Source organism: Chiloscyllium plagiosum, unplaced genomic scaffold (genome assembly GCF_037043375.1).
Source record: "Chiloscyllium plagiosum isolate Xiang-an unplaced genomic scaffold, Cpla_swu_hap1 HiC_scaffold_33, whole genome shotgun sequence".
In the NCBI taxonomy this organism is placed as follows: Eukaryota; Metazoa; Chordata; class Chondrichthyes; order Orectolobiformes; family Hemiscylliidae; genus Chiloscyllium; species Chiloscyllium plagiosum.
The window spans coordinates 32,215,592-32,359,770 of NW_028270171.1; the positions used below are offsets into that span (position 1 = coordinate 32,215,592).

Genomic DNA, 144,179 nt, shown 5'->3' on the forward strand with positions numbered 1-144,179 from the left:
ATTCATAACTACATATCTACTGAAGCAGGCTGTTCAGCCAATCAGGAAGAGAATTAGGTCATTCAGCCATTAGAGCCAGTTTCTTAGCGATTGGAGCAGATCATTTAATCTTTGGTGTCTGTTACACAGTGAATGGAAGGGACCATTCAGCCTTTGAAAACTGCTACATAGGAATACTGGGAGGACTGGGTAATGACTGGAGCAGGAATAAATTAAGGAAAGATTGGTCTCTATCAGTTTATCAGAAATTAACAACTCCAGTGATACAGTACAGAGTCGGTAAGTATTCGCAATCTGTAAATTTGATAAATGGAGCAAATGCGTTCGAACTAAATTTGTCAATGATGCGAAGTTAGGCAGAAAATGAAGTTATCAAGACTAGGCATGCAGTCCGTAATTGGATATTCGATGGACGACAATTTGGCAGATGGAATATAACGTGAGTTAATGTAAGCCTGTGAAGTTCTCAGAAGGATTAAAGGGCTGTATGTAACAAAACTGAAGAGAGATTACATAGAACATAGAACAAAACACAGAACATAGAACAATACAGCACAGAACAGGCCCTTCGGCCCACGATGTTGTGCCGAACTTCTAACCTAGATTAAGTACCCATCCATGTACCTATCCAAATGCCGCTTAAAGGTCGCCAATGATTCCGACTCTACCACTCCCACGGGCAGCGCATTCCATGCCCCCACCACTCTCTGGGTAAAGAACCCACCCCTGACATCTCCCCTATACCTTCCACCCTTCACCTTAAATTTATGTCCCCTTGTAACACTGTTGTACCCGGGGAAAAAGTTTCTGACTGTCTACTCTATCTATTCCTCTGATCATCTTATAAACCTCTATCAAGTCACCCCTCATCTTTCGCCGTTCCAACGAGAAAAGGCCGAGAACTCTCAACCTATCCTCGTACGACTTCCTCTCCATTCCAGGCAACATCCTGGTAAATCTTCTCTGCACCCTCTCCAAAGCTTCTACATCTTTCCTAAAGTGAGGCGACCAGAACTGCACACAGTACTCCAACTGTGGCCTAACCAAAGTCCTGTACAGCTGCAACATCACTTCACGACTCTTGAATTCAATCCCTCTGCTAATGAATGATAATACTCCATAGGCCTTCTTACAAACTCTGTCCACCTGAGTGGCAACCTTCAAAGATCTATGTACATAGACCCCAAGATCCCTCTGTTCCTCCACCTGACTAAGAACCCTACCATTAACCCTGTATACCGCATTCTTATTTGTTCTTTCAAAATGGACAACCTCACACTTGGCAGGGTTGAACTCAATCTGCCACTCCTCAGCCCAGCTCTGCATCATATCTGCAGCTGACAACAGCCCTCCTCACTGTCCACAACTCCACCTATCTTCGTATCATCTGCAAATTTACTGACCCACCCTTCGACTCCCTCATCTAAGTCATTAATAAAAATTACAAACAGCAGAGGACCCAGAACAGATCCCTGCGGAACTCCACTTGTAACTGGGCTCCAAGCTGAATATTTACCATCTACCACCACTCTCTGCCTTCGACCGGTTAGCCAGTTTTCTATCCAATTGGCCAAATTTCCCTCTATCCCCTGCCTCCTGACTTTCCGCATAAGCCTACCATGGGGAACCTGATCAAATGCCTTACTAAAATCCATGTACACTACATCCACTGCTCTACCCTCATCCACATGCTTGGTCACCTCCTCGAAGAATTCAATAAGACTTGTAAGGCAAGACCTACCCTTCACAAATCCGTGCTGGCTGTCCCTAACCAAGCAGTGTCTTTCCAGATACTCATAAATCCTATCCCTTAGTACCCTTTCCATTACTTTGCCTACCACAGAAGTAAGACTAACAGGCCTGTAATTCCCGGGGTTATCCCTATTCCCTTTTTTGAACAGGGGCACAACATTCGCTACTCTCCAGTCCCCTGGTACCACCCCCATTGCCAGTGAAGACGAGAAGATCATTGCCAACGGTACTGCAATTTCCTCTCTTGCTTCCCACATAATCCTAGGATATATCCCGTCAGGCCCGGGGGACTTGTCTATCCTCAAGTTGTTCAAAATGTCCAACACATCTTCCTTCCTAACAGGTATCTCTTCTAGCTTACCAGTCCATTTCACACTCTCCTCTTCTACAATACGGTCCCTCTCGTTCGTAAATACTGAAGAGAAGTACTTGTTCAAGACCTCTCCTATCTCTTCCGACTCAATACACAGTCTCCCACTACTGTCCTTGATCGGACCTACCCTCGTTCTCGTCATTCTCAGGTTTCTCACATATGCATAAAATGCCTTTGGGTTATCCTTGATCCTATCCGCCAACGATTTTTCATGCCCTCTCTTAGCTCTCCTAATCCCTTTCTTCAGGTCCCTTCTGGCTATCCTGTATCCCTCCACTGCTCTGTCTGAATCCTGTTTCCTCAACCTTATGTAAGCCTCCTTCTTCCTCTTTACCAGACATTCAACCTCTCTCGTCAACAAAGGCTCCCTCACACGACCATTTCTTTCCTGCCTGATAGGTACATACATATCATGGACACGTCGTATCTGCTCTTTGAAAAAGTTCCACATTTCCACCACATCCTTCCCTGACATCCTATGCTCCCAACGTATGCTCCTCAAATCCTGCCTTACAGCATCGTAATTTCCCTTCCCCCAATTATAAAATCTACCTTGTTGTGCGCACCTATCTCTCTCCATAACCAAGGTGAAAGTCACAGAATTGTGGTCACCCTCACCAAAATGTTCACCCACTAACAAGCCCACCACTTGTCCCGGTTCATTACTGAGTACCAAATCCAATATGGCCTCCCCTCTGGTTGGACAATCTACATACTGCGTTAGAAAAGCTTCCTGGACACACTGCACAAACACCGCCCCATCCAATCTACTTGATCTAAAGAGCTTCCAATCAATATTTGGGAAGTTGAAGTCGCCCATGACTACGACCCTGTGGCTTCTGCACCTTTCCAAAATCTGTTTCCCAATCTGTTTCTCCACATCTCTGCTGCTATTGGGGGGCCTATAGTAAACACCCAAGGTGACTGCACCTTTCCTATTTCTGACTTCAACCCATACTACCTCCAGAGGCAGATCCCCCTCAAACTTCCTTTCTGCAGCCGTTATACCATTTCTAATTAGCAATGCCACCCCCCCCCTCCTTTTTTCCCACCCTCCCTAATCTTACTGAAACACCTGTAACCAGGAAACTCCAACAGCCATTCCTGTCCCTCATCTATCCACGTTTCCGTGATGGCCACAACATCGTAGTCCCAGGTACCGATCCACGCCTTAAGTTCACCCACCTTATTTCTGATACTCCTTGCGTTGAAGTATACGCACTTGAGCCCATCTGTGTCCGCAAGTAGTCCCTGTCAGTGCTACCTTCTCCACAGCCTCCCTACAGTCTTGGGCATCCTGACACACAGCTAGCTTACTTGCTGGACTACAAGTCCGGATCCCATCCCCCTGCCAAATTAGTTTAAACCCCCCCGAAGAGTGCTAGCAAACCTACCCCCCAGGATATTGGTGCCCTTCTGGTTCAGGTGCAACCCGTCTTGTTTGTACAGGTCCCACCTTCCCCAGAATGCAGTCTAATTGTCCAAATATCTGAAGCCCTCCCTCCTACACCAGCCTTGCAGCCACGTGTTCAACTGCACTCTCCCTATTCTTTGCCTCACTGTCACGTGGCACCGGCAACAACCCAGAGATGACGACTCTGTCTGTCCTAGCTTTTAGCTTCCAGCCTAACTCCTTGAGCTCTTGAATGACCTCCCCACCCCTCTTCCTACCTATGTCGTTGGTGCCAATGTGTACCACGACTTCTGGCTGCACACCCTCCCCCTTAAGGATTCTGAAGACACGGTCTGAGACGTCTCGGACCCTAGCACCCGGGAGGCAACAAACCATCCGTGAGTCTCGCCCATGTCCACAGAACCGCCTGTCCGTCCCTCTAACTAGAGAGTCCCCTATAACTAGCGCTCTCCTCCTCTCCCCCTTTCCCTTCTGAGTCTCAGAGCCACAGACCCCTTCACTGCAGTTTACACCTGCAACGCTGTCCCCCCCAACAGTTTCCAAAGCTGTATACTTATTTTTTAGGGGAACGACCACAGGGGAACCCTGCACTGCCTGCTTCTTCCCCTTCCCACCTCTAACTGTTACCCAGCTACCTCTGTTCTCCGGCGTAACTATGTCCCTGTAGCTTCTATCAATCACCCTCTCAGCCTCTCGAATAATCCTCAGTTCATCCAACTCCAGTTCCAGTTCCCTAACTCGTTCAGTGAGGATCAGGATCTGACTGCATTTCCTGCAGACGAAGTCGGCAGGAGTATCGGTGGTCACCCCGACCTCAAACATCCTGCAGGAGGAACATTCCACCGCCTGCGCTGCCATGACTGAACACACCCACTCAAATACTAATCACTTACCTTCCCGCCCAGCTATGCGCTCCAACCTCACTTCCGCTGCTCCCACTCAAATGTCCGTTGGTGATTAAAGGGTGAGTATTTATACTCACAGTTCTCCTTCCCGGCTGCCCCTCTGTTTGCCGTCACTTCCTCTGCTGCTCCCGCTCTTTTTGTGAAGAGAGGAAAAAAAAACACCGCTGCACGCTACAGGTAAGTAATTTTGAAACAAACTGTCTTACCTTAGCTGTAGTCTCCCGGGTTCGCCTTTACTCGGCCGCTGCTCCCACTCAAATTACAGGCCTTAGTGGTACAGTGCGTATGAGAGGATTCACTCTGGCATTCCCAGTTGCTCTCAGTACACACGGGGTATTGTGATGTGGTTCGTTGGTGGTGGAAGTGGTGAGGGGGAAGGTGTTTTGATCTGTGCCTCAAGGCACCTGTACCTTTCACCGAGAGACCATCCTTTCCACATGGAGACCTGAAGACGATGGGAATGGCTGACTGCTTCTGAATGAAAACGATGTAGCGGCTGTCAGGACAGTGGGGATACACCAACACGATGTGCAGGTCGTTATCCGATAACACAGTAGTTACAGTCCCATGCCACGTCATGTTATCAAAAATCGCACAATAGAAACGGTGGGGCTTATGGGAAAAACAGGGTTAAGGGCGAACAACAAAAATACCAGCAAAAATCGAAACAAAAATTGTAGTAAGTCTAACACAAACGATAGCACAATCCATGTCAATTTTGAAATCACATATTTCAATGAAATGCCACAGTAATGTCACGCTGTCAGGGGTTTCTGAATTAAATAACGTCCTGTCTGAAATGTGCTGGCATTAGCCCAGCTGCTGGACTCAATGCTTTTTAAATATGATCGCAGCATCAAACGTTCATCTCCAGCTCAGAAGTTACTTCATAATACGGGCAAAGACATTGAAAGACAGGGATTTCTCACTAACGTACTTATTCCCAAAAAGGAAGAAAGAAAAGCAGAAATATTTCACGTCAGTATTTACTGTGGAGAAACTCTTGGAAGCTCAGAAATTTCAGAAAGATAAATAGTGATGTTTTCAAAAGAGTTCACATTAAGAAGAGGAAGTTCTGGAGATCTTAAAATACATAAAGCTAGTTTAATCCCGGGGACCTGATCAAGTGTATCACAGGACATTGTGGGAAGCTAGGGAAGAAATTGCGGAGGCCCTCATGGAGATATCTGTATCATTGACAGTCACGGGTGATCTAATGGAAGACTGGAGGGTGGAAAATGTTGTGCCATTATTTTACAAAAGTTGCAAGGGAAAGCCAGTGAAATGCAGACCAATGATCTTGACGTCAGTGGTGAGTAAATTGTTGGAGGGAATTCTGAGAAAGAGGATTTAGATGGATTTACAAGGGCAAGGACTGATTTTGGATAGTCATCATGGCTTTTTGCATGGGAAATTATTTTTCACAAACTTGATCGAGGCTTTGAGGAGTTGACCAAGAGATAGCTGAATGCAGAGTGGTAGGTTTTATCTACATAAAAGGTTCTGCATGGTAGACTGGTTAACAAGGGTAGGTCACATGGGATCAGCTAATCAATTGGATACATAATTAGCTTGACAGTAGGAAGAAGTGGGTGATGGAGGGAGTTATTGTTCCAACTGGAGCCCTGTGACCAACAGAGTGCCACAAGGATCAGTGTTGGCTGCACTGCTGTTCGCTATCCATATAAATGATTTGAATGAGAGTATGGAAAGCATGGATAGTCTGATGACGCCAACATTGCTGGTAAAATTGACAGTGAGAAAGATTAACCATGAGTGAAACAAGATGCTGTCCAACTGGGCCAGTGTGCCAAGAAATGGCAGGTGGAATTTAGTGCAGAAAAGAGAACAGGAAACACAATCCTGTGAACCCTGCAGAGGCCTCCTTCTTCACATCTGAGAGCGTGTGACATTTCCAGAGCTTTCCCACAGACTGCACAGAAACATCAGGAAAGGAGTAGGCCATTCAACCCATTGAACCTCCACCCATTCGTTCATAGATGAACATCTCTTCAATGCACTTTTTCCACACAATGTACACATTCCTTAATGTGACTGACTATCAGAAATATATAAAATAGGAACTGCAATGGTTCCTTTGGTCCTCTGAATTTACTCCCCCATTTAATATAACAATGGCTGATCCCACATTTCCAGACCACATCCCTGCTCTCTCCCCATCTCTTTATAGTTGAGAAATCCTTATTTATGTTCAGTGCCTTGGCTTCCACAGCCTTATGTGGTGAAGAATTCCCCAAGTTCTCCAGTCACTGAGTGCAGACATTTATTCACATCTCAATACAGAGTGGTCAGCCTGTACCTAATGCTGTTGTGCATTGTTATAGATGTCCCAGTTAGGGGGAGTTATCATCCCTGCTACCAATTTGTCTCGCCCTGTCAGAGTGTCATATATCTCACTGAGATCTTCACTCATTTTCCTAAACCCCTGGAATACAGACCAAGTCGCCCCAAATGCTGCTCCCACAACAAGCCTGTCATCCCAGAGTTCAGTCTGGTCATCCTTCACTGCTCTCCCTCAATGTCAAGTTTGTCTTTTATTTGGGAAGGAGACCCAAACTGTGCACAATACTGCACAATGTTGGAGCTGAGGTCTCACCAAGGCCCTGGACAGCTGCAGTAAGGCAACTTCACTCTGGTCTTCAAATCTGCTTAAAATGAAGGTCAACACATCCTTTATCATCATAACTGCTTTCTGTTCCTGCAACATTGCTTTCATTGACTGGTGTACAATGAGATCCGGATCTTTGTCAGCTACCCAACTTGATGGGTCCATGTACACTGGTCAGGATGCCAATGCCATTCCCAGTAATGGATTCTGGCTTCTGTATGCACCTCAGAGGTCTGCATAGGAGAAAATAAAAAAGGGGAGTGTAAGTGCTTTGGTAGATCAACTTTTACCAACCAAACCCTTCTCAAATGGTAGACTGTTGTTCTATTTTTCCCACCAAAGTGCACAGTGTCACATCTATCCACATTGCTCTTCATCTGCTCCGTATTTGCTCATTCACTCCACTCATCTCAATCACCTTGGAGCTTTGTCACATCCTCGGCACCCATTCACAATCTGACATAGTTTAGTGCTGTCAGCTGGTTTGGAAATTTTCATTTGATTCCCCCAACCATATACTTGATATGTATGAGGAATATCTGCAGCCCAGGCATCCATCCCTGAAACATCCCATGGGCCATCCACTCCAAATAAACATAATTTTATTTCTACTCCTTGTTCCCGGCCAGCTCTCCAATTCTAAAATCATGTCCCGATCCGATCAGATTTGATTTTTCACACGAGGTTGGAGACTTTACCAAAAGTCCTTTTGAAAATCCAAATGCATCCATTGGTTCTCCAGAATATATCTACCAGTTGCTTTCTCAACATGATTCCCACTTTAAAATCTATGTGAATTTGTTTCTGCCCAATTCTCTTAGTCCCAATAATTTCTCCAAAACTAATTGACTAATTTCAGTCTATTCCCTTTTGACACCAAACCGTAGGTTTCCTCATGTTGCTGGGAAGAATAGGTTTTGTTTTGTGTTGTTCGGTGAGGACAGGACTGGAAAACACTTCATTGTTCTGCCATTTCCTTGTTCTCCATTCTCCATTCCGTTCTTTTCCCATTGGCATACCTTCAGAAGCTATTAGTTTACTTTTTTATAACTCTTGTAACTTTACGTGTCAGGCACACAACACTTAAACTGATCAATAATTGTTTTCCACAACCTTACAATCACAGAAACGTACACTCTGTACTGTCAGAAGTGCAGGAGAATCTACATTAGCCCCACTTTCCTGTACTTAGACCCATAGCGTAAATATTAAGACATGTCACGTATTCGTCCAAGTACTTGTTAACACTTGTGATGTTACCGTGACAACTACTTTCTCAGGAAGTGCATTCCAGACCCTGAAACCTCTGGATGGAAACCATTCCTCAAATCTTCTTCAAACCTCAAACCCTTGAGCTGAAAAGAGTGTGTTCCCTTGCTGTTGGGCCTGTGACTAACAGGGTCGGCTGGTGTCTATTCATCCTATTCATATCCCTTCCAATCTTATGCTTCCAAATTACTTAGTTCCCTCAATCTTCTGTGCCAAGGGAATTGCCCGAGCTTATCCAGCGTCTTTTCATAGCTGATACACTCCATCCCTGGGAACATCCTGGTGAATCTCCTCTGTAGCACTCCACTACCCCCAGTGCTGTCATATCTTTCCTGTAATTTGGAACACAAAACTGCACACAATATTCCATCTTGGCCTAACCAAAATCACGTATAGCCCTTATAACATATGCCTTGAAAAATAAAGGCTAAGCATAGTGCCCTCCCCTGTCTGGTTCCTTCTTTCAAAGTGCATCACCTCATGTTTATCAGGGTTACATTCCATCTGCCATTGATCTGCCCATGTGACCATTCTATCTGTGTCTTCCTGCAACATAAGACCACCCCCTCCTCACTGCCAACCATCCGGCCAATCTTTGTGTCAAACACAAACTTGCTTATCACTCTTCTCCCCCTCCCCCACTCACCTCAACCCCACCCACCGCCATTCACATCTACATCATTGATGAATACTACTTATAATAAAGGAATACAACACTGATCCCTGTAGTATACCGCCGGGCACTGGTCTCCAGTCACACAAACTGCCTTCTACCACCATCTTCTGTTTCCTGCCACTAAGACAGTTTTGGGTGTAACTTGCCAAGTTAACCATGATACCAATAGATTTTACTTTCTTTATCAGTTTCCTATGTAGGGCTTTGTCAAAGACCATGCTGAAAAAAAAACTCCCACATACGTGACCTTTTCAAAAACGTTCCATCAAATTCATTACAATCCCTGATCAAACATTGTCTCTCTAAATGGGAATCAATTTTCTCTTTTCCTATTTTCTCCAGTAGTTTCCCCTAACTCTGATCTGAAGCTCACTTGTCTATAGTTCCCAGGCCTATGTCCACCATCTTTCCTGTTATTTCTAACCATAATAATTATTCTTCAGTCCACGGAGACCTCCCCTGTGCACAGATTCTACTGGAATCTGGATTATGCCTTTTCTTCCCTTGTCTCCAAAAAACAATCTTTGATACCTGGGGAACTGGTCAATCTGAAACCAGCCAAAACCATTAGTTCCTGATCACATCATATATCAACCTGTTCAAGATCTTCACACATTCTGTACTTACATCTTCCTTCTCCAAAGTAAAACCTGATGCAAAGCTCTCATCTAACAATCTCCAGCTTCCCACACAGATTGACCCCTTGGTTTCTAATGGACACCAATTGTTCCCTGGATATTCTGTCCTAGTTGAGGAACATGTAGAATATCTTGGGTTTCTCCCTAATCCTGCCTGCCGCATGTCTCTGCGTTAGTCTATCCCCTCTATGTGACAGTTCCAAGTTTCACTCCAGCCACGTCTCATTCTTTGAAACCCCAGAAAATATAGGCTGAGTTTCATCATCAGACAATCTTGCTATCTGACAGATTAGTCTGGAGAGTGCCTGTTGCAATTCCTCTGTGGTCAGAATAGTCTTTCTTAGATTGGGATGGCAGAATAACATGAGGAACAATCTTATTTTTCCTTTTTTCATGAGTTTAACTATTGCTTTGATAAAGCCATTTCAAGCTTTATATGTTGCAGTTTTTTTTCTGTTTATCTTCAGACATGTGCGTTTGTATCTGTGTGCATGACGCCGTGTGTGATTGTGTGTGGCTATATCTCTGTATGTGTATCTGTGTTTGACTCAGTGTATCTGTATATCTGTGTGTGTGCATGTGTGTGTGTGCGCGCACACACGCGCGTGCATGCACTTGCTTTTCTGTGTTCCCATTGTATAAAAAAAGATACATACAGATTTACATATTTTCCATATCCAAACTGTTTGTCATTTATCTTTCCATCATAGATTGAGTAAACTTGCTTTCATCTTATATAAGCTATTTTTGCAAATTTAAAACATCTGCCTGACTTGTTCCTATCATTGAAGCTAACCCAGTCTGGCCATATCATTAACACGGTTACATTTAGAATTTGTCATGACCAATGGAGGAGTGGGACAAGAAAAGGAAACAATGACACTCCAGCCTGAGTCTGAACACGGATGAGAAGAAATTCTCAAATGGCTGTTTGAGTTAGAATTCTCTTCCCCAGAAGTTTGAAATGCCTGCGTACTTGCATTTATGCAGAGCTGCATTTACAAAGAACAAAGAGAACAAAATTTATAGCCCAGGTACAGGCCCTTCGGCCCTCCAAGCCTGAGCTGATCCAAATGTACCGCCTAAACCTGTCGGTCAATTCCTAAGCATCTGTATCCCTCTACTTCTCACCTAATCACGCATTTATCCAGATGCATCTTAAATGAATCTATCATGCCTGTCTCTACCACCTCTGCTGGCAATGCGCTCCAAACACCCACCAACCTCTGTGCGAAGTACTTGCTGCGTGCATCCCCTTAAACATTTCACTTCTCGCCTTGAAAGCACGACCTCTCATTACTGAAAAATCTTGTCTCTATCCACTGTGTCTATGCCCTTCATGATTTTGTAAACCTCATTCAGATCCCCCTTCAATCTCCTTTTCTCAAATGAAAATAAACCTAGCCGACTCAATCTTTCTTCATAGCTAGCACCTTCCATACCTGGCATTATCCTCGTAAACCCTCTCCAAAGCGTTCATATCCTTTTGGTAATGTGGCGACCAGAACTGTACACAGTATTCTAAATGTGGCCAAACCAATGTCTTGTACAATTTTAACATGACTTGCCAGCTCTTATACTCAATACCCCGTCCAATGAAGGCAAGCATATCATATGGCTTCTTGACCACTCTATCCACCTATGCAGCAACCTTCAGGGTAAAATGGACCTGCACTCCCAGATCTCTCTGCCCATCAACTTTTCCCAAGGCTCTTCCGTTCATTGTATAATTCACTCTAGAATTGCCTTGCCTAAATGCATTACCTCACATTTGTCTGGACTGCCACTTTTCCGCCTAGCTCTCCAGTCTATCTATACCCTCCTATATTCTTTAACAGTCCCTTATGCTTTCTGCGACTCCATCAATATTTGTGTCATCTCCAAACTTGCAAATTTGTTAGGTATTTGATAGAAAAATGAGTCAAAGATAATGAACTACGGATAGGAAGGTGGGTCTGAGACCACAACCACAGCTACAAACTTCCATTCCGGCTCCTCAGTCCTATGTCTTTACATTCCATTCGGCCCCTCAAATCTGCTGCACAAGAGCTGTTAGAGGCCACTTGCTCCTGGCACCTGTTGTACAGAAACAGAGGAGACCATTCACCCACACAGCTTGATGTGAATTAGTAATTGTCCTGAGGATAAGAGTGGGTGCCGCTGTGACACAACCTTCCTTACAGTCCTCCGTCTCCATTTGTTGGCTCTGATGTACACCCAGATTCACTGTGAATACAACCTCCATACTGCACACAGAGATGGCTCACAACATCCTCTGGTCTCCCTGACTGCAACATTCCAGAGCAGGATTTTCAGGAAAATAACAACCACTAACTTTCTAATAGCGGAATAGGAGAACATAAAAAAAAACATGAGTAAGTCATTCAGCCCCTCAAGCGTGCCTTTCTCTTCAATAAGATCTTGACTGATCTACTCTCGGCCTTATATCGTCTTTTATGCCCAAATCCTGTTAGCCCTCAACTCCCTGATTTGTCAAAAAGCCATCAATACCACCTCATCCACCCCAGCCCCTACTCACTTCCAAATATTTCAGTGATCCAGTTACCCCTAACCTTTTGGAACTGAGAAATCCTGAACGTCACTACCCTCTGAGAGAAGGAAACACTCCCCACACGTACACTGTGCGCTATTGACATGAACAAATGATAGGAACACAAGGTAAGAGTGATTAGCTCTGATACCAAGGCAGGATTTGACTGAGGGTGGTCTCAAGGACCCTGAACAAAACTGAATTCAATAGGAATAAGCTGTATACTCCCCACTGGTGGGAACCACGCAAACCAAAAGGAAGGTGATATTATTTGATGGTCATCAACCCTCTCAGTCCCAAGATATCTCAGGGAAACTTCCTCAGCACAAACATCTCCAGCTGCGTCATCAAACTCTTTCGCTATATCAGAAGAACAGAAGTGGGGATGTTCACTGTAGATCATACAATGTTCAGAACGATTGGTCAACCCCTCAGCTCCTTAAGACGTGTGGGGATATAATTAAAACAGTTTGATTAAGTTAATACCGTACAACAATGAAAAATATAAGAAAACAGATTGTCTGATTAAGTTGCTATTGTACAACAGGTAAAATTGTTTCTGATGCCAATAGAGTTCATGAAAAACGATGTTCAAGTCATTGATTGATTTTATTGAATCAATGAATAACGTTTGATTTATTGTCTCAACGATTGAAGTTTTATTCATTGATTGAATAAATGCAGTTTGTGTCGTTGATTGAAAGCGTTAAGCTCGAGACATTGATATAATGGTAGAATCTCAAATCATTGAATTACCTCGTGCACTCTGTTTCATTCAATGACTGTGTGCAGTTTGTATAATTGTATGAACGAATGCAGCTGTACTCACGTAACGAATGAGGTACGTTTGTTTCCAAGTATCAATGAATAACAACTGAATGAGTGCAGTTTGTTTCACTGAATGAATGATAGACTTTTGATTCAATGACTGAACGCATGCTTTTGTTTCAATGAATGAAAGTGTTAATCTCGAGATTTTGATAAAATGAGAGAAGCTCAAGTCATTAAATTTACACGAGTAGTCTGTTTCATTGAAAAAATGCATGCAGTTTGCGTCATTGTATGCAGTTGGATTCACGAAACAAATGAGTTAAGTTTGTTTCAAGGAATCAATGATTAACATCTGAATGAATGCAGTCTGTTTCGCTGAATGCAAGCGTTAAGCTCCAGACATGGAATAAATGAGAGAAGCTCTATTCATTGAATTAACACGTGCAGTCACTTTCATTGAATGAATGTGTGCAGTTTGATTCATTTAATGAATGATAGAATTGTGGTTTAATGAATGCAGTTTGTTTCAGTGAACGAAAGCGTTATGTTCGAGTTATTCAAGACATGAGACAAGCTCTGCTGATTGAATTCACACGCGCAGTCTGTTTCATTCTATGAACGTGTGCAGATGGTTTCAGTCAACGAATGAATGCAGTTAGATTCACTTAAGAAATGAGTTAAGTTTGTTGCATTGAATCAATGAATAATGTTTGATTTAATGAATCAATGATTGAAGTTTAATTCAATGATTAAATGAATGCAGGTTGTTTCACTGATTTCGTTCAGCTCGAGACATTGACAAAATGAGAGAATGTCAACTCATTAAATTACCACGTGCACTCTGATTCAATGAATTGCAGTTTGTTCCTTTGAATGAAAGACTCAGGATATAGACACTGTATAATTGAGCGAAGCTCTAGTCATTCAATTAATACATGCAGTCTGTTTCATTAAAATAATGCATGCAGTTTGTTTCATTGTAAGAATGAATGCAGTTGGATTCAAAAACAATTGAGTTAAGTTCGTTGCATGCAGTTTGTTACGATGAATGAAAGCGTCAGTATAGAGACAGTGTATTAATGAGAGAAGCTCTAGTCATTGAATTAACACGTACCATCTTTTTCATTGAATTAATGTTTGCAGTCTGTTTCACTGAATGAATGGGGAGAGCTCTACGTATTGGATTAGCACGTTCAGTGTGTTTCAGTAAATGAATGAGTGCAGCTTGTTTTTTTGAATGAATACATAGGATTCACTAAATAAATGAGTTCAGGTTGTTTCATTGAATCAATGAATAACGTTTAATTTATTTAATCAACGATTGAAGTTTCATTCATTGATTGAACAAATGCAGTTTGTGTCGTTGATTGAAAGCGTTAAGCTCGAGACATTGAATGAGATACGCTCAACTCATTGATTTACAACGTGCACTCTGTTTCATTGAAAGAGTGTATGCAGTTGGATTCAATTGATTTATGCTCGTTGCATGCAGTTTGTTACGATGAATGAAAGCGACAGGGTAGAGCCAGTATGTTAATGAGAGATGCTCCAGTCATTGACTTAACACGTGATATCTCTTTCATTGAATTAATGTTTGCAGTTTGTTTCACTGAATGAATGCGGAAAAATCTACGCTTTGGATTAGCACGTTTAGCGTGTTTCAATGAACGAATGAGCGCAGCTTGTTGTTTTGAATGAATGAATGCATTGGATTCACTAAATAAACGAGTTAGTTCAGTTTGTTTCATTGAATCAATGAATAACGTTTGATTTATTGAATCAACGATTGAAGTTTAATTCATTGATTGAATAAATGCAGTTTGTGTCGTTGATTGAAAGCGTTAAGCTCGAGTTTTTCAAGAAATGAGAGATGCTCGACTGATTGAATTAACACGTGCAGTCTGTTTGATTGAATTAATGATTGCAGTTTGTTTCCCTGAATGAAAGAAAAATGATTTTCACATTGGATTAGCCCGGGCAGTGTGTTTTATTGAATGAATGAGTGCAGTTTGATTCATTGAATGACTGAATGCACACAAATCCAACAAAAAAATGAGTTGAATTTGTTTCATTGAATCAATGAATAATGTTTGATTCAACGAATCAATTTTTGAGGTTTGAATATATGATTCAATGAATTGCAGTTTGTTCCGATGAATAAAAGCGTCAGGATAGAGACAGTGTATTAATGAGAGAAGCCCTAGTCATTGAATTAACATCTCTTTCATTGATTTAATGTTTGCAGTTTGTTTAACTGAATGAATGGGGAAAAATCTACGCATTGGATTAGCACGTTTAGCGTGTTTCAATGAATGAATGAGCGCAGCCTGTTGTTTTGAATGAATGAATGCATTGGATTCACTAAATAAATGAGTTAGTTCAGTTTGTTTCATTGAATCAATGAATAACGTTTGATTTATTGAATCAACGATTGAAGTTTAATTCATTGATTGAATAAATGCAGTTTGTGTCGTTGATTGAAAGCGTTAAGCTCGAGTTTTTCAAGAAACGAGAGATGCTCGACTGATTGAATTAACACGTGCAGTCTGTTTGATTGAATTAATGATTGCAGTTTGTTTCCCTGAATGAAAGAAAAATGATTTTCACATTGGATTAGCTCGGGCAGTGTGTTTTATTGAATGAATGAGTGCAGTTTGATTCATTGAATGACTGAATGCACACAAATCCAACAAAAAAATGAGTTGAGTTTGTTTCATTGAATCAATGAATAATGTTTGATTCAACGAATCAATTTGTGAGGTTTGAATATATGATTCAATGAATTGCAGTTTGTTCCGATGAATAAAAGCGTCAGGATAGAGATAGTGTATTAATGAGAGAAGCCCTAGTCATTGAATTAACATCTCTTTCATTGATTTAATGTTTGCAGTTTGTTTAACTGAATGAATGGGGAAAAATCTACGCATTGGATTAGCACGTTTAGCGTGTATCAATGAACGAATGAGCGCAGCTTGTTGTTTTGAATGAATGAATGCATTGGATTCACTAAATAAATGAGTTAGTTCAGTTTGTTTCATTGAATCAATGAATAACGTTTGAATTATTGAATCAACGATTGAAGTTTAATTCATTGATTGAATAAATGCAGTTTGTGTCGTTGATTGAAAGCGTTAAGCTCGAGTTTTTCATGAAATGAGAGATGCTCGATTGATTGAATTAACACGTGCAGTCTGTTTGATTGAATTAATGATTGCAGTTTGTTTCCCTGAATGAATGCAAAATGATTTTCACATTGGATTAGCACGTGCAGTGTGTTTCATTGAATGACTGAATGCACAAAGATCCATTAAACAAATGAGTTGAGTTTGTTTCATTGAATCAATGAATAATGTTTGATACAATGAATCAATTTTTGAAGTTTGAATATATGATTCAATGAATTGCAGTTTGTTAGGATGAATAAAAGCGTCAAGATAGAGACAGTGTATCAATGAGAGAAGCCCTAGTCATTGAATTAACATCTCTTTCATTGATTTAATGTTTGCAGTTTGTTTCACTGAATGAATGCAGAAAAATCTAGGCAGTGGATTAGCACGTTCAGTGTTGTTTCAATGAATGAATGTTATTTTGAATGAATGCATTGGATTCACTAAATAAACGAGTTCAGTTTGTTTCATTGAATCAATGAATAACGTTTGATTTATTGAATCAACGATTGAAGTTTAATTCATTGATTGAATAAATGCAGTTTGTGTCGTTGATTGAAAGCGTTAAGCTCGAGTTTTTCAGGAAATGAGAGATGCTCGACTGATTGAATTAACACGTGCAGTCTGTTTGATTGAATTAATGATTGCAGTTTGTTTCCCTGAATGAATGGAAATGATTTTCACATTGGATTAGCGCGTGCAGTGTGTTTCATTGAATGAATGAGTGCAGTTTGATTCATTGAATGACTGAATGCTCATAAATCCATTAAACAAATGAGTTGAGTTTGTTTCATTAAATCAATGAATAACATCTGATTTATTGAATCAACGATTGAAGTTTAATTCATTGATTGAATAAATGCAGTTTGTGTCGTTGATTGAAAGCGTTAAGCTCGAGTTTTTCAAGAAATGAGAGATGCTCTCCTAATTGAATTAACACGTGGCGTCTGATTCACTGAATAAATGAGTGCAGTTTGAATCATTTAATGGAAGAATGCAATTGGATTCAATATACAAATCAGTTGTGTTAGTTTCATTGATTCAATGAATAACGTTTGGTTCATTGAATCAATTCGTAAAATTTCATTAAACGATCCAATGATTTGCAGTTTGTTCCTTTGAATGAAAGCGTCAAGATATAGACACTGTATAAATGAGAGAAGCTCTAGTCATTGATTTAACACGTGAAGTCTGTTTGATTGAATTAATGATTGCAGTTTGTTTCCCTGAATGAATGCAAAATGATTTTCACATTGGATTAGCACGTGCAGTGTGTTTCATTGAATGAATCAGTGCAGTTTGATTCATTGAATGACTGAATGCACATAATTCCATTGAACAAATGAGTTAAGTTTGTTTCTTTGAATCAATGAATAACGTCTGATTTATTGAATCAACGATTGAAGTTTAATTCATTGATTGAATAAATGCAGTTTGTGTCGTTAATTGAAAGCGTTAAGCTCGAGTTTTTCATGAAATGAGAGATGTTCGATTGATTGAATTAACACGTGCAGTCTGTTTGATTGAATTAATGATTGCAGTTTGTTTCCCTGAATGAATGGAAAATGATTTTCACATTGGATTAGCACGTGCAGTGTGTTTCATTGAATGACTGAATGCACAAAGATCCATTAAACAAATGAGTTGAGTTTGTTTCATTGAATCAATGAATAATGTTTGATACAATGAATCAATTTTTGAAGTTTGAATATATGATTCAATGAATTGCAGTTTGTTAGGATGAATAAAAGCGTCAAGATAGAGACAGTGTATCAATGAGAGAAGCCCTAGTCATTGAATTAACATCTCTTTCATTGATTTAATGTTTGCAGTTTGTTTCACTGAATGAATGCAGAAAAATCTACGCAGTGGATTAGCACGTTCAGTGTTGTTTCAATGAATGAATGTTATTTTGAATGAATGCATTGGATTCACTAAATAAACGAGTTCAGTTTGTTTCATTGAATCAATGAATAACGTTTGATTTATTGAATCAACGATTGAAGATTAATTCATTGATTGAATAAATGCAGTTTGTGTCGTTGATTGAAAGCGTTAAGCTCGAATTTTTCAGGAAATGAGAGATGCTCGACTGATTGAATTAACACGTGCAGTCTGTTTGAATGAATTAATGATTGCAGTTTGTTTCCCTGAATGAATGGAAAATGATTTTCACATTGGATTAGCACGTGCAGTGTGTTTCAATGAATGACTGAATGCACAAAGATCCATTAAATAAATGAGTTGAGTTTGTTTCATTGAATCAATGAATAATGTTTGATACAATGAATCAATTTTTGAAGTTTGAATATATGATTCAATGAATTGCAGTTTGTTCCTATGAATAAAAGCGTCAGGATAGAGACAGTGTATCAATGAGAGAAGCCCTAGTCATTGAATTAACATCTCTTTCATTGATTTAATGTTTGCAGTTTGTTTCACTGAATGAATGCAGAAAAATCTACGCAATGGATTAGCACGTTCAGTGTTGTTTCAATGAATGAATGTTATTTTGAATGAATGCATTGGATTCACTAAATAAACGAGTTCAGTTTGTTTCATTGAATCAATGAATAACGTTTGATTTATTGAATCAACGATTGAAGTTTAATTCATTGATTGAATAAATGCAGTTTGTGTCGTTGGTTTAAAGCGTTAAGCTCGAGTTTTTCAAGAAATGAGAGATGCTCGACTGATTGAATTAACATGTGCAGTCTGTTTGTTTGAATTAATGATTGCAGTTTGTTTCCCTGCATGAATGGAAAATGATTTTCACATTGGATTAGCGCGTGCAGTGTGTTTCATTGAATGAATGAGTGCAGTTTGATTCATTGAATGACTGAATGCTCATAAATCCATTAAACAAATGAGTTGAGTTTGTTTCATTGAATCAATGAATAATGTTTGATTCAATGAATCAATTTTTGAAGTTTGAATATATGATTCAATGAATTGCAGTTTGTTCCGATGAATAAAAGCGTCAGGATAGAGACAGTGTATAATGAGAGAAGCCCTAGTCATTGAATTAACATGGCTTTCATTGATTTAATGTTTGCAGTTTGTTTAACTGAATGAATGGAGAAAAGCCTACGCATTGGATTAGCACGTTCAGTGTTGTTTCAATGAATGAATGAGTGCAGCTTGTTATTTTGAACGAATGCATTGGATTCACTAAATAAACGAGTTCAGTTTGTTTTATTGAATCAACGATTGAAGTTTAATTCATTGATTGAATAAATGCAGTTTGTGTCGTTGATTGAAAGCGTTAAGCTCGACTTTTTCAAGAAATGAGAGATGCTCGACAGATTGAATTAACACGTGCAGTCTGTTTCAGTCAATGTCTCGCGATTTACGATTTCAATGATAGAAGCTCTCCTAATTGAAGTAACACGTGGCGTCTGATTCACTGAATAAATGAGTGCAGTTTGAATCATTTAATGGAAGAATGCAATTGGATTCAATATACAAATCAATTGTGTTAGTTTAATTGATTCAATGAATAACGTTTGGTTCATTGAATCAATTCGTAAAATTTCATTAAACGATCCAATGATTTGCAGTTTGTTCCTTTGAATGAAAGCGTCAGGATATAGACACTGTATAAATGAGAGAAGCTCTAGTCATTGAATTAACACGTGAAGTCTGTTTGATTGAATTAATGATTGCAGTTTGTTTCCCTGAATGAATGCAAAATGATTTTCACATTGGATTAGCACGTGCAGTGTGTTTCATTGAATGAATCAGTGCAGTTTGATTCATTGAATGACTGAATGCACATAGGTCCACTACACAAATGAGTTAAGTTTGTTTCATTGAATCAATGAATAACATCTGATTTATTGAATCAACGATTGAAGTTTAATTCATTGATTGAATAAATGCAGTTTGTGTCGTTAATTGAAAGCGTTAAGCTCGAGTTTTTCAAGAAATGAGAGATGCTCGATTGATTGAATTAACACGTGCAGTCTGTTTGATTGAATTAATGATTGCAGTTTGTTTCCCTGAATGAATGGAAAATGATTTTCACATTGGATTAGCACGTGCAGTGTGTTTCATTGAATGACTGAATGCCCAAAGATCCATTAAACAAATGAGTTGAGTTTGTTTCATTGAATCAATGAATAATGTTTGATACAATGAATCAATTTTTGAAGTTTGAATATATGATTCAATGGATTGCAGTTTGTTAGGATGAATAAAAGCGTCAGGATAGAGACAGTGTATCAATGAGAGAAGCCCTAGTCATGAATTAACATCTCTTTCATTGATTTAATGTTTGCAGTTTGCAGATCACCACCAAGACCACTGTCTCCACGATCACCAAGAAAGAACACTGTCCCCATGATCACCACCAAGGCCAATGTCTCCGCAATCACCACCAAGGCCACTGTCTCCATAATCACCACCAACGCCATTGTCTCCGCAATCACCATCAAGACCACTGTCTCCACAATCACTAACAGGTGCACTGCCTCCGCGATCACCACCAAGACCACTGTGTCCACGATCACCACCAAGACCACTGGCTCCACAATCACCACCAAGACCACTGTCACAACAATCACCACCAAGACCACTGTATCCACAATCACCACCTCGACCATTGTCTCCGTGATCACCGACAAGACCACTGCATCCGCGATCACCACCAAGACCACTGTCTCCACGATCACAAAGGAAGACCACTGTCTCCATGATCACCACCAAGGCCACTGTCGCCGCAATGACCACCAAGACCACTGACTCCGCAATCACCACCAACACCACTGTCTCCGTGATCACCACCAAGACCATTGTCTCCACAATCACCACCAAGACCACTGTCTCCGCGATCACCACCAAGACCACTGTCTCCGCGATCACCGCCAAGTCCACTGTCTCCACGATCACCCAGAAAGAACACTGTCTCTATGATCACCACCAAGGCCACGGTCTCCGCAATCACCACCAAGGCCACTGTCTCAATAATCACCACCAACGCCATTGTCTCCGCGATTACCATCAAGACTGCTGTCATCACAATCACCAACAGGTGCAATGTCTCCGCAATCACCACCATTCCACTGTCTCCGTAATCACCACCAAGACCACTGTCTCTTCAGTGATGACCAAGACCACTGCCTCCACGATCACCACCAAGAGCACTGTGTCCACGATCACCACCAAGACCACTGCCTCCACAAACACCACCAAGACATTGTCTCCACAATCACCACCAAAACCATTGTCTCCGTGATCACAACCAAGACCACTGCATCCGCGATCACCACCAAGACCACTGTCTCCACGATCACCAAGAAAGACCACTGTCTCCATGATCACCACCAAGGCCACTGTCTCCGCAATCACCACCAAGACCACTGACTCAGCAATCACCACCAACACCATTGTCTCCACGATCACCACCAGGACCACTGACTCCGCAATCACCACCAACGCCACTGTCTCCGCGATCACCACCAAGACCACTGTGTCCGTGATCAACACCAAGACTACTGTCTCCACAATCACCAAGGCCACTGTGTCCATGATTACCACCAAGACCAGTACCTCCACAATCACCACCAAGACGATCTACTACATAATCACCACCAAGACCACTGTCTCCACAATCCCACCAAGACCACTGTCTCCGCGAACACCACCAAGACCATTGTCTCCACAATCACCACCAAGACCACTGTCTCCACAATCACCACCAAGACCACTGTCTCCGCGATCACCACCAAGACCATTGTCTCCACAATCACCAACAAGACCACTGTCTCCGTGATCACCACTAAGACCACTGTCTCCACGATCACCAAGAAAGAACACTGTCCCCATGATCACCACCAAGGCCAATGTCTCCGCAATCACCACCAAGGCCACTGTCTCCATAATCACCACCAACGCCACTGTCTCCGCAATCACCATCAAGACCACTGTCTCCACAATCACTAACAGGTGCACTGCCTCCGCGATCACCACCAAGACCACTGTGTCCACGATCACCACCAAGACCACTGGCTCCACAATCACCATCAAGACCACTGTCACCACAATCACCACCAAGACCATTGTCTCCACATTCACCACCAAGACCATTGTCTCCGTGATCACCGACAAGACCACTGCATCCGCGATCACCACCAAAATCACTGTCTCCACGATCACCAAGAAAGACCACTGTCTCCATGATCACCACCAAGGCCACTGTCGCCGCAATAAACACCAAGACCACTGACTCCGCAATCACCACCAACACCACTGTCTCCACGATCACCACCAGGACCACTGACTCCGCAATCACCACCATCACCACTGTCTCTGCGATCACCACCAAGACCACTGTGTCCGTGATCACCACCAAGACCACTGTCTCCATTATCACCACAAAGACCATTGTCTCCGCAATCGCCACCAAGACCATTGCCTCCGTGATCACTACCAAGACCACTGCCTCTGCGATAACCACCAACACCACTGTCTCCACGATCACCACCAGGACCACTGACTCCGCAATCACCACCATCACCACTGTCTCTGCGATCACCACCAAGACCACTGTGTCCGTGATCACCACCAAGACCACTGTCTCAATCATCACCACAAAGACCATTGTCTCCGCAATCGCCACCAAGACCACTGTCTCCGCAATCACTACCAAGACCACTGTCTCCGCGATCACCACCATGACCACTGTGTCCGTGATCACCACCAAGACCACTGTCTCCACCATCACCATCAAGACCATTGTCTCCACAATCGCCACCAAGACCACTGTCTCCGCGATCACTACCAAGACCACTGCCTCCGCGGTCGCCACCAAGTTCACTGCCTCCACCATCAACACAAAGACCACTGTCTCCACCATCACCACCAAGACCACTGTCTCAGCGATCACCACCAAGACCACTTGGTCCGCGATCACCACCAAGACCACTATCTCCGCGATCACCACCAAGACCACTGTGTCAGTGATCAGCACCAAGACCACTGCCTCCACCATCACCACCAAGACCATTGCCTCCGCAATCGCTACCAAGACCACTGTCTCCATGATCACCACCAAGACCACTGTCTCCACGATCACCAAGAAAGACCACTGTCTCCATGATCACCACCAAGGCCACTGTCTCCGCAATCACCACCAAGACCACTGACTCAGCAATCACCACCAACACCATTGTCTCCACGATCACCACCAGGACCACTGACTCCGCAATCACCACCAACACCACTGTCTCCGCGATCACCACCAAGACCACTGTGTCCGTGATCACCACCAAGACTACTGTCTCCACAATCACCAAGACCACTGTCTCCATGATTACCACCAAGACCAGTACCTCCACAATCACCACCAAGACGATCTACTACATAATCACCACTGTTGAAACTTTCTTGCTGGAACAGCACAGCAGGTCAGGCAGCATCCAGGGAACAGGAGATTCGACGTTTCGGGCACAGGCCCTTCTTCAGGAAGAAGGGCCTGTGCCCGAAACGTCGAATCTCCTGTTCCCTGGATGCTGCCTGACCTGCTGTGCTGTTCCAGCAATAAAGTTTCAACTTTGATCTCCAGCATCTGCAGACCTCACTTTCTCCTACATAATCACCACCAAGACCACTGTCTCCACAATCCCACCAAGACCACTGTCTCCGCGATCACCACCAAGACCATTGTCTCCACAATCACCACCAAGACCACTGTCTCCACAATCACCACCAAGACCACTGTCTCCGCGATCACCACAAAGACCATTGTCTCCACAATCACCACCAAGACCATTGTCTCCACGATCACCACCAAGACCACTGTCTCCGCAATCACCACCAAGACCATTGTCTCCACAATCACCACCAAGACCATTGTCTCCACAATCACCAACAAGACCACTGTCTCCGTGATCACCACCAAGACCACTGTCTCCACGATCACCAAGAAAGAACACTGTCCCCATGATCACCACCAAGGCCAATGTCTCCGCAATCACCACCAAGGCCACTGTCTCCATAATCACCACCAACGCCACTGTCTCCGCAATCACCATCAAGACCACTGTCTCCACAATCACTAACAGGTGCACTGCCTCCGCGATCACCACCAAGACCACTGTGTCCACGATCACCACCAAGACCACTGGCTCCACAATCACCATCAAGACCACTGTCACCACAATCACCACCAAGACCATTGTCTCCACATTCACCACCAAGACCATTGTCTCCGTGATCACCGACAAGACCACTGCATCCGCGATCACCACCAAAATCACTGTCTCCACGATCACCAAGAAAGACCACTGTCTCCATGATCACCACCAAGGCCACTGTCGCCGCAATAAACACCAAGACCACTGACTCCGCAATCACCACCAACACCACTGTCTCCACGATCACCACCAGGACCACTGACTCCGCAATCACCACCATCACCACTGTCTCTGCGATCACCACCAAGACCACTGTGTCCGTGATCACCACCAAGACCACTGTCTCCATCATCACCACAAAGACCATTGTCTCCGCAATCGCCACCAAGACCATTGCCTCCGTGATCACTACCAAGACCACTGCCTCTGCGATAATCACCAACACCACTGTCTCCACGATCACCACCAGGACCACTGACTCCGCAATCACCACCATCACCACTGTCTCTGCGATCACCACCAAGACCACTGTGTCCGTGATCACCACCAAGACCACTGTCTCAATCATCACCACAAAGACCATTGTCTCAGCAATCGCCACCGAGACCATTGCCTCCGTGATCACTACCAAGACCACTGCCTCTGCGATAACCACCAAGACCACTCTCTCCGTAATCACCAGCAAGACCACTGTCTCCGCAATCACCACAAAGACCACTGTCCCCGTGATCACCACCAAGACCACTGTCTCCGCATTTACCACCAACACCACTGCCTCCACGATCACCACCAAGGCCACTGTCTCTGCAATCACCACCAAGACCACTCTCTCCGTAATCACCACCAAGACCACAGCCTCCGCAATCCCCACCATGACAACTGTCTCCACAATCACCACCAAAACCACTGACTCCACGATCACCAACAAGACCACTGTCTCCACAATCACCACCAAGACCACTGTCTTCGGGATCACCACCAAGACCACTGTCTCCGCAATCACCACCAAAACCACTGACTCCATGATCACCACCAAGACCACTACCTCCATGATCACCACCACGACCACTGTCTCCACAATCACCACCAATACCACGGTCTCCATGATCACCAACAAGACCACTGTCTCCGCAATCATAAACAAGACCGTTGTCTCCACAATCACCACTAAGGCCACTGAATCCATGATCACCACCAAGACCACTGCCTCCATTATCACCACCAAGACCACTGTCTCCACAATCGCCACTAAGACCACTGTCTCCGTGATCACCACCAAGACCACTGCCTCCGCGATCACCACCAAGACCACTGTCTCTGCAATCACCACCATTTCCACTGATTCCAAGATCACCACCAAGACCACTGTCTCCACAATCACCAAGACCACTGTCTCCATGCGTACCACCAAGACCACTACCTCCACAATCACCACCAAGACGATCTACTACATAATCACCCCCAGGACCACTGTCCCCACAATCCCACCAAGATCACTGTCTCCACAATTAACACCAAGACCACTGTCTCCGCAATCAAAACCAAGACCATTGTCTCCACAATCACCACAAAGACCACTGTCTCCGCAATCACCACCAAGACCACTGTCTCCGTGATCACCACCAAGACCATTGTCTCCACAATTACCACCAAGACCACTGTCTCCGTGATCACCACCAAGACCACTGCCCCCGCGATCACCGCCAAGACCACTGTCTCCACGATCACCCAGAAAGAACACTGTCTCTATGATCACCACCAAGGCCACGGTCTCCGCAATCACCACCAAGGCCACTGTCTAAATAATCACCACCAACGCCATTGTCTCCGCGATTACCATCAAGACCACTGTCACCACAATCACCAACAGGTGCAATGTCTCCGCAATCACCACCATTCCACTGTCTCCGTAATCACCACCAAGACCACTGTCTCTTCAGTGATGACCAAGACCACTGCCTCCGCGATCACCACCAAGACCACTGTGTCCACGATCACCACCAAGACCACTGTCTCCACAAGCACCACCAAGACATTGTCTCCACAATCACCACCAAAACCATTGTCTCCGTGATCACCACCAAGACCACTGCATCCGTGATCACCACAAAGATCACTGTCTCCAAGATCACCAAGAAAGACCACTGTCTCCATAATCTCCACCAAGGCCACTGTCTCCGCAATTACCACCAAGACCACTGACTCAGCAATCACCACCAACACCATTGTCTCCACGATCACCACCAGGACCACTGACTCCGCAATCACCACCAACACCACTGTCTCGGCGATCAACACCAAGACCACTGTGTCCATGATCACCACCAAGACTACTGTCTCCACAATCACCAAGACCACTGTCTCCATGATTACCACCAAGACCAGTACCTCCACAATCACCACCAAGACGATCTACTACATAATCACCACCAAGACCACTGTCTCCACAATCCCACCAAGACCACTGTCTCCGCAATCACCACCAAGACCATTGTCTCCACAATCACCACCAAGACCACTGTCTCCACAATCACCACCAAGACCACTGTCTCCGCGATCACCACCAAGACCATTGTCTCCACAATCACCACTAAGACCATTGTCTCCACAATCACCACCAAGACCACTGTCTCCGCAATCACCACCAAGACCATTGTCTCCACAATCACCACCAAGACCACTGTCTCCGTGATCACCACCAAGACCACTGTCTCCACGATCACCAAGAAAGAACACTGTCTCCATGATCACCACCAAGGCCAATGTCTCCGCAATCACCACCAAGGCCACTGTCTCCATAATCACCACCAACGCCACTGTCTCCGCGATCACCATCAAGACCACTGTCTCCACAATCACTAACAGGTGCACTGCCTCCGCGATCACCACCAAGACCACTGTGTCCACAATCACCACCTAGACCATTGTCTCCGTGATCACCAACAAGACCACTGTATCCGCGATCACCACCAAGACCACTGTCTCCACGATCACCAAGAAAGACCACTGTCTCCATGATCACCACCAAGGCCACTGTCGCCACAATAACCACCAAGACCACTGACTCCGCAATCACCACCAACACCACTGTCTCCACGATCACCACCAGGACCACTGACTCCACAATCACCACCATCACCACTGTCTCTGCGATCACCACCAAGACCACTGTGTCCGTGATCACCACCAAGACCACTGTCTCCATCATCACCACAAAGACCATTGTCTCCGCAATCGCCACCAAGACCATTGCCTCCGTGATCACTACCAAGATCACTGCCTCTGCGATAACCACCAAGTCCACTGTCTCCATGATCACCACCAAGGCCACAGTCTCTGCAATCACCACCAAGACCACTCTCTCCGTAATCACCAGCAAGACCACTGTCTCCGCAATCACCACAAAGACCATTGTCCCCGTGATCACCACCAAGACCACTGTCTCCGCATTTACCACCAACACCACTGCCTCCACGATCACCACCAAGGCCACTGTCTCTGCAATCACCACCAAGATCACTCTCTCCGTAATCACCACCAAGACCACAGCCTCCGCAATCCCCACCATGACCACTGTCTTCGCAATCACACCCAAAACCACTGTCTCCACAAGCACCACCAAGACCACTGTCTTCGGGATCACCACCAAGACCACTGTCTCCGCAATCACCACCAAAACCACTGACTCCATGATCACCACCAAGACCACTACCTCCATGATCACCACCACGGCCACTGTCTCCACAATCACCACCAATACCACGGTCTCCGTGTTCACCAGCAAGACCACTGCCTCCGCGACCACCACCAAGACCAGTGTATGCGTGATCACCTGCAAGACCACTGTCTCCACGATCACTACCAAGACCACTGACTCCACGGTCGCCATCAAGACCACTGCCTCCACCATCACCACCAAGACCACTGTCTCCATGATCACCACAAGACCAGTGTCTCCACGATCACCACCAAGACCACTATCTCTGCAGTGATGACCAAGACCACTGCCTCCGCGAACACCACCAAAACAGCTGTGTCCACATTCACCACCAAGACCATTGTCTCCGTGATCACCACCAAGACCACTGCATCCGCGATCACCACCAAGACCACTGTCTCCACGATCACCAAGAAAGACCACTGTCTCCATGATCACCACCAAGGCCACTGTCTCTGCGATCACCACCAAGACCACTGTGTAGGTGATCACCACCAAGACCACTGTCTCCACCATCACCACCAAGACCATTGTATCCACAATCGCCACCAGGGCCACTGTCTCCGCGATCACTACCAAGACCACTGCCTCCACGGTCGGCACCAAGACCACTGCTCCACCATAACCACCATGACCACAGTCACAAACATCACCACCAAGACCACTGTCTTCGCAATCGCCACCAAGACCACTGTCTCCGCGATCACCACCAAGACCACTGTGTCGGTGATCACCACCAAGACCACTGTCTCCACCATCACCACCAAGACCATTGTCTCCGCAATCGCCACCAAGACCACTGTCTCCGCAATCACTACCAAGACCACTGTCTCCGCGATCACCACCATGACCACTGTGTCCGTGATCACCACCAAGACCACTGTCTCCACCATCACCATCAAGACCATTGTCTCCACAATCGCCACCAAGACCACTGTCTCCGCGATCACTACCAAGACCACTGCCTCCGCGGTCGCCACCAAGTTCACTGCCTCCACCATCAACACAAAGACCACTGTCTCCACCATCACCACCAAGACCACTGTCTCAGCGATCACCACCAAGACCACTTGGTCCGTGATCACCACCAAGACCACTGTCTCCGCGATCACCACCAAGACCACTGTGTCAGTGATCAGCACCAAGACCACTGCCTCCACCATCACCACCAAGACCATTGCCTCCGCAATCGCTACCAAGACCACTGTCTCCATGATCACCACCAAGACCACTGTCTCCACGATCACCACCAAGATCACTGCCTCCGCGATCACCACCAAGACCACTGTCTCCATGATCACCACCAAGGCCACTGTCTCTGCAATCACCACCAAGACCACTCTCTCCGTAAACACCACCAAGACCACTGTCTCCGCAAACACCACTAAGGCCACTGTCTCCGTGATCACCACCAAGACCACTGTCTCCGCATTTACCACCAAAACCACTGCCTCCACGATCACCACCAAGACCACTGCCTCCACAATCCCCACCATGACCTCTGTCTTCGCAATCACCACCAAAACCACTGACTCCATGATCACGACCATGACCACTACCTCCATGATCACCACCAAGACCACTGTCTCCACAATCACCACTAATACCACGGTCTCCGTGATCACCACCAAGACAACTGCCTCCGCAACCACCACCAAGGTCAATGTCTCCGTGATCACCATCAAGACCACTGAGTCCGCGATCACCACCAAGACCACTGTCTCCGTGATCACCACCAAGACCATTGCCTCCGCGATCACTACCAAGACCACTGTCTCCTTGATCACCACCAAGACAACTGTCTCCACGATCATCACCAAGATCACTGCCTCCGCGATCTCCACCAAGACCACTGTCTCCATGATCACCACCAAGGCCACTGTCTCTGCAATCACCACAAGGACCACTCTTTACGTAATCTCCACCAAGACCACATTCTCCGCAATCAACACGAAGGCCACTGTCTCGGTGATCACCACCAAGGCCACTGTCTCCGCATTTACCACCAAAACCACTGCCTCCACGATCACCACCAAGACCACTGTCTTCACCATCACCACCAAGACCACTGTCTTCGGGATCACCACCAAGACCACTGCCTCCGCAATCCCTACCATGACCACTGTCTCCGCAATCACCACCAAATCCACTGACTCCATGACCACCACCAAGACCACTACCTCCATGATCACCACCAAGACCACTGTCTCCACAATCACCACCAAGACCAGTGTATCCGCGATCACCTGCAAGATCACTGCCTCCATGATCACTACCAAGACCACTGACTCCACGGTCGCCACCAAGACCACTGCCTCCACCATCACCACCAAGACCACTGTCTCCATGATCACCACCAAGACCATTGTCTCCGCAATCGCCACCAAGACCACTGTCTCCGCGATCACTACCAAGACCACTGCCTCCACGGTCGCCACCAAGACCACTGCCTCCACCATCACCACCAAGACCTCTGTCTCCACCATCACCACCAAGACGACTGTCTCCGCGATCACCACCAGGACCACTGTGTCCGTGATCACCACCAATGCCACTGTCTCCACCATCATCACCAAGACCACTGTCTCCACCGTCACCACCAAGAGCACTGTCTCCGCGATCACCACCAAGACCACTGTTTCCGCGATCACCACCAAGACCACTGTCTCTGTGATCAGCACCAAGACTACTGCCTCCGCGATCACCACCAAGACCACTGTCTCCACGGTCACCTGCAAAACCACTCTCTCCGCGATCACCACCAAGGCCACTGTGTCCGTGATCACCACAAAGACCACTGGCTCCATCATCACCACAAAGACCATTGCCTCTGCAATCGCCACCAAGACCATTGCCTCCGCGATCACTACCAAGAGCACTGCCTCTGCGATAACCACCATGACCACTGCCTCCATGATCACCACCAAGGCCACAGTCTCTGCAATCACCACCAAGACCACTCGCTCCGTAATCCCCACCATGATCACTGTCTCCGCAATCACCACCAAAACCACTGACTCCACGGTCGCCACCAAGACCACTGCCTCCACCATCACTACCAAGACCACTGTCTCCATGATCACCACCAAGACAATTGTCTCCGCAATCGCCACCAAGACCACTGTCTCCGCGATCACTACCAAGACCACTGCCTCCACGGTCGCCACCAAGACCACTGCCTCCGCGACCACCACCAAGACCAGTGTATCCGCGATCACCTGCAAGATCACTGTCTCCATGATCACTACCAAGACCACTGACTTCACGGTCGCCACCAAGACCACTTCCTCCACCATCACCACCAAGATCACTGTCTCCATGATCACCACCAAGACCATTGACTCCGCAATCGCCACCGAGACCACTGTCTCCGCGATCACTACCGAGACCACTGTCTCCACGGTCGCCACCAAGACCACTGCCGCCACCATCACCACCAAGACCACTGTCTCCACCATCACCAGCAAGACCATTGCCTCCGCGATCACTACCAAGACCACTGTCTCCATGATCACCACCAAGTCCACTGTCTCCGCGATCACCACCAAGATCACTGCCGCCGCGATCACCACCAAGACCACTGTCTCCATGATCACCACCAAGGCCACTGTCTCTGCAATCACCACCAAGACCACTCTCTCCGTAAACACCACCAAGACCACTGTCTCCGCAAACACCACTAAGGCCACTGTCTCCGTGATCACCACCAAGACCACTGTCTCCTCATTTACCACCAAAACCACTGCCTCCACGATCACCACCAAGACCACTGTCTCCACCATAATAACCAAGACCACTGTCTTCCGGATCACCAGCAAGACCACTGCCTCCGCAATCCCCACCATGACCACTGTCTCCGCAATCACCACCAAAACCACTGACTCCATGATCACCACCATGACCACTACCTCCATGATCACCACCAAGACCACTGTCTCCACAATCACCACCAATATCACGGTCTCCGTGATCACCACCAAGACAACTGCCTCCGCGACCACCACCAAGACCAGTGTATCCGCGATCACCTGCAAGACCACTGTCTCCACGATCACTACCAAGACCACTGCCTCCACGGTCGCCACCAAGACCACTGCTCCACCATCACCACCAAGACCACTGTCTCCACGATCACCACCAAGACCATTGTCTCCACAATCGCCACCAAGACCATTGTCTCTGCGATCACTACCGAGACCACTGTCTCCACGGTCGCCACCAAGACCACTGCTCCACCATCACCACCAAGACCACTGTCTTCCGGATCACCACCAAGACCACTGCCTCCGCAATCCCCACCATGACCACTGTCTCCGCAATCACCACCAAAACCACTGACTCCATGATCACCACTATGGCCACTACCTCCATGATCACCACCAAGACCACTGTCTCCACAATCACCACCAAGACCACTGACTCCATGATCACCACCAAGACCACTGTCTCCGCGATCACCACCAAGATCACTGTCTCCGCGATCACCACCAAGACCACTGTGTCCGTGATCACCAACAAGACCACAGCCTCCACCATCACCACCAAGACCATTGTCTCCACCATCACCAACAAGACCACTGCCTCCGCAATCCCCTCCATGACCACTGTCTCCGCAATCACCACCAAAACCACTGACTCCATGATCACCACCAAGACCACTACCTCCATGATCACCACCACGACCACTGTCTCCACAATCACCACAAAGACCACTGTCCCCGTGATCACCACCAAGACCACTGTCTCCGCATTTACCACCAACACCACTGCCTCCACGATCACCACCAAGGCCACTGTCTCTGCAATCACCACCAAGACCACTCTCTCCGTAATCACCACCAAGACCACAGCCTCCGCAATCCCCACCATGACCACTGTCTCCGCAATCACCACCAAAACCACTGACTCCACGATCACCACCAAGACCACTGTCTCCACAATCACCACCAAGACCACTGTCTTCGGGATCAACACCAAGACCACTGCTTCCGCAATCCCCACCATGACCACTGTCTCCGCAATCACCACCAAAACCACTGACTCCATGATCACCACCAAGACCACTACCTACATGATCACCACCACGACCACTGTCTCCACAATCACCACCAATGCCACGGTCTCCGTGATCACCAGCAAGACCACTGCCTCCGCGACCACCACCAAGACTAGTGTATCCGTGATCACCTGCAAGACCACTGTCTCCACGATCACTACCAAGACCACTGACTCCACGGTCGCCATCACGACCACTGCCTCCACCATCACCACCAAGACCACAATCTCCATGATCACTACAAGACCAGTGTCTCCGTGATCACCACCAAGACCACTGTCTCTGCAGTGATGACCAAGACCACTGCCTCCGCGAACACCACCAAGTCAACTGTGTCCACGATCACCACCAAGACCATTGTCTCCACATTCACCACCAAGACCATTGTCTCCGTGATCACCACCAAGACCACTGCATCCGCGATCACCACCAAGACCACTGTCTCCACGATCACCAAGAAAGACCACTTCCTACATGATCACCACCAAGGCCACTGTCTCCGCAATCACCACCAAGACCACTGACTCCGCAATCACCACCAACACCACTGTCTCCACGATCACCACCAGGACCACTGAATCCGCAATCACCACCAACACCACTGTCTCCGCGATCACCACCAGGACCACTGTCTCCACATTCACCACCAGGACCACTGTCTCTGCGATCACCAAAAAGACCACTGTGTCCGTGATCACCACCAAGACCACTGCCTCCACCATCATCACCAAGACCATTGTCTCTGCAATCGCCACCAAGACCACTGTCACCGCGATCACTGCCAAGACCACTGCCTCCACGGTCGCCACCAAGACCACTGCCTCCACCATCGCCACCAAGACCACTGTGTCCATGATCACCACCAAGACCACTGCTTCCACCATCACCACCAAGACCATTGCCTCCGCGATCACTACCAAGACCACTGTCACCGCGATCACTACCAAGACCACTGCCTCCACGGTCGCCACCAAGACCACTGCCTCCACCATCGCCACCAAGACCACTGTGTCCATGATCACCACCAAGACCACTGCTTCCACCATCACCACCAAGACCATTGCCTCCGCGATCACTACCAAGACCACTGTCTCCTTGATCACCACCAAGATCACTGCCTCCGCGATAACCACCAAGACCACTGTCTCCATGATCACCAACAAGGCCACTGTCTCTGCAATCACCACCAAGACCACTCTCTCCGTAATCACCACCAAAACCACTGTCTCCGCAATCACCACTAAGGCCACTGTCTCCGTGATCACCACCAAGACCACTGTCTCCGCATTTACCACCAAAACCACTGCCTCCACGATCACCACCAAGATCACTGTCTCCACCATCACCTCACCTCAAAACTACTTTCTCCGCCATCACCAGCAAGACCACTGTCTTCGCGATCACCACCAAGACCACTGTGTCCATGATCACCACCAAGACCACTGTTTCTGTGATCATCACTAAGACCACAGTCTCCACAATCACCACCAAGACCACTGTCTCCACAATCACCACCAATACCACTGTCCCCATAATCACCACCAAGATCAATGCCTCCATGATCACCAACAAGACCACTATCTCCACAATCACCACTAAGACCACTGTCTCCATGATCACCACCAAGACCACTGCCTCCATGATCACCACCAAGACCTGTACCTTCGCAATTACCACCAAGACAACAGGCTCCACAATCACCAACAAGACCACTGTCTCCACAATCTCCACCAAGACCACTGTCTCCATTGTCACCACCAAGACCACTGTCTCCGCGATCACCACCAAGACCATTGTCTCCACCATCACCACCAAGACCACTGTCTCTGTGATCACCACCAACACCATTGCCTCTGCGATCACCACCAAGACCACTGTCTCCGTGATCACCATCAAGACCACTGTCTCCGCGATCACCACCAAGATCACTGCCTCCGCGATCACCACCTAGACCACTGTCTGAATGATCACCTCCAAGGCCACTGTCTCTGCAAACACCACCAAGACCACTCTCCCCGTAATCACCACCAAGACCACTGTCTCCACAATCACCACTAAGGCCACTGTCTCCGTGATCACCACCAAGACCACTGTCTCCGTATTTACCACAAATACCACTGCCTCCACGATCCCCAACAAGACCACTGTATCCACAATCACCACCAAGACCACTGTCTTCGGGATCACCACCAAGACCACTGCCTACGCAATCCCCACCATGACCACTGTCTCTGCAATCACCACCAAAACCACTGACTCCATGATCACCACCAAGACCACTACCTCCATGATCACCACCACGACCACTGTCTCCACAATCACCACAAAGACCACTGTCCCCGTGATCACCACCAAGACCACTGTCTCCGCATTTACCACCAACACCACTGCCTCCACGATCACCACCAAGGCCACTGTCTCTGCAATCACCTCCAAGACCACTCTCTCCGTAATCACCACCAAGACCACTGCCTCCGCAATCCCCACCATGACCACTGTCTCCGAAATCACCACCAAAACCACTGACTCCACGATCACCACCAAGACCACTGTCTCCACAATCACCACCAAGACCACTGTCTTCGGGATCAACACCAAGACCACTGCCTCCGCAATCCCCACCATGACCACTGTCTCCGCAATCACCACCAAAACCACTGACTCCATGATCACCACCAAGACCACTACCTACATGATCACCACCACGACCACTGTCTCCACAATCACCACCAATGCCACGGTCTCCGTGATCACCAGCAGGACCACTGCCTCCGCGACCACCACCAAGACCATTGTCTCCGTGATTACCACCAAGACCACTACATCCGCGATCACCACCAAGACCACTGTCTCCACGATCACCAAGAAAGACCACTGCCTACATGATCACCACCAAGGCCACTGTCTCCGCATTCACCACCAAGACCACTGACTCCGCAATCACCACCAACACCACTGTCTCCACGATCACCACCAGGACCACTGAATCCGCAATCACCACCAACACCACTGTCTCCGCGATCACCACCAGGACCACTGTCTCCACATTCACCACCAGGACCACTGTCTCTGCGATCACCAACAAGACCACTGTGTCCGTGATCACCACCAAGACCACTGCCTCCACCATCATCACCAAGACCATTGTCTCTGCAATCGCCACCAAGACCACTGTCACCGCGATCACTTCCAAGACCACTGCCTCCACGGTCGCCACCAAGACCACTGCCTCCACCATCGCCACCAAGACCACTGTGTCCATGATCACCACCAAGACCACTGCTTCCACCATCACCACCAAGACCATTGCCTCCGCGATCACTACCAAGACCACTGTCTCCTTGATCACCACCAAGATCACTCCCTCCGCGATAATCACCAAGACCACTATCTCCATGATCACCAACAAGGCCACTGTCTCTGCAATCACCACCAAGACCACTCTCTCCGTAATCACCACCAAAACCACTGTCTCCGCAATCACCACTAAGGCCACTGTCTCCGCGATCACCAGCAGGACCACTGCCTCCGCGACCACCACCAAGACCACTGTCTCCACCATCACCTCACCTCAAAACTACTTTCTCCGCCATCACCAGCAAGACCACTGTCTTCACGATCACCACCAAGACCACTGTGTCCATGATCACCACCATGACCACTGTCTCCGCAATCACCACCAAAACCACTGACTCCATGATCACCACAAAGACCACTTCCTACATGATCACCACCACGACCATTGACTCCACGATCACCACCAAGACCACTGTCTCCACAATCACCACCAATGCCACTGCCTCCGCGACCACCACCAAGACTAGTGTATCCATGATCACCTGCAAGACCACTGTCTCCACGATCACTACCAAGACCACTGACTCCACGGTCGCCATCACGACCACTGCCTCCACCATCACCACCAAGACCACTATCTCCATGATCACCACAAGACCAGTGTCTCCGCGATCACCACCAAGACCACTGTCTCTGCAGTGATGACCAAGACCACTGCCTCCGCGAACACCACCAAGACAACTGTGTCCACGATCACCACCAAGACCATTGTCTCCACATTCACCACCAAGACCATTGTCTCCGTGATCACCACCAAGAACACTGCATCCGCGATCTCCACCAAGACCACTGTCTCCAAGATCACCAAGAAAGACCACTGCCTACATGATCACCACGAAGGCCACTGTCTCCGCAATCACCACCAAGACCACTGACTCCGCAATCACCACAAACACCACTGTCTCCACGATCACCACCAGGACCACTGAATCCGCAATCACCACCAACACCACTGTTTGCGCGATCACCACCAGGACCACTGTCTCCACCATCACCACCAAGACCACTGTCTCCACCATCACCTCACCTCAAAACTACTTTCTCCGTGATCACCAGCAAGACCACTGTCTTCGCGATCACCACCAAGACCACTGTGTCCATGATCACCACCAAGACCACTGTTTCCGTGATCACCACTAAGACCACAGTCTCCACAATCACCACCAAGACCACTGTCTCCACAATCACCACCAATACCACTGTCCCCATAATCACCACCAAGATCAATGCCTCCATGATCACCAACAAGACCACTATCTCCACAATCACCACTAAGACCACTGTCTCCATGATCACCACCAAGACCACTGCCTCCATGATCACCACCAAGACCTGTACCTCCGCAATTACCACCAAGACAACTGGCTCCACAATCACCAACAAGACCACTGTCCCCATAATCACCAGCAAAATCACTGTCTCCATGATCACCAACACGACCACTGTCTCTGCAATTACAACCAAGACCACTGTCTCCACAATCTCCACCAAGACCACTGTCTCCATTATCACCACCAAGACCACTGTCTCCGTGATCACCACCAAGACCATTGTCTCCACCATCACCACCAAGACCACTGTCTCCGTGATCACCACCAACACCATTGCCTCTGCGATCACCACCAAGACCACTGTCTCCGTGATCACCATCAAGACCACTGTCTCCGCGATCACCACCAAGATCACTGCCTCCGCGATCACCACCAAGACCACTGTCTGCATGATCACCTCCAAGGCCACTGTCTCTGCAAACACCACCAAGACCACTCTCCCCGTAATCACCACCAAGACCACTGTCTCCACAATCACCACTAAGGCCACTGTCTCCGTGATCACCACCAAGACCACTGTCTCCGCATTTACCACAGATACCACTGCCTCCACGATCACCAACAAGACCACTGTATCCACAATCACCACCAAGACCACTGTCTTCGGGATCAACACCAAGACCACTGCCTCCGCAATCCCCATCATGACCACTGTCTCTGCAATCAACACCAAATCCACTGACTCCATGATCACCACCAAGACCACTACCTCCATGATCACCACCACGACCACTGTCTCCACAATCACCACCAATACCACGGTCTCCGTGATCACCACCAAGACCACTGCCTCCGCAACCACCACCAAGACCAGTGTATCCGCGATCACCACCAAGACCACTGTCTCCACGATCACCACCAAGATCAGTGTCTCCGCGATCACCACCAAGACCACTGTGCCAGTGATCACCACCAAGACCACTGTCTCCACCATCACTACCAAGACCATTGTCTCCGCAATCGCCACCAAGTCCACTGCTCCACCATCACCACCAGGACCACTGACTCCGCAATCACCACCATCACCACTGTCTCTGCGATCACCACCAAGACCACTGTGTCCGTGATCACCACCAAGACCACTGTCTCAATCATCACCACAAAGACCATTGTCTCAGCAATCCCCACCGAGACCATTGCCTCCGTGATCACTACCAAGACCACTGCCTCTGCGATAACCACCAAGACCACTCTCTCCGTAATCACCAGCAAGACCACTGTCTCCGCAATCACCACAAAGACCACTGTCCCCGTGATCACCACCAAGACCACTGTCTCCGCATTTACCACCAACACCACTGCCTCCACGATCACCACCAAGGCCACTGTCTCTGCAATCACCACCAAGACCACTCTCTCCGTAATCACCACCAAGACCACAGCCTCCGCAATCCCCACCATGACAACTGTCTCCACAATCACCACCAAAACCACTGACTCCACGATCACCAACAAGACCACTGTCTCCACAATCACCAACAAGACCACTGTCTCCGTGATCACCACCAAGACCACTGTCTCCACGATCACCAAGAAAGAACACTGTCCCCATGATCACCACCAAGGCCAATGTCTCCGCAATCACCACCAAGGCCACTGTCTCCATAATCACCACCAACGCCACTGTCTCCGCAATCACCATCAAGACCACTGTCTCCACAATCACTAACAGGTGCACTGCCTCCGCGATCACCACCAAGACCACTGTGTCCACGATCACCACCAAGACCACTGGCTCCACAATCACCACCAAGACCACTGTCACCACAATCACCACCAAGACCATTGTCTCCACAATCACCACCTCGACCATTGTCTCCGAGATCACCGACAAGACCACTGCATCCGCGATCACCACCAAAATCACTGTCTCCACGATCACCAAGAAAGACCACTGTCTCCATGATCACCACCAAGGCCACTGTCGCCGCAATAAACACCAAGACCACTGACTCCGCAATCACCACCAACACCACTGTCTCCACGATCACCACCAGGACCACTGACTCCGCAATCACCACCATCACCACTGTCTCTGCGATCACCACCAAGACCACTGTGTCCGTGATCACCACCAAGACCACTGTCTCCATCATCACCACAAAGACCATTGTCTCCGCAATCGCCACCAAGACCATTGCCTCCGTGATCACTACCAAGACCACTGCCTCTGCGATAACCACCAACACCACTGTCTCCACGATCACCACCAGGACCACTGACTCCGCAATCACCACCATCACCACTGTCTCTGCGATCACCACCAAGACCACTGTGTCCGTGATCACCACCAAGATCACTGTCTCAATCATCACCACAAAGACCATTGTCTCAGCAATCGCCACCGAGACCATTGCCTCCGTGATCACTACCAAGACCACTGCCTCTGCGATAACCACCAAGACCACTCTCTCCGTAATCACCAGCAAGACCACTGTCTCCGCAATCACCACAAAGACCACTGTCCCCGTGATCACCACCAAGACCACTGTCTCCGCATTTACCACCAACACCACTGCCTCCACGATCACCACCAAGGCCACTGTCTCTGCAATCACCACCAAGACCACTCTCTCCGTAATCACCACCAAGACCACAGCCTCCGCAATCCCCACCATGACAACTGTCTCCACAATCACCACCAAAACCACTGACTCCACGATCACCAACAAGACCACTGTCTCCACAATCACCACCAAGACCACTGTCTTCGGGATCACCACCAATAACACTGTCTCCGCAATCACCACCAAAACCACTGACTCCATGATCACCACCAAGACCACTACCTCCATGATCACCACCACGACCACTGTCTCCACAATCACCACCAATACCACGGTCTCCATGATCACCAACAAGACCACTGTCTCCGCAATCGTAAACAAGACCGTTGTCTCCACAATCACCACTAAGGCCACTGAATCCATGATCACCACCAAGACCACTGCCTCCATTATCACCACCAAGACCACTGTCTCCACAATCGCCACTAAGACCACTGTCTCCGTGATCACCACCAAGACCACTGCCTCCGCGATCACCACCAAGACCACTGTCTCTGCAATCACCACCATTTCCACTGATTCCAAGATCACCACCAAGACCACTGTCTCCACAATCACCAAGATCACTGTCTCCATGCGTACCACCAAGACCACTACCTCCACAATCACCACCAAGACGATCTACTACATAATCACCCCCAGGACCACTGTCCCCACAATCCCACCAAGATCACTGTCTCCACAATCAACACCAAGACCACTGTCTCCGCAATCAAAACCAAGACCATTGTCTCCACAATCACCACAAAGACCACTGTCTCCGCAATCACCACCAAGACCACTGTCTCCGTGATCACCACCAAGACCATTGTCTCCACAATTACCACCAAGACCACTGTCTCCGTGATCACCACCAAGACCACTGCCCCCGCGATCATCGCCAAGACCACTGTCTCCACGATCACCCAGAAAGAACACTGTCTCTATGATCACCACCAAGGCCACGGTCTCCGCAATCACCACCAAGGCCACTGTCTAAATAATCACCACCAACGCCATTGTCTCCGCGATTACCATCAAGACCACTGTCACCACAATCACCAACAGGTGCAATGTCTCCGCAATCACCACCATTCCACTGTCTCCGTAATCACCACCAAGACCACTGTCTCTGCAGTGATGACCAAGACCACTGCCTCCGCGATCACCACCAAGACCACTGTGTCCACGATCACCACCAAGACCACTGTCTCCACAAGCACCACCAAGACATTGTCTCCACAATCACCACCAAAACTATTGTCTCCGTGATCACCACCAAGACCACTGCATCCGTGATCACCACAAAGATCACTGTCTCCAAGATCACCAAGAAAGACCACTGTCTCCATGATCTCCACCAAGGCCACTGTCTCCGCAATTACCACCAAGACCACTGACTCAGCAATCACCACCAACACCATTGTCTCCACGATCACCACCAGGACCACTGACTCCGCAATCACCACCAACACCACTGTCTCGGCGATCAACACCAAGACCACTGTGTCCATGATCACCACCAAGACTACTGTCTCCACAATCACCAAGACCACTGTCTCCATGATTACCACCAAGACCAGTACCTCCACAATCACCACCAAGACGATCTACTACATAATCACCACCAAGACCACTGTCTCCACAATCCCACCAAGACCACTGTCTCCACAATCACCACCAAGACCACTGTCTCCACAATCACCACCAAGACCATTGTCTCCACAATCACCACCAAGACCACTGTCTCCACAATCACCACCAAGACCACTGTCTCCGCGATCACCACCAAGACCATTGTCTCCACAATCACCACTAAGACCATTGTCTCCACAATCACCACCAAGACCACTGTCTCCGCAATCACCACCAAGACCATTGTCTCCACAATCACCACCAAGACCATTGTCTCCACAATCACCACCAAGACCACTGTCTCCGTGATCACCACCAAGACCACTGTCTCCACGATCACCAAGAAAGAACACTGTCTCCATGATCACCACCAAGGCCAATGTCTCCGCAATCACCACCAAGGCCACTGTCTCCATAATCACCACCAACGCCACTGTCTCCGCGATCACCATCAACACCACTGTCTCCACAATCACTAACAGGTGCACTGCCTCCGCGATCACCACCAAGACCACTGTGTCCACAATCACCACCTAGACCATTGTCTCCGTGATCACCAACAAGAACACAGACTCCGCAATCACCACCAACACCACTGTCTCCACGATCACCACCAGGACCACTGACTCCGCAATCACCACCATCACCACTGTCTCTGCGATCACCACCAAGACCACTGTGTCCGTGATCACCACCAAGACCACTGTCTCCATCATCACCACAAAGACCATTGTCTCCGCAATCGCCACCAAGACCATTGCCTCCGTGATCACTACCAAGACCACTGCCTCTGCGATAACCACCAAGACCACTGTCTCCATGATCACCACCAAGGCCACAGTCTCTGCAATCACCACCAAGACCACTCTCTCCGTAATCACCAGCAAGACCACTGTCTCCGCAATCACCACAAAGACCATTGTCCCCGTGATCACCACCAAGACCACTGTCTCCGCATTTACCACCAACACCACTGCCTCCACGATCACCACCAAGGCCACTGTCTCTGCAATCACCACCAAGACCACTCTCTCCGTAATCACCACCAAGACCACAGCCTCCGCAATCCCCACCATGACCACTGTCTCTGCAATCACACCCAAAACCACTGACTCCATGATCACCACCAAGACCACTGTCTCCACAAGCACCACCAAGACCACTGTCTTCGGGATCACCACCAAGACCACTGTCTCCGCAATCACCACCAAAACCACTGACTCCATGATCACCACCAAGACCACTACCTCCATGATCACCACCACGGCCACTGTCTCCACAATCACCACCAATACCACGGTCTCCGTGTTCACCAGCAAGACCACTGCCTCCGCGACCACCACCAAGACCAGTGTATGCGTGATCACCTGCAAGACCACTGTCTCCACGATCACTACCAAGACCACTGACTCCACGGTCGCCATCAAGACCACTGCCTCCACCATCACCACCAAGACCACTGTCTCCATGATCACCACAAGACCAGTGTCTCCACGATCACCACCAAGACCACTATCTCTGCAGTGATGACCAAGACCACTGCCTCCGCGAACACCACCAAAACAGCTGTGTCCACATTCACCACCAAGACCATTGTCTCCGTGATCACCACCAAGACCACTGCATCCGCGATCACCACCAAGACCACTGTCTCCACGATCACCAAGAAAGACCACTGTCTCCATGATCACCACCAAGGCCACTGTCTCTGCGATCACCACCAAGACCACTGCGTAGGTGATCACCACCAAGACCACTGTCTCCACCATCACCACCAAGACCATTGTATCCACAATCGCCACCAGGACCACTGTCTCCGCGATCACTACCAAGACCACTGCCTCCACGGTCGGCACCAAGACCACTGCTCCACCATAACCACCATGACCACAGTCACAAACATCACCACCAAGATCACTGTCTTCGCAATCGCCACCAAGACCACTGTCTCCGCGATCACCACCAAGACCACTGTGTCGGTGATCACCACCAAGACCACTGTCTCCACCATCACCACCAAGACCACTGGCTCCACAATCACCACCAAGACCACTGTCACCACAATCACCACCAAGACCATTGTCTCCACAATCACCACCTCGACCATTGTCTCCGTGATCACAAAGAAAGACCACTGTCTCCATGATCACCACCAAGGCCACTGTCGCCGCAATAACCACCAAGACCACTGACTCCGCAATCACCACCAACACCACTGTCTCCGTGATCACCACCAAGACCATTGTCTCCACAATCACCACCAAGACCACTGTCTCCGCGATCACCACCAAGACCACTGTCTCCGCGATCACCACCAAGGCCACGGTCTCCGCAATCACCACCAAGGCCACTGTCTAAATAATCACCACCAACGCCATTGTCTCCGCGATTACCATCAAGACCGCTGTCATCACAATCACCAACAGGTGCAATGTCTCCGCAATCACCACCATTCCACTGTCTCCGTAATCACCACCAAGACCACTGTCTCTTCAGTGATGACCAAGACCACTGCCTCCGCGATCACCACCAAGAGCACTGTGTCCACGATCACCACCAAGACCACTGCCTCCACAAGCACCACCAAGACATTGTCTCCACAATCACCACCAAAACCATTGTCTCCGTGATCACCACCAAGACCACTGCATCCGCGATCACCACCAAGACCACTGTCTCCACGATCACCAAGAAAGACCACTGTCTCCATGATCACCACCAAGGCCACTGTCTCCGCAATCACCACCAAGACCACTGACTCAGCAATCACCACCAACACCATTGTCTCCACGATCACCACCAGGACCACTGACTCCGCAATCACCACCAACACCACTGTCTCCGCGATCACCACCAAGACCACTGTGTCCGTGATCACCACCAAGACTACTGTCTCCACAATCACCAAGACCACTGTCTCCATGATTACCACCAAGACCAGTACCTCCACAATCACCACCAAGACGATCTACTACATAATCACCACTGTTGAAACTTTCTTGCTGGAACAGCACAGCAGGTCAGGCAGCATCCAGGGAACAGGAGATTCGACGTTTCGGGCACAGGCCCTTCTTCAGGAAGAAGGGCCTGTGCCCGAAACGTCGAATCTCCTGTTCCCTGGATGCTGCCTGACCTGCTGTGCTGTTCCAGCAATAAAGTTTCAACTTTGATCTCCAGCATCTGCAGACCTCACTTTCTCCTACATAATCACCACCAAGACCACTGTCTCCACAATCCCACCAAGACCATTGTCTCCACAATCACCAACAAGACCACTGTCTCCGTGATCACCACCAAGACCACTATCTCCACGATCACCAAGAAAGAACACTGTCCCCATGATCACCACCAAGGCCAATGTCTCCGCAATCACCACCAAGGCCACTGTCTCCATAATCACCACCAACGCCACTGTCTCCGCAATCATCATCAAGACCACTGTCTCCACAATCACTAACAGGTGCACTGCCTCCGCGATCACCACCAAGACCACTGTGTCCACGATCACCACCAAGACCACTGGCTCCACAATCACCATCAAGACCACTGTCACCACAATCACCACCAAGACCATTGTCTCCACATTCACCACCAAGACCATTGTCTCCGTGATCATCGACAAGACCACTGCATCCGCGATCACCACCAAAATCACTGTCTCCACGATCACCAAGAAAGACCACTGTCTCCATGATCACCACCAAGGCCACTGTCGCCGCAATAAACACCAAGACCACTGACTCCGCAATCACCACCAACACCACTGTCTCCACGATCACCACCAGGACCACTGACTCCGCAATCACCACCATCACCACTGTCTCTGCGATCACCACCAAGACCACTGTGTCCGTGATCACCACCAAGACCACTGTCTCCATCATCACCACAAAGACCATTGTCTCCGCAATCGCCACCAAGACCATTGCCTCCGTGATCACTACCAAGACCACTGCCTCTGCGATAACCACCAACACCACTGTCTCCACGATCACCACCAGGACCACTGACTCCGCAATCACCACCATCACCACTGTCTCTGCGATCACCACCAAGACCACTGTGTCCGTGATCACCACCAAGACCACTGTCTCAATCATCACCACAAAGACCATTGTCTCAGCAATCGCCACCGAGACCATTGCCTCCGTGATCACTACCAAGACCACTGCCTCTGCGATAACCACCAAGACCACTCTCTCCGTAATCACCAGCAAGACCACTGTCTCCGCAATCACCACAAAGACCACTGTCCCCGTGATCACCACCAAGACCACTGTCTCCGCATTTACCACCAACACCACTGCCTCCACGATCACCACCAAGGCCACTGTCTCTGCAATCACCACCAAGACCACTCTCTCCGTAATCACCACCAAGACCACAGCCTCCGCAACCCCACCATGACAACTGTCTCCACAATCACCACCAAAACCACTGTCTTCGGGATCACCACCAAGACCACTGTCTCCGCAATCACCACCAAAACCACTGACTCCATGATCACCACCAAGACCACTACCTCCATGATCACCACCACGACCACTGTCTCCACAATCACCACCAATACCACGGTCTCCATGATCACCAACAAGACCACTGTCTCCGCAATCGTAAACAAGACCGTTGTCTCCACAATCACCACTAAGGCCACTGAATCCATGATCACCACCAAGACCACTGCCTCCATTATCACCACCAAGACCACTGTCTCCACAATCGCCACTAAGACCACTGTCTCCGTGATCACCACCAAGACCACTGCCTCCGCGATCACCACCAAGACCACTGTCTCTGCAATCACCACCATTTCCACTGATTCCAAGATCACCACCAAGACCACTGTCTCCACAATCACCAAGACCACTGTCTCCATGCGTACCACCAAGACCACTACCTCCACAATCACCACCAAGACGATCTACTACATAATCACCCCCAGGACCACTGTCCCCACAATCCCACCAAGATCACTGTCTCCACAATTAACACCAAGACCACTGTCTCCGCAATCAAAACCAGGACCATTGTCTCCACAATCACCACAAAGACCACTGTCTCCGCAATCACCACCAAGACCACTGTCTCCGTGATCACCACCAAGACCATTGTCTCCACAATTACCACCAAGACCACTGTCTCCGTGATCACCACCAAGACCACTGCCCCCGCGATCACCGCCAAGACCACTGTCTCCACGATCACCCAGAAAGAACACTGTCTCTATGATCACCACCAAGGCCACGGTCTCCGCAATCACCACCAAGGCCACTGTCTAAATAATCACCACCAACGCCATTGTCTCCGCGATTACCATCAAGACCACTGTCACCACAATCACCAACAGGTGCAATGTCTCCGCAATCACCACCATTCCACTGTCTCCGTAATCACCACCAAGACCACTGTCTCTTCAGTGATGACCAAGACCACTGCCTCCGCGATCACCACCAAGACCACTGTGTCCACGATCACCACCAAGACCACTGTCTCCACAAGCACCACCAAGACATTGTCTCCACAATCACCACCAAAACCATTGTCTCCGTGATCACCACCAAGACCACTGCATCCGTGATCACCACAAAGATCACTGTCTCCAAGATCACCAAGAAAGACCACTGTCTCCATGATCTCCACCAAGGCCACTGTCTCCGCAATTACCACCAAGACCACTGACTCAGCAATCACCACCAACACCATTGTCTCCACGATCACCACCAGGACCACTGACTCCGCAATCACCACCAACACCACTGTCTCGGCGATCAACACCAAGACCACTGTGTCCATGATCACCACCAAGACTACTGTCTCCACAATCACCAAGACCACTGTCTCCATGATTACCACCAAGACCAGTACCTCCACAATCACCACCAAGACGATCTACTACATAATCACCACCAAGACCACTGTCTCCACAATCCCACCAAGACCACTGTCTCCGCAATCAGCACCAAGACCATTGTCTCCACAATCACCACCAAGACCACTGTCTCCACAATCACCACCAAGACCACTGTCTCCGCGATCACCACCAAGACCATTGTCTCCACAATCACCACTAAGACCATTGTCTCCACAATCACCACCAAGACCACTGTCTCCGCAATCACCACCAAGACCATTGTCTCCACAATCACCACCAAGACCACTGTCTCCGTGATCACCACCAAGACCACTGTCTCCACGATCACCAAGAAAGAACACTGTCTCCATGATCACCACCAAGGCCAATGTCTCCGCAATCACCACCAAGGCCACTGTCTCCATAATCACCACCAACGCCACTGTCTCCGCGATCACCATCAACACCACTGTCTCCACAATCACTAACAGGTGCACTGCCTCCGCGATCACCACCAAGACCACTGTGTCCACAATCACCACCTAGACCATTGTCTCCGTGATCACCAACAAGACCACTGTATCCGCGATCACCACCAAGACCACTGTCTCCACGATCACCAAGAAAGACCACTGTCTCCATGATCACCACCAAGGCCACTGTCGCCACAATAACCACCAAGACCACTGACTCCGCAATCACCACCAACACCACTGTCTCCACGATCACCACCAGGACCACTGACTCCGCAATCACCACCATCACCACTGTCTCTGCGATCACCACCAAGACCACTGTGTCCGTGATCACCACCAAGACCACTGTCTCCATCATCACCACAAAGACCATTGTCTCCCCAATCGCCACCAAGACCATTGCCTCCGTGATCACTACCAAGATCACTGCCTCTGCGATAACCACCAAGACCACTGTCTCCATGATCACCACCAAGGCCACAGTCTCTGCAATCACCACCAAGACCACTCTCTCCGTAATCACCAGCAAGACCACTGTCTCCGCAATCACCACAAAGACCATTGTCCCCGTGATCACCACCAAGACCACTGTCTCCGCATTTACCACCAACACCACTGCCTCCACGATCACCACCAAGGCCACTGTCTCTGCAATCACCACCAAGACCACTCTCTCCGTAATCACCACCAAGACCACAGCCTCCGCAATCCCCACCATGACCACTGTCTTCGCAATCACACCCAAAACCACTGTCTCCACAAGCACCACCAAGACCACTGTCTTCGGGATCACCACCAAGACCACTGTCTCCGCAATCACCACCAAAACCACTGACTCCATGATCACCACCAAGACCACTACCTCCATGATCACCACCACGGCCACTGTCTCCACAATCACCACCAATACCACGGTCTCCGTGTTCACCAGCAAGACCACTGCCTCCGCGACCACCACCAAGACCAGTGTATGCGTGATCACCTGCAAGACCACTGTCTCCACGATCACTACCAAGACCACTGACTCCACGGTCGCCATCAAGACCACTGCCTCCACCATCACCACCAAGACCACTGTCTCCATGATCACCACAAGACCAGTGTCTCCACGATCACCACCAAGACCACTATCTCTGCAGTGATGACCAAGACCACTGCCTCCGCGAACACCACCAAAACAGCTGTGTCCACATTCACCACCAAGACCATTGTCTCCGTGATCACCACCAAGACCACTGCATCCGCGATCACCACCAAGACCACTGTCTCCACGATCACCAAGAAAGACCACTGTCTCCATGATCACCACCAAGGCCACTGTCTCTGCGATCACCAGCAAGACCACTGAGTAGGTGATCACCACCAAGACCACTGTCTCCACCATCACCACCAAGACCATTGTATCCACAATTGCCACCAGGGCCACTGTCTCCGCGATCACTACCAAGACCACTGCCTCCACGGTCGGCACCAAGACCACTGCTCCACCATAACCACCATGACCACAGTCACAAACATCACCACCAAGACCACTGTCTTCGCAATCGCCACCAAGACCACTGTCTCCGCGATCACCACCAAGACCACTGTGTCGGTGATCACCACCAAGACCACTGTCTCCACCATCACCACCAAGACCATTGTCTCCGCAATCGCCACCAAGACCACTGTCTCCGCAATCACTACCAAGACCACTGTCTCCGCGATCACCACCATGACCACTGTGTCCGTGATCACCACCAAGACCACTGTCTCCACCATCACCATCAAGACCATTGTCTCCACAATCGCCACCAAGACCACTGTCTCCGCGATCACTACCAAGACCACTGCCTCCGCGGTCGCCACCAAGTTCACTGCCTCCACCATCAACACCAAGACCACTGCCTCCACCATCACCACCAAGACCACTGTCTCCATGATCACCACCAAGACCATTGTCTCCGCAATCGCCACCAAGACCACTGTCTCCGCAATCACTACCAAGACCACTGCCTCCACGGTCGCCACCAAGACCACTGCCTCCACCATCACCACCAAGACCTCTGTCTCCACCATCACCACCAAGACGACTGTCTCCGCGATCACTACCAGGACCACTGTGTCCGTGATCACCACCAATGCCACTGTCTCCACCATCATCACCAAGACCACTGTCTCCACCGTCACCACCAAGAGCACTGTCTCCGCGATCACCACCAAGACCACTGTTTCCGCGATCACCACCAAGACCACTGTCTCTGTGATCAGCACCAAGACTACTGCCTCCGCGATCACCACCAAGACCACTGTCTCCACGGTCACCTGCAAAACCACTCTCTCCGCGATCACCACCAAGGCCACTGTGTCCGTGATCACCACAAAGACCACTGGCTCCATCATCACCACAAAGACCATTGTCTCTGCAATCGCCACCAAGACCATTGCCTCCGCGATCACTACCAAGAGCACTGCCTCTGCGATAACCACCATGACCACTGCCTCCATGATCACCACCAAGGCCACAGTCTCTGCAATCACCACCAAGACCACTCGCTCCGTAATCCCCACCATGATCACTGTCTCCGCAATCACCACCAAAACCACTGACTCCACGGTCGCCACCAAGACCACTGCCTCCACCATCACTACCAAGACCACTGTCTCCATGATCACCACCAAGACAATTGTCTCCGCAATCGCCACCAAGACCACTGTCTCCGCGATCACTACCAAGACCACTGCCTCCACGGTCGCCACCAAGACCACTGCCTCCGCGACCACCACCAAGACCAGTGTATCCGCGATCACCTGCAAGATCACTGTCTCCATGATCACTACCAAGACCACTGACTTCACGGTCGCCACCAAGACCACTTCCTCCACCATCACCACCAAGATCACTGTCTCCATGATCACCACCAAGACCATTGACTCCGCAATCGCCACCAAGACCACTGTCTCCGCGATCACTACCGAGACCACTGTCTCCACGGTCGCCACCAAGACCACTGCCGCCACCATCACCACCAAGACCACTGTCTCCACCATCACCAGCAAGACCATTGCCTCCGCGATCACTACCAAGACCACTGTCTCCATGATCACCACCAAGTCCACTGTCTCCGCGATCACCACCAAGATCACTGCCGCCGCGATCACCACCAAGACCACTGTCTCCATGATCACCACCAAGGCCACTGTCTCTGCAATCACCACCAAGACCACTCTCTCCGTAAACACCACCAAGACCACTGTCTCCGCAAACACCACTAAGGCCACTGTCTCCGTGATCACCACCAAGACCACTGTCTCCTCATTTACCACCAAAACCACTGCCTCCACGATCACCACCAAGACCACTGTCTCCACCATAATAACCAAGACCACTGTCTTCCGGATCACCAGCAAGACCACTGCCTCCGCAATCCCCACCATGACCACTGTCTCCGCAATCACCACCAAAACCACTGACTCCATGATCACCACCATGACCACTCCCTCCATGATCACCACCAAGACCACTGTCTCCACAATCACCACCAATATCACGGTCTCCGTGATCACCACCAAGACAACTGCCTCCGCGACCACCACCAAGACCAGTGTATCCGCGATCACCTGCAAGACCACTGTCTCCACGATCACTACCAAGACCACTGCCTCCACGGTCGCCACCAAGACCACTGCTCCACCATCACCACCAAGACCACTGTCGCCACGATCACTACCAAGACCACAGTCTCCGCGATCACCACCAAGACCATTGTCTCCACAATCGCCACCAAGACCATTGTCTCCGCGATCACTACCGAGACCACTGTCTCCACGGTCGCCACCAAGACCACTGCTCCACCATCACCACCAAGACCACTGTCTTCCGGATCACCACCAAGACCACTGCCTCCGCAATCCCCACCATGACCACTGTCTCCGCAATCACCACCAAAACCACTGACTCCATGATCACCACTATGGCCACTACCTCCATGATCACCACCAAGACCACTGTCTCCACAATCACCACCAAGACCACTGACTCCATGATCACCACCAAGACCACTGTCTCCGCGATCACCACCAAGATCACTGTCTCCGCGATCACCACCAAGACCACTGTGTCCGTGATCACCACCAAGACCACAGCCTCCACCATCACCACCAAGACCATTGTCTCCACCATCACCAACAAGACCACTGCCTCCGCAATCCCCTCCATGACCACTGTCTCCGCAATCACCACCAAAACCACTGACTCCATGATCACCACCAAGACCACTACCTCCATGATCACCACCACGACCACTGTCTCCACAATCACCACAAAGACCACTGTCCCCGTGATCACCACCAAGACCACTGTCTCCGCATTTACCACCAACACCACTGCCTCCACGATCACCACCAAGGCCACTGTCTCTGCAATCACCACCAAGACCACTCTCTCCGTAATCACCACCAAGACCACAGCCTCCGCAATCCCCACCATGACCACTGTCTCCGCAATCTCCACCAAAACCACTGACTCCACGATCACCACCAAGACCACTGTCTCCACAATCACCACCAAGACCACTGTCTTCGGGATCAACACCAAGACCACTGCTTCCGCAATCCCCACCATGACCACTGTCTCCGCAATCACCACCAAAACCACTGACTCCATGATCACCACCAAGACCACTACCTACATGATCACCACCACGACCACTGTCTCCACAATCACCACCAATGCCACGGTCTCCGTGATCACCAGCAAGACCACTGCCTCCGCGACCACCACCAAGACTAGTGTATCCGTGATCACCTGCAAGACCACTGTCTCCACGATCACTACCCAGACCACTGACTCCACGGTCGCCATCACGACCACTGCCTCCACCATCACCACCAAGACCACAATCTCCATGATCACTACAAGACCAGTGTCTCCGCGATCACCACCAAGACCACTGTTTCTGCAGTGATGACCAAGACCACTGCCTCCACGAACACCACCAAGTCAACTGTGTCCACGATCACCACCAAGACCATTGTCTCCACATTCACCACCAAGACCATTGTCTCCGTGATCACCACCAAGACCACTGCATCCGCGATCACCACCAAGACCACTGTCTCCACGATCACCAAGAAAGACCACTTCCTACATGATCACCACCAAGGCCACTGTCTCCGCAATCACCACCAAGACCACTGACTCCGCAATCACCACCAACACCACTGTCTCCGCGATCACCACCAGGACCACTGTCTCCACATTCACCACCAGGACCACTGTCTCTGCGATCACCAAAAAGACCACTGTGTCCGTGATCACCACCAAGACCACTGCCTCCACCATCATCACCAAGACCATTGTCTCTGCAATCGCCACCAAGACCACTGTCACCGCGATCACTGCCAAGACCACTGCCTCCACGGTCGCCACCAAGACCACTGCCTCCACCATCGCCACCAAGACCACTGTGTCCATGATCACCACCAAGACCACTGCTTCCACCATCACCACCAAGACCATTGCCTCCGCGATCACTACCAAGACCACTGTCACCGCGATCACTACCAAGACCACTGCCTCCACGGTCGCCACCAAGACCACTGCCTCCACCATCGCCACCAAGACCACTGTGTCCATGATCACCACCAAGACCACTGCTTCCACCATCACCACAAAGACCATTGCCTCCGCGATCACTACCAAGACCACTGTCTCCTTGATCACCACCAAGATCACTGCCTCCGCGATAACCACCAAGACCACTGTCTCCATGATCACCAACAAGGCCACTGTCTCTGCAATCACCACCAAGACCACTCTCTCCGTAATCACCACCAAAACCACTGTCTCCGCAATCACCACTAAGGCCACTGTCTCCGTGATCACCACCAAGACCACTGTCTCCGCATTTACCACCAAAACCACTGCCTCCACGATCACCACCAAGATCACTGTCTCCACCATCACCTCACCTCAAAACTACTTTCTCCGCCATCACCAGCAAGACCACTGTCTTCGCGATCACCACCAAGACCACTGTGTCCATGATCACCACCAAGACCACTGTTTCTGTGATCATCACTAAGACCACAGTCTCCACAATCACCACCAAGACCACTGTCTCCACAATCACCACCAATACCACTGTCCCCATAATAACCACCAAGATCAATGCCTCCATGATCACCAACAAGACCACTATCTCCACAATCACCACTAAGACCACTGTCTCCATGATCACCACCAAGACCACTGCCTCCATGATCACCACCAAGACCTGTACCTCCGCATTTACCACCAACACCACTGCCTCCACGATCACCACCAAGGCCACTGTCTCTGCAATCACCACCAAGACCACTCTCTCCGTAATCACCACCAAGACCACAGCCTCCGCAATCCCCACCATGACCACTGTCTCCGCAATCTCCACCAAAACCACTGACTCCACGATCACCACCAAGACCACTGTCTCCACAATCACCACCAAGACCACTGTCTTCGGGATCAACACCAAGACCACTGCTTCCGCAATCCCCACCATGACCACTGTCTCCGCAATCACCACCAAAACCACTGACTCCATGATCACCACCAAGACCACTACCTACATGATCACCACCACGACCACTGTCTCCACAATCACCACCAATGCCACGGTCTCCGTGATCACCAGCAAGACCACTGCCTCCGCGACCACCACCAAGACTAGTGTATCCGTGATCACCTGCAAGACCACTGTCTCCACGATCACTACCCAGACCACTGACTCCACGGTCGCCATCACGACCACTGCCTCCACCATCACCACCAAGACCACAATCTCCATGATCACTACAAGACCAGTGTCTCCGCGATCACCACCAAGACCACTGTTTCTGCAGTGATGACCAAGACCACTGCCTCCACGAACACCACCAAGTCAACTGTGTCCACGATCACCACCAAGACCATTGTCTCCACATTCACCACCAAGACCATTGTCTCCGTGATCACCACCAAGACCACTGCATCCGCGATCACCACCAAGACCACTGTCTCCACGATCACCAAGAAAGACCACTTCCTACATGATCACCACCAAGGCCACTGTCTCCGCAATCACCACCAAGACCACTGACTCCGCAATCACCACCAACACCACTGTCTCCACGATCACCACCAGGACCACTGAATCCGCAATCACCACCAACACCACTGTCTCCGCGATCACCACCAGGACCACTGTCTCCACATTCACCACCAGGACCACTGTCTCTGCGATCACCAAAAAGACCACTGTGTCCGTGATCACCACCAAGACCACTGCCTCCACCATCATCACCAAGACCATTGTCTCTGCAATCGCCACCAAGACCACTGTCACCGCGATCACTGCCAAGACCACTGCCTCCACGGTCGCCACCAAGACCACTGCCTCCACCATCGCCACCAAGACCACTGTGTCCATGATCACCACCAAGACCACTGCTTCCACCATCACCACCAAGACCATTGCCTCCGCGATCACTACCAAGACCACTGTCACCGCGATCACTACCAAGACCACTGCCTCCACGGTCGCCACCAAGACCACTGCCTCCACCATCGCCACCAAGACCACGGTGTCCATGATCACCACCAAGACCACTGCTTCCACCATCACCACAAAGACCATTGCCTCCGCGATCACTACCAAGACCACTGTCTCCTTGATCACCACCAAGATCACTGCCTCCGCGATAACCACCAAGACCACTGTCTCCATGATCACCAACAAGGCCACTGTCTCTGCAATCACCACCAAGACCACTCTCTCCGTAATCACCACCAAAACCACTGTCTCCGCAATCACCACTAAGGCCACTGTCTCCGTGATCACCACCAAGACCACTGTCTCCGCATTTACCACCAAAACCACTGCCTCCACGATCACCACCAAGATCACTGTCTCCACCATCACCTCACCTCAAAACTACTTTCTCCGCCATCACCAGCAAGACCACTGTCTTCGCGATCACCACCAAGACCACTGTGTCCATGATCACCACCAAGACCACTGTTTCTGTGATCACCACTAAGACCACAGTCTCCACAATCACCACCAAGACCACTGTCTCCACAATCACCACCAATACCACTGTCCCCATAATAACCACCAAGATCAATGCCTCCATGATCACCAACAAGACCACTATCTCCACAATCACCACTAAGACCACTGTCTCCATGATCACCACCAAGACCACTGCCTCCATGATCACCACCAAGACCTGTACCTCCGCAATTACCACCAAGACAACAGGCTCCACAATCACCAACAAGACCACTGTCTCCACAATCTCCACCAAGATCACTGTCTCCATTGTCACCACCAAGACCACTGTCTCCGCGATCACCACCAAGACCATTGTCTCCACCATCACCACCAAGACCACTGTCTCCGTGATCACCACCAACACCATTGCCTCTGCGATCACCACCAAGACCACTGTCTCCGTGATCACCATCAAGACCACTGTCTCCGCGATCACCACCAAGATCACTGCCTCCGCGATCACCACCTAGACCACTGTCTGCATGATCACCTCCAAGGCCACTGTCTCTGCAAACACCACCAAGACCACTCTCCCCGTAATCACCACCAAGACCACTGTCTCCACAATCACCACTAAGGCCACTGTCTCCGTGATCACCACCAAGACCACTGTCTCCGTATTTACCACAAATACCACTGCCTCCACGATCACCAACAAGACCACTGTATCCACAATCACCACCAAGACCACTGTCTTCGGGATCACCACCAAGACCACTGCCTACGCAATCCCCACCATGACCACTGTCTCTGCAATCACCACCAAAACCACTGACTCCATGATCACCACCAAGACCACTACCTCCATGATCACCACCACGACCACTGTCTCCACAATCACCACAAAGACCACTGTCCCCGTGATCACCACCAAGACCACTGTCTCCGCATTTACCACCAACACCACTGCCTCCACGATCACCACCAAGGCCACTGTCTCTGCAATCACCTCCAAGACCACTCTCTCCGTAATCACCACCAAGACCACTGCCTCCGCAATCCCCACCATGACCACTGTCTCCGCAATCACCACCAAAACCACTGACTCCACGATCACCACCAAGACCACTGTCTCCACAATCACCACCAAGACCACTGTCTTCGGGATCAACGCCAAGACCACTGCCTCCGCAATCCCCACCATGACCACTGTCTCCGCAATCACCACCAAAACCACTGACTCCATGATCACCACCAAGACCACTACCTACATGATCACCACCACGACCACTGTCTCCACAATCACCACCAATGCCACGGTCTCCGTGATCACCAGCAGGACCACTGCCTCCGCGACCACCACCAAGACCATTGTCTCCGTGATTACCACCAAGACCACTACATCCGCGATCACCACCAAGACCACTGTCTCCACGATCACCAAGAAAGACCATTGCCTACATGATCACCACCAAGGCCACTGTCTCCGCATTCACCACCAAGACCACTGACTCCGCAATCACCACCAACACCACTCTCTCCGTAATCACCACCAAAACCACTGTCTCCGCAATCACCACTAAGGCCACTGTCTCCGCGATCACCACCAGGACCACTGTCTCCACATTCACCACCAGGACCACTGTCTCTGCGATCATCAACAAGACCACTGTGTCCGTGATCACCACCAAGACCACTGTCTCCACCATCACCTCACCTCAAAACTACTTTCTCCGCCATCACCAGCAAGACCACTGTCTTCGCGATCACCACCAAGACCACTGTGTCCATGATCACCACCATGACCACTGTCTCCGCAATCACCACCAAAACCACTGACTCCATGATCACCACAAAGACCACTTCCTACATGATCACCACCACGACCATTCACTCCACGATCACCACCAAGACCACTGTCTCCACAATCACCACCAATGCCACTGCCTCCGCGACCACCACCAAGACTAGTGTATCCATGATCACCTGCAAGACCACTGTCTCCACGATCACTACCAAGACCACTGACTCCACGGTCGCCATCACGACCACTGCCTCCACCATCACCACCAAGACCACTATCTCCATGATCACCACAAGACCAGTGTCTCCGCGATCACCACCAAGACCACTGTCTCTGCAGTGATGACCAAGACCACTGCCTCCGCGAACACCACCAAGACAACTGTGTCCACGATCACCACCAAGACCATTGTCTCCACATTCACCACCAAGACCATTGTCTCCGTGATCACCACCAAGAACACTGCATCCGCGATCTCCACCAAGACCACTGTCTCCAAGATCACCAAGAAAGACCACTGCCTACATGATCACCACCAAGGCCACTGTCTCCGCAATCACCACCAAGACCACTGACTCCGCAATCACCACAAACACCACTGTCTCCACGATCACCACCAGGACCACTGAATCCGCAATCACCACCAACACCACTGTTTGCGCGATCACCACCAGGACCACTGTCTCCACCATCACCACCAAGACCACTGTCTCCACCATCACCTCACCTCAAAACTACTTTCTCCGTGATCACCAGCAAGACCACTGTCTTCGCGATCACCACCAAGACCACTGTGTCCATGATCACCACCAAGACCACTGTTTCCGTGATCACCACTAAGACCACAGTCTCCACAATCACCACCAAGACCACTGTCTCCACAATCACCACCAATACCACTGTCCCCATAATCACCACCAAGATCAATGCCTCCATGATCACCAACAAGACCACTATCTCCACAATCACCACTAAGACCACTGTCTCCATGATCACCACCAAGACCACTGCCTCCATGATCACCACCAAGACCTGTACCTCCGCAATTACCACCAAGACAACAGGCTCCACAATCACCAACAAGACCACTGTCTCCACAATCACCACTAAGACCAATGTCCCCATAATCACCAGCAAAATCACTGTCTCCATGATCACCAACACGACCACTGTCTCTGCAATTACAACCAAGACCACTGTCTCCACAATCTCCACCAAGACCACTGTCTCCATTATCACCACCAAGACCACTGTCTCCGTGATCACCACCAAGACCATTGTCTCCACCATCACCACCAAGACCACTGTCTCCGTGATCACCACCAACACCATTGCCTCTGCGATCACCACCAAGACCACTGTCTCCGTGATCACCATCAAGACCACTGTCTCCACGATCACCACCAAGATCACTGCCTCCGCGATCACCACCAAGACCACTGTCTGCATGATCACCTCCAAGGCCACTGTCTCTGCAAACACCACCAAGACCACTCTCCCCGTAATCACCACCAAGACCACTGTCTCCACAATCACCACTAAGGCCACTGTCTCCGTGATCACCACCAAGACCACTGTCTCCGCATTTACCACAGATACCACTGCCTCCACGATCACCAACAAGACCACTGTATCCACAATCACCACCAAGACCACTGTCTTCGGGATCACCACCAAGACCACTGCCTCCGCAATCCCCATCATGACCACTGTCTCTGCAATCAACACCAAATCCACTGACTCCATGATCACCACCAAGACCACTACCTCCATGATCACCACCACGACCACTGTCTCCACAATCACCACCAATACCACGGTCTCCGTGATCACCACCAAGACCACTGCCTCCGCAACCACCACCAAGACCAGTGTATCCGCGATCACCACCAAGACCACTGTCTCCACGATCACCACCAAGATCAGTGTCTCCGCGATCACCACCAAGACCACTGTGCCAGTGATCACCACCAAGACCACTGTCTCCACCATCACTACCAAGACCATTGTCTCCGCAATCGCCACCAAGTCCACTGCTCCACCATCACCACCACGACCACTGTCTCCACAATCACCACCAATACCACTGTCTCCATGATCACCACCAAGACCATTGCCTCCGCAATCCCCACCATGACCTCTGTGTCTGCAATCACCACCAAATCCACTGACTCCATGATCACCACCAAGACCACTACCTCCATGATCACCACCACGACCACTGTCTCCACAATCACCACCAATACCACGGTCTCCGTGATCACCACCAAGACCACTGCCTCCGCAACCACCACCAAGACCAGTGTATCCGCGATCACCTGAAAGACCACTGTCTCCACGATCACTACCAAGACCACCGACTCCACGGTCGACATCAAGACCACTGCCTCCACAATCACCACCAAGACCACTGTCTCCATGATCACCACCAAGACCAGTGTCTCCGCGATCACCACCATGACCACTGTGTCGGTGATCACCACCAAGACCACTGTCTCCACCATCACCACCAAGACCATTGTCTCCGCAATCACCACCAAGACCACTGTCTCCGCGATCACTAACAAGACCACTGACTCCACGGTCGCCACCAAGACCACTGCTCCACCATCACCACCAAGACCACTGTCACCACCATCACTAACAAGACCACTGTCTCCGTGATCACCACCAAGACCACTGACTCGATGATCACCACCAAGACCACTTTCTCCGCGATCACTACCAAGATCACTGTCTCCGCGATCACCACCAAGACCACTGTCTCCGCGATCACTACCAAGACCACTGCCTCCACGGTCGCCACCAAGACCACAACTCCACCATCACCACCAAGACCACTGTCTCCATGATCACCACCAAGACCATTGTCTCCGCAATCGCCACCAGGACCACTGTGTCCGTGATCACCACCAAGACCACTGTCTCCACCATCACCACCAAGACCACTGTCTCCACCGTCATCACCAAGAGCACTGTCTCCGCGATCACCACCAAGACCACTGTTTCCGCGATCACCACCAAGACCACTGTCTCCGTGATCACCACCAAGACCACTGCCTCCGCGATCACCACCAAGACCACTGTCTCCACGGTCACCTGCAAAACCACTATCTCCGCGATCACCACCAAGGCCACTGTGTCCGTGATCACCACCAAGACCACTGTCTCCATCAACACCACAAAGACCATTGTCTCCACAATCGCCACCAAGACCATTGCCTCCGCGATCACAACCAAGACCACTGCCTCTGCGATAACCACCAAGACCACTGTCTCCATGATCACCACCAAGGCCACAGTCTCTGCAATCACCACCAAGACCACTGACTCCATGATCACCACCAAGACCACTACCTCCATGATCACCACCACGACCACTGTCTCCACAATCACCATAAAGACCACTGTCCCCGTGATCACCACCAAGACCACTGTCTCCGCATTTACCACCAACACCACTGCCTCCACGATCACCACCAAGGCCACTGTCTCTGCAATCACCACCAAGACCACTCTCTCCGTAATCACCACCAAGACCACTGCCTCCGCAATCTCCACCATGACCACTGTCTCCGCAATCACCACCAAAACCACTGACTCCACGATCACCACCAAGACCACTGTCTCAACAATCACCACCAAGACCACTGTCTCCACAATCACCACCAAGACCACTGTCTTCGGGATCAACACTCGGCATTTCCAGTGCGAGCAGCAGCGAAGGTAAGACCGTTTGGTTTTAAAAGTGCTTACCGGTAGCGGGCAGCGGTGTTTTTTTTTCTCTTTCACTCTCTCTTCACAGAAAGAGCGGGAGCACCAGGGGGAAGTGACGACGACCAGAGGGGCAGCCGAGACCCGGAAGCAGTTAGTGTAAGCTTACCTGGGTAGGTCTTTTCCCCCTTTAAAAGCGCGAAGGAGAGGAACCCGAGGCACTACACGGGTAGTGCCTCCCACCCGCCCTCCTCCTCTAACCTAATAATAACACCTGTTTTGGTAAGTAGGTAAGTGCTGAATTTTGCTTGTTGTATTCTTTAGACCCAGTTTTTTTTTAAAATAAAAGTTAGCTTTAGAGGGATGGCAGTGAAGGCAGTGCAATGTTCCTCCTGCAACATGTATGAGGTGAGGGATGCCATCGACGTCCCTGCCGATTACACTTGCGGGAAGTGCACCCATCTCCAGCTCCTCCAAGACTGTGTTAGGGAACTGGAGCTGGAGTTGGATGAACTTCGGATCATTCGGGAGGCAGAGGGGGTCATAGATCAGAGTTATAGGGAGGTAGTAACTCCAAAGATGGCAGATAGATGGGTGACAGTGAGGGGGACTGGGAGGAAGCAGCCAGTGCAGGGACCCCCTGCGGCCGTTCCCCTCAAGAACAAGTATACCGTTTTGGATACTTGTGGGGGGGATGACTTACCAGGGGGAAGTAACGGGGCTCCGGTCTCTGGCACGGAGCCTGACCCGGTTCCCAGAAGGGAAGGGTGAAGAAGAGCAGAGCAGTAGTAATTGGGGACTCGATAGTTAGGGGCACAGATAGGCGGTTTTGTGGGAACGAGAGAGACTCACGTTTGGTATGTTGCCTCCTAGGTGCAAGGTTACGTGATGTCTCTGATCGTGTTTTCCGGGTCCTGGAGGGGGAGGGGGAGCAGCCCGAAGTCGTGGTCCATATTGGCACCAACGACATAGGTAGGAGGAGTGCCGAGGATGTTAGACAGGCTTTCAGGGAGCTAGGTTGGAAGCTCAGAGTTAGAACGAACAGAGTTGTTGTCTCTGGTTTGTTACCCGTGCCACGTGATAGAGATTCGAGGAATAGGGAAAGAGAACACTTAAATGCGTGGCTACAGGGATGGTGCAGGAGGGAGGGATTCCGGTTTTGGATAACTGGGGTTCTTTCTGGGGACGGTGGGACCTCTATAAACAGGATGGTCTACACCTGAACCTGAGGGGCACCAGTATCCTTGGGGGGAGGTTTGCTAGTGCTCTTGGGGGGGGGTTTAAACTAACTCTGCAGGGGCATGGGAACCCAGATTGTAGCTTCAGGGTGCAGGGCCTGGAGTGTAGGGAGGTTAGGAACATGGCATCAATTTCCAAGGAGGGTGTCTGTAAACAGGAAAGTGGCATGAAGTGTGTATACTTCAATGCAAGAAATATACGAAATAAGGTAGGTGAACTTGCAGCGTGGGTTGGTACCTGGGAATTCGATGTTGTGGCTATTACGGAGACATGGCTAGAACAGGGACAGGATTGGCTGTTGCAGGTTCCAGGATTTAAATGTTTTAGTAGGGTCAGAGGTGGGGGTAAAAGAGGGGGAGGTGTGGCATTGCTTGTCAAAGATAGTATTACAGTGGTGGAAAGGACGATGGATGAGGACTTGCCATCTGAGGTAGTTTGGGCTGAGGTTAGGAATAGGAAAGGTGAGGTCACCCTGTTAGGAGTCTTTTACAGGCCTCCTAATAGTCCTAGAATCATTGAAGAAAGGATAGGGAAGGTGATTCAGGAGATGAGTGACAGTAATAGGGTGGTTGTTATGGGGGACTTTAACTTTCCTGATATTGATTGGGAAAGCTATAGCTCAAGTTCGTTAGATGGGTCAGTGTTTGTTCAATGTGTGCAGGAGAGTTTCCTGACACAATATGTAGACAGGCCAACAAGAGGTGAGGCCATACTGGATTTGGTTCTGGGTAACGAACCAGGCCAGGTGTTAGAATTAGAGGTAGGTGAGCACTTTGGGGATAGTGACCATAATTCGGTGATTTTTACTCTCGTGATGGAGAGGGATAAGTGTGTACTACAGGGCAAGAGTTATAGCTGGGGTCAGGGAAATTATGATGCGGTGAGGCATGACTTAGGATGTGTGGCTTGGAAAAGTAGACTCCAAGGCAAGAGTGTAAATGATATGTGGAGCTTGTTCAAGGAGCAACTATTGAGTGTCCTTGATAATTATGTACCTGTCAGGCAGGGAGGAAAGGGTCGTGCGAGGGAGCCGTGGTTTAATAAGGAATTGGAATCCCTTGTTAAATGGAAGAGGGCGGCCGATCTCAAGATGAGACGTGAAGGTTCAATTGGGGCGATTGAGAGTTATAGGGTAGCCAGGAAGGACCTGAAGAGAGAGCTAAGAGCAGCAAGGAGGGGACATGAAAGGTCCTTAGTCGGTAGGATTAGGGAAAACCCTAAGGCTTTCTATAGGTATGTTAGGAATAAAAGAATGACTAGGGTAGGAATAGGTCCAGTCAAGGATAGTAGTGGGAAGTTGCATGTGGAGGAGGAAGAGATTGTGGAGACACTGAATGAATACTTTTCTTCAGTATTTACTCAGGAACAGGGCATTGTCGTCGATGTGAATACTGAGTCACAAATAAGTAGAATGGATGGCTTTGAGGTATGTAGAGAAGAGGTGCTGGAAATCCTGGAAAAGGTGAAAATAGATAAGTCCCCTGGGCCTGATGGCATTTATCCTAGGATTCTCTGGGAAGCAAGGGAGGAGATTGCAGAGCCATTGGCCTTGATTTTTATGTCCTCTTTGTCTACTGGAGTAGTGCCAGAAGACTGGAGGATAGCAAATGTGGTTCCCTTGTTCAAAAAGGGGAGTAGGGATAACCCTAGTAACTATAGGCCGGTGAGTCTCACTTCTGTTGTGGGCAAAGTCTTAGAGAGAATTGTAAGGGATAGGATTTATGCACATCTGGATAGGAATAATGTGATCAAGGATAGTCAGCATGGTTTTGTGAAGGGCAGGTCGTGCCTCACAAACCTTATTGAATTCTTTGAAAAGGTGACGAAGGTGGTTGATGAGGGGAAAGCGGTAGATGTGGTATATATGGATTTTAGTAAGGCGTTTGATAAGGTTCCCCATGGTAGGCTACTGCAGAAAATACGGAGATATGGCATTGAGGGTGAGTTGGAGGTTTGGATTAGGAATTGGCTGGATGGAAGAAGACAGAGGGTAGTAGTTGATGGCAAAGTTTTTTCATGGAGTGCCGTCACTAGCGGTGTTCCGCAAGGATCTGTTTTGGGACCCTTGCTGTTTGTCATTTTTATAAATGACCTGGAAGAGGGGTTAGAAGTTTGGGTGAGCAAGTTTGCGGATGATACGAAAGTCGGTGGAGTTGTTGACAGTGAGGAAGGATGTGGCAGGTTACAGCAGGATATAGAGAAGCTGCAGAGCTGGTCAGAAAGGTGGCAAATGGAATTCAATGTAGCTAAGTGTGAGGTGATTCACTTTGGGAAGAATAACAAAAAGATGGGGTACTGGGCTAATGGTCGGATACTTGGTAGTGTGGATGAGCAGAGGGATCTTGGTGTCCATGTACACAGATCTCTGAAAGTTGCCACCCAGGTAAATAGTGCAGTGAGGAAGGCATATGGCGTACTGGCTTTTATTGGTAGAGGAATTGAGTTCCGGAGTCCTGAGGTCATGATGCAGTTGTATAAGACTCTGGTGCGGCCGCATCTGGAATATTGTGTGCAGTTTTGGTCGCCATACTATAGGAAGGATGTGGAGGCACTGGAACGGGTGCAGAGGAGGTTTACCAGGAGGTTGCCTGGTATGGAAGGAAGATCGTATGAGGAAAGACTGAGACACTTGGGGCTGTGTTCATTAGAGAAAAGAATGTTTAGGGGTGACTTGATTGAGGTGTACAAGATGATTAGGGGGTTAGATAGGGTTGACAGTGTGAACCTTTTCCCGCGTATGGAGTCGGGTATTACAAGGGGGCATAGCTTTAAATTAAGGGGGGGTAGAAATAGGACTGAAGTTAGGGGTAGGTTCTTCACTCAGCGAGTCGTAAGTTCATGGAATGCCCTGCCAGTAGCAGTGGTGGACTCTCCCTCTTTATGGGCATTTAAGCGGGCATTGGATAGGTATATGGAGGATAGTGGGTTAGTATAGGTTAGGTGGGCTTGGATCGGCGCAACATCGAGGGCCAAAGGGCCTGTACTGCGCTGTATTCTTCTATGTTCTATGTTCTATGTTCTAACACCAAGACCACTGCCTCCGCAATCCCCACCATGACCACTGTCTCCGCAATCACCACCAAAACCACTGACTCCATGATCACCACCAAGACCATTACCTACATGATCACCACCACGACCACTGTCTCCACAATCACCACCAATGCCACGGTCTCCGTGATCACCAGCAAGACCACAGCCTCCGCGACCACACCAAGACTAGTGTATCCGTGATCACCTGCAAGACCACTGTCTCCACGATCACTACCAAGACCACTGACTCCACAGTCGCCATCACGACCACTGCCTCCACCATCACCACCAAGACCACTATCTCCATGATCACCACAAGACCAGTGTCTCCGCGATCACCACCAAGACCACTGTCTCTGCAGTGATGACCAAGACCACTGCCTCCGCGTACATAACCAAGACAACTGTGTCCACGATCACCCCCAAGACCATTGTCTCCACATTCACCATCAAGACCATTGTCTCCATGATCACCACCAAGACCACTGCATCCGCGATCACCACCAAGACCACTGTCTCCACGATCACCAAGAAAGACCACTGCCTACATGATCACCACCAAGGCCACTGTCTCCGCAATCACCACCAAGACCACTGACTCCGCAATCACCACCAACACCACTGTCTCCACGATCACCACCAGGACCACTGAATCCGCAATCACCACCAACACCACTGTCTCCGCGATCACCACCAGGACCACTGTCTCCACATTCACCACCAGGACCACTGTCTCTGCGATCACCAACAAGACCACTGCGTCCGTGATCACCACCAAGACCACTGCCTCCACCAGCATCACCAAGACCATTGTCTCTGCAATCGCCACCAAGACCACTGTCACCGCGATCACTACCAAGACCACTGCCTCCACGGTCGCCACCAAGACCACTGCCTCCACCATCGCAACCAAGACCACTGTTTCCATGATCACCACCAAGACCACTGCTTCCACCATCACCACCAAGACCATTGCCTCCGCGCTCACTACCAAGACCACTGTCTCCTCGATCACCACCAAGACCACTGTCTCCGCGATCAACACCAAGATCACTGCCTCCGCGATAACCACCAAGACCACTGTCTCCATGATCACCAACAAGGCCACTGTCTCTGCAATCACCACCAAGACCACTCTCTCCGTAATCACCACCAAAACCACTGTCTCCGCAATCATCACTAAGGCCACTGTCTCCGTGATCACCACCAAGACCACTGTCTCCGCAGTTACCACCAAAACCACTGCCTCCACGATCACCACCAAGACCACTGTCTCCACCATCACCTCACCTCAAAACTACTTTCTCCGCCATCACCAGCAAGACCACTGTCTTCGCGATCACCACCAAGACCACTGTGTCCATGATCTCCACCAAGACCACTGTTTCCGTGATCACCACTAAGACCACAGTCTCCACAATCACCACCAAGACCACTGTCTCCGCATTTACCACAAAAAACACTGCCTCCACGATCACCAACAAGACCACTGTATCCACAATCACCACCAAGACCACTGTCTTCGGGATCACCACCAAATCCACTGACTCCATGATCACCACCAAGACCACTACCTCCATGATCACCACCACGACCACTGTCTCCACAATCACCACCAATACCACGGTCTCGTGATCACCACCAAGACCACTGCCTCCGCAACCACCACCAAGACCAGTGTATCCGCGATCACCTGCAAGACCACTGTCTCCACGATCACTACCAAGACCACTGACTCCACGGTCGACATCAGGACCACTGCCTCCACAATCATCACCAAGACCACTGTCTCCATGATCACCACCAAGATCAGTGTCTCCGCGATCACCACCAAGACCATTGTCTCCACCATCACCACCAAGACCACTGTCTCCGTGATCACTACCAAGACCACTGTCTCCTTGATCACCACCAAGACCACTGTCTCCGCGATCACCACCAAGACCACTGTCTCCGCGATCAACACCAAGATCACTGCCTCCGCGATAACCACCAAGACCACTGTCTCCATGATCACCAACAAGGCCACTGTGTCTGCAATCACCACCAAGACCACTCTCTCCGTAATCACCACCAAAACCACTGTCTCCGCAATCATCACTAAGGCCACTGTCTCCGTGATCACCACCAAGACCACTGTCTCCGCAGTTACCACCAAAACCACTGCCTCCACGATCACCACCAAGACCACTGTCTCCACCATCACCACCAAGACCACTGTCTCCACCATCACCTCACCTCAAAACTACTTTCTCCGCCATCACCAGCAAGACCACTGTCTTCGCGATCACCACCAAGACCACTGTGTCCATGATCACCACCAAGACCACTGTTTCCGTGATTACCACTAAGACCACAGTCTCCACAATCACCACCAAGACCACTGTCTCCACAATCACCACCAGTACCACTGTCCCCATAATCACCACCAAGATCAATGCCTCCATGATCACCAACAAGACCACTATCTCCACAATCACCACTAAGACCACTGTCTCCATGATCACCACCAAGACCACTGCCTCCATGATCACCACCAAGACCTGTACCTCCGCAATTACCACCAAGACAACTGGCTTCACAATCACCAACAAGACCACTGTCTCCACAATCACCACTAAGACCAATGTCCCCATAATCACCACCAATATCACTGTCTCCACGATCACCAACACGACCACTGTCTCTGCAATCACAACCAAGACCACTGTCTCCAAAATCTCCACCAAGACCACTGTCTCCATTATCACCACCAAGACCACTGTCTCCGCGATCACCACCAAGACCATTGTCTCCACCATCACCACCAAGACCACTGTCTCTGTGATCACCACCAACACCATTGCCTCTGCGATCACCACCAAGACCACTGTCACCGTGATCACCATCAAGACCACTGTCTCCGCGATCACCACCAAGATCACTGCCTCCGCGATCACCACCAAGACCACTGCCTGCATGATCACCTCCAAGGCCACTGTCTCTGCAAACACCACCAAGACCACTCTCCCCGTAATCACCACCAAGACCACTGTCTCCACAATCACCACTAAGGCCACTGTCTCCGTGATCACCACCAAGACCACTGTCTCCGCATTTACCACAAAAAACACTGCCTCCACGATCACCACCAAGACCACTGTCTTCGGGATCACCACCAAATCCACTGACTCCATGATCACCACCAAGACCACTACCTCCATGATCACCACCACGACCACTGTCTCCACAATCACCACCAATACCACGGTCTCCGTGATCACCAACAAGACCACTGCCTCCGCAACCACCACCAAGACCAGTGTATCCGCAATCACCTGCAAGACCACTGTCTCCACGATCACTACCAAGACCACTGACTCCACGGTCGACATCAGGACCACTGCCTCCACAATCATCACCAAGACCACTGTCTCCATGATCACCACCAAGATCAGTGTCTTCGCGATCACCACCAAGACCATTGTCTCCACCATCACCACCAAGACCACTGTCTCCGTGATCACCACCAAGACCGCTCTCTCCGTAATCTCCACCAAGACCTCTGTCTCCGCAATCACCACTAAGGCCAATGTCTCCGTGATCACCACCAAGACCACTGTCTCCACCATCATCACCAAGACCACTGTCTCCGCGATCACTACCAAGACCACTGACTCCACGGTCGCCACCAAGACCACTGCTCCACCATCACCACCAATACCACTGTCTCCACCATCACCAACAAGACCACTGTCTCCGTGATCACCACCAAGACCATTGCCTCCGCGATCAACACCAAGACCACTGACTCGATGATCACTACCAAGACCACTCTCTCCGCGATCACCACCAAGATCACTGTCTCCGCGATCACCACCAAGACCACTGTGTCCGTGATCACCACCAAGACCACAGCCTCCACCATCACCACCAAGACCATTGTCTCCACCATCACCAACAAGACCACTGTCTCCGTGATCACCACCAAGACCACTGTCTCCGCGATCACCACCAAGATCACTGCCTCCGCGATAACCACCAAGACCACTGTCTCCATGATCACCAAAAAGACCACTCTCTCTGCAATCACCACCAAGACCACTCTCTCTGTAATCACCACCAATACCACTGTCTCCGCAATCACCACTAAGGCCAATGTCTCCGTGATCACCACCAAGACCACTGTCTCCGCATTTACCACCAAAACCACTGCCTCCACGATCACCACCAAGACCACTGTCGCCACCATCACCACCAAGACCACTGTCTCCACCATAACCTCACAACTAATTTCTCCGTGATCACCAGCAAGATCACTGTCTCCACGATCACCACCAAGACACTGTGTCCATGATCACCACCAAGACCACTGTTTCCACCATTGCCACCAAGACCACTGTTTCCGTGATCACCACTAAGACCACTGTCTCCACAATCACCACCAAGACCACTGTCTCCACAATCACCACCAAGATCAATGTCTCCATGATCACCAACAAGACCACTATCTCCACAATCACCACTAAGACCACTGTCTCCATGATCACCACCAAGATCACTGCTTCCGCGATCACCACCAAGACCACTGTCTGCATGATCACCACCAAGGCCACTGCCTCTGCAATCACCACCAAGACCACTCTCTCCGTAATAACCACCAAGACCACTGTCTCCACAATCACCAATAAGGCCACTGTCTCCGTGATCACCACCAAGACCACTGCCTCCGCAATCACCACCAAAACCACTGTCTTCATGATCACCACCAAGACCACTACCTCCATGATCACCACCACGACCACTGTCTCCACAATCACCACCAATACCACGGTCTCCGTGATCACCACCAAGACCACTGCCTCCGCGACCACCACCAAGACCAGTGTATCCGCGATCACCTGCAAGACCACTGTCTCCACGATCACTACCAAGACCACTGACTCCACGGTCGCCACGAAGATCACTGCCTCCAACATCACCACCAAGACCACTGTCTCCATGATCACCACCAAGACCAGTGTCTCCGCGATCACCACCAAGACCACTGTGTCGGTGATCACCACCAAGACCACTGTCTCCACCATCACCACCAAGACCATTGTCTCCGCAATCGCCACCAAGACCACTGTCTCCGCGATCACTACCAAGACCACTGCCTCCACGATCGCCACCAAGGCCACTGCTCCACCATCACCACCATCACCACTGTCTCAACCATCACCACCAAGACCACTGTCTCCGCAATCACCACCCAGACCACTGTGTCCGTGATCACCACCAAGACCACTGTCTCCACCATCACCACCAAGACCATTGTCTCCACAATCGCCACCAAGACCACTGTCTCCGCGATCACTACCAAGACCACTGCCTCCACGGTCGCCACCAAGACCACTGCCTCCACCATCAACACAAAGACCACTGTCTCCACCATCACCACCAAGACCACTGTCTCCGCAATCACCACCAAGACCACTGTGTCCGTGATCACCACCAAGACCACAGCCTCCACCATCACCACCAAGACCATTGTCTCCACCATCACCACCAAGACCACTGTCTCCGTGATCACCACCAAGACATTGCCTCCGCGATCACCACCAAGACCACTGTGTCCGTGATCAGCACCAAGAACACTGCCTCAACCATCACCAACAAGACCACTGTCTCCACTATCACCACCAAGACCATTGCCTCCGCGATCACCACCAAGACCACTGTCTCCATGATCACCACCAAGGCCACTGTCTCTGCAATCACCACCAAGACCACTCTCTCTGTAATCACCACCAAATCCACTGTCTCCGCAAACACCACCAAGACCACTGTCTCCGCATTTACCACCAAGACCACTGCCTCCACGATCACCACCAAGACCACTGTCTTAACCATCACCACCAAGATCACTGTCTTCGGATCACCACCAAGACCACTGCCTCCGCAATCCCCACCATGACCATTGTCTCCGCAATCACCACCAAGACCACTGTCTCCGCGATCACTACCAAGACCACTGCCTCCACGTTCGCCACCAAGACCACTGCCTCCACCATCACCACCAAAACCTCTGTCTCCACCATCACCACCAAGACGACTGTCTCCGCGATCACCACCAGGACCACTATGTCCGTGATCACCACCAAGACCACTGTCTCCACCATCACCACCAAGACCACTGTCTCCACCGTCACCACCAAGAGCACTGTCTCCGCGATCATCACCAAGACCACTGTTTCCGCGATCACCACCAAGACCACTGTCTCCGTGATCACCACCAAGACCACTGCCTCTGCGATCACCACCAAGACCACTGTCTCCACGGTCACCTGCAAAACCACTCTCTCCGCAATCCGCACGAAGACCACTGTCTCCACCGTCACCACCAAGACCACTGTCTGCGCGATCACCACCAAAACCACTGTCTCCACGGTCACCTGCAAAACCACTCTCACCACGATCACTACCAAGACCACTGCCTCCACTATCACCACCAAGACCACTGTCTTCGCGATCACCAGCAAGACCATTGTCTCCACGAGCACTACCAAGACTACTGCCTCCTCCATCACTACCAAGACCACTGCCTGCTACATCACCAGGCAACTGCCTCCAAAATAAATGCCACGACCCCCGAATGGAGGGCTCTCTATGCGGGAGTCATTCCCGTTTCTCTCTGGGTTCTAGGATGGTGGGTTTTGCATGCAGCATTCCCCTGCATCCGCAGATTGCAGTGGCTCACGGGCCCCCCAGTCCAACCGGTTGTTCTGTGATGCTGTCGAGCCCGTGGACGACGTATATATTGGATGTGTGCATTTGCAATCCCTTTTTGATTTTCTTAAAAACCTTCTCCTCTGTTTTTGGTTGCACTTCAGTCCCACGCTCCTGATCTTCAGGCACCCGGTGTTGAGGGGGAAAGGAAGGTCTGAGGACCTCCTCGTGGGTCTGCTCCTGGAACTGGCCAAACTGGCCATAAACGGGTCCAGGCAGCGGGCCGTGGAGGGTGTTGTCAGAGCCAATTGCTTGCCCCTTCCGCGGATATGTCAGATCCCGGGTGTCTCTGGAGAAGGAACACGTGGTGTCCACCAAACCCTTGAGCTGTTCAGGAAGAGGTGGGTGATGCAGGGAGTGGAGTGCATTATTTCCCCATCCAACTCTATTTTGATTTAATCCCTGCCCTCCCCTTCACTGTTTCATCATGCAGTATTGCCCTTTGATGTGAAGGGTACTGCATGTCACTGGCCATTTGGGTGTTTCCTTTCTTCCTGGTGGTGGAAATTGAATAAAGATTTCGATGTGGACTTGTTGGGCTGAAGGGAATCTAATCAGGGCAGCATGGTGGCTTAGTAGTTAGCACTGCTGCTTCACAGCACCAGGGTTACAGGTTCGATTCCAGCTACAGAGTGTCTGTGTGGAGTTTGCACATTTTCCCCATGACTGCATGGGTTTCCTCCGGGTGCTCTGGTTTCCTCCCACAGTCCAAAGATGTGCAGGCCAGGTGAATTGGCCATGCTAAATTGCCCATAGTGTTAGGTGCATCAGTGAGAAGGAAATGGGACTGGGTGGGTTACTGGGTGGAGAGTTGGTGTGGATTTGATGGGCCGAAGAGTCTGTTTCCACACTGTAGGGAATCTAATCTACACCTTGTGTCTTTCACTGTGTTTCAAACCTGCACGCACAACTTGGTGCTGGGGAAACATAAGCACTAGAGAGAAAACAAATCACTGTCAAAACCACTGCCTTCTTGATTACCACCAGGACCACCACCTCTGTAGTCAACACCAGAATCACCGCCTCCATGATCACCATCAGGGCAACCACTGCTGTGATCACTGCTAAGACGTCTGCTTCCACAATCACTGCCAAAACCACTGCTGACACGATCATCGCCTCTGCACTCAAAGCCAACACCACTGCTTCTGCGATCACTGCCAGACGACAGCCGCCACAATCACCGGCAGGACAATCACCTCTATGATCACCACCAATAACACCGTCTCCATGATCACCACCAACATCACCACTTCTGCGATCAGCGCCAGGGCCACTGTCTCTACAATCCCTGCCAAGACCACCACCACCTCCGCGATTACTGCCAAGACCACCGTCTCCAGGATCATTGCTGACACCACCACCTCCGCACTCAACGCTAGGACCACTGCCACCACAATTACCACTAAGACCACCAACTCCATGATAACCACCAGGAACACTGCCTACATGATTGCCATCACTGCCAGGACCACCACCAGAATCAACACCAGTATCACCAACTCCCCTCTCACCACCAAGACCACCACCTCTGAAATCACTGCCAGGACCACCTCCGAAATCACCTCCAGGACCACCGACTCACCTCTCACCACCAAGACCACCACCTCCGAAATCACCGCCAGGACCAGCGCCTCCACAGTCTCCCCGAAGACCACCACCTCCACGATCACATGCCAGGACCACAGCCTCCATGATCACCACCAGGACGACTGCCTGCACGATCACCGCTAGGATCACTGCCCCTACGAATACCGCCAGGACCATGGCCCCCACAATCATCGCCAGGACTACCACCTCCTCTGCAATCACTGCCCCCATAATCACCACCAGGACCATCACCACCGAAACCACTGCAAAGCCTGGCCATCATTTGACTTCTGCCCCCATGGTTGCCCTTGCCTCAGCCACTTCCTCCCCACTGACATCACTCACCAAAACACTGCTAATGAATACGCCACTATCGAATGCACTGCTTCTACACCACATCCACCGCAGTTTACATCACTTCCTTTGGTGACATCACCCAAAATTCCATGACCACAACCACTCCAGAGACATTCTCTGCCCTCACTCCTAACATCAGCATTATACCAGGTTCTAACTCATGCCCTGGCATATTTTTACCATCCTCTAGACCTCCCCCTCTCTGAGGATGAATGATCAGTCCTCAGTACAGGTCTCACCTTCATCCCACTACAGTCCTGGGTCAATGAATTCCACATGAGCCGTGGCATTGATTTTTTTTTCAGTCAGTCCCTGTACACATCCATCTATCCATCAGAGTGAAGGCCTCCGAGCACTCCCTTTCTTTCTCTCCCGCCGACCCATCCAGATCCCTCTACCAACACACTCATTCGAATGTCTGAACGGGTCCTCACCATCAACAATATCTCCTTCAAATCCTCCCATTTCCATCAGACCAAAGGGATAGCATTGGACACCCGCATAGGCCCCAGCTATGCCTGCCTGTTCATCGGGTACACGTACTCCGCAGTTACACTGACACCATTCCCCACCTTTCCTCTGCTACATCGATGAGTGTGTCAGTGCCACCTCGTTCTCCCATGAGGAGGTTCAAAAGTTCGTCAACTTCACGAACGCCTTTGACCCTGATCTCATGTTCACCTGGACTATCTCAGAGACCTAGGTAAAAACAAGGCCTGCAGATACTGGAAACCAGAGTCGAGATCAGAGTGGTGCTGGAAAAGCACAGCAGGTCAGGCAGAATCCGAGGAGCAGGAAAATCGACCTTTCGGGCAAAAGTCCTTCATCAGGAAAGAGGCAGAGTGCCTGCAGGGTGGAGAGATAAATGAGAGGAGGGTGGAGGTGGGGAGAAAGTAGCATAGAGTACAATAGGTGAATGGGGGTGGGGGAGGAGGTGATAGGTCAGGGAGGAGGGTGGGGGAAGGTAGCAAAGAGTACAATGGGGGGATGGGGATGAAGGTGATAGGTCAGATGGAGGGTGGAGTGGATAGGTGGAAAGGAAGATAGGCAGGTAGGACAGGTCATGGGGACAGTGCTGAGCTGGAAGTTTGGAGCTGGAGCTGGAGTGGGATGGAGAAGGGGAAATGAGGAAACTGGTGAAGTCCACATTGATGCCCTAGGGTTGAAGTGTTCCAAGATGGAAGGTGAGGTGTTCTTCTCCAGGCGTCAGATGGTGAGGGAGCAGCGGTGAAGGAGGCCCAGGACATCCATGTCCTCGGCAGAGTGGGAGGGGGAGTTGAAATGTTGGGCCACAGGCGGTGTGGTTGATTGGTGCGGGTGTCCCAGAGATGTTCCCTAAAGCGCTCTGTGAGGAGGCGTCCAGTCTCTCCAGTGTAGAGGAGACCGCATCGGGAGCAACTGATACAATAAATGATATTGGTGGATGTGCAGGTAAAACTTTGATGGATGTGGAAGGCTCCTTTAGGGCCCTGGATGGAGGTGAGGGAGGAGGTGTGGGCGCAGGGTTTGCAATTCCTGCAGTGGCAGTGGCAGGGGCAGGTTGCCAGGACGGGAGGGTAGGTTGTTGGGGGGCATGGACTTGACCAGGTAATTGCAGAGGGAATGGTCTTTGCGGAAGACAGAAAGGGGTGGGGATCCCTGGTGCTGGGATCCATTTGGAGCTGGCGGAAATGTTGGTGGATGATTTGGTCCTTCCCCTTTCTGGACTTTCTCCATCTTCATTTCCAGTGACCGACTCAACACAGACATCTATTTAAAGCCCATTAACTCCCACAGTTATCTGAACTACACCTCCTCCTACCCTGCCTCCTGTAAAAACTCTATCCCTTACTCCCAAATCCTCTGCCTCTACTGCATCAGCTCCCAGAAGGACCAATTCCACCATAGAACATCCCAGATGGCCTCCTTTTTCCAGGAACACAATTTCACTCCCTCACGATCAACAATACATTACAGAGCATTGCCTCCACTTCTCACACCTTTGGCCTTGAACCCCACCCCTCCAACTGCAACAAGGATAGAAACTCCCTGGTCCTCACCTTCCACCCCACAAATCTCCGGATACATCACTTCATCCTCTGCTATTTCCACCATCTCCAATCAGACCCCACCACCAGATATATTTTTCCCACCCCATTCTGCAGAGACCATTCCCTCCATGACTCCCTTGTTCGATCCACGACCTCACCAAACAGCCTCCACTCCCGGCACCTTCCCTTGCTATTGCAAGAAGTGTAAAACCTGTGCCCAAACATCCCCTCACACCTCTGTCCAAGGCCCCAAAGGATCATTTCACATCCAGCAAAGATTTTCCTGCACATCCAAACATCTCATCTACCATCTCCGTTGCTCTCGATGACGTCTCCTCTCCATCGGGAGACAGAAGACCAACTTGCAGAACATTTCAGGGAACATCTTTAGGACACACACACCCATAAACCCCACCACCCTGTGGCCAACAAATTCAACTTCCTCTCCCACTGCAAGGACATGCAAGTCCTGGGCCTTCTCACAGCCATATCCAAGCCACCCGACATCTAGAGGAATAACATCTCATCTTCTGCCTTGGGACCCTTCAACCACATGGTGTCAACATAGACTTCACCATTTTCCAAATCTCCCCTCTGCCCACTTCATCCCAGATCCAACCCTATAACTTGGCACTGCCCTCTTGACCTGTCGCAACTGGGAATCTTCTTTCCCACCTATCTAAACAACCAACCTTCCCAAATTATTACCGTTACCTCCCAATTGCATCCACCTCTTGTCTTCCCAATCAACGTCCCTTCAGTCCCACACCCACCCTCCTATTTATCTTTCAGCCCCAATGGAGAACATTGTACCTTCAAGCAGATAAGAAATGGGCAGAAGTGAATCAGGTTGTTTTGCCAGTAGGGTAGAGAAAGGAGATGCTGCGAGTGATGCATGCGCGACCACCTGGAGGTCATTTAGGGGTGAGGAAAACACGGGCTAAAATACAAAGACATTTTTACTGGCCTGGGTTACACATGGATGTAGTTGAGTTTTGCCAGACGAGTCATACATGTCAGCTAATCGGAAAACCACAGGCAGTAATAAAACCTGCACCTTTAATACCAAATCCAGCATTTAAGGAACCTTTCACAAGAGTCTTGCTTGATTGTGTAGATCCCCTACCTCAAACAAAAGGTGGGAATCAGTATTTGTTTATAGTAATGGATGTATCGACTGGATTTCCAGAAGCAGTACCATTACGCAATATCACAGCTGAAAGGGTTGTAGAAGAATTACTCAAATTTATTTTTAACCAGATACGGACTACCAATAGAGATACATCAGGTCAAGAGTCAAAGTTCACATCCAAACTATTCAAGAAGATTATGAATAGCTTGGGAATAAAGCAATTCAAATTTACTGCATACCATTCAGAATCGCAGAGAGCACTGGGGAGATGGCATCAAACACGAAAGACCATGTTGAGGGCTGAGGGTCAGGACTATCAAGGTGATTGGGATAAGGGAATTCCACTTGTAGTCAGAGGTTCACCAAATGAATCGATCAAATTCAGCCCATTTGAATTAATTTTTGTGCATTAAGTACAAGGACTGTTAAAATTGTTGAAGGAGAAATTAATAAGTCAGAATTCAGAGACCACCCATTTGGACGATGTGTCAAATTTTAGAGAACAACTAAATAGAGCGGGGGTGTTGGCTAGACAGCATTTAGAAGTATCAGAGCACACAATGAAACAGGAATTTGTGGATAAGAAATCACAAATTCGCAATTTTGCAATTGGAGATAAGGTATTGGTGCTATTTCCAGTAATAAGTGAATCTTTAAAAGCAAGGTTTAGTGGACCTTAACAAACCTAGAGGAAACTGAGTGAGGTGAACTACTTAATAAGAATTCCAGACAGAAAGAAATCTCACAGAGGGTGTCATGTGAATATGCTCAGAAGGTATTTTGATGGGGAAGGAAAGCAAGAGGAGAGGGTGTTAATGATTACAGCACAGAAGGAAGAACCAAGTTCAGAGGATTCTGAATTGGACATTCCCCAAATCAAATTGGACAGTGAGGAAGTTGTCAAAAATTGGGATAAATTATTGAGTTACTTTCCACAAGAAAATGGAAATGACCTGAAAGAGTTATTGCTATTACATGGGCAGATATGTGGAAATAAGCTGGGAAGTACTAACCTAATTGTGCATGATGTAGAGATCAGAAATGCAATTTCAAATAAGCAACATCCTTACAGGCATAACCCTCTAAAGTTGGCACAGGTTCAGAGGGAGATAGAGCGCATGCTCCAAGATGGCATAATTGAAGTGAGTTACAGTGACTGCAGCTCACCCAAAGTCATCGTGTCAAAGCCAAATGGTACCCAATGGTTACATGTAGACTACTGCAAAGTCAACGCCGTTACAAAGACTGATGTATATCCAATTCCATGGTTGGAGGACGGTGATGAAAGGGTGGGACAAGCAACTTACATTTTTAAGTTGGACTTGCTACTGGCAAGTACATCTATCAGAGAGAGCAAAGGCAATTCCGGCTTTTATAACACCAAATGGATTATATCAGTTCCTGATGAAGGGCTTTTGCCCGACTTCAATTCATCTGCATCTCAGATGCTGCCTGACCTACTATGCTTTTCTCGCACCACATTTTTGACTCTATATCAGGTCAAAGTCATGCCATTTGGTATGAAAAATGCTCCAGCCACATTTCAGAGACTAACTAATGAGGTCATTGCCGGATTACCCAACTGTGTGGTGTACATCGATGACCTAGTGATTTTTAGTCAGTCATGGAAGGAATATTTACAGCATTTATCAGACTTAGAACATAGAACGTTACAGCACAGTACAGGCCCTTCAGCCCTCAATATTGCACCGACCTATGAAACCAACCTGAAGCCCATCTAACCTACACTATTCCATTCTTGTCCATATGCCTATCCAATAACCATTTAAATGCTCTGAAAACTGGGGAGTCTACGACTGTTGCAAGCAGAACTGTCCACGTCTCTACTACTCTCTGAGTAAAGAAACTACTTCTGACATCTGTCCTATATCTATAACCCCTCAATTTAAAGTTATGTCCGCTAGTGCTAACCATCGCCATCTGAGGAAAAAGGCTCTCACTGTACAACCTATTTATCGTCTGATTATCATATATGTCTCAATTAGGTCACCTCTCAGCCTTCTTCTCTCTCACAAAAACAGCCTCATGTCCCTTAGCCTTTCCATGTAAGATGTTCCCTCCATGCCAGGCAGCATCCGAGTAAATCTCCTCTGACAACTTTCCAAAGCTTCCACATCCTTCCTAGAATGCGGTGACCTGGACTGTATGCAATACTCTTAAGTGCGGCTGCACCAGAGTTTTGTATAGCTGCAGCATGACCTCATGGTTCCGAAACTCAATCACTTTACCAATCAAAGCTAACACACTGTATGCCTTCTTAACAATCCTATCAACATGGGTGGCAACTTTCAAGGAACTATGTACATGGACACCGAGATCTCTCTGCTCATCTGCACTTCTTACCATTAACCTAGTACTATGCATTCCTGTTACTCCTTCCAAAGTGAGTCACCTCACATTTTTCCACATTGAACTCTAATTACCACTTCTCAGCCCAGCTCTTCAGCTTATCTATGTCTCTCTGTAACCTGCAACATCTGTCGGCACTGTCCACAACTCCACTGACCTTAGTGTCTTCCACAAATTTACCAACCCAACCTTCTCCACCCTCATCCAGGTTATTTATAAAAATGATAAACAGCAATGGATCCAGAACAGATCCTTGCAGTACACCTCTAGTAACTAAACTCCAGGATGAACATTTCCCATCAACCAACACCTTCTGTCTTCTTTCATCTGGCTAATGTCTGATCCAAACCACTAAAACACCCACAATCCCACACCTCCATACTTTGTGCAATAGTCTACTGTAGGGAACCTTATCAAATGCCTGACTGAAATCCATATACGCCACATCAACCACTTTACCCTCCTCTACTTGCTTGGTCACCGTCTAAAGAACTGAATAAGGTTTGTGAGGGATGGCCTACCCCTCACCAAACCATGTTGACTATCCCTAATCAACTTATTCCTTTCTAGATGATTATAAATCCTTTCTCTTATAAACCATTCCACCATTTTACTCACAACCTAAGTAAGACTCACTGATCTATAATTACCAGGATTGTCTCTCTTCCTCTTTCTTGAACAAGGGAACAACATTTGCTATTAGAAATAAGATGGATGAGCTTGAGGCTCTTTTGGAAATTGGCAGCTACGATATTGTGGGGATAACTGAGATGTGGTTTCAAGTGGACAGGGTCTGGGAAATGAATATTCAAGGCTATCGTAAGGACAGACTGAGTGGGTGTGGGGTGCCCCTGTTGGCAAGGGATAATATTCAGTCCCTTGCACAGGGGGGCCTAGAATCAGGGGATGTAGAGTCAGTATGGATAGAGCCGAGAAATTCTAAGGGTAGAAAGACCCTCTTGGCAGTTATCTACAAGCCCCCAAACAGTAGTATGGATGTTGGGTATAAGTTGAATAAGGAGCAGAAATTGGCCAGTCACAAAGATGTTACTACAGTTGTTATGGGGGATTTCAACATGCAGGTAGACTGGGAGAATCAGGATGGTATTGGATCTCAAGAAAGAGACTTTGTGGAGCGCCTCCAAGATGGATTCTTAGAACAGCTGGTGCTGGAGCCGACCAGGGCGAAGGCAATTCTGGATCTGGTATTGTGCAATGAACCAGAATTGATCAGGGACCTTGAAGTGAAGGAGCCATTAGGAGGTAGTGACCATAATACAATAAGCTTCAATTTGCAATTTGAAAGGGAGAGGGTACAATCGGTAGTGGCAGTATTTCAGTTGAATAAAGGGAACTATGGAGCTATGAGGGAGGAGCTGGCCAAAGTTCAATGGTGCAATGCCTTAGCAGGGATGACAGTGGAGGAACAATGGCAGATATTTCTGGGTATAATGCAGAAGATGCAGGATCAGTTCATTCCAAAAAGGAAGAAAGATTGTATGAGGAGGCAGGGGTGATCGTGGCTGATGAGGGAAGTTAAGAAACATATAAAGTCAAAAGAGAAAAAGTATAACATAGCAAAGATGAGTGGGAAAACGGAGGACTGGGAAGCTTTTAAAGAACAACAGAGGATTACTAAGAAGGAAATACGCAGAAAAGAAAATGAGGTATGAAGGTAAACTGGCCAAAAATATAAAGGAGGATAGTAAAAGCTTTATTAAGTATGTGAAAGGCAAAAAAATGGTTAAGACTAAAATTGGGCCCTTGAAGACAGAAACAGGGGAATATATTATGGGGAACAAAGAAATGGCAGAAGAGTTGAATTGGTACTTCAGATCTGTGTTCACTGGGGAAGACACAAGCAATCTCCCAGAGGTAACAGTGGCTGAAGGACCTGAACTTAAGAGAATGTATATTTGCCAGGAATTGGTGTAGGAGAGATTGTTAGGTCTGAAGATTGATAAGTCCCTGCGGCCTGATGGTCTACATCCCAGGGTACTGAAGGAGGTGGCTCGAGAAATCGTGGATGCGTTGGTGATTATTTTCCAGAGTTCGATAGATTCAGGATCAGTTCCTGCGAATTGGAGGGTGGCTAATGTTGTACCACTTTTTAAGAAAGGAGCAAGAGAGAAAGCAGGAAATTATAGACCAGTTAGTCTGACCTCAGTGGTGGGAAAGATGCTGGAGTCAATTATAAAGGATGAAATTACGACACATCTGGATAGTAGTAACAGGATAGGTCAGAGTCAGCATGGATTTATGAAGGGGAAATCATGCTTGACTAATCTTCTGGAATTCTTTGAGGATGCAACTCTGAAGATGGACGAAGGAGATCCAGTAGATGTAGTGTACCTGGACTTTCAGAAAGCTTTTGATAAAGTCCCACATAGGAGGTTAGTGAGCAAAATTAGGAAGCATGGTATTGGGGGCAAAGTACTGACTTGGATTGAAAGTTGGTTGGCTGACAGGAAACAAGGAGTAGTGATAAACGGCTCCATTTCGGAATGGCAGGCGGTGACCAGTGGGGTACCGCAGGGATCAGTGTTGGGACCGCAGCTTTTTACAGTGTATATTAATGATATAGAAGATGGTATTAATAGTAACATTAGCAAATTTGCTGATGATACAAAGCTGGGTGGCAGGATGAAATGTGAGGAGGATGTTAGGAGATTACAGGGTGACCTGGACAGGTTAGGTGAGTGGACAGATGTATGGGCAGCTGCAGTTTAATGTGGATAAATGTATGGTTATCCACTTTGGTGGCAAGAACAGGAAGGCAGATTACTACCTAAATGGAGGAGAAAGTGAGGACTGCAGATGCTGGAGATCAGAGCTGACAATATGTTGCTGGAAAAGCGCAGCAGGTCAGACAGCATCCAAGGAGCAGGAGAATCGATGTTTCGGGCATGAGCCCTTCCTGAAGAAGGGCTTATGCCCAAAACGTCGATTCTCCTGCTCCTTGGATGCTGCCTGACCTGCTGCGCTTTTCCAGCAACACATTTTCAGCTACTACCTAAATGGAGTCAAGTTAGGTAAAGGGGGAGTACAAAGAGATATGGGTGTTCTTGTACACCAGACAATGAAGGCCAGCATGCAGGTACAGGAGGTAGTGAAGAAAGCTAATAGCATGCTGGCCTTCATAACAAGAGGGATTGAGTATAAAAGCAAAGAAGTTCTTCTGCAACTGTACAGGGCCCTGGTGAGACCGCACCTGGAATATTGTGTGCAGTTCTGGTCTCCAAAGTTGAGGAAAGACATTCTGGCTACTGAGAGAGTGCAGCGTAGGTTCACGAGGCCAATCCCTGGAATGGTGGGACTATCTTATGTTGAAAGATTGAGTTTAGAAGACTGAGAGGGGATCTGATTGAGACGTATGAGATTCTTCAAGGATTGGACACTCTGGAGGCAGGAACCAGAGGACACAGCTTAAAAAATAAGTGGTAGGCCATTTAGGACAGAGATGAGGAGAAACTTCTTCACCCAGAGAGTGGTGGGTGTGTGGAATGCTCTGCCCCAGAAGGTAGTGGAGGCCCAGTCTCTGGATTTGTTTAAGAAAGAGTTAGATAGAGCTCTCAAGGATAGTGGAATCAAGGGTTATGGAGATAAGGCAGGAACAGGATACTGATTGAGGATGATCAGCCATGATCATAATGGATGGTGGTGCAGGCTCGAAGGGCAGAATGGCCTACTGCTGCAAATATTGTCTATTATTTATTCTCCAGTCTTCTGGCACTATTTCTGTTACAATGACGACATAAATATCAAAGCCAAAGACTGCATTCCCCTCCCTGGCTTCCCAGAGTATCCTAGGGTAAATCCTAACCAGCCCAAGGGACTTACCTATTTTTACTCTCTCCAGAATTGCTAACACTCCTCCTTGTGAACCTCAATCCTATCTAGTCTAGCAGCCTCTATCTCAGTATTCTCCCGACAGCATTGTCTTTTTCCAGTGTGAATACTGACAAAAAGTATTCATTTCATGCTTCCCTAGCTCCTCCGACTCCACGCACAACTTCCTACTAATATCCTTGATTGGCCCTAATCTTACTTACATCATTCTTTTATTCCTGATATAACAATAGAAAGCCTTACAGTTTTCCTTGATCCTATCCACCAATGACTTCTGGCTCTTCTTAGTTCTCTCTTCAGGTCATTCCTGGTTAACCTGTAACCTTTCCACCTATCACATTTCCGACGCCCCTCCCCCAAGTCCCTCCTCCCTACCTTTTATCTTAGCCTGCTGGCAAACAGACTAACCTGTAACTCCCAATCACTCTAGCTGAGCCATCACATCACATCCTAACATAAGCCTTCTTCTTCTTCTTGACAAGAGATTCAATTTCCTTAGTAAAGCTCAGCTCCCACCCTCGACAACCTCCGCCCTGCCTGACATGTACATACTTATCAAGGACACACAGATGCTGTTCCTTGAACAAGCTCCACATTTCAATTGTGCCCATGCACTGTAGGTTCCTTCCCCATCCAATGCATCCTAAATCTTGCCAAATCACATCGTAATTAACTTTCCTCCAGCTATATCTCTTACCCTGCAGTATATCCCTATCCCTTTCCATCACTAAAGTAAATAAAAGTGAATTATGGTCACTTTTGGGCAGCACGGTGGCACAGTGGTTAGCACTGCTGCCTCACAGCGCCAGAGACCCGGGTTCAATTCCTGCCTCAGGCGACTGACTGTGTGGAGTTTGCACATTCTCCCCGTGTCTGCGTGGGTTTCCGCCGGGTGCTCCGGTTTCCTCCCACAGTCCAAAGATGTGCAGCTCAGGTGAATTGGCCATGCTAAATTGCCCGTAGTGGTAGGTAAGGGGTAAATGTAGGGGTAGGGGTATGGGTGGGTTGCGCTTCGGCGGGTCGGTGTGAACTTGTTGGGCTGAAGGGTCTGTTTCCACACTGTAATGTAATCTAATCATCAAAGTGCTCACCTACCTCCAAATCTAACACCTGGCAGGGTTCATTACCCAGTACCAAATCGAATGTGTCCTGTCTACATACTGTGTCAGGAAACCTCCTGCACACATTGGACAAAAGCTGACCCATCTGAAGTGGGTCCTACAGTGTTCCCAGTCAATATTTGGAAAATTAAAGCCCCCATAAGAGGGCTTTAATCTCGAAGAGGGCACTGTTGGTATGATCAGCAAGTTTGCAGATTACACAAAGATTGGTGGAGTAGCAGAAAGCATAAGGGACTGTCAGAGAGTACAGGAGGATATAAATAGAATGGAGAGTTGGGCAGAAAAGTGGCAGATGGCTTTCAATCCAGACAAATGTGAGATGATACATTTAGGCAAGACTAATTCTAGAGCGAATTATACAATGAATGGAGGAGCCTTGGGAAAAGTTGTTGGGCAGAGAGATCTGGGAGTGCAGGTCCATTGTACCCTGAAAGTTGCTGCACAGGTGGATAGAGTGGTCAAGAAGGCATATAGCATGCTTGCCCGCATTGGACAGGGTATTGAGTATAAGAGCTGGCAAGTCATGTTAACATTGTACAAGACATTGGTTCAGCCGCACAGAATACTGTGTACAGTTCTGGTTGCCACATTGCCAAAAGGATGTAGACGCTTTGGAGAGGGTGCAGAGAAGGTTTACGAGGATGTTGCCTGGTATGGAAGCTGCTATCTATGAAAAGAGGTTGAGTAGGTAGGTTTATTTTCACTAGAAAAAAGGACGTTGAGGGGGGACCTGATTGAGGTTTACAAAATTATGAAGGGTATAGACAGGGTGGATAGAGACAGGCTTTTTCCCTGAGTGATAGATTCAATAACGAGAGGTCATGCTTTCAAGATGAGAGGTGGAAAGTTTAAGGGGGATACACGCAGCAAGTACTTCACACAGAGGGGGGTGGGCATTTGGAACACGTTGCCAGCAGAGGTGGTAGAGGCAGGTACGGTAGATTCATTTAAGATGCGTCTGGACAGATGCATGAGTAGGTGGGGAGTAGAGGGATACAGATGCTTAGGGATTGACTGACAGGTTTAGACAGTACATTTAGATTGGCTCAGGCTTGGAGGGCTAAAGAGCCTGTTCCTGGGCTGTAAAGTTTCTTTGTCCTTTGTTTTTTATATCAACTACCTTGCTATCGAGGATCATTTTTGCTATTTGTTTTTGTGTGTGTGTGTGTGTGTGTGTGTCTGTGTGTGTGTATCATCACTGTCTACAATGGGAATCACTATGTCCTGAAGGAAGTTTGAATGATTTAATTAAAATGGTGTGAATCAAAGATTCAGAGTCTCTCTCTCTCTCCATCCCTCCCCTCACCACCTACTCCAGCTTCTCCATCCTGCATTTTCGATGATACAATGCCACCCTCTGCTGGACTCTCCACACTATTGCAAAAGCATCAGATTTATTTTTGGAGAAAATATCAATGTCCCGTGAATCTGTCACACTGTGAGCTTTTTTAGATTTTTAGATTACATTACAGTGTGGAAACAGGCCCTTCGGCCCAACAAGTCCACACCGACCCGCCGAAGCGAATCCACCCATACCCCTACAGTTACCCCTTACCTAACACTATGGGCAATTTAGTATGGCCAATTCACCTGACCCTGCACATTTTTGGACTGTGGGAGGAAACCGGAGCACCTGGAGGAAACCCACGCAGACACGGGGAGAACGCGCAAACTCCACACAGTCAGTCGCCTGAGGCGGGAATTGAACCCGGGTCTCTGGCGCTGCGAGGCAACAGTGCTAACCACTGTGCCACCGTGCCGCCCACCGCGCAGCTTGTTGAAACAAGAAACAAGAATGCCTTTGAAGACGCAGAGCAGTTTTACCCGATCCCCTGTGATTTTGACCCTGAGATATGCAGATAAGAAAATGAACAGGCCCAGTGCTAATCTCATCCCTTTGTATCCTTTCTCACTTAGAGATCGTGAGAGTATATCAGAAAACATTTTAAGCTGCAGGACATGTTTTAAAATTCACTCTGTCTCCTCACAAAACAGTTCAATTGGAGACACCTGGACACAGTTACAGAGGAAACACATTATTTAATGTACATAATGGCAGAAATACTGCTCAAAGATAGATAATTTCCACATTGCAGAGGGAGCAGAACATTTCTCCACATGAACATATCTCAGTCCAATTGCAAACCTCTCCACACCAGCTGTGTGTGTGTGTGTGTTGATGGTTCTGTTAGTGTGGATGGTGCAGTGAGCTGCTGCCCTCCCTCTGTCCGCCTCCGAGTGAATCCTTGAGGATTTTCACACTCCCCTCCCGAACCCCTCCCCTACCCATGCAGTGGTGTGGGAGGCCACTTTCAACACAAGGCAACTTCATTTCACTATTTTGACTCTCCACCCCATGACTGAAAATTTCTGATAAGAGTGCATTGGAGTAGCTGCCCATTGCAAATGGGAACCATGAGACTAAGGAGTAGGGAGCCCAACCATGTGTTATCACATATAAGTTTTATTTATTAATGACATAAGGAATTCCTGTAACTGGATATTTTACTGTGTTATTGAACTTCACTCTGAACTTAGACAAACATGCTGCATAAATAACTATTTGGTGGGTGCATTCTGATGATGCCTTGCAATTACTTGCCACAAATTCCTAACAGGGAAATCTATCTCCATTCCTTCACTGTCGCTCAGTCAAAATTCTAGAATTCCTTTCCTGATAACGTTATGGATCTAACCTGCAGCACATGGACTGCAGTGGTTCAAGTAGGCAGCACATCACTATCTTCTCAAGGGGCAACTAGAGATGGGCAATAAATGCTGACCTGGCCAGTGATGACCACATCCCACAAATAAATTAAAAACAAAATAATTTCATGGTATGGAGGCAATAAGATCCTGCTGTTGGCTTCATTGAGGAGTTTTACAAGGAATTCGTGTTGCCAAATATTTCACTGCCTTACTGATTTTTGCTCTGAACCCAGGCAATGTTGCTGCATAAATAAATGTGTTTGTGCAACAACTTAGGATCTGCAGCATATAACCAACAACCCTGAAGTCGTATAGAAAAGGCGGGTAATCAGCAGAATAGATTCCTTGAGTGACATAATATAAGAAATCTGCAACAACGATTGACCACAGGAGAATAAAGCTCCCAGAGATGGTGAAGAGCAAAATCACAGGCTTCCTTCTGCTCTCCATCTCTAGGTCTCTGCAGTTGTCTCCTTTGCTCTAACTCTTCAGCCTCTTCCGGTCTCGACTGGCCACTAAAATGTGTCTGACTGTCAGTGCATTGAGCAACAGAATTAAAGCAAATGGCAGTAAAGGGGTCAAAACTGAATCAAGCCAATCTATTGCCACCCACCAAATCTCAGTCATGTAGCTTGATTTTGTTTTAAAGAAGAATGGTACATTGTTGATTATCCTTGCTGGCTCATATTGAAAATAGAAGGGGATGTTTTTCAAACAGAACAGGGTGCAGGTTGTTGCTAGAACTACAGTTGCAGTTTTCTCAGTGCAATATTTTGTTTTCAGCTTCTGACAACAAATGGTCACAAATCGGTCAAAGGAGAATGTGATGGTGAACCAGACAGAACAATCCCTGGCTGTACTTACCAGGACCCCAGTAATACTACATACAGGGGTTATGTCCAGGAAAGACCATGGGTAATAATAATAGGGAAGTCTCCATACTATAACATCAGTGGTAATGACCATCATATCTGCAGCTGCCATAAGCACCAAGTAGCGAGTGGTGCTAGGAGAAACACCACACTTTCCCCTGGAAAGGATTGAAATTGCCAGCAAATTAACTGTGGAAGACAAATAGGAAAAGACACAGTGAATTACTGATCATAAACTCCCCCTGTCTGTTCTAGACAGCATCAATAAGATTTACCATGCAATAATGGCACAATGTGTGAGAGTGCAACTGGTTTGAAACTTAAGTCTTTCATATCTACCTCAGCTTGTTCCTGAGCTCAGCCCAATTACTCCAGAGATTATGGACAGGGACTGAATTGACTGTGCCAACTAGGAAAGTAGAAGGAAATCTGTGATTTTGTTTTGTAGCAAAGTAACGATTTGAATGACTGTAATGAATTCTTACAATTCTCAGCTCCAACTCTGACAAGGGTGAAAACCCATTGGAAATCAAGATCCCAACTCAGTTGTAGAACTGATGATTGGACTGTCAATAAACCAAACTCTCCCCTTCTCCTTAAATCATGTCATTCCCTGCTTTTATCATTGGCCCAAATCCTGAATAAAGCCACAACAGGACCAGGAAATAAATCATCAGAACTTGTGTAACATTTCAAACAAGACTACTCTATGTATCTTACACAAGTGCGGCAGAACAGAGCATGCAGGACTTCATCAGTGACAATGTGTGAATGTTAGGACTGCTGTGATATTTACACTGTAAATTACAAATCAGAACACAGTAGCTCAGTGGTTAGCACTGCTGCCTCACAGCACCAGGGTCCTAGGTTCGATTCCAGCCTTGGGTGACTGTCTGTGTGGAGTTTGCACATTCTCCTTGTGTCTGCGTGGGTTTCCTCCAGGTGCTCTGGTTTCCTCCCACATTACAAAGGTGTGCAAGCCAGGTAAATTGGCCATGCTAAATTGCTCATAGTGTTAGGTACATTAGTCAGAGGGGTTACTCTTCAGAGGATCAGTGTGGACTTGTTGGACTGAAGGGCCTGTTTCCACACTGTAGGGAATCTAATCTAATCTAAAGTACATGACAAATGTATTGACATGCATCGATCAGGAAGGGAATCTGCCAAGATAAGTCTTTCCTGACCAGACACGGTGAGGAGGGGAGAACTTTCAGAATGGATTGGTAGTTAGATCAAGCTTTCCAAATCAAAACGGGGTGCATCTGCCTCAATTCCTCTAATTAACAACAACAAATCTATCTCATTTGAAATTCACAACTGATCATGTGTCCACAGCCGTTTGTGGAAGAGAGTTCATCTACCCATTCTGTGCAAAATTGTTCCCTAACATCCTTCCTAATGATCTGCCCTCATTCTCAGACTATGTTCCTCCCCACCTCCTTTCAAGAAGATCCCTCATTCTAACTAGTGAAAACAGCTGATCTCTTCCTGTCTTTTCCTTTTAATATCATGACGGACTTTGCTCAGATCACCCCTTATCATTGAAAATTCTAGCAAAAGAAAGCATCATTTGCATAACAAAAACTGAAATTGTTCAGCAGTACTGGCAGCATCTGTGGGAGATACAGCAGAGTTAACATTTCAGATCCAGTGACCCTTCTTCAGAACTAACTTTTATGATCTCTCCTCACACCTTCAAACCATAAGAAACCAGACTGAGATCAGAAAATACTTCAGCAGCAGTAAAAGTGTCTGTCAGTGGAGAATTGTCCTGAGGATGTAACTCAGTGAATTGCTATCACAGTTCTGGTGTCTGGATAAGGCTGACCAGTCAGTGAGCTGGAGACATTACAGTTCAAAAGACAAAACCAGAAAGCAGATCAGCAACAGATTAAAACAAGTTCAATTGTCATAATACCATACCTGGAACACCAATAACAGCAAGGATGGTGTAGAACATTTTTGCCACATGATCAATTAGTCGATGCATTTTTCTTTATGAGGTGATCTGTCCCTTCAGGCAGCTGACAAGCTCCTTCTTTGTAACTGTGAGCTGATGCACTCTCAGAGACGCTGCATTATACTGTGTGGAAAATCCGTGGGGAGATCAAGGTTTCGTTGCTGCTTTTTTTTTCAAATTTCTGTAAATGAACAAATTAGTTACAATAACAAGTTTAATCCCAATTATGGATGAGCATTGCTGCTCAGTACATCATAACGAAATAACAAAAATAGAATCTGGATTCTGCCAGCAATAACACTGTCCATACAACACCATGAGATCACAAATTATTTCAACCAAACATACATCGAGACAGTTTATTCCAAATGTGAAACGTTGTCTCAGAGCTGTACTTCTGTTGTCTAGGGTAGGAGCTGCTCTATTTAAAGAGAATATTTCACTCACTGATGGAAATATGATTCTTCTCACACACTGAATGTGGGCATTGCTGCTGAGATACATCCCCAATGTACATACCCTTCATTGTACCATCTGCCATGTGCCTATCGAAGAGTCACTTAAATGTCCCTAATATATCTGACTCTACTTCCATTGCTGGCAGTACATTCTACACACCCACCACTCTCTGTGTGAAGAATCGACCTCTGACATCTCCCCTAAACATTCCTCCAATTACCTTAAGATTATGCCCCACTCATGATGGCCATTTCCGCTCAGGGAAAAAGTCTCTGGCTCTTCACTCTATGCCTCTCATCATCTTGTACACCTCTATCAAGTCATCTCTCATCTTTCTTATCTCTAATGAGAAAAGCCCTAGCTCCCTCAACCTTTCTTCATACGACATGCTTTCCAGTCCAGGCAGCATCCTGGCAAATCTCCTTTGTATTCTCTCTAAAGCTTTCACATGCTTCTGAGAATGACGTGGCCAGAACTTAACATATGATTCCAAGTGTGGTCTATCCATGGCTCGATAGAGCTGCAGCATAACCTGCTCTTAAACTCAATCCCTCTTCTAATGAAACCAAACACACCTTACACCTTAACAACCCTATCAACTTTGGTGGCAACTTTGAGGGGTCATTGGACATGGACCCCAAGATCCCTCTGTTCCTCCATACTGCCAATAATCCTGCCTTTAACCCTGTATCCTGCATTCAAATTTAGCATTCTAAAGTGAATGGCTTCACTTTTTTCCAGGTTGAACTCCACCTGCCAGTTATCAGCCTAATTCTGCATCCTGTCAATGTCCCATTGCAACTTACAACAGCCCCACACTATCCACAAACTCAACCAACCTTCATGTCAACAGAAAACTGACTAACCCACCCTTCCACTTATTCAAGTTATTTGTAAAAGTCACAAAGAGCAGAGATCCCAGATTCGATACCTATGGGACACCACTAGTCATCAATCTCCAGGCCCTACCACCCTCTGTCTTCTATGTACCAGCCAATTCTGTATCCAGAGAGCCAGATTTTCCTGTATCCTATGCCTCCTTACTTTATGAATAAACATGCCATGGGGAACCTTATTAAATGCCTCATTAAAATGCATGTACACCACATGCACTGTTCTACCTTCATCAATGTGTGTTGTCATATCCTCAAAGAATTCAACAAGTGTTTTGAGGCATGACCCGCCTCTCACAAAGCCGTGCTGACTATCTCTAAGTAAACTATGGTTTTTCAAGTAAATATAAATCCTGTCTTGCAGAATCCTCTCCAACAATTTGCCCACCACAGATGGAAGTCTGTAATTCCCAAGATTATCCCTATTCTCATTCTTGAATATGGGAGCAACATTTGCCACCCTCCAATTATCTGGTACTATTCCAGTGGACAGTGAGGACACAAAGATCATCACCAAAGGTGCAGCAATCTCTTGCCATTCTTCCTGTAGTATCCGAGGGCATATCCTGTCTGGCCCAGGGAACTTATCTAACCTCACGTTTTGCAACATTTTCAGCACCTCCTCATTCCTAAGATCAACCTTTTCCAGCATATCAGTCTGTTTTACGCTGTCCTCAGAAATGTAAAGGTCCCTCTCAGAAGTGAATACTGAAGCAAAGTATTCATTAAGGACCTCCAGTACTTCCTCTGACTCCAGGCACAAGTTCCCTCCACTGTCCCTGATTAGCCCTTCCCCCACTCGAACCATCTTCTTGTTCCTCACTTAACTGTAAAACACCTTGGGGTTTTCCTTCATTCTGCCCACTGAAGCTTTTTCATGCCCCCCTCCTAGCTGTCCTAAGTCCATTCTTCAGTTCAGTTCTGGCTACCTTGTAACTCTCTGAAGCCCTGACTGATCCTTGCCTCCTCAACACCAGGTCCTAGCTCCCAGCCCGGCCGTGTTTTCACCATCCCTCCAGACCTCCCCCTCTCTGAGGATGAAAGATCAGTCCTCAGCAGAGGCCTCACCTTCATTCCCCTATGCTCTCGGATTAATGAGTTCAACACGTGGCATGACATCGAACAATTCTTCCGCCGCCTTCGCCTCCGTGCCTACTTCTTCAACCAGGATTCTTGCCCACCCTCTGATGACCCCTTCTCCCGCCTCCAACACACCCCATCCACCTGGACACCCCGTGCTGGCCTCTTACCCGCCCTCAATCTCTTCATAGCCAACTGCCGCCGCGACATTAACCACCTCAAACTCTCCACCCCTCTCACCCACTCCAACCTCTCACCCTCGGAACGTGCAGCCCTCCACTCCCTCCGTTCCAACCCCAACCTCACTATCAAACCGGCAGACAAGGGAGTCGCGGTAGTAGTTTGGCGCAGCGGCCTTTACACTGCTGAGGCTAAACACCGCGGACACCTCCTCCTACTGCCCCCTTGATCATGACCCCACCTCCTACCACCAAACCATCATCTCCCAGACCATCCATAACCTCATCACCTCAGGGGATCTCCCATCCACCGCCTCCAACCTCATAATCCCACAACCCCGCACGACACGTTTCTACCACCTGCCCAAAATCCACAAACCTGACTGCCCCGGCCGACCCATTGTCTCAACCTGCTCCTGCCCCACCGAACTCATCTCTGCATACCTCGACACGGTCCTGTCCCCCTTAGTCCAAGAACTCCCCACCTACGTTCGGGACACCACCCACGCCCTCCACCTCATCCATGATATTCGCTTCCCCGGTCCCCAATGCCTTATCTTCACCATGGATATCCAGTCCCTGTACACCTCCATCCCCCATCACGAAGGACTCAAAGCCCTCCGCTTCTTCCTTTCCCACCGTACCAACCAGTACCCTTCCACTGACACCATCCTTCAACTGATTGAACTGCTCCTCACGCTGAACAACTTCTCTTTCCAATCCACCCACTTCCTCCAAACGAAAGGAGTAGCCATGGGCACCCGCATGGGCCCCAGCTATGCCTGCCTCTTCGTAGGATATGTGGAACAGTCCATCTTCTGCAGCTACACTGACACCACCTCCCACCTTTTCCTCCGTTACATCGATGAGTGTATCGGCGCTGCCTCATGCTCCCATAAGGAGGTTGAACAGTTCATCCACTTTATCAACACCTTCCACCCCGACCTCAAATTCACCTGGACTGTCTCAGACTCCTCCCTCCTTTCCTAGACTTTTCTATTTCTATCTCGGGCAAACGAATCAACACGGACATTTACTATAAACCGACCGACTCCCACAGCTACCTAGACTACACCTCCTCCCACCCTGCCCCTGTAAAAATGCCATCCCATATTCCCAATTCCTTTGTCTCCGACGCATCTGCTCCCATGAGGACAAGTTCCAATACCATACAACCCAGATGGCCTCCTTCTTCAAAGACCGCAATTTCCCCCCAGACCTTGATCGACGATGCCGTCCACTGCATCTGCTCCACTTCCCGCTCCCCCGCCCTTGAACCCCGCCCCTCCAATCGCCACCAGGACAGAACCCCCGGTCCTCGCCTACCACCCCACCAACCTCCAAATACATCGTATCATCCGTTGTCATTTCCGCCACCTCCAAACGGACCCCAGCACCAGGGATATATTTCCCTCCCCTCCCCTATCAGCGTTCCGTAAGGACCACTCCCTCCGTGACTCCCTCGTCAGGTCCAGACCCCCCACCAACCCAACCTCCACTCCCAGCACCTTCCCCTGCAACCGCAAGAAATGCAAAACTTGCGCTCACACCTCCCCCCTTACTTCCCTCCAAAGCCCGAAGGGATCCTTCCATATCCGCCACAATTTCACCTGCACCTCCACTCACATCATTTACTGCATCCGCTGCACCCGATGTGGCCTCCTCTATATTGGGGAGACAGGCCGCCTACTTGCAGAACGTTTCAGAGAACACCTCTGGGACACCCGGACCAACCAACCCAACCACCCCGTGGCTCAACACTTCAACTCCCCCACCCACTCCACCAAGGACGTGCAGGTCCTTGGACTCCTCCATCGCCAGACCATAGCAACATGACGGTTGGAGAAAGAGCGCCTCATGTTCCACCTAGGAACCCTCCAACCACAAGGGATGAACTCAGATTTCTCCAGTTTCCTCATTTCCCCTCCCCCCACCTTGTCTCAGTCAAACCCCTTGAACTCAGCACCGCCTTCCTAACCTGCAATATTCTTCCTGACCTCTTCGCCCCCACCCCCACTCCGGCCCAGCACCCTCACCTTGACCTCCTTCCACCTATCGCATTTCCAATGCCCCTCCCCCAAGTCCCTTCTCCCTACCTTTTATCTTAGCCTGCTGGACACACTTTCCTCATTCCTGAAGAAGGGCTCATGCCCGAAACATCGATTCTCCTGCTCCTTGGATGCTGCCTGACCTGCTGCACTTTTCCAGCAACACATTTTCAGCTCTGATCTCCAGCATCTGCAGTCCTCACTTTCTCCTCCTCAACTTTAAGTAAACCTCCTTCTTACTCTTGACTAGATGTTCCACATCCCTTGTCACCCAAGGTTCCTTCACCCTACCATCCCTTCCTTGCCTCAGTGGGACAAACCTGTCCAGCACTATCAGCAAGTACTCCGTAAACAATCTCCACATTTCTGTCATGCATTTCCCTGAGAACATCTGTTCCCAATTTAGATGCCCCAGTTCCTGCCTAATGACATTGTACTTCCCCCTCCCCCAATTAAATACTTTCCCATACCATCTGCTCCTATTCCTCTCCATGAGTATAGTGATGGTCAAGGGGTTGTGATCACTATCACTGAAATGCCCTCTCACCAAGATATCTAACACTTAGCCTGGTTCGTTGCCAAGCACCAACTCCAATAACATGAACTCTTTTTGGAAACACCTGACAAAAACTGCTTCTTCCAAACTATTTGAACTAAGAAGGTTTCAATCAGTAACAGGGATGTGAAAGTCATGCATGACAACAAACCTGTTACTTCTGCAGTTTTGCAAAATTTGCCTCCCAATCTGCTCCTCCATGTCTGCTCTTTTTTGCTATTTGTACAGGTTGGACCTGTACAAACAGGAAGGTCTTCACTTCAACCAGAGGGGCACTAATATCCTGAGTGGGAAATTTGTTGGTACTCTTCGTGTGGGTTTAAACTAGCTCAGCAGGGGGATGGGAACATGTGGTGTAGTTGCAGTGCACAGGAAAATGAGAGTAGGGAGGGCATTGACAGGATTTCAGGGTCACAGGAATGTGCTGGCAGACAGCAAGCTGGTTTAAAGTGTGTCTACTTCAACGCCAGAAGTATCCAAAATAAGGTAGGTGAGCTTGCAGCATGGATAGGTACCTGGGACTTCGATGTTGTGGCCATTTCGGAGACATGGATAGAGCAGGGTGAGGAATGGATGTTGCAGGTTCCAGAGTTTAGATCTTTTATTAAGAACAGGCAGGGCGGTAAAAGAGGGGGAGGTGTGGTTTTGTTAGTCAAGGATTCTATAATGGTGGCTGAAAGAACTTTTGACGAGGACTCGTCTACTGAGGTAGCGTGGGCTGAGGTTAGAAACAGGAGAGGAGAGGTCACACTTGCTTGGATTTTGCTATAGGCCTCCATAGAGTTCCAGGGAGGTGGAAGAGAGGATTGGCAAAATTATTCTTGTTAGGAGTGAAAGGAACAGGTTGGTCATGATGGGGGACTTCAGCTTCCCCAACATTGACTGGAAATGCTATAACTCGAAAGCATTGGATGGATCAGTTTTTGTCCAATGTGTACAGAAGGGTTTCCTGACACAGTATGTCTAAGGGTCGTCAAGAGGGGAGGCCACCCTGGATCTGGTGCTTGATAATGAACCAGATCATAGGGCATTGGCATCAGTTTTGGAACAGGGGGGATCTGTACCGTTGGGCCGGTCTCCACCTGAACCGATCAGGTACCAATGTTCTAGCGAAGAGGATAAATAGGGTGGTCAGTAGGACTTTAAACTTCTGAGTTGGGGGGAAGGGAAAGTGAAAGCGACAGGGAGTATGGAGGTAAATGGCAAGATAAGCAGCAGGATAGCATGTTTCCAGGCGGATTTAAAATTGAGGCAGACTGAGAATGCAGTAAAAAGCAAGGATAACTTAGGACATATGACTTCCAACATCTCTAATGATAAGGAAGTTAGCATTAAGGCACTTTACCTGAATGCTCGTAGCATTCATAACAAAGCCGATGAACTAATGGCACAGATAATAGTGAATGATTATGATGTAGTAGGCATCACAGAGACTTGGTTACAAGGGGGTCAGGACTGGCAGTTAAAGCTCCATGGTTTTTCTACTTATCGAAAAGACAGAGAGGTGGGCAGAGGGGGTGGGGTTGCCTTGTTAGTTAAGAACAAAATTAAATCTATGGTATTGAGCGTCGGATGATGTGGAGTCTGTGTGGGTGGAATTGAGGAACCACAAAGGCAAAAAAAACAGAATTGGAGTTGTGTATAGACCTCCTAACAGTGGTCAGGACCAGGGACGCAACATGTACCGGGAAATAGAGAAGGCATGTCAGAAAGGCAAGGTTACATTGATCATGGGAGACTTCAATATGCAGGTGGACTGGGTAAATAATGTTGCTAGTGGATCCAAAGAAAGGGAATTCATGGAATGCTTACAGGATGGCTTTTTGGAACAGCTTGTCATGGAGCCCACAAGAGAGCAGGCTATTCTGGACCTAGTGCTTTGCAATGAACCAGACTCTATAAAAGATCTTCAAGTAAGGGAACCCTTAGGAAGTAGCGACCATAATATGGTAGAGTTCAGTCTGGAGTTTGAAAGGGAGAAGGCAAAATCGGATGTAATGGTGTTACAGTTGAATAAAGGTAATTATGAGGGCATGAGAGAGGAACTGACTAAAATAGACTGGAAGCAGAGGCTAACCGGGAAGATAGTAGAGCAAAAATGACAGGAGTTTGTAGGTATAATTGAGGACACTGTACAGAGGTTCATTCCCAAGAAAAGAAAGATTAACCGGGGAGGGATTAGACAACCTTGGCTGACAAAGGAAGTCAGGAAATGTATTAAAGAAAAAGAGAGATCCTATAAAGTGGCTAAGAACAGTGGGAAATCAGAAGATTGGGAAGGATACAAAAGCAAACAGAGGATAACAAAGAGTGTAATAAGAAATGAGAGGATCAAATATGAAGGTAGGCTAGCCAGTAATATTAGAAATAATAGTAAAAGTTTCTTTCAGTACATAAGAAACAAACGACAGGCAAAAGTAGACATTGGGCCACTTCAAACTGATGCAGGAAGCCTAGTGATGGGAGATAAGGAAATAGCAGGAGAACTTAACAAGTACTTTGCGTCAGTTTTCACAGTGGAAGACATGAATAATATCCCAAAAATTAAAGGGTGTCACGGGGCTGAGTTGAGTATGGTTGCCATTACGAAAGAGACAGTGCTAGAAAAGTTAAAAAGTCTTAAAATTGATAAATCTCCTGGCCCCGATGGGATACACCCTAGAGTTCTGAGAGAGGTGGCTGAGGAAATAGCAGAGGCATTGGTTGAGATCTTTCAAGAGTCACTGGAGTCAGGAAAGGTCCCGGATGATTGGAAGATGGCTGTTGTAACCCCCTTGTTCAAGAAAGGATCAAGGCAAAAGATGGAAAATTATAGGCCATTCAGCTTAACCTCGGTTGTTGGTAAAATTCTAGAATCCATCATTAAGAATGAGGTTTCTAAATTCTTGGAAGAGCAGAGTCTGATTAGAACAAGTCAACATGGATTTAGTAAAGGGAGGCCATGCCTGACAAACCTGTTGGAATTTTTTGAAGAGGTAACAAGTAGGTTAGACCAGGGAAACCCAGTGGATGTGGTCTATCTAGACTTTCAAAAGGCCTTTGATAAGGTGCCACACGGGAGGCTGCTGAGCAAGGTGAGGGCCCATGGTGTTCGAGGTGAGCTGCTGGGATGGATTGAGGATTGGCTGTCTAACAGAAGGCAGAGAGTTGGGATAAAAGGTTCTTTTTCAGAATGGCAGCCAGTGATGAGCAGTGTCCCGTAGGGTTTGGTGCTGGGGCCACAGCTGTTCGCATTATATATTAATGATTTGGATGAGGGAACCGGGGGCATTCTAGCGAAGTTTACCGATGATGCGAAGTTAGGTGGACAGGCAGGTAGTACTGAGGAAGTGGGGAGGCCACAGAAAGATCTAGACAGGTTGGGAGAGTGGTCCAGGAAATGGCTGATGGAATTTAACGTGAGCAAGTGCGAGGTCTTGCACTTTGACAAAAAGAATAAAAGCATAGACTACTTTCTAAATGGTGAGAAAATTAATAAAGCCAAAGCACAAAGGGAGCTGGGAGTGCTAGTCAAGGATTCTCTAAAGGTAAACATGCAGGTTGAGTCCGTGATTAAGAAAGCGAATGCAATGTTGTCTCTTATCTCCAGAGGGTTGGAATATAAAAGCAGAGATGTACTACTAAGACTTTATAAAGCTCTGGTTAGGCCCCATTTGGAGTACTGTGTCCAGTTTTGGTCCCCACACCTCAGGAAGGACATACTGGCACTGGAACGTGTCCAGCGGAGATTCACACGGATGATCCCTGGAATGAAAGGTCTAACATATGAGGAACGGCTGAGGATACTGGGATTGTATTCGTTGGAGTTTAGAAGATTAAGGGGAGACTTAATAGAGACGTACAAAATAATACATGGCTTGGAAAAGGTGGATGCTAGGAAATTGTTTCCGTTAGACGAGGAGACTAGGACCCATGGACACAGCCTTAGAATTAGAGGGAGTCATTTCAGAACAGAAATGCGGAGACATTTCTTCAGCCAGAGAGTGGTGGGCCTGTGGAATTCATTGCCACGGAGTGCAGTGGAAGCCGGGACGCTAAATGTCTTCAAGGCCGAGATTGATAGATTCTTGTTGTCTAGAGGAATTAAGGGCTACGGGGAGAACGCTGGTAAGTGGAGCTGAAATGCGCATCAGCCATGATTGAATGGCGGAGTGGACTCGATGGGCCGAATGGCCTTACTTCCACTCCTATGTCTTATGGTCTTATAGTCTTAATTATAATGCAGTTAGGCCAAAATTAGGATCCATAGAATGGGGTAGCAAAATGCAGGGGATTCAGACAATGGAAATGTGGAGCTGGTTAAAGGAACAGATATTGTGTGTCCTTGATAGGTATGTCTATGTCAGGTAGGGAGCAAGTGATAAGATATGGGAACTGTGGTTTACAACAGAAATTATATCTCTTGTTAAGCCGAAGAAGGAGGCTTATGTGTTGGTGAGACAAGATGGTTCAGATGAGGCAATGGAGAGTTACAGCTCAGCTAGGAAGGATTTTAAGAGAGAGTTAAGAAGGGCAAAGAGAGGACACAAGCAGTCTTTAGCAAATAGAATAAAGGAGAACCCTAAAGCTTTCTATGGGTATGTGAGGAATAAAATGATGATTAGGGTAGGAATAGGGCCAGTCACAGACAGAAGTGGGAAGTTAGGTGGACAGGCAGGTAGTACTGAGGAAGTGGGGAGGCCACAGAAAGATCTAGACAGGTTGGGAGAGTGGTCCAGGAAATGGCTGATGGAATTTAACGTGAGCAAGTGCGAGGTCTTGCACTTTGACATCTGTAGAGATCGGAGAGGTGCTAAACAAACACTTCTCATCGGTTTTCGCTCTAGAAAAGGAGAATATTGTAGAGGAGAAGAATGAGATACAAGATATTAGACTAGAAAGGATCAAGGTTAATTATGAACAGGTGTTATCAATAGCTTTGATATTTGAGTCGTCTTTGTCTACAGGTTTAGTACCAGAGGACTGGAGGATAGCAAATGTTGTGCCCTTGTTCAAGAAGGACAGTGGAAATGACACAGGTAATTATAGACCAGTGAGCCTTAATTCTGTTGTGGAAAAGGTTTTGGAAAGGATTATAAGACATAAGCTTTATGATCATCTAGCAAGCAACAATTTGATTTCAGATAGTCAACATGGTTTCATCAAGAGCAGGTCGTGACTCACAAACCTCATTGACTTTTTTGAGAAGGTGACCAAGCACGTAGATGAGGGTAGGGCATTTGTCGTGGTATACATGGTCTTCAGTAAAGCCTTTGATAAGGTTCCACATGGTAGGCTGTTGGAGAAAGTACAGAGGCATGGGATTGAAGGTGATTTAGCAGTTTGGATTAGAAATTGTCTTTCTGAAAGATGGCAGCTAGTGGTGGTTGATCGAAAACATTCAACCTGGAGTCCGGCTACTAGTGGTATGGCACAAGGATCTGTTTTGGGACCACAGCTGTTTGTCATTTTTATTAATGACTAGGACGCAGGCATAGGTGGATGGATTAGTAAATTTGCAGATGACACTAAAATTGGTGGAATTGTGGACAGTTTGAAAGAATGTTACAGGTTGCAGGGAGACTTGGATAAAGTGCAGAATTGGGCAGAGAGGTGGCAAATGGAGATCAATGCAGCTAAATATGAGGTGATGCACTTTGGGAAGAATAACAGGAAGGCAGAGTACTGGGTCAATGGAAAGATTCTTGGTAGTGTGGATGTGCAGAGGGATCTTGGAGTCCATGTACATAGATTCATGAAAATTGCCAAACCAGGTGGATAGTGCTGTTACAGAAGAAGGGCTCATGCCTGAAACGTCGATTCTCCTGCTCCTTGGATGCTGCCTGACCTGCTGAGCTTTTCCAGCAACACATTTCTGATCTCCAGCATCTGCAGTCCTCACTTTCTCCTGGATAGTGCTGTTAAGAAAGCATATGGTTTCATTGGTAAGGGATTGAGTTCAGGGCCGTGATGTCATGCTGCAACTATACAAAACACTTGTGCGGCTGCACTTCGAATATTGTGTACAGTTCTGGTCGCCCCATTACAGAAAGGATGTGGAAGCATTGGAAAAGATGCAGAGGAGATTCACCAGGATGCTTCCTGGTCTGGAGGGAAGGTCTTATGAGAAAAGGCCGAGAGACTTGGGTCTGTTCTCATTGGAAAAAAGAAAGCTAAGAGGGGATTTGATAGAGACATACAAGATGATCAGAGGATCAGCTAGGGAAGACAGTGAAAGACCTTTTCCTAGGATGGTGACGTCAGCTTGTACAAGGAGGCGTAACTACAAATTGAGGGGTGGTATATTTAAGACAGATGTCAGAGGTAGGTTCTTAACTCAGTGGGTGGTAAGGGCGTGGAATGCCCTACCTGCCAATGTGGTTAACTCAGCCACATTAGGGAGATTTAAACAATCCTTGGATAAGCACATGGATAATGATGGGATAGTGTAGGGGGACGAGCTGAGAATAGTTCACAGGTCAGCGCTACATGGGGGGCCGAAGGGCCTGTTCTACGCTGTATTGTTCTATGGTCTATTGGAGAGTGGTGGTGGTGGGGTGGGGATGGTGGGGGGGCGGGGAAGGGGCGAGTGCCTGTAGAAAACTCCTAATGAAGTCACTGCTCCTTTCCTATTTCTGACTTCCACTCAGACTGACTCTGTAGACAAAGCCTCCTCAACAACTTCCCTTTCCCTGTGATACTACCTCTGATTAGCAATGCCACTCCTCCACCATTTTTACCTCCCCCAATTCCTTTTGAAACATCCCAACAATCCATATATGCGAAGTCATCCCTCCTACACCAGCTCTGCACTCATTTTTCATCTGCACTCGATATGTGTTCCTAGCCTCACTAGCCCATGATACCTCCTATCACTATCACTTCCCTATTCTCCCCATTCCCTTCTGAGCCCCAGAGCCAGGCTCAGTGTCAGAGACCTGATCACTGTGGGAAAAAGACTCCGACTATCCATTCTATCCATGCCTGTCATAATTTCGCAATCTTTTGTCAGGTCAGACCACAGCCTCAATATTCAAGTGAAAATAATGATGTGTTAAATGGTCCACCACCATTCATAATTGGAGATGGCAGGACTGCAGAGCTTATGTCTGATGCACAGGGTGTGGAATCACTTCACCCTGTCTACCTGCTGCTTCTTATGCGGCATTGACTCCATACTTTTAAATATACCTGGTGAACACCCTCCTGCTCTCTTCAATTCACCCGGTTTGATTGCTGGTTCCATGTTGTAATCTTCCCATTTATCACTGCCAACCCTTCTATTTGTCAGTTGTCATGTGTTTGGAAAGTACTTTCTTTAGAACCTTAGTAAATTTGTGTAGTGCTTCTTGTAGATGGTCCACTCTGCTGCCCTTGTACTCTTGACTGGAACTTGTGAGATACAAGTGTTACTTGACACTTGATAGACCAAGCCTGGTGTTGTCCACGTCTTGCTGCATTTGGATCTGGCCTGCTTCAGTACCTGAAGAGTTGTGAATGATACTGAATGTTGTGCAGTCATTAGTGAGCATTTCCACTTCTGATCTTATGTGGGAGGGAAGTTCATTGATGAAGCAGCTGAAGACGGTTGGACCTAAGACATTCCCTGAGGAACTCCTGCAGGGATTGGAACTGGCATTACTGACATTAACAATAACAGTCATCTTCCTTCTTGCTAGATATTACTGCAAACAGCAGTGAGTTTTCTCTGGATTCTCATCGACTGTAATTTTACCTGAGCTCCTAATGTCACATTTGGTCAAATAGTGCCTTGATGTTGAGGGTAGTTACTCTCAACGTCTTTGAACCAGGTCTATTCAGCCAATCCATGCCCCCCACCCCTTGTTTCATGAACCCTAGTAAGGTCATCTGTCGCTCCAGAGAAAATAATCCTCAGCCTATTCGACCTCTCCATATAATTCAAACCCTCCAGTCAGATGCATCGAGCAGATTGTCTTTGAGTCATGCAAAGTATACTTCTGCTGCTGATGATGACATACTGAACCTCCTGGACACCCAGTCATGATTGATAGACCTGTCTGAAGAGAGATCCTGCCACATAACATGATGGAGTGCTCACGGTGGCACGGTGGTTAGCACTACTGCCTCACAGCGCTAGAGACCCGGGTTCAAATCCCGCCTCAGGCGACTGACTGTGTGGAGTTTGCACGTTCTACCCGTGTCTGCGTGGGTTTCCTCCGGGTGCTCCGGTTTCCTCCCAAAGATGTGCAGGTCCGGTGAATTGGCCATGCTCAATTGCCCGTAGTGTTAGGTAAGGGGTAAATGTGGGGGTATGGGTGAGTTGCGCTTCGGCGGGGTGGTGTGGACTTGTTGGGCCTAAGGGCCTGTTTCCACACTGTAATGTAATCTAATCTAATCTAAAATGTGCTGTCAGCAGATTGGTGACAAAGTGGTCAATGATGTCCTTTTCACCATGTGTTGGTTCCCACGCCCCCTGCTGCAGCCCTGGTCCATCAGTGATGTCCTTTTGGACTGTCCCAGCTCAGTCAGCAGGTGGAGCTGCTGAGCCTCTCTTGGTGATGGACACTGATGTCTCCCACACAGAGTCCATTCTCTGTCCTTCCCACCGTCAATGTTGTGTTCAAATAGAGGGATTGAAACGATGTGGTAATTGATAATCAGCGGAATGTTTCCGTGCTCATGTTTAACCTTCTGCCTTGAGGCTTCATGGGATCAGCATCAATATTGAGCTCTTCCAGGACACCCCACTCTTCACTGTGTTGTGACACAGGATAAGCCCCCCTGCTATTTTAAAACAGCAACACTGAAAAGATTTACCCCGTGCAGTAAGGTGTGAAAATTTGAGAGGCCAAGAACTATCCCAAAAGTCACTATTTAAAGTAAAATTTAACAACTTTATTTCTTAAAGTATAACATAATAATTAACTAACAACTATTTACAACTCCTTTCTCAAACTTGTATTCTACCTTCCCTTTCTACAATACTAGTCCAGTAAAACCCCCCGATTAAGATTTAACAAAAATTTAAATTTCAATACCAGCTCCAACTCCCATGTCACTCGTATCGATGGTAACTTTCAAAGGTTTTGTAACATTTGGTGTAGCCAAAACTGGCTTTGCAGTTAATATCGAATTCAAATGGTCGAATGCCTCCTGGCTTTGTTCTGTCTACTGAAACGCTGTGTTCTTCTTCAGTAAATCGATTAACAGTGCTACCACACTGCTAAAATTTGGACCAAGCCTCCGATAGAACCTACTTAATCCTCAGAATCAAAGCACCTCTTATTTCGAGTTTGGTTGCCGAAATTCCTTGATGGCCGTTGTCTTGCGTTCTGTGGGGTCAACCTTGTATGACCGATGTTACAGAAGAATATTACAGCGCAGTAATGTTTGGCTCCCAATGTTGCGCTAACCTGTGGAACTAATGTGAAGCCCATCTAACCGACACTATTTAAGGTAAGACCGTTTGGTTTTAAAAGTGCTTACCGGTAGCGGGCAGCGGTGTTTTTTTTTCACTTTCACTCTCTCTTCACAGAAAGAGCGGGAGCACCAGGGGGAAGTGACGACGACCAGAGGGGCAGCCGAGACCCGGAAGCAGTTAGTGTAAGCTTACCTGGGTAGGTTTTTTCCCCCTTTAAAAGCGCGAAGGAGAGGTAGTTTGGGCTGAGGTTAGGAATAGGAAAGGTGAGGTCACCCTGTTAGGAGTCTTTTACAGGCCTCCTAATAGTCCTAGAATCATTGAAGAAAGGATAGGGAAGGTGATTCAGGAGATGAGTGACAGTAATAGGGTGGTTGTTATGGGGGACTTTAACTTTCCTGATATTGATTGGGAAAGCTATAGCTCAAGTTAGTTAGATGGGTCAGTGTTTGTTCAATGTGTGCAGGAGAGTTTCCTGACACAATATGTAGACAGGCCAACAAGAGGTGAGGCCATACTGGATTTGGTTCTGGGTAACGAACCAGGCCAGGTGTTAGAATTAGAGGTAGGTGAGCACTTTGGGGATAGTGACCATAATTCGGTGATTTTTACTCTCGTGATGGAGAGGGATAAGTGTGTACTACAGGGCAAGAGTTATAGCTGGGGTCAGGGAAATTATGATGCGGTGAGGCATGACTTAGGATGTGTAGCTTGGAAAAGTAGACTCCAAGGCAAGAGTGTAAATGATATGTGGAGCTTGTTCAAGGAGCAACTATTGAGTGTCCTTGATAATTATGTACCTGTCAGGCAGGGAGGAAAGGGTCGTGCGAGGGAGCCGTGGTTTAATAAGGAATTGGAATCCCTTGTTAAATGGAAGAGGGCGGCCTATCTCAAGATGAGACGTGAAGGTTCAATTGGGGCGATTGAGAGATATAGGGTAGCCAGGAAGGACCTGAAGAGAGAGCTAAGAGCAGCAAGGAGGGGACATGAAAGGTCCTTAGTCGGTAGGATTAGGGAAAACCCTAAGGCTTTCTATAGGTATGTTAGGAATAAAAGAATGACTAGGGTAGGAATAGGTCCAGTCAAGGATAGTAGTGGGAAGTTGCGTGTGGAGGAGGAAGAGATTGTGGAGACACTGAATGAATACTTTTCTTCAGTATTTGCTCAGGAACAGGGCATTGTCGTTGATGTGAATACTGAGTCACAAATAAGTAGAATGGATGGCTTTGAGGTATGTAGAGAAGAGGTGCTGGAAATCCTGGAAAAGGTGAAAATAGATAAGTCCCCTGGGCCTGATGGCATTTATCCTAGGATTCTCTGGGAAGCAAAGGAGGAGATTGCAGAGCCATTGGCCTTGATTTTTATGTCCTCTTTGTCTACTGGAGTAGTGCCAGAAGACTGGAGGATAGCAAATGTGGTTCCCTTGTTCAAAAAGGGGAGTAGGGATAACCCTAGTAACTATAGGCCGGTGAGTCTCACTTCTGTTGTGGGCAAAGTCTTAGAGAGAATTGTAAGGGATAGGATTTATGCACATCTGGATAGGAATAATGTGATCAAGGATAGTCAGCATGGTTTTGTGAAGGGCAGGTTGTGCCTCACAAACCTTATTGAATTCTTTGAAAAGGTGACGAAGGAGGTTGATGAGGGGAAAGCGGTAGATGTGGTATATATGGATTTTAGTAAGGCGTTTGATAAGGTTCCCCATGGTAGGCTACTGCAGAAAATACGGAGATATGGCATTGAGGGTGAGTTGGAGGTTTGGATTAGGAATTGGCTGGATGGAAGAAGACAGAGGGTAGTAGTTGATGGCAAAGTTTCTTCATGGAGTGCCGTCACTAGCGGTGTTCTGCAAGGATCTGTTTTGGGACCATTGCTGTTTGTCATTTTTATAAATGACCTGGAAGAGGGGTTAGAAGGTTGGGTGAGCAAGTTTGCGGATGATACGAAAGTCGGAGAAGTTGTTGACAGTGAGGAAGGATGTGGCAGGTTACAGCAGGATATAGAGAAGCTGCAGAGCTGGGCAGAAAGGTGGCAAATGGAATTCAATGTAGCTAAGTGTGAGGTGATTCACTTTGGGAAGAATAACAAAAAGATGGGGTACTGGGCTAATGGTCGGATACTTGGTAGTGTGGATGAGCAGAGGGATCTTGGTGTCCATGTACAGATCTCTGAAAGTTGCCACCCAGGTAAATAGTGCGGTGAGGAAGGCATATGGCGTACTGGCTTTTATTGGTAGAGGAATTGAGTTCCGGAGTCCTGAGGTCATGATGCAGTTGTATAAGACTCTGGTGCGGCCGCATCTGGAATATTGTGTGCAGTTTTGGTCGCCATACTATAGGAAGGATGTGGAGGCACTGGAACGGGTGCAGAGGAGGTTTGCCAGGATGTTGCCTGGTATGGAAGGAAGATCGTATGAGGAAAGACTGAGACACTTGGGGCTGTTTTCATTAGAGAAAAGAAGGTTTAGGGGTGACTTGATTGAGGTGTACAAGATGATTAGGGGGTTAGATAGGGTTGACACTGTGAACCTTTTCCCGCGTATGGAGTTCGGGTATTACAAGGGGGCATAGCTTTAAATTAAGGGGGGGTAGATATAGGACTGAAGTTAGGGGTAGGTTCTTCACTCAGCGAGTCGTAAGTTCATGGAATGCCCTGCCAGTAGCAGTGGTGGACTCTCCCTCTTTATGGGCATTTAAGCGGGCATTGGATAGGTATATGGAGGATAGTGGGTTAGTATAGGTTAGGTGGGCTTGGATCGGCGCAACATCGAGGGCCAAAGGGCCTGTACTGCGCTGTATTCTTCTATGTTCTATGTTCTATGTTCTATTCCATTCTTGTCCATTTGCCTATCCAATGACCATTTCAATGTCCTTAAAGTTGGTGAGTCTGCTACTGTTGCAGACGGTGCGTTCCACGCCTCTACTAGTCTCTGAGTAAAGAAAACTACCTCTGACATCAGATCTATATCTATCACCCCTCAGTTTAAAGCTATGTCCCCTTGTGCTATCCATCACCATCAGAGGAAAAAGGCTCTCACTGTCCAACCTAATTAACCCTCTGATTACCTTATATATCTCAAGTAAGTCACCTCTCAACCTTCTTCTCTCTAATGAAAACAGCCTCAAGTTCTTCAGCCTTTCCTTATAAGACCTTCCTTCCATAACAGGCAACATCCTAGTAAATCTCCTCTGAATTCTTTCCTCAGCTTCCACGTCTGTCCTATAATGCAGTGAACTGTATGCAATACATCAAATCTGGCTGCACCAGAGTTTTGCACAGTTGCAGCATGATCTCATGGTTCCAAAACTCAATTCCTCTACCAAGAAAAGCTAACACACCATATCCCTTCTGAGCAAACCTATCAACCTAGGTGGCAACTTTCAAGGATTGATGTACCTGGACACCGAGATCTCTCTGCTCAACTACATTACCAAGACTCTTACCATTACTCTGCATTCCTGCTACTCCTTCCAAAGTTTATCACCTCACACTTTTCTGCATTAAACTCGATTTGCCACATCTTAGCCCAGTTCCGCAGCTTATCTATGTCTCTTTATAACTCACAACATCTTTCACCACTATCCATAACTCCACCGACCCTAGTATCATCCACAAATTTACTAACCCATCCTTGTATGCCCTCATCCAGGTCATTTATAAAAATGATAAGCAACAGTGGATCCAAAATAGATCCTTGCGGTGCACCGAGAGTAACTGCATTCCAGGATGAACATTTCCCATCAACCACCACCCTCTGTCTCCTTTCAGCTAGCCAATTTCTGACCCAAACCGCTAAATTATCCTCAATCTCATGCTTCCGTATTTTGTGCAATAGCCTAATTTGGGGAATCTTATCAAATGCCTGACTGAAATCCATAAATGCCACATCAACCTCATCCACCTGTTTGGTCACCTTCTTAAAGAACTCAATAAGGTCTGTGAGATACAACCTCCCCTTCAAAAAACCATCTTGACTATCCCTAATCAACTTATTCCTCTCCAGATGATTATAAATCCTGTCTCTTACCACCTTTTCTAATACTTTACCCACAACCAGTAAGGCTCACAACCAGTTGGAAACCAGCATCTGCAAAAAAAAAAGTGAAAACATGGCTCAGAAGATGCTAACCTAATCCGAGTTCAGTCTTTCTCCATCTCAAAAACAGGCAATAATTTCTATACAGGATTGTTGGAGCAGTACCAGTTCACTGTTTGGTGCACACACTCACATAAACTCTCCACCTCATCCTTTTATCTTAAAGTGATCCCAATTTCTGGGAGAGAAATGAAGGTAACATTTCAGGCCTGTGCTCTTCCACCAGAACAGAGAAATGTTCAAAATCTAACAGGTATTACACAAGTAAAAGGAAGTTGAGTAGGTGGAGCAGGAAGAAGGGAAATATTCCACAAATGAACCTGACCATATAATACCGCTGGGGAAAATTTTCATGCAGCAGAAATTTGCATCTAAATAAATAGGCTGTCAATCAATCTACTTTGGAACAATGGCCATCCAAATGAAAAAGAATAGTTTGTAAATGTGAATGGCATGTAATTTGTAAATGATTTCAACAGGTTGTGCCACAGGATATTCATATCAGGTAGGGGCAAAGTTATTCCGACAGTCACTGTCATCATTTTAATTTGGTGCATTTACAGAAAACCATCACAATGGGTATTGTCAGGAGATAGTGCATGGTGCACTACCAGTGATTTGAGAAGTTAAACGGTTGGCCCGGCCTAGGTCTAGTACAATAACTGGGTGGCTAAGACATTACTCTGGAAATCCTAAGGGGTTTCTCTGGACAGCTGTAATTCTGGATCACCTGTCCATCCTCCAAGCCTCAGATCCAATGTGGCAACAATTTTTCTTTCACCTGCTTCCTCTCAGTTGGACAATGTTGGAAATTTCGCAAATGGTTTTGTGGATTCAGGAACTGGAATGGAGTCCGAGGTTACTTCCCCGTTGAAGCAGCTGAGCTGAACCTGCTGAAGCGACTGCTGAGAGAGACACAATGGGAAACAGTTGCTCCCCAGTCCTCTGCGAATCTGCAGCTGATTATCCCAGCAGAGACTGTGAGGAAGTGTGTTATAGATCAGGTCCTGTTCTATAAAGTCAGTCTGCCTATGCACAGTAAGGGAAAAGAGGGAATCATGAGAAAAGGTCTTGTCTTTGTAAATTGGTGCAGATTCGGTGCAACAAATGTAAAGTGTGTAAAAAGTACAGTCTGAGCGATTGTTCAGGAGCATGAAGAGAAGTCAAGGTCAAACACTTCTTAAAAAAGATAAATAATTAAACTCCCACCTCAAAAGTTAGTAGAAGCGATCATTCTGCTATTCTGTTGAAACACTCACTTCCCTGAGTCCCAACCTGCATACTGTCGGTGAGCTGCTGGGATACTGCCCTGAGGGATAAGGTTCAAACTTTGTGGAAACATATGGCCTGAATCTTCCTGTGTTGTCTCATACCACAGGTTCCACTAAATCTGGCCTTCCCTGGGTTTGGGGTTCACAGCTGCAGGAGGCTAAGCTTGGGAACAAGTCACACAGATTTCCTCCAGGCACGACTGGTCCTCAGTTAAAGACACACCCTTTTTAGGGCAATGTTCAGCCTAATACAGGTCAGATTTTTATTATCTATATTTTAAAAAAAACATTTTGATACTTGACAACTGCTGTATACGTTGAAACATTTTTAACATTTCTACAACAGTTCTGCAATTGAGCAAGTTAAATTTCAATGTTTCAAGCAAATAATGTGATACAACTGGGAGAGTATAGAGCATCATAAGATTTTATGGAATAGTGAATCAGATTTAGGTCATTTGATCCCTCATTCTAGCCATTGCATCCATGGTCCATCAAAAACTGTCAGAATCAGCAGGAAATACCTTCAATAACCTAGTCTCCAGTGCTGTCTGGGGAAGAAAATTCCATAGACCAATGATCTTGCAAAAGAAGGAATTCCCCTTCGTCTCTGCCTTAAATGTAAGACTCTTACTCTGAAGCTGTGCCCCCTGGTTCTGGATGCTCCCACCAGGAAACAGGAAACAGGGGAAGCAGCCTATCAGCATCATCCCTTTCTTATTCTCTCAGAGCCTTGGTATTTTCAAAAAGGACATCTCCTAATCTTCAAATCTCCAGTGAAAATGCAGTCAGAATATACTAGACCTTTCCCCACAAGGTAGCCCTGATCCCCCTCCCCACATTTCCATCCCAGGACTGAGCCCAAACGCACCTCTCTAAAGGAACACAGTGTAAGAGCAGTCTCCCAAAGCAAGAACCAAAACTGTACCCAGCTCTCCAGCTCTGCCTTGTATTGGAGCAGAAAAGGCTTCCTTTACATACTGGCGTGCTGGCCGTGGCCATTGTTGTAATGGACTAGACCAAACCCTCTCAAGGAGATAAATGCAACCGTAATGTTTTCTTACTTCAAGGCAAGTGTAAGGCATTACATTCCAAGTGTAATTCAATTTGTCAAACTACTTGGCTGTGAGAAAAACACACTTTATTCTTACAGCACAGGCAAAATACAGACGAACTAAACAAAATGGCTTAACTGTATCTGGATTGAAATCCTTAACAGAATAATGATTGAACTACTACTCCTTAAATGTTCCAATATAGCAGCATCCTGTAAACATCTTTGACAAAGGCTAATAGAAAAGAAAACTGGAAAACACTTCAAACCCAGCAGGAATGGGAGAACACAAGCTTTTGCAACAGGAAAAAGAGCTCAGTCTGCTTCCAAAATCCCAGCCTCACTACCTAAAAGCAAACCCTAGAAATCCTAGGTCTCTGTGAGGCTGAATCCACACAAACGTGTTTCTTTTATCTCCGTTTTAACAATCCTAAAAGCAGACAGCTCCATAAATTAGATATAAAAGGAGCATATTTGGCCACTCAAGTTTTTGTTAGCAATAACTATGATCATGGCTGATCATTTAACTCACTCCTTTAATCAGGCTCTCTCCAGTATCATATGCTTCCTTTCGTCCTAAGAACTCTATTAACCTTCTTGAAAACATTCAATGTGTTCTCCTCAACCGCTTTCGGTGGCACTGAATTCCACAGGGTCACCACTCTCTGGGTGAATTCACATCATCTCAGTCTTAAATGGCCGATCCTGAATCCTTAGACTATAGTCCCTGGTTACAGTTTCTCCAGATATCAGGAACATTGTTCTTCTGTTTATATTGTCTTGTCCTGTAAGATTTTATAGATCTTTATGAACCCCCACTTCTTTTTTTCTGAATTCCGAATAATATGCTCCGAATCAAATCTGTGTTTCTTCATATGTCAGTCCCATCCTCTCAGGAATCTTTCCCTCCTTTTCCAGAACATGCTTTCTCAAATATGTTCGACCAGCAGTGCACATAATACTACAGGGGTGGTCTCACCAAGGCCCTGTACAATTGCAGCAAGCCATCCCTGCTCCTGGACCTGGATCTTCTCTATGAAGGCCAACATGCCATTTCCCTTCTTCACCCCCTGCTGCATCCCTGCTACTTTCAGTGACTGGTATACAAGGACAGCTAGTTCTGACTGAAACACCCCCTTTCCCCAATTTCAGATCATCCAACCAAGAAACTACATTCCAAAGTAAACAAACTCACAATTAATCCCATTGTACTTCATCTGCCATGTGTTTACCCACAGATCGTGGACCTACTATAAACGCTGACACAATCCCTGGTGACCCCTTGTGAATAAAGATAAACGTCCTGTGGATGCACTGTAAATATTGAATCACTATCGGTAAATACTGATACACTTCATGGGCTATGTGATTAATGGCATTATAGCCCTTGACCTACAAAAGCACTGACAGATTCCCAATGACCCTTTCCCTGAGGGTCATAGCTGACATTTTCCCCGTGGGTCCCTGTAAATACTGACCCTCTCCCCGAGAGTCGCTGTAAATACTGACCCTCTCCCCGAGGGTCCCGTTAAATACTGACCCTCTCCCTGAGGGTCCCTGTAAAACTGACCCGCTCCCCGAGGGTCCCTGTAAATACTGACCGTCTCTTGGAGGGTCCCTGTAAATACTGACCCTCTCCCCGAGAGTCGCTGTAAATACTGACCCTCTCCCCGAGGGTCCCTGTAAATACTGACCCTCACCCCTTGGGTCCCTGTAAATACTGACCCTCTCCCCAAGGGTCCCTGTAAATACTGACCCTCTCCCCAAGAGTCCCTGTAAATACTGACCCACTCCACGAGGGTCCCTGTAAATACTGACCCTCTCCCGAGGGTCCCTGTAAATAGTGACCCTCTCCCCGAGAGTCGCATGAAATACTGACCCTCTCTCCGAGGATCCCTGTAAATACTGGCCCTCTCCCCGAGGGTATCCTGTAAATACTGACCTCCTCCCTGAGAGTCACTGTAAATACTGACCCTCTCCTGGAGGGTATCCTGTAAATACTGACCCTCTCCCTGAGGGTCCCTGTAAACACTGACCCCCTCCTCGAGAGTCACTGTAATACTGACCCTTTCACCGAGGATATCCTGTAAATACTGACCCACTCCCCGAGAGTCCTGTAAATACTGACACTGTCCCCGAGGGTATCCTGTAAATACTGACCCCCTCCCCGAGGGTCCCTGAATATACCGACCCTGTCCCCGAAAGTCGCTGTAAATACTGACCCTCTCCCCGAGGGTCCCCATAAATACTGACCCTGTCCCCCGGGCCCCTGTAAATACTGACCGTATTACCGAGAATTCCTGTCAATACTCCTCACTCTGAGGATGTTGGGTGAGGACTGCTATCCTCCCTGTGACCCTCTGTGTGTGAGTATCAACTCTCTCCCAAGTCACTTGAATACTGAAACAGTTTTGGATGATCACCCTGGTAATAGCACCTCATTCAATTTCACACTGTGGAAAGATGTACACAGTTCCTAGGGACACCGGCTCCCCGGCTACTGAATACACAGACTACTGGTGACCATCTGGAAATACTGACACTAAATTGGGACATGCTTTAAGTAATGATATACGCCCCCTGGGGACACCCTGTAAGTATCAAAAGTTCACCTCTGTATCCCCTGTAAATACTGATGATTTGGAGATGTCAGTGTTAGACTGGGGTGTATAAAGTGAAAAATCACACAACACCAGGTTATAGTCCAACATGTTTATTTGGAAGCACGAGCTTTCGAAGCGCTGCTCCTTCATTGTGGAAAATAAGATTGTAAGACACAGAATTTACAGCAAACATTTACATAGATAGAACATAGAACATAGAACAGTACAGCACAGAACAGGCCCTTCAGCCCACGATGTTGTGCCGACCATTGATCCTCATGTAAGGTAAACCTAATGTACAAACCCTCAAATTTCTGTGAACAAATGCATGTCCAGCAGTCTCTTAAATATCCCCAATGACCTCGCTTCCAGAACTGCTGCTGGCAACGTATTCCATGCTTCCACAACTCTGTGTAAAGAACCTGCCTCTGACATCCCGTCTATACTTTCCACCAAACAGCTTAAAACTATGACCCCTCGTGTTAACAATTTCTGCACTGGGAAAAAGTCTCTGGCTATCAAGTCTATCTATGCCTCTCATTATCTTGTACACCTCATTTAGGACCCCTCTCTTCCTTCTTTTTTCCAATGAAAAGGTTCTGAGCTCAGTCAACCTCTCTTCGTAAGATAAGCCCTCCATTCCAGGCAGCATCCTGGTAAACCTCCTCTGAACCATCTACATCTTTCCTATAATAGGGCGACCAGAACTGGACACAGTATTCCAAGTGCAGTCTAACCAAAGTTTTATAGAGATGCAGCAAGATCTCACGGCTCTTAAACTCAATCCCCCTGTTAATGAAAGCCAAAACACCATATGTTTTCTTAACAAGCCTGTCCACTTGAGTGGCAATTTTAAGGGATCTATCTACCTGCACACCAAGATCCCACTGTTCCTCCACACTGCCAAGAATCCTGTCTTTAATCCTGTACTCATCTTTCAGGTTCGACCTTCCAAAATGCATCACCTCGCATTATCCAGGTTGAACTCCATCAGGCACCTCTCAGCCCATCTCTGCATCCCGTCAATGTGACGTTGCAGCCCACAACAGTCCTCTATACTGTCAACGACACGTTCAACCTTTGTGTCGTCTGCAAACTTGCTAACCCATTCTTCAATCTCCTCATCCGAGTCATTAATAAAAATTACAAAGTATAGAGGCCCAAGAACAGACCCATGTGGAACACCACTCACCAGGCAGAATACTTTCCTTCCACTGCCACTTGCGGTCTTCTGTCGACCAGCCAATTCTGTATCCAGACAGCTAAATTTCCCTGTATCCCATTCCTCCTGACCTTATGAATGAGCCTACCATGGTGAATCTTATCAAATGCCTTGCTGAAGTCCAGATACACCACATCCACCACTCGACCCTCATCAACTTGTCTAGTAACATCCTCAAAGAACTCGATAAGGTTTGTGAGGCATGACCTGCCCCTCACAAAGGGGCTGGCTGCATTTAATCAAGCCATGCTCTTCCAGATGGTCATAAATTCTATCCCTCAGAATCCTGTCTAACACCTTGCAGACGACAGATGTGAGACTGGCTGGTCTGCAATTGCCGGGGATTTCCCTATTTCCTTTCTTGAAGAGAGGAATTACATTTGCCTCCCTCCAGTCCTCAGATACGACTCCGGTGGAGAGCGAGGATGCAAAGATCTTCGCAAATGGCGACGCAATCACGTTTCTCGCTTCCCAAAGCAGTCGAGGACAAATCTGGTCTGGCCCTGGCGACTTGTCAATCTTGATGTTTGTCACAATTTTCAGCACATCAGCTTCCTCAATCTCTATCCGTTCCAGCATGCTTACCTGCTCCTCAATGGTTTCATTCACTACAAGGTCCTTTTCTTTAGTAAAGACAGAAGCAAAAAACTCATTTAGGGCTTCCCCTACCTCCTCAGACTCTATACTCAAGTTCCCTATGCTATCTTTGATCGGCCCTACTCTTTCTTTGATCATTATCTTATTTCTCACATACGTGTAAAATGCCTTTGGATTCTCCCTAATCCTTCCTGCCAGGCCTTTTTCGTGCCCCCCTCCTGGCTCTCCTCAGACCATTTTTGAGCTCCTTTCTCGCCTGCCTGATTCTAATCTATAAAACAGATTTTCTGAATCTTACATGGATTTATACAATTTTTGAGCAAAGTAAAATACAATTCTGCAAGTACAGATTCACCCCACAAACTTATATGTGTATGTGTGCATGTGAGTGTGTGTATGTGTGGGGGGGGGGGGGGGGGGGGGGGGGGTTTGATGGGGTGGGGGGTTTATGAGTATCTGTGAGAGGATGTGTGTGAGAGTGTATGTGTGAGTGTATGAGAGAGGGTCTGAGTATGTGCTGTACTTGGAAAATACATTTTACTTTGCTCAAAAATTGTATGAATCCATGTAAGATTCTGTAAATCTGTTCTTTGATTAGAGTCAGTTTGACCATTGTGGCACAGACAGCCTCACAGGGCGTTAACACCTTCAATATCGTATGTGGGCCGACATGACACCAATTGTTCAAGTGCACTTGTGAATATAACTTGTAAAAAAGGTTTGTGATACCAACATGGTCATTCTAAAAGATGAGAGACTTAACAAACAATCCATGTCTTTTTCAATATATAATTTCAGTTACATCGCACTGTAAACGTTTGCTATAAATTCCGTGTCTTGCAATCTTATTCTCCACTATCACCTGATGAAGGAGCAGCGTTCCGAAAGCTAGTGCTTGCAGATAAACCTGTCGTACTATAACCTGGTGTTGTGTGATTTTTAACCCTGAAAATGCTGACACATTCCTGTTAGGATCACTGTAGTTTCTGATATACTGTTCAGAGAAAGAATCACATCATACGCAAAGTATCAACTCTTTTTCTCTCGCCACTAATGCTGGCTAGGTTTCTGCAGCATTTTCTGTTTTGTTTAAAACTTCCAACATCAATGGTATTACTTATCATTTTAATAGTATTATTCTTGACTTTTCACCATTTATCCAGCTAATTTAACAGATGACACTAAGAATGGTGGAGTAACAGTTAATGAAGGGGACTGTCAGCGAATACAGCAGAATATAGATAGATTGGAGAGTTCTGCAGAGAAATGGCAGATTTCTGGGCAAATGCGAGGTGATGCAGTCCTTATTGCAGTCACTCAGACTGCTCTCCAGTTCTGAGACTGTTTCATTATTGAATCCATGAATCAAAGTAAATACATTAACTGTAAGATTTAATGGACACCAGGAATACCTAATTATCGTCTCAAGACTGCTCTTTGTTATTTCTCCTCCAACAATTGGTGCTGCACTGGTCTGTGGCTAGGTGGATCCCAATCAGGTGAGTATGTTTAATTTTACCACCCTTTCTGTCGGGGATAAACCGAGTGATCACAAGGAGAACTAGCCATTTAGATACAGAACTGGGTCAAAGGTAGAAGACAGAGGGTGATGGTGGAGGGTTGTTTTTCAGACTGGAGGCCTGTGACCAGTGGAGTGCCACAAGGATCGGTGCTGGGTCCACTACTTTCGTCATATATGTAAATGATTTGTATGTGAGCATAAGAGGTACAGCTAGTAAGTTTGTTGATGACACCAAACTTGGAGGTGTAGTGGACAGCGAAGAAGGTTACCTCAGATTACAACAGGGTCTTGATCAGATGGTCCAATGGGCTGAGAAGTGGAAGATGGAGTTTAATTTAGATAAATGTGAGGTGTTGCAGTTTGGGAAAGCAAATCTTAGCAGGACTTATACACTTAATTGGAAAGTCCTGGAGAGTGTTGCTGAACAAAGAGACCTTGGAGTACAGGTTCATAGCTCCTGAAAGTGAAGTCGGAGGTAGATGGGATAGTGAATACTTTATTGGTCAGAGTATTGAGTACAAGAGTTGGGAGGTCATGTTGCGGCTGTACAGGACATTGGTTAGGCCACTGTTGGAATATTGCGTGCAATTATGATCTCCTTCTTATTGGAAAATGTTGCGAAACTTGAAAGGGTTCAGAAAAGATTTACAAGGATGTTGCCAGGGTTGGAGGATTTGAGTTAGAGGGAGAGGTTGAATAGGCTAGGGCTGTTTTTCTCTGGAGTGTCGGAGGCTGAGGGGTGACCTCATAGAGGTTTACAAAATCATGAGGGGCATGGATAGGATAAATAGACAAAGTCTTTTTCCTAGGGTGGGGTGAGTCCAGAACTAGACGGCCTAGGTTTAGAGTGAGAAGAGAAAGACATAAAAGAGATAGAAGGGGCAACTTTTTCACAGAGAGGATGGTACGTATGGAATGAGCTGTTAGGGGAAGTGGTAGAGGCTGGTACAATTGCAACATTTAAAAGGCATTTGGATGGATGTATTAATAGGACAGGTTTGGAGGGATGTGGGCCATGTGCTGGCTGGTTGGGCTAGATTGGGTTGGGATATCTGTTCGGCATGGACAAGTTGGACCGAAAGGTCTGTTTCCATGGTGTACATCTCTTTGACTCTATGACTCTGTAACTCAGAGGGAGAAGGTGGTTGGGCTGTGTCAGTAGAAAATCAGAAGACATAGTCTGCACCAGGGAGGGGTTGTGTCCCACAGCAGGATGGTAAGGTCCGAGGAAAGTCCACAACAGGGAGGGGATGTGTACCACAGCAGGATGGGTAAGGCCCGAGCAGAATCCGCACCAGGGAGGGGTCGTGTACTACAGCAGGATACTCAGGAGGAAAGGTGCGCTAAGGGAGGGATAGGACCATGCAAGCCAGAAAGAGTCTGGAAGAGATCCTGTCTGAGGACAGAGGAAAATTAGTATGAGACCCAGACGGTTGGTTGGTACTGAGTGTATTAGATTATCATCAGAAGTAGATCAGGGGGATATTCATGAAGGGGTATGAAATAGATGCCCCAAACCCAGAGCAGAAAACCTGGTGGAAGGGACCAGGAAAAGTTAAATATGACAAGGTGGTTGTAGTTCTGACACCCCCATCAGAAACATGACCAACATGAAACCGGAACAAGAGAAGGTGATGGCTCTCAGCTGTGAGGGCTTAAAGCCAAAGGGCAGATGGTAGTTACAGTAGGAGAGGCTCCTAGTGCCCTGCTCTACTCAGAAGGCACTGAGGACGGTGACATTAACTGAAACGGTTAGATGATGAAGCGCTCGTGTATGGACAGAGGGACAACAATAGGTGAGATGGCCCACCACCCTGTAATGCCATGTCTATAGCACCACCGTGGATCAAAGCTAAAACTTCGACAGACAGTAGGGAACACCAGAGACAACTGGTACAAAATAACCTTGAATCATTTAGCCTTGCTGAATAACAAGTGTTGTTGAATGTGCCTTTAAAAAAAGAAAATAATGGACCTTTTTGGGAGAAAACACATGAGTGTACATACCCTAATTCAGGCCAAGCTGCCCTGAAGTGTCTGGAAAAACATGTCACTATAATGAGAGGAGAGGGCTGAGCCAGTTCCCCCAGTGCACAGCCAATCAGTGGCTCCAGTCAGTTAAGTGTATTGCTTGGATGCACTGGGCAGGGGGACTCAGGGACCCAAGGAAAGTAGAGACGATCATACAGAATGGAAGGTTCATGGGGGATTATTAATCCCCAACCTGCGGTGATTACATATTTTTAATGTGTTTAAAAGATGATATGGGACCGCATTTAACTATAATTATAAACATAGGAGGCTTAGTTGGAAATAATTATGATCGAATTCCGATTGGAGCATTAGAACTGAGGCAAACTCAGAAACAAGGGAACGCAGTTAAAGTAGCTGCAGTAGAGGGAGGGAGACCCAGAATATTACAAGTGCAGCAGGAAAGGGCACATAGTCAAGGAATGTAGACAGAAAGCGGGAGATAGACGCTCAAATTGTGTGTGCCTATATTTGTGTTGTGCACACATGCTGTTAAGAGGCCGGCAATGCATAATGTTAATACAACAATATCTATATCAGTTACTGATTTGGCTTTACCCCTCTCCGCTCATCCCCAACCTCCACGCTGACCAACCACTAAAATGAGAGCAGTCAGAGAAGGAACTGAGGAAGCTTGATGAAGTGAACCTGTCCCAATGCAGATTGAAAATGCGACAAAATGTATTTATATATGTGTATGTGAAATGGGGAGCGGACCATTCCGGGAAGTTACCTTTTACAGCAATAAGGAGCAACTACTGATGCAGAAACCCAAACTATAACATGGGGACATTCCAACCAGGACTGGGAAAGGAAGAAATGTAGAGGCTACATCTCCAGTAGCTACATTGCGGAGAAACTGGGACTGTCAGGGAATCTGGGGAGTTGTGGCGAGAACACACTCAGCAGTGTGGGCAACTGGAACAGGAATGTGGGTTATTATCTGTAGACACTGTAAAGATTCAGGGCCTTCTCACACCCCACACAAACAGGATCCCATCAAAACTGGGGAGGAGCAGGTGGCAATTGTGACAAGATAAGATGTATAGAAATAGGGAATAGTCAGACTGACAGTATCCTGGACTAATTCTCAGGAGCTGGATAGCTCATCCCACTTCAGTATTGATTATACCACTCCAAACAAATCTACCACTAACGAATAATCGACAGTAGCGAATCCAGTTGAAATTGCAACAGAATATATTCTCAGTCCCAGATATTGTGGCTGGGTAATGGTCTCTACCTGTGGACCTGGAATCCCAGAATAAGCTGGTGTTTACTGACCGAGGAGAACAGTACACATGGATTCCACAATAGGCCAGCCATATCCCACCGATGTAGTTAGCCAAACTGATTGTACCAATACCTCATTGCCTCAGTCAGTGAGAAAGAACATATCCGGATATTAAACAGAGTATGGAGCCACGCCAGCCGTGGGTGCTCAGAATTAGTACAAGGAAAACGCAACGGGGAAGGTAGGGACTGACACTGGGGACATCCCATCAGGAAGGGAGAGGAGGCACTCCTAGTGGAACAAAAGATTGTGATTTTAAAACTACCCACTGTGAAGGGGCATGGCCAACTTTAGGATTGGTTGATTATTGCAGGAATTTGTGGAGAATTATTTGTAATTGACACAACCATTACAAGCCCTAACTGGGGAAGGGATGGGGCGAACAGTCAAGGGAAGGATTAGTGGGATCCTCCAATGGAGGAAATCTTTACCAGGTTAAAACAAGCCCCAGCATGAGGACAGCCAAAAAGGCCAAAGCCTTTTTATATTTTCTGTGATAATGAGAATGGGTATTATATAGCAGTGGTGTGTCAAAGGCATAATGAGAGTCTGAGGTCAGTATCGTATTATTCTGCTCAGAGGGGAATGGCAGTGCCGGACTTCACCGGGGTTCAGGCCTTGGATTGTGTCATATGGGCAGTCACACTGCCTGAACCCCTTTCCCTGTTGGGACAAGCCGTCTGACACACAGGCCATGGTTAGGTGACTCGATGACGAAGGAAGGAGATGAACAGGAGTGTGTGAGAAAAGTTGATGAAGGAGAGTGTGGCAGGATTGCTGAGGAACCATTAGAAGGAGACAGAATATCAGAGTTATTTGTAGATGAACCAAGGAAATGTTATGAGGGCAGTGGCATATGTCGAGGGGAATATTGAGAAGACAACAGATTCTGGGAGATACTCAGTCCAAGGAGCAAAATTAAAAGTCCTGACAAAATCACTGAAATTAGCTAAGGGCCAGTGAATCAGCATATACCTGTGGATGGCTTACAGTCGGTAAGCCATCCATATAGTTCCTGACCATATGCTGGCATGGGCTGAGTGAGGGGACATCATCTTATCTGTGGGCCACACACAGCAAGAAGAGCAGGTGAAAGAGTTGGTGGAAGCAATGAGCTTTCCCAGTGCAGTAGCAGTAATGAAGATTAGAGCTCACAGCAATGTAGAAACCCCACAATAACAGGGCAGTGAGTATGCAGATAAGGCAGGTCAAGTGTTTACTGACACCGTGCAGACATTTGAGAAAGTGGCAGTGGCAGCAGTTCAAGAGGCAAGGGGAAAGCTTAAAGACACTCCAGGAAACAACCCCACAAGAGGTGAAACAGGAATGGGAAAAGCATGGGCAATGAGAGGGCAAGACAGAGTCCGAAAAATGCAGGGTCAGGCATTGGCACACCCTGAATCAGACAAACATTATTAAAAACTTACAGGTGGAATAAAATGCAATAGCAGATGACCTATTGCAGGATGTGGCCTGGAATTGGGAGCGATTTTGTAAAATGTTGCAAATGATGTAGTCTGTGCACAGTATGAGCCAGGGAAAGCAATCAAGGTTAAATGGAGCCACAGGCAAGACTCAGTGGTTCATGGGAACAATTGCAGAGGAATATTACAGGGCCCCTACCCCAACCTTAGGAAAATAATTATTGATTGGTCTGACCGGATAGAAACAGAGAAGGTAGGTGCAGCAATGGCCCATTCGGCCCTTTGAGATTGCACTACCTTTCAATAGGATCGTGGCTGATCACGCATGGAGGTCCCCTTTCCGTAAGGTATAAGGATTCTCCAGAGTTGCCGTGTGTTCCCAATGTCAGCAGTACGAATGAAAATGTGACGATGACCTCGAGCCCAGAGAGGGTAACTATGAAACTCCCCTGAATGGTTCGTAGAGGAAGATACAGGAGGGGGTGTGATACTCGTGACAGGATATAAACATGTGCAAGTAGTTCCTGGCCTGACAGAAGGACAAGTGCCCGACAGGCGTTCCACTATCACAAGGCCATTGTTTACCCAACTCGTCTGATTACAGTTGGGTAAAAGACAGTTTAGATCAGTTTAAATCAGAAAAGGACCTGCAGAGGGAAAAGAGGCAATTATTAGAAATGACAGGGATATATGAAATCGCAATATAAGTAGAATTGGAGATCGGGGTTATCAAGATCATGCTAAACCAAGTCAGTGAGGCAGAAAGGCCTCCCAGGTTAGAATAGATGCCATTGAACTTTTTAATCCTCTGTAAAATATGATCAGCTCGCTCAATGGCTGACTAGCTAAGGGAGGACATACTGCAGAGACGTGCACAAACTCAGCCAGGTGGCTGTTGACAATGATCAGTACTAACCTGCTGAAAATTGGATATGCACCGAGTCCCCGACAGGGTGACTGAGAAGCAATCGAGAGAACGGGCAGGAGAAAGGTCGCCCAGTGAGACGGAAGGAGTTTCCCCCTTGCCAGCAGAGAATGCTGATGAAAATGGGCTTTCTATAGGGATCATGTTACACATCATCTAACATGGGACAATCAGATGGGGGATACCATGAAGGAACGTGGGTATCACTAAAAGACACCAGGTTATCATGAATACAACAAAAAAAGGAATTAACTTAATGTGATGTCACCAAGGAGTGGATCACTGGTCATGTCCAGATGAAATTACCAGACAGGGTCTTTCAGACTGTGGTTCTGTAAAGTGTGACACCCAGACACTATCTAGTTTCCTGTGAACCAGCGGCCCTCCTTGCTGTACAGTCTGGTCAGATCAAGGTCTTGTCTATCCACAGCAGTCAGCTGTTCCCAATAGGAATCAAAGCCGTGTAACTTGAAGGACATAATGTTGCTGTCAGCGTCCGGTCCAGAGCATTACTATTAATGGGCAGATCCTGCCTAAGCTGGTCAAACAAGCAGTGATTCATCTCACCATCCAACAAACGGATGCAGATTAAGGACTACTATAGTCCATGACAATGGGATGACCACCGCTTCAACCTGTTATTGCAGATTGGGTAAAGACTGTGGAAAGAATTAAAGTCGTTTTTCAATGGTCTGAACATACAAAGCAGATTAAACCTCCTGCAGCTCAAGTGGACAGAGAATTTAAACAACTGAGCTGCAGAAATCAGATGAGGGACTGGGCACTGAATACCCAAATACACTCCCCTGGATCTAGATCGGATCCCATGTACTAGCAATAACATCGTCTGTTGTTCTGACTGCATTAATAATATTAGTGTGACAGAAAAACCCCAACGTATCAAAGAGCCATAACACGGGGAAATATGGGAGCTGAAGGATTTCCCCATGAGCTATGATACCAGAGGTAGTGAGTATATCTCGTAGGTTACATTGGCCTTCTTATGATGGGGTGGGGGGGGGGGGGGTTGGACATTATACAATGCTGGAGATAGCGAGGGGAATTTATATCTATTGGGCAGTACAGCCACAGAGGATTGTGTGTGTGTGTGCGTGTGTGTGTGAGGGGGGAGGGGGGGGGGGGTCAATCAGAAACTGAGAGGGTGAAAAATGTTGTGACGATCTATGGGGGAAAACACAGGATAGGGAATATTTAAAGGGGGCAGAAAAATTGTTGGGGAGGCAATATTTGACAAGAGACAAAGTGGGGGCGTTGCTAAAATTGGATGGAGGGCAAACCTTGGGGCAATATTTCAAAGGAACGGAAACGGAGGAAACATAATATTTGTCGGGACACTATTTGTCAGATGGGGAGCAAAATATCTGTGCGGAAGGAATGTAATATCTATTGGGGAAGCGGGATAATTTTGTGAGGGTGGAGTAAAACTGGGGAGGACACGTCTGGGCGGGGTAAAGAGAGGGGCAAAACCAGGAGGCTGTGAAATGTGTTGGAGGGAATATCGGAGGGGACAGAAAATGGAGGAGATGGAAGATTTTAAACGAGAAATGAGGAGGGTATATAGGGGCTCTGAATTGGGTGATACAAAATTCTCGGAGACATTTTGGCGGCGGTCATATTGGGAGGGAGGGCACATTTGGGGGGGCAAATGTGGGGTTATGCCAATTTGGAAATTTTCGATGGAGACAAACTTTTGTGGGTGAGGGACAGCAGAGAGAAGAGGGACAGAGAGAGAGGGACAGAGAGAGAGGGACAGAGGGAGGGAGGGACAGAGGAAGAGAGGGACAGAGGCAGAAGAGGGACCGAGAAAAATGGTGGGAAATCACATCAGCAAACTTGAAAATTGCATTAATCTAGTATTTAGCAACACAGTTATGGGTATACAGTGAGTACAGTAAGGGGCTGAGTACACACCTCTGGGGCTCCAATATTGAGTGTTAGTGACAATAAAATATTGTCCCCAATCTTCACTGATTGTGGCCTGTGGGTCAGAAAACTGAGGATCCAGTTGCAGAGAGCGGGGTTTAGTCTGGGATCACTAAGTTTAGTAATCAGTCTTGAGGGGATAGTAGTGTTGAAGGTTGAACTGTAGGCAATGAGTAGGATTCTTACATAGCTGTTCTTGCTGTCAAGATGTTCTTGGGAGGAGTGAAGGGCAAATGATATGGCATCTGACGTGTATCTGTTGGTCCAATAGGCAGATTGGAGGAGGCAAGAGTAGTGGGGAGGCTGGAGTTGATTAATGCCATGACTAGCCTTTCAAAGCACTTCATGACCACTCACGTTAGGACCACTGGGCGTTAGTCATTGAGACATACTGCATGAGCCTTCTTAGCCACAGGGATGACAGTGGCCTGCTGCTGGGAAAGGTTGGAGATGTCCAAGAAGACCTCTGCCAGCACATGCTCTAAGTGCACGGCCTGGTGCTGCATCAGTTCCCATTACTTTCCTAATATTTGAATGGGTCGCCTGATCTGAAGGCCACACGCCTGGTTTTTAGCAGGTTCTGTATGTTCCTGATCATCCAGGGTGTCCTGTTGGGGAACATCCGGATTAACTTCCTCGGTATGCAGTTATCTACACACTTGCTGATAAAGTCTGTGATGGTGGTGGTGTACTTGTCCAATGTACCTGTGGACTGTTTGAACACGGCAGCACCGGAGTTGACCCTCTGCCTCTTGGGACCAGCTCTGGACCTATATCTGCGAGGGTGTATAGTAAGTTTGCTTTCACTAGCGGGGTATTGAGTTTAAGAGCCGTGAGGTTATGCTATAGTTCTATAGAGTCTTGGTTCGACCACACTTGGAATATTGTGTCCAGTTCTGGACGCCTCATTATACGAAAGATGTGGAAACTTCAGAAAGGGTGCTGAGGAGATTTACCACGATGCTGCCTGGATGGGAGGGAATGTCTTATAAAGAAACCCTGAGGGAGCTGCGGCTTTTCTCACTGGAGTGAAGACGATGAGAGGTGACTTGGTAGAGGTTTACAAGATGCTCAGAGGCATAGAGTGAGTGGATAGCCAGAGACTTTTTCCCAGGTGGAAATGTGTCCCTGTGTCTATCTGTGTGCTTCTGTCTCCGTAAGTGTGTGTTTCTGTCCCTTTCTATGTATGTGTACATATATGTATCCGTGTGTCTGTCTATGTGTCACTGTTCCTGTCTCTGTAACCATCGGTCTATCTCTGCCGAACTATCTGTGTCTTTGCAACTGCGTCTATGAGTTACTGTATATTGGGTGTATCTGTGTGTATCTCTATGTCTCTGTGTTTCTCTGTGCCTGTGTCTTTGTATAATGGGCTCTGTTGTTTTAGGAGTGAATCCATTGAAATGTAGTTAACCACTTCCCCCCTTTGTCTCTGTCTATCCCTTGTGTTAAAAGTGAAAAAATGAACATGTCGATGTGTGTTTGTGTGCTTTTATCTGTGTATTGTGTTTATCTCTGGTTGCAATGGGATTCACTAGAGAGAAGTCTGAATAAATGAATGAATTGAATATTGATGACTCAAAGGCTCAAAACCTCTCTCTCACTCCCTCTTGCATTTGAAGTGATACAATGCCACCATCTGGTGGCGTCCCCATGCCACTACAGCAACAGCAGACTTTATTTTGGAAAAAGTAACATCCTGTGAATTTCTCAGGTTGTACAATTATTACGTTCTTCAAACAATGTCTTTGGAGAAACAGCAGTTTTGTCTGATCGATGTTGCCTGTGAGACATGAGCAGAAGGAGATGAACAAACCCAGTGCTGGTCTCACTCCCTCCCCTTTTGAATTATTTTCTCACTTGCAATCAGAAAGAGTAGATTATAAAATCTTACGCATTGCAGAAAAGTGGAATAAAATTCACTATGCCTCTTGACAAAACGGTTCCCTTGGAGGTCTCTGGATATGGTTGCAGTAGAAATACTCTATAGAAATGATATAATGTCAGAAAACTGCCCACGGTCAAAACATTGCAGAGGGAACGCATACATTTCTGAACATGAATATGCTTCACACTGAGGAGCTTCATTACAATTACACTCCGCTCCACAGCAGCATAGTGTCTGTGTGTGTCAGTGATCTGTGTCTGTTGACACTGCTGTCAGCGACTTTCTCTGATTGAACCCCTGATGATTTCACCCTCCACCATCCAATGTAGTGATGTGGGGTGGCCAACAGAGGGAAGCATTGCATCACTTTAAACACAAGGGAGCAATCAGGAGAGAGACGTGAGGGCTTTCTCCCTCTTTCTCTTACCCATCCTTTCTCTCTCTCTCTCTCTCTCTCTTCTCCCCGTCTTGCAGTCTCTTTCCACCTTTCTCTCTCCTTCCTTCTCTCTCTCCCCCACCCTCTCTCTCACCTCCTTTCTCTCTATCTCCTTCTTTCTGCCCCTCGCTCTCTTCCCTCTCTCGCCCTTTGTCTCTCTGTCCTTTCTCATCCTCTCTCCCTCACTCTCTCTCTGTCTCTTACACACTCTGCCTCTCCTTCTCATTCTCCCTCCCTCTTTGGCTCTCCCCTCCACAGGAACCCCCCTCCCATTCTGAAAGGTCATGTTTGATCTAATTGTAGTTGATCGCCATGTCTCTGTCAGAAGGTTTGGAAGGGAGGTGAGGAGCAAATCCGAGAAGCAATGTGCGGCGATGAATGAAGGCTGATAACATTCGAAAATATTGAGGGACAGTGATCAGTTTATTGTTGAGGATTTGTTGTTTGAGAACACTGTCCACTTCCCTTCCATCACATCACTGTAGATTGAAAGATAACTGATTAGATGCAGATTAATTCGACTGGACTTTTCCTGCTTTTTGTGTTTAGGACATTGCTGGACAGTTTTCTGCATTGCTGGATAGATGCCCCTGGCACAACTTGGCTTGTGGCCTGGCCAGTTTGGGAACACCAACCTTCAGTGTTATTGTTGGAAAGTTGGTAGGGCCGATAGTATTTTCAATGCCCAGTTCCTTCAGCCATTACCTGAGATTACATGGAGTGAATCAAATTGATACAAGACTGACATCCGTGACACTGAGGCCATCAGGAAGAGTCTCTAATGAGAAGATGCAAAAGGTGCGCCTGTGTGGTCTGCCTGTACTGCCCACAAAACAAAACTTTTCACTCCACTTAGGTACATGTGACAATAATCAATCAAGTCACAACGAAATGATCGGTCATCAACTCAATACTTCTTGTTGAGTACGGACATGAATTAATCTGCCTTGTCCATGGAATGGTGTCTTGTGTTCCTTCAGCATTGACTCTGGGAATATTTATGGAGCTGCCTTCTCCTGTTATTCCTCTCGATGTCCACCTCCATTCACAGCTGCACCAGAGCACCGTTCCCCTGACAAAGGCCAGTAATCCCACGTTCATGTTGTTCTCCTAATAATCACCTGGTGAACCAGCCCTGCACGGTTTCCTGAACAACAGGCTTTATTCTCACCGACACTTTGGTCCCTTTCAACATCCAGTTACCCTACTCCAACCTATTACTCTAGCAATGCAACGTGAGGGAGGATTTGGGGAAGGGAGGCACAGAGAGTGTGATAAGTAAGTCAAGATTGCAAGGGGGAGAGAGAGTGAGGATAAACAAAACTGGGGAGGGAGAGACCTTGGAATAAAAGAGAAAATAGGAGGAGGATGAGGAGAGAGTGACATTGCGAAAAGGAGAGATTTATTGAAAAAGAAGGAGCAAGGTAAAGAGATTAATTCTGCTGATGCCGGGTCAGAGTGGATTACCCAGAGGTGAAAGCAAGGACAGAGTGACTTAAACCCAACTCCTGAGCTCGGCCCCAGACCCCTCACTTTCCCAAGGACCAGGACTTGGGGCTGAGTCTGAGTCTATCTCCCCCAGCTCAGCTTCTTCATCACAAAGACAAAAGATATTGTTAACTCTGCTGCTTGGAACATTTTAATGAACTTTTTTATTATTTACAAATTTAGTTTATACATGCAGTCAGTGGAATGATGCCTTTTCTCACTGGCCCCTGAGTTGAGAGAAACGTTGAAATATGCCTCTGTAACCCTCCTGTGGGATAAGGTTGGACACACTAGCACTACCCTCAGTCAGTTACCATAGAGACAGGCTTCTCCATCACTGAAACATTGCACCGAAATGAAAAATCCCAGATGAATTGATTAATTTCTCAGCTGCTGTCTAAACATAGTCCGGGTCACAGCGTAAATGACGGTGTTTGTGCAGCAACTGAGGAGCTGCAGCATGACGCCTAATTCCTGCACAAACCAATCTAGATAAATAGAGCTATGTCCCAAATCATCCATCCGGTACGGTATAGAATACAGTGCTAACATTGACCATAACAGGATGAAATTGGCCGAGATCACAAATATTAAATGATGGATTTTTTTTTTGCTTTCTCATTTCTGTGTCAGGCTGACCGTCCCCATTGGTGTGAGCGCGGAGTATCCTGCAGGTTCTTCTGTTCACTAAAATGTGTCTGACGGTGAGAACATTGAGCAGCAGAATCAGGAGAAATTGGACACTCGGGGTTAGAATGTAGTGGAAGAATTCATTTGTGACTCAGACACGAGAGAATCGAACATCACAAAACCAGGGGTTTTTCATCAGCCAATGAGCATAAAATACTAGAAAATGTTCTTTAAACAGCTCAGTACAGTCACTGTTCCCAGAACCACAGCCGCCGTTTTCTCACTGCAATATTGACTTTTCAGCTTCTGACAACAAATGGCCACTAATCAATCAAAGATGAAAGTGACGGTGAACCAGACAGAACAATCAGTGGCGGCATAAAGCAGGACGGCGTGGATATTGCACATGGGGATGGACTCCAGAAAATAAAACTGTTCCCAATAAACAATGGGAATGTGGTCGAGGATAATGACCAGTAGATCCGCCACTGCCATGGCCCCCAGGTAATGACTGACACATGGAGACAATACACAATCTTTGTAAAGCAGGACGTAAATGGTCGCTACGTTAACTGTGAGGAAGGAAAACAAAAACATTATCCATCGGCCTGGAAGCAAAGATACCAGTTTGATCGAGAACCCAATGGGATTTTCGCATGTCATTTTGTTCAGACATTTATTAAAATAATTGAAGCTGAAGTAACAAATGGGAAGTTTTGAATTTCTTACAAAAATGTGACATAAAGCACAGGTGGGGGCACCATGGGATACAGTCAGGAAAGGAGTTACCCTGGAATTCACCAAAATTGATTCCAGAATCCGGGAAATCCCATGGTAACAGGTTAAAGATGGTCAATGGAATCCCTTGATGACGACATCTACTACCTTCCACACCACCCCTCAATGATAAATCAGTCCTCCTTCATAATGGAAAGAAATTGGAGGAATTACTGAGGGTGACAAGGAACAGAACATACTCTGGGTGTGGGATATCAATGTCCATCACCAAGAGTGTCTCTACAAGCCCATCACTGACTGAGCATGGAGAGACCTCAGATACACAGCAGCCAGACTGAGGGAAGTGATTGGGGAACCAACAAGAGTGAAACATTCTCATCTGTAGGAGCTGGCAGAGGGACAGTCTCAGCCTCATATTCAAGATCCTGCCCACTGTGTTATGTGGCACTACCTCCTGTGAAGTAGGACATACTTCTAAAGGACCAAGCAAATACAAACAGGGCATCCATGAGGCACTGTGTGCTATCAGAAGCTGCAGCAGGAATGGTCTTCCCTCCATCATATAGTCAGAAATGGGCTGTTCACTAATGATTCCAAAATGTTCAGCACCATTCATAACTACATATCTACTGAAGCAGGCTGTTCAGCCAATCAGGAAGAGAATTAGGTCATTCAGCCATTAGAGCCAGTTTCTTAGCGATTGGAGCAGATCATTTAATCTTTGGTGTCTGTTACACAGTGAATGGAAGGGACCATTCAGCCTTTGAAAACTGCTACATAGGAATACTGGGAGGACTGGGTAATGACTGGAGCAGGAATAAATTAAGGAAAGATTGGTCTCTATCAGTTTATCAGAAATTAACAACTCCAGTGATACAGTACAGAGTCGGTAAGTATTCGCAATCTGTAAATTTGATAAATGGAGCAAATGCGTTCGAACTAAATTTGTCAATGATGCGAAGTTAGGCAGAAAATGAAGTTATCAAGACTAGGCATGCAGTCCGTAATTGGATATTCGATGGACGACAATTTGGCAGATGGAATATAACGTGAGTTAATGTAAGCCTGTGAAGTTCTCAGAAGGATTAAAGGGCTGTATGTAACAAAACTGAAGAGAGATTACATAGAACATAGAACAAAACACAGAACATAGAACAATACAGCACAGAACAGGCCCTTCGGCCCACGATGTTGTGCCGAACTTCTAACCTAGATTAAGTACCCATCCATGTACCTATCCAAATGCCGCTTAAAGGTCGCCAATGATTCCGACTCTACCACTCCCACGGGCAGCGCATTCCATGCCCCCACCACTCTCTGGGTAAAGAACCCACCCCTGACATCTCCCCTATACCTTCCACCCTTCACCTTAAATTTATGTCCCCTTGTAACACTGTTGTACCCGGGGAAAAAGTTTCTGACTGTCTATTCTATCTATTCCTCTGATCATCTTATAAACCTCTATCAAGTCACCCCTCATCTTTCGCCGTTCCAACGAGAAAAGGCCGAGAACTCTCAACCTATGACTTCCTCTCCATTCCAGGCAACATCCTGGTAAATCTTCTCTGCACCCTCTCCAAAGCTTCTACATCTTTCCTAAAGTGAGGCGACCAGAACTGCACACAGTACTCCAACTGTGGCCTAACCAAAGTCCTGTACAGCTGCAACATCACTTCACGACTCTTGAATTCAATCCCTCTGCTAATGAATGATAATACTCCATAGGCCTTCTTACAAACTCTGTCCACCTGAGTGGCAACCTTCAAAGATCTATGTACATAGACCCCAAGATCCCTCTGTTCCTCCACCTGACTAAGAACCCTACCATTAACCCTGTATTCCGCATTCTTATTTGTTCTTTCAAATGGACAACCTCACACTTGGCAGGGTTGAACTCAATCTGCCACTCCTCAGCCCAGCTCTGCATCATATCTGCAGCTGACAACAGCCCTCCTCACTGTCCACAACTCCACCTATCTTCGTATCATCTGCAAATTTACTGACCCACCCTTCGACTCCCTCATCTAAGTCATTAATAAAAATTACAAACAGCAGAGGACCCAGAACAGATCCCTGCGGAACTCCACTTGTAACTGGGCTCCAGGCTGAATATTTACCATCTACCACCACTCTCTGCCTTCGACCGGTTACCATGGGGAACCTTATCAAATGCCTTACTAAAATCCATGTACACTACATCCACTGCTCTACCCTCATCCACATGCTTGGTCACCTCCTCGAAGAATTCAATAAGACTTGTAAGGCAAGACCTACCCTTCACAAATCCGTGCTGGCTGTCCCTAACCAAGCAGTGTCTTTCCAGATACTCATAAATCCTATCCCTTAGTACCCTTTCCATTACTTTGCCTACCACAGAAGTAAGACTAACAGGCCTGTAATTCCCGGGGTTATCCCTATTCCCTTTTTTGAACAGGGGCACAACATTCGCTACTCTCCAGTCCCCTGGTACCACCCCCGTTGCCAGTGAAGACGAGAAGATCATTGCCAACGGTACTGCAATTTCCTCTCTTGCTTCCCACATAATCCTAGGATATATCCCGTCAGGCCCGGGGGACTTGTCTATCCTCAAGTTGTTCAAAATGTCCAACACATCTTCCTTCCTAACAGGTATCTCTTCTAGCTTACCAGTCCATTTCACACTCTCCTCTTCTACAATACGGTCCTTCTCGTTCGTAAATACTGAAGAGAAGTACTTGTTCAAGACCTCTCCTATCTCTTCCGACTCAATACACAGTCTCCCACTACTGTCCTTGATCGGACCTACCCTCGTTCTCGTCATTCTCAGGTTTCTCACATACGCATAAAATGCCTTTGGGTTATCCTTGATCCTATCCGCCAACGATTTTTCATGCCCTCTCTTAGCTCTCCTAATCCCTTTCTTCAGGTCCCTTCTGGCTATCCTGTATCCCTCCACTGCTCTGTCTGAATCCTGTTTCCTCAACCTTATGTAAGCCTCCTTCTTCCTCTTTACCAGACATTCAACCTCTCTCGTCAACAAAGGCTCCCTCACACGACCATTTCTTTCCTGCCTGATAGGTACATACATATCATGGACACGTCGTATCTGCTCTTTGAAAAAGTTCCACATTTCCACCACATCCTTCCCTGACATCCTATGCTCCCAACGTATGCTCCTCAAATCCTGCCTTACAGCATCGTAATTTCCCTTCCCCCAATTATAAAATCTACCTTGTTGTGCGCACCTATCTCTCTCCATAACCAAGGTGAAAGTCACAGAATTGTGGTCACCCTCACCAAAATGTTCACCCACTAACAAGCCCACCACTTGTCCCGGTTCATTACTGAGTACCAAATCCAATATGGCCTCCCCTCTGGTTGGACAATCTACATACTGCGTTAGAAAAGCTTCCTGGACACACTGCACAAACACCGCCCCATCCAATCTACTTGATCTAAAGAGCTTCCAATCAATATTTGGGAAGTTGAAGTCGCCCATGACTACGACCCTGTGGCTTCTGCACCTTTCCAAAATCTGTTTCCCAATCTGTTTCTCCACATCTCTGCTGCTATTGGGGGGCCTATAGTAAACACCCAAGGTGACTGCACCTTTCCTATTTCTGACTTCAGCCCATACTACCTCCAGAGGCAGATCCCCCTCAAACTTCCTTTCTGCAGCCGTTATACCATTTCTAATTAGCAATGCCACCCCCCCCTCCTTTTTTCCCACCCTCCCTAATCTTACTGAAACACCTGTAACCAGGAAACTCCAACAGCCATTCCTGTCCCTCATCTATCCACGTTTCCGTGATGGCCACAACATCGTAGTCCCAGGTACCGATCCACGCCTTAAGTTCACCCACCTTATTTCTGATACTCCTTGCGTTGAAGTATACGCACTTGAGCCCATCTGTGTCCGCAAGTAGTCCCTGTCAGTGCTACCTTCTCCACAGCCTCCCTACAGTCTTGGGCATCCTGACACACAGCTAGCTTACTTGCTGGACTACAAGTCCGGATCCCATCCCCCTGCCAAATTAGTTTAAACCCCCCCGAAGAGTGCTAGCAAACCTACCCCCCAGGATATTGGTGCCCTTCTGGTTCAGGTGCAACCCGTCCTGTTTGTACAGGTCCCACCTTCCCCAGAATGCAGTCTAATTGTCCAAATATCTGAAGCCCTCCCTCCTACACCAGCCTTGCAGCCACGTGTTCAACTGCACTCTCCCTATTCTTTGCCTCACTGTCACGTGGCACCGGCAACAACCCAGAGATGACGACTCTGTCTGTCCTAGCTTTTAGCTTCCAGCCTAACTCCTTGAGCTCTTGAATGACCTCCCCACCCCTCTTCCTACCTATGTCGTTGGTGCCAATGTGTACCACGACTTCTGGCTGCACACCCTCCCCCTTAAGGATTCTGAAGACACGGTCTGAGACGTCTCGGACCCTAGCACCCGGGAGGCAACAAACCATCCGTGAGTCTCGCCCATGTCCACAGAACCGCCTGTCCGTCCCTCTAACTAGAGAGTCCCCTATAACTAGCGCTCTCCTCCTCTCCCCCTTTCCCTTCTGAGTCTCAGAGCCACAGACCCCTTCACTGCAGCTTACACCTGCAACGCTGTCCCCCCCAACAGTTTCCAAAGCTGTATACTTATTTTTTAGGGGAACGACCACAGGGGAACCCTGCACTGCCTGCTTCTTCCCCTTCCCACCTCTAACTGTTACCCAGCTACCTCTGTTCTCCGGCGTAACTATGTCCCTGTAGCTTCTATCAATCACCCTCTCAGCCTCTCGAATAATCCTCAGTTCATCCAACTCCAGTTCCAGTTCCCTAACTCGTTCAGTGAGGATCAGGATCTGACTGCATTTCCTGCAGACGAAGTCGGCAGGAGTATCGGTGGTCACCCCGACCTCAAACATCCTGCAGGAGGAACATTCCACCGCCTGCAATGCCATGACTGAACACACCCACTCAAATACTAATCACTTACCTTCCCGCCCAGCTATGCGCTCCAACCTCACTTCCGCTGCTCCCACTCAAATGTCCGTTGGTGATTAAAGGGTGAGTATTTATACTCACAGTTCTCCTTCCCGGCTGCCCCTCTGTTTGCCGTCACTTCCTCTGCTGCTCCCGCTCTTTTTGTGAAGAGAGGAAAAAAAAACACCGCTGCACGCTACAGGTAAGTAATTTTGAAACAAACTGTCTTACCTTAGCTGTAGTCTCCCGGGTTCGCCTTTACTCGGCCGCTGCTCCCACTCAAATTACAGGCCTTAGTGGTACAGTGCGTATGAGAGGATTCACTCTGGCATTCCCAGTTGCTCTCAGTACACACGGGGTATTGTGATGTGGTTCGTTGGTGGTGGAAGTGGTGAGGGGGAAGGTGTTTTGATCTGTGCCTCAAGGCACCTGTACCTTTCACCGAGAGACCATCCTTTCCACATGGAGACCTGAAGACGATGGGAATGGCTGACTGCTTCTGAATGAAAACGATGTAGCGGCTGTCAGGACAGTGGGGATACACCAACACGATGTGCAGGTCGTTATCCGATAACACAGTAGTTACAGTCCCATGCCACGTCATGTTATCAAAAATCGCACAATAGAAACGGTGGGGCTTATGGGAAAAACAGGGTTAAGGGCGAACAACAAAAATACCAGCAAAAATCGAAACAAAAATTGTAGTAAGTCTAACACAAACGATAGCACAATCCATGTCAATTTTGAAATCACATATTTCAATGAAATGCCACAGTAATGTCACGCTGTCAGGGGTTTCTGAATTAAATAACGTCCTGTCTGAAATGTGCTGGCATTAGCCCAGCTGCTGGACTCAATGCTTTTTAAATATGATCGCAGCATCAAACGTTCATCTCCAGCTCAGAAGTTACTTCATAATACGGGCAAAGACATTGAAAGACAGGGATTTCTCACTAACGTACTTATTCCCAAAAAGGAAGAAAGAAAAGCAGAAATATTTCACGTCAGTATTTACTGTGGAGAAACTCTTGGAAGCTCAGAAATTTCAGAAAGATAAATAGTGATGTTTTCAAAAGAGTTCACATTAAGAAGAGGAAGTTCTGGAGATCTTAAAATACATAAAGCTAGTTTAATCCCGGGGACCTGATCAAGTGTATCACAGGACATTGTGGGAAGCTAGGGAAGAAATTGCGGAGGCCCTCATGGAGATATCTGTATCATTGACAGTCACGGGTGATCTAATGGAAGACTGGAGGGTGGAAAATGTTGTGCCATTATTTTACAAAAGTTGCAAGGGAAAGCCAGTGAAATGCAGACCAATGATCTTGACGTCAGTGGTGAGTAAATTGTTGGAGGGAATTCTGAGAAAGAGGATTTAGATGGATTTACAAGGGCAAGGACTGATTTTGGATAGTCATCATGGCTTTTTGCATGGGAAATTATTTTTCACAAACTTGATCGAGGCTTTGAGGAGTTGACCAAGAGATAGCTGAATGCAGAGTGGTAGGTTTTATCTACATAAAAGGTTCTGCATGGTAGACTGGTTAACAAGGGTAGGTCACATGGGATCAGCTAATCAATTGGATACATAATTAGCTTGACAGTAGGAAGAAGTGGGTGATGGAGAGAGTTGTTGTTCCAACTGGAGCCCTGTGACCAACAGAGTGCCACAAGGATCAGTGTTGGCTGCACTGCTGTTCGCTATCCATATAAATGATTTGAATGAGAGTATGGAAAGCATGGATAGTCTGATGACGCCAACATTGCTGGTAAAATTGACAGTGAGAAAGATTAACCATGAGTGAAACAAGATGCTGTCCAACTGGGCCAGTGTGCCAAGAAATGGCAGGTGGAATTTAGTGCAGAAAAGAGAACAGGAAACACAATCCTGTGAACCCTGCAGAGGCCTCCTTCTTCACATCTGAGAGCGTGTGACATTTCCAGAGCTTTCCCACAGACTGCACAGAAACATCAGGAAAGGAGTAGGCCATTCAACCCATTGAACCTCCACCCATTCGTTCATAGATGAACATCTCTTCAATGCACTTTTTCCACACAATGTACACATTCCTTAATGTGACTGACTATCAGAAATATATAAAATAGGAACTGCAATGGTTCCTTTGGTCCTCTGAATTTACTCCCCCATTTAATATAACAATGGCTGATCCCACATTTCCAGACCACATCCCTGCTCTCTCCCCATCTCTTTATAGTTGAGAAATCCTTATTTATGTTCAGTGCCTTGGCTTCCACAGCCTTATGTGGTGAAGAATTCCCCAAGTTCTCCAGTCACTGAGTGCAGACATTTATTCACATCTCAATACAGAGTGGTCAGCCTGTATCTAATGCTGTTGTGCATTGTTATAGATGTCCCAGTTAGGGGGAGTTATCATCCCTGCTACCAATTTGTCTCGCCCTGTCAGAGTGTCATATATCTCACTGAGATCTTCACTCATTTTCCTAAACCCCTGGAATACAGACCAAGTCGCCCCAAATGCTGCTCCCACAACAAGCCTGTCATCCCAGAGTTCAGTCTGGTCATCCTTCACTGCTCTCCCTCAATGTCAAGTTTGTCTTTTATTTGGGAAGGAGACCCAAACTGTGCACAATACTGCACAATGTTGGAGCTGAGGTCTCACCAAGGCCCTGGACAGCTGCAGTAAGGCAACTTCACTCTGGTCTTCAAATCTGCTTAAAATGAAGGTCAACACATCCTTTATCATCATAACTGCTTTCTGTTCCTGCAACATTGCTTTCATTGACTGGTGTACAATGAGATCCGGATCTTTGTCAGCTACCCAACTTGATGGGTCCATGTACACTGGTCAGGATGCCAATGCCATTCCCAGTAATGGATTCTGGCTTCTGTATGCACCTCAGAGGTCTGCATAGGAGAAAATAAAAAAGGGGAGTGTAAGTGCTTTGGTAGATCAACTTTTACCAACCAAACCCTTCTCAAATGGTAGACTGTTGTTCTATTTTTCCCACCAAAGTGCACAGTGTCACATCTATCCACATTGCTCTTCATCTGCTCCGTATTTGCTCATTCACTCCACTCATCTCAATCACCTTGGAGCTTTGTCACATCCTCGGCACCCATTCACAATCTGACATAGTTTAGTGCTGTCAGCTGGTTTGGAAATTTTCATTTGATTCCCCCAACCATATACTTGATATGTATGAGGAATATCTGCAGCCCAGGCATCCATCCCTGAAACATCCCATGGGCCATCCACTCCAAATAAACATAATTTTATTTCTACTCCTTGTTCCCGGCCAGCTCTCCAATTCTAAAATCATGTCCCGATCCGATCAGATTTGATTTTTCACACGAGGTTGGAGACTTTACCAAAAGTCCTTTTGAAAATCCAAATGCATCCATTGGTTCTCCAGAATTTATCTACCAGTTGCTTTCTCAACATGATTCCCACTTTAAAATCTATGTGAATTTGTTTCTGCCCAATTCTCTTAGTCCCAATAATTTCTCCAAAACTAATTGACTAATTTCAGTCTATTCCCTTTTGACACCAAACCGTAGGTTTCCTCATGTTGCTGGGAAGAATCGGTTTTGTTTTGTGTTGTTCGGTGAGGACAGGACTGGAAAACACTTCATTGTTCTGCCATTTCCCTGTTCTCCATTCTCCATTCCGTTCTTTTCCCATTGGCATACCTTCAGAAGCTATTAGTTTACTTTTTTATAACTCTTGTAACTTTACGTGTCAGGCACACAACACTTAAACTGATCAATAATTGTTTTCCACAACCTTACAATCACAGAAACGTACACTCTGTACTGTCAGAAGTGCAGGAGAATCTACATTAGCCCCACTTTCCTGTACTTAGACCCATAGCGTAAATATTAAGACATGTCACGTATTCGTCCAAGTACTTGTTAACACTTGTGATGTTACCGTGACAACTACTTTCTCAGGAAGTGCATTCCAGACCCTGAAACCTCTGGATGGAAACCATTCCTCAAATCTTCTTCAAACCTCAAACCCTTGAGCTGAAAAGAGTGTGTTCCCTTGCTGTTGGGCCTGTGACTAACAGGGTCGGCTGGTGTCTATTCATCCTATTCATATCCCTTCCAATCTTATGCTTCCAAATTACTTAGTTCCCTCAATCTTCTGTGCCAAGGGAATTGCCCGAGCTTATCCAGCGTCTTTTCATAGCTGATACACTCCATCCCTGGGAACATCCTGGTGAATCTCCTCTGTAGCACTCCACTACCCCCAGTGCTGTCATATCTTTCCTGTAATTTGGAACACAAAACTGCACACAATATTCCATCTTGGCCTAACCAAAATCACGTATAGCCCTTATAACATATGCCTTGAAAAATGAAGGCTAAGCATAGTGCCCTCCCCTGTCTGGTTCCTTCTTTCAAAGTGCATCACCTCATGTTTATCAGGGTTACATTCCATCTGCCATTGATCTGCCCATGTGACCATTCTATCTGTGTCTTCCTGCAACATAAGACCACCCCCTCCTCACTGCCAACCATCCGGCCAATCTTTGTGTCAAACACAAACTTGCTTATCACTCTTCTCCCCCTCCCCCACTCACCTCAACCCCACCCACCGCCATTCACATCTACATCATTGATGAATACTACTTATAATAAAGGAATACAACACTGATCCCTGTAGTATACCGCCGGGCACTGGTCTCCAGTCACACAAACTGCCTTCTACCACCATCTTCTGTTTCCTGCCACTAAGACAGTTTTGGGTGTAACTTGCCAAGTTAACCATGATACCAATAGATTTTACTTTCTTTATCAGTTTCCTATGTAGGGCTTTGTCAAAGACCATGCTGAAAAAAAAACTCCCACATACGTGACCTTTTCAAAAACGTTCCATCAAATTCATTACAATCCCTGATCAAACATTGTCTCTCTAAATGGGAATCAATTTTCTCTTTTCCTATTTTCTCCAGTAGTTTCCCCTAACTCTGATCTGAAGCTCACTTGTCTATAGTTCCCAGGCCTATGTCCACCATCTTTCCTGTTATTTCTAACCATAATAATTATTCTTCAGTCCACGGAGACCTCCGCTGTGCACAGATTCTACTGGAATCTGGATTATGCCTTTTCTTCCCTTGTCTCCAAAAAACAATCTTTGATACCTGGGGAACTGGTCAATCTGAAACCAGCCAAAACCATTAGTTCCTGATCACATCATATATCAACCTGTTCAAGATCTTCACACATTCTGTACTTACATCTTCCTTCTCCAAAGTAAAACCTGATGCAAAGCTCTCATCTAACAATCTCCATCTTCCCACACAGATTGACCCCTTGGTTTCTAATGGACACCAATTGTTCCCTGGATATTCTGTCCTAGTTGAGGAACATGTAGAATATCTTGGGTTTCTCCCTAATCCTGCCTGCTGCATGTCTCTGTGTTAGTCTATCCCCTCTGTGTGACAGTTCCAAGTTTCACTCCAGCCACGTCTCATTCTTTGAAACCCCAGAAAATATAGGCTGAGTTTCATCATCAGACAATCTTGCTATCTGACAGATTAGTCTGGAGAGTGCCTGTTGCAATTCCTCTGTGGTCAGAATAGTCTTGCTTAGATTGGGATGGCAGAATAACATGAGGAACAATCTTATTTTTCCTTTTTTCATGAGTTTAACTATTGCTTTGATAAAGCCATTTCAAGCTTTATATGTTGCAGTTTTTTTCTGTTTTTCTTCAGACATGTGCGTTTGTATCTGTGTGCATGACGCCGTGTGTGATTGTGTGTGGCTATATCTCTGTATGTGTATCTGTGTTTGACTCAGTGTATCTGTATATCTGTGTGTGTGCATGTGTGTGTGTGCGCGCGCACACGCGCGTGCATGCACTTGCTTTTCTGTGTTCCCATTGTATAAAAAAAGATACATACAGATTTACATATTTTCCATATCCAAACTGTTTGTCATTTATCTTTCCATCATAGATTGAGTAAACTTGCTTTCATCTTATATAAGCTATTTTTGCAAATTTAAAACATCTGCCTGACTTGTTCCTATCATTGAAGCTAACCCAGTCTGGCCATATCATTAACACGGTTACATTTAGAATTTGTCATGACCAATGGAGGAGTGGGACAAGAAAAGGAAACAATGACCCTCCAGCCTGAGTCTGAACACGGATGAGAAGAAATTCTCAAATGGCTGTTTGAGTTAGAATTCTCTTCCCCAGAAGTTTGAAATGCCTGCGTACTTGCATTTATGCAGAGCTGCATTTACAAAGAACAAAGAGAACAAAATTTATAGCCCAGGAACAGGCCCTTCGGCCCTCCAAGCCTGAGCTGATCCAAATGTACCGCCTAAACCTGTCGGTCAATTCCTAAGCATCTGTATCCCTCTACTTCTCACCTAATCACGCATTTATCCAGATGCATCTTAAATGAATCTATCATGCCTGTCTCTACCACCTCTGCTGGCAATGCGCTCCAAACACCCACCAACCTCTGTGCGAAGTACTTTTCACTTCTCGCCTTGAAAGCACGACCTCTCATTACTGAAAAATCTTGTCTCTATCCACTGTGTCTATGCCCTTCATGATTTTGTAAACCTCATTCAGATCCCCCTTCAATCTCCTTTTCTCAAATGAAAATAAACCTAGCCGACTCAATCTTTCTTCATAGCTAGCACCTTCCATACCTGGCATTATCCTCGTAAACCCTCTCCAAAGCGTTCATATCCTTTTGGTAATGTGGCGACCAGAACTGTACACAGTATTCTAAATGTGGCCAAACCAATGTCTTGTACAATTTTAACATGACTTGCCAGCTCTTATACTCAATACCCCGTCCAATGAAGGCAAGCATATCATATGGCTTCTTGACCACTCTATCCACCTATGCAGCAACCTTCAGGGTAAAATGGACCTGCACTCCCAGATCTCTCTGCCCATCAACTTTTCCCAAGGCTCTTCCGTTCATTGTATAATTCACTCTAGAATTGCCTTGCCTAAATGCATTACCTCACATTTGTCTGGACTGCCACTTTTCCGCCTAGCTCTCCAGTCTATCTATACCCTCCTATATTCTTTAACAGTCCCTTATGCTTTCTGCGACTCCATCAATATTTGTGTCATCTCCAAACTTGCAAATTTGTTAGGTATTTGATAGAAAAATGAGTCAAAGATAATGAACTACGGATAGGAAGGTGGGTCTGAGACCACAACCACAGCTACAAACTTCCATTCCGGCTCCTCAGTCCTATGTCTTTACATTCCATTCGGCCCCTCAAATCTGCTGCACAAGAGCTGTTAGAGGCCACTTGCTCCTGGCACCTGTTGTACAGAAACAGAGGAGACCATTCACCCACACAGCTTGATGTGAATTAGTAATTGTCCTGAGGATAAGAGTGGGTGCCGCTGTGACACAACCTTCCTTACAGTCCTCCGTCTCCATTTGTTGGCTCTGATGTACACCCAGATTCACTGTGAATACAACCTCCATACTGCACACAGAGATGGCTCACAACATCCTCTGGTCTCCCTGACTGCAACATTCCAGAGCAGGATTTTCAGGAAAATAACAACCACTAACTTTCTAATAGCGGAATAGGAGAACATAAAAAAAAACATGAGTAAGTCATTCAGCCCCTCAAGCGTGCCTTTCTCTTCAATAAGATCTTGACTGATCTACTCTCGGCCTTATATCGTCTTTTATGCCCAAATCCTGTTAGCCCTCAACTCCCTGATTTGTCAAAAAGCCATCAATACCACCTCATCCACCCCAGCCCCTACTCACTTCCAAATATTTCAGTGATCCAGTTACCCCTAACCTTTTGGAACTGAGAAATCCTGAACGTCACTACCCTCTGAGAGAAGGAAACACTCCCCACACATACACTGTGCGCTATTGACATGAACAAATGATAGGAACACAAGGTAAGAGTGATTAGCTCTGATACCAAGGCAGGATTTGACTGAGGGTGGTCTCAAGGACCCTGAACAAAACTGAATTCAATAGGAATAAGCTGTATACTCCCCACTGGTGGGAACCACGCAAACCAAAAGGAAGGTGATATTATTTGATGGTCATCAACCCTCTCAGTCCCAAGATATCTCAGGGAAACTTCCTCAGCACAAACATCTCCAGCTGCGTCATCAAACTCTTTCGCTATATCAGAAGAACAGAAGTGGGGATGTTCACTGTAGATCATACAATGTTCAGAACGATTGGTCAACCCCTCAGCTCCTTAAGACGTGTGGGGATATAATTAAAACAGTTTGATTAAGTTAATACCGTACAACAATGAAAAATATAAGAAAACAGATTGTCTGATTAAGTTGCTATTGTACAACAGGTAAAATTGTTTCTGATGCCAATAGAGTTCATGAAAAACGATGTTCAAGTCATTGATTGATTTTATTGAATCAATGAATAACGTTTGATTTATTGTCTCAACGATTGAAGTTTTATTCATTGATTGAATAAATGCAGTTTGTGTCGTTGATTGAAAGCGTTAAGCTCGAGACATTGATATAATGGTAGAATCTCAAATCATTGAATTACCTCGTGCACTCTGTTTCATTCAATGACTGTGTGCAGTTTGTATAATTGTATGAACGAATGCAGCTGTACTCACGTAACGAATGAGGTACGTTTGTTTCCAAGTATCAATGAATAACAACTGAATGAGTGCAGTTTGTTTCACTGAATGAATGATAGACTTTTGATTCAATGACT

General features: G+C 47.5%; 1 pseudogene; it reads right to left on the minus strand.

Annotated features, from left to right (window-relative positions):
* Positions 1-88,104: 88,104 nt before the first annotated feature.
* On the minus strand, positions 88,105-90,807 carry LOC148141475 (putative G protein-coupled receptor 139; annotated as a pseudogene).
* Between the last annotated feature and the right edge of the window lie 53,372 nt (positions 90,808-144,179).